Source organism: Oryctolagus cuniculus, chromosome 15 (assembly GCF_964237555.1).
Source record: "Oryctolagus cuniculus chromosome 15, mOryCun1.1, whole genome shotgun sequence".
Lineage (NCBI taxonomy): Eukaryota > Metazoa > Chordata > Mammalia > Lagomorpha > Leporidae > Oryctolagus > Oryctolagus cuniculus.
The window spans coordinates 63,937,203-64,079,224 of NC_091446.1; the positions used below are offsets into that span (position 1 = coordinate 63,937,203).

Consider the following 142,022-nt stretch of genomic DNA (forward strand, 5'->3'; position numbering starts at 1 on the left):
TCTGGACTCTGACTCTAAAAATATTTATGCATACTCATAGGAAACTTTACATACAATTTTCACAGTGCATAGAGATACAGGCTTCCTCAAACCAACCCATGAAATCCATAGTCTCGTGGACCCCAACTTGATAACTGTTTTGGACCCGTTGAGCACAGGTGCTCGTGCCCACGCCCACAACCCTGCTTGATTCCATGTGAGGCATTATATGTAGAGCTGCAGAGCACAAATATCTGAATCCAGCAGACCAGTTCTGCACACCCCAGGTTACTACTCAGCCACTGTATAACCCTGGACAAGAAATTACCTTTTTTTTTTTTTTTTTTTTTTTTTTTTTATTTTTTGACAGGCAGAGTGGACAGTGAGAGAGAGAGACAGAGAGAAAGGTCTTCCTTTGCCGTTGGTTCACCCTCCAATGGCCGCCGCGGCCGGCGCGCTGCGGCCGGCGCACCGCGCTGATCCGATGGCAGGAGCCAGGAGTCAGGTGCTTTTCCTGGTCTCCCATGGGGTGCAGGGCCCAAGCACCTGGGCCATCCTCCACTGCACTCCCTGGCCACAGCAGAGGGCTGGCCTGGAAGAGGGGCAACCGGGACAGAATCCGGCGCCCCGACTGGGACTAGAACCCGGTGTGCCGGCGCCGCTAGGCGGAGGATTAGCCTAGTGAGCCGCGGCGCCGGCAAGAAATTACCTTTTCATAACCTCTTTCTGTATCACAAAGACTCAGGAGCAAATGTTAATGGCAGCATTATTTTTAATAGCTCACTCAAAATAGACATCAATCTAGGTGCCACTGCTTTGGTTTTTGACTTCTCCAGGCAGAGATCTTACATTTTCTCCAAGGACATCTTACTCTGTGGATTTGACAGGTGCTAGGCTGGAGACAAGTGCCAAGGAGGAAAACAAAGCTAGGGGAGGCGTTCAGCAGGGGCTGCTCCCTGTCGGCTTCCCAAAGCTGGCTTGAGGCAAGAGTCAGGAGAGTGAGTTCTCAAGAGCTAGCCCTGTGCTTTTTGCTTGTTGACCTTCACCTTCGATGGCTGCTTCTTTAGCCACTGCTCCAGGTAACCCCTGAGTTCTAAAGCCCCGTGTGCACGTGTGCCTCATTCAGAGGAGGCCTAGGGAAGCCTAATGCTTTAAAGGCTTACCCACAGCACAGCAAGCAAAGCCACTGCATCCCATATCTGAGTGCCAGTTTGAGCCCACGCTGTGCCATTTCCACCAATCCAGGATCCTGCTAACGTGCTGAAAAAGCAGCAAATGATAGCCCAAGTGCGTGGGCCCCTGCCACCCATATGGGAGACCTGAATGAATTTCTAGGTTCCTGGCTTAGGCCTGGCCCAGACCTGGCTATTGTGTCCATTTGGGGAGTAAACTAGTGTACGGAAGACCTCTCCCTCTCTTTCTCTGTGTTCTTTTCAAATAAGTAAGTAAATCTGTTTTTTTAAAAAAAGGCTTTTTCATGTAGCATGTGTTATAGTTCTTTTATTTTTTATTGTGGGGCATTGCTAGTATATGGAAATATTACATTGTATTCATTCATTACATGAAGGACATTTGGATTGCAGTCTGTTCTGAATGAACTATTAAAAATAATGGTGCCAGGGCCATTGCTGTGGCATAGTGGGTAAAGCCACTGCCTGGGGTGCCGGCATCCCATATGGGTGCCAGTTCAAGTCCCGGCTGCTCCACTTCCAACCCAGCTCTCTGCTGTGGCCTGGGAATTCAGTAGAAGGTGGCCCAAGTCCTTGGGCCCCTGCACTCATGTGGGAGACCCGGAGGAAGCTGTCGCTCCCCCTCTTCGTGGAGGAGCAACACAGGACCCTGCGCTGTTCTTTCGTCTGCTCGGCCCTCCCCGGGTTTGTTGCTGGTTCTTCCCGGGTTGGCTACTATCCCTTCCACCTCCGTGGAAGGGCAGTTCCCCCTGGCCGCATTCCCCACTTCCGCAGGGGAGCGGCACACCGCCGGCCGGTTCTCTCGGGGGCTGCACGGGTTCCCTTAGATGTTCCCCATAGATGTTCCCGGTGCGTGCCGTCTCTCTCCTCCTTTATAGTCCTCTTCCGCCAATCCTAACTCGGCTGCCCACACGCCAAGTACGCTGCTCTCCAATCAGGAGCAAGTCCTACAGTTAATTGATTGAACTGGAGGCAGCTGTGTGGAAGCTGTTTACTTCTCTCCCAGCGCCATATTGTGGGAGAGCAGATGCATAGAATAAGTCTTAATTCCAGTAACAGTCTAGTCCGGCCTGCTCCCCACAGATCCCCCTTTCTTTTTATTTTTTAGCGTTGATACGCGCCTGTCTTCGGTGTCCCGCGGCACACACTCTGCTCTACTTGCTAGAGTTGCCACAGGCTCTTACAAGTCCTATCAGGCAAACCGAATCCGGGTCCTCTCTTCGCCATGTTGTGAGGAGGTTTTTAGGCGCTGATGCGTGCCTGTGTTCGGTGCCCTGCAGCGCATGCTCTGCTCTGCTAGAACTGCCTGCAGGTGTTTACAAAACCTATCAGGCAAACCGAATCCAAGCCTTCTCATTGCCGTATTGTGGGGGAGACTTATTAATGTTGGTTCGTGCCTATCTTCGGTGACCTGCAGCTCATACTCTGGTCGAGCTTTGCTGGCGCTTACCGCCTTAAATCAGGCAGACCGAATCCAAGCTTAATATTGTTGTATTGTGGGGAAGCCTTACTGATGTTAATTCGTGCCTGTCTTCGGTGACCTGCGGCGCATAAGCTGCTAGCCGCCGCAGGTGCTCATCGTGCTCATCGCCTCACTTAATCAGGCAGACCGAATGCAAGCTTTCTCATTGCCATGTTGAGGGGAGGCCTTATTTTTCTCTATTTCTCTATCTCCGGGCATTCCTATTTCTCCCATTTTACTTCTATCTTCCAGCATTCCTATTTTTCTCATCTTACTTCTAAACTTCTGTTTCTCTTATCCCCGCAGCTTCCCGGCGCCTCGCCCTGCCGGCAGGCTCCCGGCTCTGTGCCGCTTCAGCCCGCGCCTCATCTGCGCGGCTCGGCTTTGCGCGGCTTGGCTTCGTGCGCTCCGCGGTCTCCACGCTTAACCCTTTCGCGTCCGAACCACGGCCTACGCCAGCCCGTTCCCTATCTATTCACGCCCCATGCTCTCTCTGCACGCGGCGGCCTCCGCGAGTAACACAGCGTAGCTTGCGTCTCCACCACTAGCATTCAATCCAAGTTCCCCGGGCCAGCCTGGCGAATTCAACCCAGCGTACGTCTCCGCCCCACGATCTGGCTTCCCGTCCTTTGCTCCCCGGGCTAATCAGACGGATCCCAATCTGGCTTACGTCTCAGCTTCTGGTTTCAACTTTTCGCCCCCTATTCCCGGGCTAACTTGAGAACCCCAAAGTGGCTTTCGTGTCCGCCTTGGCCTGCCCCCCGCGGCTTCAATTTCCCTAACACTTTTCTCTACCCAGTATGTTTCCTTAAGTTTTCTTCCAACAATATTCCTCCCTCATTTCTCCTGGCCTCTCCCCACAGTCCGCGTCCGAGTCTGTTTGTTCTAGCTTTCACTTTCGCTTTCGACCTTAGAGATTTCTCCCAGCTTCCCCCGTAGTCCGTATCCGAGTCTATGCCTAGGCTTTCAATAGCTTCTTCCGGCACCCTTTTCGTCCGGCTTTTCCCTAGGCTGTTTGCTAGTCTCTCTCTCCGGCATTTTCCCAATTCTTCCCGTTTCTTCCCGTTTCTTCCCTCCTAAGTTTCATATCCGTCCTAAGTTTCCTATCCGAGTCACGGCACCATTATGTCGCTCCCCCTCTTCGTGGAGGAGCAACACAGGACCCTGCGCTGTTCTTTCGTCTGCTCGGCCCTCCCCGGGTTTGCTGCTGGTTCTTCCCGGGTTGGCTACTATCCCTTCCACCTCCGTGGAAGGGCAGTTCCCCCTGGCCGCATTCCCCACTTCCGCAGGGGAGCGGCACACCGCCGGCCGGTTCTCTCGGGGGCTGCACGGGTTCCCTTAGATGTTCCCCATAGATGTTCCCGGTGCGTGCCGTCTCTCTCCTCCTTTATAGTCCTCTTCCGCCAATCCTAACTCGGCTGCCCACACGCCAAGTACGCTGCTCTCCAATCAGGAGCAAGTCCTACAGTTAATTGATTGAACTGGAGGCAGCTGTGCGGAAGCTGTTTACTTCTCTCCCAGCGCCATATTGTGGGAGAGCAGATGCATAGAATAAGTCTTAATTCCAGTAACAGTCTAGTCCGGCCTGCTCCCCACAGAAGCTTCTAGCTACTGCTTTCGAATTGGCATAGCTCCAACTGTTTCGGCCATTTGGGGAGTGAACCAGCTGATGGAAGACCTCTCTCTCTGCCTCTCCTCTCTGTGTAACTCTGACTTTCAAATAAATAAATAAATAATCTTAAAAAAAAATAATGATGCCACCAACATTGCTCATGAGTCTTTGTGTAGACCAGTTTTCATTCCACTAGGGCGGATGTTTAAGAGTGGAATGACAGGTTCATATGGTAAGAAACTGCAGAACTGTTGTCCAAAATGGCTGCCCCACCCTGCATTTCCACCAGCAATGTGTAAGTGTTCTCGTTTCCCCATGTCCTCCCTAGCACTTGGTATGATCAGTCTTCTTGCTTATAGACACTCTTTTGGATATGGAGTATTCTTTCAGTGTAGTTCTAATTGGCATTCCACTGATGACTAACACTCTTGAGCATATTTGCATGTACTAATTAGCCATTCAGATATTTTCTTTGGTGAAGTTGCTGTCCAAATTTTTTGCCCATTTAAAAACACTGACTAGTCTTGTAGTCTAGAGTTTCTTCTGGTATTTTTAAAAATAGTTTTTGCGGAAGGAGAATATTATTTTTGAGCCAAGACTCCTTATTAAAGGCCACTGTGTACGTAGTTGGAAATTCTATTTATATTGTCATCATTTTATTGAAGACACAGATATACCCCACCACTATACTATAATGTTCCTCAAAAAGTTCAGGGAAAATATGTGTTATGAAAAAACTATGCATAGATTTCAAAATGTTTTGTGATAAAATAAACTTTTAATTCCAATATGAAGCTCCGTTGTATGTCTTTTAGATCAACTTTGAAGACTTGGCAACAAAAAAGGAATGCAAGTAATGAAGCTGCCCAGGACACAGAGCCTCAGTGCTGTAACGTGGCAGAGTTCTCAGGTTCTCGCTACCCGGGAAAACTAAAGTACCTTATATTTTTCCATTTTAAAATTGTGTCCAGTAATTTAGACTTCTTTTAAGTAACAGTTTCAGTTTGAAACTTTACCAAAATGTGGATAAAGTTGTTCCATCACAGAACCCTGTTTGGATTTTATGAGATAGAATTTTTAAATTGCCAAGAGAAATGGCCACGTCAAATTGGAAAGACCTTCTAGCTTTATGTGCTCCCAATGTTTCTTTTTTTTTTTTTTTTTTAAAGATTTAGTTATTTATTTGAAAGTCAGAGTTACACAGAGAGAGGAGAGGCAGAGAGAGAGAGAGAGGTCTTTGATCTGATGGTTCACTCCTCAGTTGGCCGCAACAGCCCGAGCTATGCTGATCTGAAGCCAGGAGCCAGGAGCTTCCTCTGGGTCTCACACGCAGGTGCAGGGCCCAAGGACTTGGGCTATCCTTCACTGCTTTCCCAGGCCATAACAGAGAGCTGGATAGGAAGTGGAGCAGCCGGGTGTCAAACCGGCACCCATATCCGGTGCTTTAGGCCAGGGTGTTAACCTGCTGAGCCACAGCACTGGCCCCTACAGTGTTACTGGCTTAGTGTAGAGTAGAAGCAAATTTATGTCAAATTTTAGGTGACATTATCCATCCAAGATTGCCATCAATTTTCCAATATTTTGAAGTAAATTTTGAGGGAACTGCAAACTATTCCATTTCCTTCTGAGAATGCAGTGTGCTGAAACAACTGACATTGCTCCAAGCAGTCAGTTCCTAGTTTGTCCATTAACATGCATGTCAACAGTCAGAAATCCCTAATATGTGAGTCTCCTGTGGAAATTAAAGGCTGTTAACATTAATGGTCATTAACATCTTTGGAAGGGTGTTAAATTTCTTTGCCAAAATAATCACCAGGAAAAAAAATAATTTGTGACTCTGAGGAATCTCAGTACTCTGTGCACAGATGGTACATCTTCCAGATTTAGCAACAGGAGTACTTATAGTGCCTCGGGGGAAGCGCCGCCCATCACAATCATGCTTGCTTACTGACACATACTAGCAGTGAAGGCTCTTCCAACAAGCCCAAAAGAAGTCTTTCCAGCTACCACAGAAGTAGTCAGTTTCAGGAGAACCATTTTTATAATCAAAAAGGATCAAAATATAAAATTTACCTTTGCTTGATTAAACTTTTGGTAAGAGTTTTGCTTCTTAAGAGAAAAGAGGTGTTAGTACAAAAGAATTTATTCCTGGCTCAATTTACTTGAGGATGCTTGGGCATAGTGAATGAGTGTAATCTCCCCATTCAAGGCCTTCTAGCTATTACTATGGGTTTGGCAGAAGAATCATAAGCCCTTTTAGCTAAGCTGTCTCTGAGTAGGTAGTTAGAAGTGACGATCGTGAGTTCTCTGCTGCTGGAGGAAGCATCTCTGTGGGGCTGGTTATGAATGAAAAGCTCTTTTAAGTAACATTGAAGGTTACCTTGACAACAGAACTATCCTTTTTTTTTTTTTTAAATTTTAAAGCAACCTTAGAACAGTATATTAGAACAGGATTTCATTTTTACAAAATAAAAATCTATGATGAATTTTTCTAAGCTGATTTTTTCAAAAACATTTTTAAAGTTTATCTATTTGCAAGTCAGAGAGACAAATGGACACAGAGGACAAGAGACGCCAATTGCTGTTTCACTCCCCAAATGCCTGCTACAGCTGGGGCTGGACCAGGCTCAAGCCAGGAGCAAAGAGTTCAGTCTAAGTGTCGCATGTGTGTGGCAGGACCCAAGTACTTGAGGCATCATCTGCTGCCCCCCCGGATGCTCACTATTAGGAAGCTGCAGTCGACTCAGGTCTCCAGTATGGAATGCTTATCCACTTGGCCAGATACTCACCCCATAAGCTGATTTTAAAAGAACTACAATTAGCAAAAGGTACATAGGCAGTACAACTGTTGAACAGAGACTAGTAATACCACATATTAAAAAAAATAATTTTTAGCTTTAAGTTTTTCCACAACTTTCATCATTTAAGGATCACAATGACTTCATGAAAATACTTCATATAATCCAAAATAGATTCATTTGTACCATACTAATTTATTTGAGGTGTACAATGAAATATGTAGTTGATTTGGTTAAAAATTTATGTTACTAGTTAGAAAGACTCAAACAACTGGATTCACCAAACTGTTGAGATTAACTTTGGGATTTCACGTATTAATATGGAAGGATGTTTTCCAAGTAGTTATCTACATTTGTTCCTGTGGTTTGACCATGTCCCCGCCAACTTTTCTACAATGCAGTTTCAAAAAGTGGTACCTTTGGAGAGTTATTAGGTCGTAGAATCACCACCCTTATGAATGGACCAGGTATGTCTCTCAAGGCTGGGTTAGAATTCATGGGATACATTGGGTCTGGCTGTACTAGATTAGGTACTGTGGGAGCAGCTTGTTACAAAGCAAGGTTACCCTTGGTGTTTGAGCCTCCTCTGCGTGTGCCTGATCGCCAGTCTGACAGCTGCTCTCTCTGCCTGATGTCATCCACCCTGCTAAGACACAGTGTGAGGCTCTCATCCCAGGCAGCTGCCTGATCTTAACTGCTCCACCTCTAGAACTGTGAGCTAAATAAACCTCTTTTCCTTATAACTTAGCCAGATCAGGTATTTTACTAAAGTAACACACACGCACACACACACACTCCCCAAAAAAATCAAAGACACATTTTTCAAAATGACCTCCTTTTAAATAATATGTAACAGATGTAATGTTTTTAATATATCAATATATTATAATGCAGAGAAAAGCTTAATTATTTTACATATTTAAATGAAATTTTCTCAGGTTATTGTGAAGCAAGCACATTTTGCTTATAGACATCAGTTATAGACAATCCGGGGCTGGCGCTGTGGTGGAGTGGGCTAGGCCTGTGCCTGCAGCGTGGCATCGCACATGGGCACCAGTTCGTGTCCCAGCTGGTCCTCTTCCGATCCAGCTCTCCGCTGTAAAAGGGAAAGGTTTTACCTCAGGAACTGACAACTTTGTTTAGTACTGCTAACCTTCTTTTAACCTTCTTTTAATTTACACTAGGGAACACTGTCTTGTTTTTCAGCAGATAAATTAGGATACAGTCATACATGAAATTCTGCATAGGAGTGTGAGTGAATGGTCCAGAACTGTGAATCCTCTTAGACAGATCTCAAAGCAATGACGGTCCTCAAGGCAGATTGTAGAATGTTGTGTACAGTGTGAAATTTCAGTCTAAATGCATGCAAAGACATTCTGTATTTAGTTGTTTGATACTATTTAGCAAATTACTGCAAAAGTGCCTCTAAACAACAGGAATCCTTTATTATTTTTCCTGTTTGTGTGGATTAGGGATCCAGGAAGAGTTTAGGTGAGCAGTCTGGAGTCTCCTGAGGCTGTAGTCACACCTGGGCCACAGTTGTCTGCCAGCTTGACTGGGGCTGGAAGATCCAACCCCAAGACGGGGCTGGCAGGCTGCGTTGGGCTTGGTAGGAGGCAGCCATGTCTGCTTCATGTAGGTTTCTCTGTAGCCCCTCAGGGTTGTCCTCCAGGCAGGATGACCAGCTTCCCCCAGGGTAAATAATCAAGAGCAAAGCAGAGCTACAAAGTCTTTTATGATGTAGGCTTGGAAGTTACACACCACCTCTTCTGCTGTATTCTCATGTTTATACAGACTAGCCTTAACTGGATGTAGGGTGGTTACTACACAAGAACGTAAATACCTACATATAAGGGTCATAGAGGCTCATCTTGGAGGCTAGTTATTACAATATCAGACGGTTTCATATTGAGATACGTGTATGTGTGCATGCATGTGTGTGTCTGCCGGCATGTATGTATGTATATAATGGGGGAAAATGAAAAACAACTACCACCTACTTTGGGATAGTGGTTTTTTTGGAGAAAGAAAGATCACTTTGCTTTAGTGTGGTAATTGAACCAGAGCAAGGCTGGAATGAAGAAAGGACTCTAGTTACAATGAAGCTGATAGAAGAAAGAGGTGGTGGTGGCCTGGTCTAAGATCCTGGTTGAAGAGAGAATTGGAGAGATTTAGAGATGTTTAAAAGTGGAATGAAGAGATGTGATGACTAATTACTTCCGAGGAGTGTCAGGTTCTGGCTCTAAGAATAGCCAAGGATACCAGCAATATTCTGGCTTGGGCAAAAGTTAAATAATGGTGCTGGTATTGATTGAGAATACAGATAGTTAAGAGGAGATGTATTCAATTTCAGGATTTTTGAGTCTGAGGTGTGCCCACGGGAAGACCAGCCAACAATTGAATGTAGCTTTGAGATACCACCAGTATCGACATGGTAGCTGATACTTTGAAAGGATAAGATATTGCCTAGAGAGTGTATGGATCACAAGACACAGAGGCCTAGGGAAAAGCACTTAGAATTTTTTAAGGAGCAGAGGAAAAGTAGGCTATGAAGGAAAATTAGAAAATACAGATAAGAAGTTAGAAACCCACAGAAGCCAAAGGGAAAGCTTTTTACAAAGTAGGAGTTTGGCAGGAGGGTGGTGTTGGTGGGATGGTAACCATCATTAAATGCTCCTAAAAGAGGCAAGTTAAGGGTTCAAATTCCCGCAGGACTTGGCAACCTAATATATGTACATTGGATTGAACTGTGTGTGGGTGACAACCTTGCTAGACGTAATTCCTCTTAGCTGTACAAGAAGGGTGTTAGTTTGTATGGTCTCTCTGGCCTTTCAGTACTAAAATTCTGTGATTATGTCATCCATTTCTGAAGCAGAGTATTACAGAAAGTGGGGGAGGAAAGAAACAATGGCAAGCTCATAGTCACTGAATTCATCCATATTAAGTTCAGCTCCAGGTAGCTTTGTAGCAAACATCCTAAATGGGCTTCCTTCCTTTTCGTAGGACCTAAGACATAGATAGTCATGTACATAAAGTGGTAAGTTTAAGTGACAATTTTGCCCCTGATTTTGAATACCAACCAAACCATCTAATTTACTTTATAAGCTTTCTTTAAAAAACTTGTATGAGGGTACTTCAAAATGTTCTTGGAAAATGGAACCAAAAAAATACATTTATTTTGGTGAAGAGAGTTTGAAATCCATTCATATATGAGATCTTCAGAAAGTTCATGGAGGGGCAGGCATCTGGTACAGTAGCTTGGGTCATCTACATCCTATATCGCTGTGCCTGGATTCAAGTCCAGCTCCACCTCCAATTCCAGCTTCCTGCTAATGCACACCCTGGGAGGCAGCAGGTGATAGCTCAAGTAATTGAGTCCCTGCCAAGCACATGGGAGACCTGGGTTAATTTATAGGGTCCTGGCCAGCTCTTACAGGATGCGTGATACAGGAGCACATTACACATACAGGATGTACAGATGGAAGATCTTTCTCTGTCCCTGTCTCTTTCTCTCTTCCTTTCAAGTAAAATGAAAATGCATTTTTAATAGATTTATCATTTATTTTGGAAGAGTTATAGAGAGGGGGAAAGAAAGAAAGAGAGAGGGAGAGAGAGAAAGAGAATGTCTTCCATCCTCTGGTTCACTCCCCAGATGAACACAATGGCCAGAGCTGGGCTAGGTCGAAGCCAGGAGCTTCTTCCAGGTCTCCCACGTGGGTGGCAGGGGCCCAAGCACTTGGGCCATCCTCTGCTGCTTTTCCCAGGCCATTAACAGGGAGCTGGATCAGAAGTGGAGCAGCCAAGACAAGAGGGATGTCAGTGTCCCAGGCAGCAGCATTACCTGCTATGCCACAATACTGCCTCCGAAAATAAATGTTTTTAAAAATTTTGGACATTCATGGAGAATGTGTATTATGAAAAAACTGTGCTTGGAGGTAGGTGTTGTGGCACAGTGGTTTAAGCTACCACTTGGTCTATTCACATCCCATATCATAGTACCTGGAGTCAAGACCCACCTCTACCTTCAGTCTAGTTTCCTGGGAGGCAGCAAATAATGGCATAAGTACTTGAGGTCTTTCCACCAACATGGGAGACCTGGATGCAGTTCCTACCTCCAGGCTTCAGCCTGACCCAGTCCCTGCTGTTGTGGGCATTTTGAGAATGAACCAGATAGTGCTTACTCGTTCTCACTTTGTCTCTCTGCCTTTCACATAAATAAATAAGCTTTAAAAACACCTATGTATTTCAAATTTTTTTTCATCAAAGTAAACATATTTTTGTACCATTTTCAAAAACTTTATGAAGCGTTCTTGTCTTTTATTACTGTTTTTCTGACCCTGATGACTTAAAAGCACTTTTAAAAAATCGATTCCTTCCTGGGGTAGGTGTTTGGAGTAGTAGTAGAGGTGCCCATAGCCTGTATCTGAGTGCATGGATTTGATTCCTGGCTGTAGCTTCTGTCTGCAGCTTCCTGCTAATATTGACTCTGGGAGGCAGCAATGATGGCCCAAATGATTACATTCCTGCCCCCCACATGGGAAACATGGATTGAGTTCATGGCTCACTGCTTTGGCACCAGTTGGAAGCTGGTGTCGGTGTATGGAGAGTGAACCAGTAGATGGGAGCTCTATGTCTCTCTGCCTCTCAAATACAGACTTAAAAAAAAAAAAAAAGAAAAGATTTGTATATTTATTTGAGAGACAGAGTTACAGATAGGAAGAGAGAGAGAGGGTGATCTTCCATCCTCTGGTTCACTCCCCACATGGCCACAATGGCTGGAGCTGGACAAATATGAAGCCAGGAGATTCTTCCAGGTCTTTTGTGTGGGTGCAGGGGCCCAAGTGCTTGGGTCATCTTCCAATGCTTTCCCAGGCACCTTAGCAAGGAGCTGGATTGGAAGTAGAAGAGCCAGGACTCAAACTGACACCCTTATGGGATGTGGGCACTGTAGGTGGTGGCTTTTCCTGCTACACCACAGCGCAAACCCCTCAAATAAATACATTTTTAAAGAAGTAAAAATGTATTCCTTCTTCAACCCCAAATGTTTATAGCTCCAGCATTATTTTCCTTAGTTCATACAATTCCATAGCATTTTGAGTTTTTTGTTTGTTTTTTAAAGATTTATGCATTTATTTCAAAGGCAGAGTTACAGAGAGGCAGAGGCAGAGAGAGAGGTCCTCCATTGGCTGATTCGCTCCCCAAATAGCCGCAATAGCCAGAGCTGGGCTGATACAACACCAAGAGCCAGGAGCTTCTACCAGGTCTCCCATGTGAGTGCAGGGACCCAAGGACTTGACCCATCTTCTACTGCTTCCCCAGGCCATAGCAGGGAGCTTGATCTCAAAAGGAGCAGCTGGGACTTGAACCGGTGCCCATATGGGATCCCGGCACTACAGGTGGCAGCCTTACCTGCTATGCTATAGCATCGGTCCCTAGCATTTTGTTTTTGTACCTCTTATTGTCATGTTCTAGCACTAAGTGTTCTTGTTGAAAGCCCTATAATTTCTAGGTTTCATTGAAACACACTGCAGAACATAATTAGATTGTTTCTTTTGTTATTAATGCTGAAATCAAAGCAGAGATTTAAAAAATCTAACAAGTTACTTGATGTGATTCATAATTCAAAAAAATACTTCTCTCTAGAGAATAGTAGCTGACAAGGGTCTTTATTGTAACTGTCCATTGTGACTTCAATACAGTCGCCCTTTATTTTATATATTGTTAAGGGAATTGAGTGATTATTATTCTTTGGTTACAAACCGAGAAATCTAACATTTATGGTACAATCTAGTGCGTGGGAAAGGAGACCTAGGGGATTTATTTCAAAAGCAGTGTTATATTAAACATTTGTCAGTTCTGAAATTTGTTATTCCATGCTGAGTTTCTCAAAGCTTTCACATTTCATTCTTTTGAAAGCTTCCATGTTCTTTAAAGGAAAAAGTTAAACTAGGCGTGAAAGACCTTCGCTTTCTGTGCTGACTTTGTCAACAGTAATCCCTATGCACTTAGCTGTGAAACTGATGTTCCAAATATGAGGTGTTTAATATTCACAGATTTATATCTTTTATTTAAATTTACCTCTGCTCCCTGAGATCTGTGGTTAGTTGGTTCTTTTCCCATACTGAAAGTGAGTAATTTGGGTAAAAATACCAGATGAATGTCAGTGACCTTATTTTATGATAACAACATCATGAAAGATACAGAAATATTCATGTCAGTGCCTCAGATTTTAAAGAGGCACTAGATTAGTTGCTGAGGATTCTTTTAGAAAAGGAAAATGGCAGAATTTTCAAATATCTTTAAACTTTAGGTAGTACATGCTGTATATTAAGTTTGGGTTATAATTTTGACCTCTTGTTCCTTAGGAAATATAGACTAACCCTTTGGAAGGAAAAAAGACAATAAAAATTTCTGACTGTGCTTCCTTTTTTCATGTAAAAATTTAAATTGTGTGTTCACAAAGTATTAACTGCTGTAGGAATCGCTGTCCTGCTCCAAACAACCAGAACATCAAGCAAAGTATCTGAAACAACTGTTTTCAGATATTGTATTGTGATCCCTGAAAAAAGAGAAATAAATGGGTTGAACCCTTACAGCCTGAGGCAGTTTCTAAGCTGTAGGAAGTATAACAGGGAGAAGAAACTGAACCTGGCTGTGTAGGTAAAATGAAGAAAGAGTGTGAATGCCATGGAAGCTAGCATCTGTGGGACGAAGATCCAGATAGGAGGGAGGCACAGAGAAAGAGGTCAGTAAATCTGCATCGGCATCCTCTGGGGCTTTGGATAAATTCTGAACCACAGACTGGGCTAGAACAACTTCCCAGGTAATACTAATTATCAGGAGCCATAAAATAAATAATTCTCAGCACTACTGATAACAGGGCCAGACATCATTTTTCTTCCCTCCTGCTGGAGTAGGGAGACATCGTTCAGTAGAAACTCCCAGAAGAACTGCATCTTGCAAATGAGACTAAATTGTTTCTTGGATGAAGGATTCTCCAGATCTGTTCTTTCTTTTTTCTTTTCTTATTTTGTAAGATTTATTTTATTTATTTGAAAGGCACAGTTACAGAGAGAGGGAGAAAAGAGAGAGAGAGAGAGAGAGAGAGAGAGAACACTATTCTATTACTAGAATAGAGCTAGAGGTCTAGAGATAGGCTGGACTGAAGTCAGGAGCCAAGAGCTTCCTCTGGGTCTCCCACGTGGGTTTCCCATGTGAGTGCAGAGGCCCAGCGACTTGGGCTATCTTCTACTGCCTTCCCAGGAACATTAGCCCAGAGCTGAATCAGAAGTGGAGCAGCCAGGACTCAAACCACCACCCATATGGGATGCTGGCATCACAGGTGGCAGCTTTACCCAACATGTCATAGCACCAGCCCTCAGGTCAGATCTGTTCTTAAAAAGGTTTATTTTTTCTTTCAGTCTTGAAATGATCACATGAATATATAATTTATACAGCTCCAGTGTTCAACAATGTAAAATTCAAAATGTCTAGGGGCAAGTACTGTGGTAGTATGGGTTAAGCTGCCTCTTAGGATGCCCACATCTCATATCAGAGTGCAAGTTCGAGTCCTGGTTCCTCTGTTTCTGCTCCAGCTTCTTGCTCATGCTTCCTGGAAGGCAGCAGATAATGCCTCAAGTGTTTAGGCCCCTGCCACCCACATGGGAGACCCAAAAGGAGTTCCGGGCTGCTGGCTTTGCCCTGGCCCAGCCCTTTGTTGTTGTGGGCTTTTGGGGAATGAAGAGCTCGCCCTCTCCCTCTTGCTCTCTCTCTTCCTTTGAAATAGATGAAAATAAACAAACTTTGGCTTATTGCACTCAACATGAATTCTTCCACGTGCAACCATTTTGATAAATGATTTATTTTTGTTTTTCTTCTAGGTGTTTTTTTTTTTTTTTTTGGTAAAAAAAAAAATAAGGAAATACACAGTGTGTTAGCATTATGTGTAGTAGGACCTCAAAACTTCTCCTTTCTAACTGGGTATAACCTAGTACCCATCATCAACCCTTCAGCATCCTCTCCCTCCCTAGCCTCGGGTATCCATCTCTGAATTTGTTAACTTCTGTGAGATCACCTGTATTTTAGACTCCACATATTAGTGAGACCATGTGATATTTGTCCTTCTGTGCTTCGCTTATTCCACTTAACATATTGACCTCCATTTCCATTCATGTTGTTTTAAATGATAAGATTTTGTTATTTCTGTGGCTGAGTAAATAGTCCATTGCGTATATGTACCACATATTCTTTATCCGTTCATCAGTGGATGGACACTTACATTGTTTCCATTTCTTAGCCATTGTGAATAGCTATGCTGCAATGTATGTGGGAGTCCAGATGTCTGTCCAATAGAGAGAGTTCATTTCCCTTGGATGTATACCCAGTAATGGGTTTGCTGGATCATACCGTAGATCTATTTTTAGTTTTCTGAGGAACCTCCATACTGTTTTCCACAATGGCTGTATTAATTTACATTTCTCCTAACTGTGTACAAGGGACTTCTTTTTTCCATATCTTCACCAACACTTTTGTCTTTTTGGTAATAACCAGTTGTGCTGGAGTGAGGTGATATCTTATTGTACTTTTTTTTTTTAAGTGAATCACCTCCATAGGCATTTTTCTTTGAAGATTTATTTATTTATTTGAAAGGTGGAGTTACAGAGAGGTAGAGGCAGAAAGAGTTCTTTCACCCACTGATTCACTCCCCAGATGGCTGCTACAGCAGGAGCTGGGCTGATCCAAGGCCAGGAACCAGGAGCTTCTTCCCGGTCTCCCACGTGGGTGCATGGGCTCAAGGACTTGGGCCATCTTCTACTGCTTTTCCATGCTATAGTAGAGAGCTAGACCAGAAGTGGAGCAGCCAGAACTCAAACCGGTGCTCATATGGGATGCCAGCACTGCAGGGGCACCTTTACTCGGTAGGCCGTTGGCCCTTCATTGTGGTTTTGATTTGCATTTCGCTGATGATCAGTGATGCTCATCATTTTTTCATGTACCTGTTGTCCGTTTGTATGTCCTCCGTTGAGAAATGTCTGTTTAAATCTACTGCCCATTTTTATTTTTTAAGCCTTATTTATTTATTTAAAAGGCAGAGTGACAGAGAGAAAGGTGTTTTCCCTCTGCTTGTTCACTCCCCAGATGCCTGCACTAGCAGGCCGAGGCCAGGAGGAAGCAGGGAACTCCGACTGGGTCTCCCACATGTGTGGTGGGGAACTCGAGTACTCGGACCATCATCTGCTGCCTCCCAAGCACGTTAGCGAGAAGCTGAATCAGTTTCCTGTCTAGGTTCAGGAAGTTGTGTGTCATTGTGGCCTTGACCATGCTTCCTACCCCTTGGCATTCTCAGGTCCCTCTTAAATCTCAGTGACTCACATATTGCTTCTTACGCTATTGCATAGTTCTATCAGCTTTCTTCATCTTCTTTTTTCTCTTTCAACCATGAATTTTCAAATAGCCTGTCTTTTTTTTTTTAATAGCCTATCTTTAAGCTCACTGATTCTTCTGTTTCTTCTAGTCTGCTGTTGATACTTTCTGTTGCATTTTTTAGTTTTATTTAGTGTACTTTTAAGTTGAAGGATATCTGCTTGATTTTTATTTCCATCTGTTTATCAAATCTCTGTTAGAATATCAGGTCATTTCTCTGTGTTCTCTTGAATTTGGTTGAGTTTCTATAAAACAGCTACTTTGAAAAGTTCATCCAAGATTTGAAAATTTCATTTCCTGGGTGGTTGGTTCCTCACACCTTATTTTGCTCTGCAGGTCAGATCCTGCTTCCCTGGAAGCCCTTGATGGTGCGCGGCATCAGCTACATGTTAGGGCTAGTTAAAGTAGTCCGGCTTCCTGTGTGGCTGTCCTTCTAGAAATTCTAAGCAATCTGTTGATTTTCTGTGAGCCTAAGGATATTTATGCTAGTTCAACACTAGATAGCACCCTAAGTTGCAGTTTGCCCCCAAGTCTACTGTTGATATATTTACTAATTCAGTCTTACAGTGCTCCCCAAATTCACATTTATCCCTAATCTGCAGTTGCTGCGTTGTTCAGTATGAACTGGAGAAGGGCCTAGAGGAGTATTCCGCCCAAGAAAGCCTCTTCCTGGGCCTTTGGTAGGCTCAGACTCCTTGTCCTGTGTCCATAAATCCCACACTGCTAGGTAACAGCCAGAGCCCTCAGCCCAGCAAGACCACTGCAGCCTGAGGGTAGGACTGAAGCTGTCTCTGTTACTACGAAGTGGGGCTCACTGCCTGCTGCCACATCTGTCAGCCACTGGTGATGTTGTCTAGCATATAAGAGTGCTCCCCTGGGACCACAGAACTCCACTGGGCATGGAAACGGCTCCAAGGGCTCTATCTGCAGGTGCTAGCCTGGAGACATATCTGCAGGCACTAGCTTGGAGATGGGGACTGATAGAACCTGTTCAGTGCTGAGTTTTACCAAGCTGCCACTGAGTCCCAAAACAATCCTGTGATTCCTCACTGTCTGCCCAAGATTGTAGGAGGGGAATAGAGGCAGCTGACCCTCAGCTACCCAGGCAGGGCCTAGGTGGGTCACACCTGAGTCTCATAGTGGCCAGGCCTGGTGCAATCTTGGGGGTACACACCAGGCCTGCAGAAGGGCTGTGGTGCCATATGCCAAAACAAGTCTGTCTCATCAGGGCAGAGGTTTCCACCTGATACTGGGGCAAGTCCAGAGACTGTCCACAAGTACTTGTCTTGGGTTGAAAACTGTTAAGATCTGCGCAGCGTTAGGCTTTAGCAGCTCAACACTGAGTCCCAAGACACAGTCCTGTGGCCTCTTGCTGCCTGCCCAGGTTTGCAGGAGAGTGATAAAGGCAGCTCTTTGGCCACCCAGGCTGGCTCCAGGCTGGTCCCAGCTGGACCCCACAGTCACAGGCCCCTACAAAGTCCTGGAGGCATGCACCAAGCTCACCAGAGGCTAACAGTGCCACCTGCCAAAGTGGGCCAGACCACCCCAAGCACAGGTCTCTGCCTGAGGCCAGGCAACTCTAGAGACTGACTCAGTGAGCAGTAATGGGACTGGATACCTTCCACCTTTATCAGTTGCCCAGTGTGCATGCAGCAGACCCTGCTCTGAGCCCTGAGGCCCGGTCCTAATCTTCCTCCCCGGGCTCAGAACTGCTAGAGCTGCCCTTTCTGCCAGTGGTTGAGAGGGGCGACAGATGAAGCTCCAAATACTCACTCCATGGCTATGGGCCTGAGGGCCAGGGCACGGGGGGATGGGGGTGGGGTGGGAAACCCATGTGACTGAACTTTTCCCCAGCGGGCCTAACACTGGGAATCAGTTCGCACTCCCTTTCCCAGGTGGGAGTCATCTCTCCACACCCCACTCCCTGGAGCAGGGCAAGGGTTGATTTAGCAGCTTTTTTCCTTTTTCTGTTGTTCAGAAAAGTGTGACTTTTCATATGATTATAACAAGGTGAGGCCCTGTGGTCTTACCTGGCTTCTGCAGCTCTTGCAAAGGTGACGTGGTGTGTGTGTGTGGCTGTTCACACTGGAGTCTCTATAGGGAGGGAGTCACCAGAGGCTCTTACCTGCCATCTTGGCTCCAACTTGAACTACATCAAACCACACTAATAACCACTAATAATAATAGACCCCCACCCCTGGGTGAAAACAGGAATCATGTGGCTTTCACTTGGAATGAAATCGAACGGTCGTGTTTGCTGGTCTTTTTCTTTCAGATGTGACAGTGGTTTATCAGAATGGACTACCTGTGATATCTGTGAGGCTACCGTCCCGGCGTGAGCGCTGCCAGTTCACACTCAAACCTATCTCCGACTCCGTTGGTGTCTTTTTACGACAACTGCAAGAAGAGGATCGGGGAATTGACAGAGTGGCAATCTATTCACCAGGTATTATTTTCATTTTCAACAAGTTTATTTGAAAGATTGAGAAAGATAAACAGAGTACCCATCCACCCATTCACTCTCCATATGCTTGCAACAGCTCAGGCTGAGCCAGGACAAAGCCAGAAGCCAGAAAGTTGATCCAGATCTCCCATGTGGCTTGAGACTACTTGAGCCATCACCTGCTGCCTCCCAAGGTGCACTTCAGCAGGAAGTTGGAATGAGGAGTGGAACTGGGACTCAAACACAGGCACTCCAATATGGAATGCAGGCGTCGCGACCAGCGGCTTAACTGCTAGGCCGAACACCCGCCCCAGCATTCATTATTAATTCCCAGGCACGGCTCATTTCCCCCCAACGCTGTTTCTAGGCACACACATCACTGCAAAAGAACCCCATACTGTTAACTTTAGAAAACATGTTCTTGATGCCAGAAAAGAAAGTGATTTCTCTTCCAGTCATTCGCAAGAGCTAATTTTTCAGTTTTAGCAAATGTGTTTGCACCACAAGTCTCATTTAAAAACTACTCACATATAAGGCCATGGGCAAGGATGAACAGTTGGTCATATTTTTATGTTATGGAAACTTTTTATCATTACTTTTGCTGTAGAATAATTTTTCTAGTAATTGAAACCTCATCTCTGGAGATATGAAATATTAGAACTTGTTTTAAATCTTCTTGTGCTTGTCACATAAAAGATTACCAAAATAAAACGTTTATGATCTGAAAAGAATTTAAAATAAGGCTCTAAAAATTCCCATTTGACATACATCTGTTGTGTTTTTTTGTTGTTGTTGTTGATTTTATTTTCGTCTACTTAAAAGGCAGAGCAAGACAGAGGGAGAAAGAATGCACTTACATCTGCTGGTTCACTCCCCAACTGACCACAACAGCCAGGGCTGGGCCAGTTCAAAGCCAAGAGCATAGAGCGCCATCTGGGTCTCCCATATGGGTAACAAGGGTCCAAACACTTGGGCCACTGCCTGCTGCCTCTCAGGATGCAATAGCAGGAAGTCAGATCAGGAACAGAGCAGCCACATCATGGGATGTGGGTTTCCCAAGCAGAATGGATTTAACCTGCTGTGCTACAGTGCCTGCCCCCACATTTCATTTATTTATATTTTAAGTGCCTTAATTTTTTTTCCTGCTTATACTTTGAAAATTTTCAAGAGGCTGGCAATGTGGTGTAGTGAGTTTATGGGCACTGGTTTGGGTCCCAGCTGCTCCACTTCTGATTCAGCTCCCTACTAATTCACCTGGGAAAGCAATGGAGAGTGGCCCAAGTCCTTCGGCCCCTGCACCCACGTGGGAGACCTGGAAGAAGCTCCAGGCTCCTGGATTCGGCCTGGTCCCGCCATGGCTGTTGCAGCCATTTGGGGAGTGAACCAGCAGATGGGAGACCTCTCTCTCCCTGTCTCCCTCTCTTCCTCTGTTACTCTGCCTTTCCAAATAAAATAAATCTTTAAAAAAAATCCACAGGATTATCTCTCTTTTTAAAAAAAAGAAGAAAATTTACTGGAAACCACAGCATTTAGTACAGTAAATACCCATTTACCCTTCACCTGGATTCACTAATTGTTAACAACTGGTGCCTTTCTGTGCTTTAAGTATTTTAAATATACTTAATTCCCAACTTACTTAGTAGTATAATTAGTAGACCAGGTTGGTAGCTATGCTAGCACTCATCCCAGCTGAATTACTGGCAGCTAAGCAGTGACTGTTCTGAAAAGTTCCAGATGGGAGAAGACTGCATTTTCACTGTTTCCCTCATAGATAGAAACCTATAGCTCTGTGGCCAGCCGTATTTCACTTGCCATACAGCTCCATAGGAAAAGCCTGCTGCCAAATCCTCGCAGACCTGAGGCCTGCAAACAAACACTTCAGCCAACCTAAACTTTGGTTAGCATAGAGCTGGAGATGAGGTTAACCGAAATATAAAAGGGAAGAGGTAATTTTTAAAGTCTATTTTGAGGATTGCTTTTTCCCGACCACTCTTGAGTAACTGCGGACATATGACAAGTCTTATTTAACATCCCACAGATGGTGTGAGAGTCGCTGCCTCCACAGGAATAGACCTCCTCCTCCTCGATGACTTCAAGCTGGTCATCAATGACTTCACGTATCTCGTGCGGCCACCAAAGAGAGGTAAGAGAACGGCCTGGACAGTGGCCCAGAAACGTGGGGGTGCCTTTTGGAAAGAACTTGGTTTTTCCCTGGGTTACCTTGAGACACTGACAATATTCAAAGAACGCCGCAAGTTTTACATACAGATAGATTCTGTTTCAGTTGAAGAGCTCATTAAGCCCCTGGCATTTGGCGAGTTCATTGACTGAAGCCACTTAGATTCTGCCTAGACACTAAGATGCTTTATTATCTGGCAGTCACTTCGTTTGCATAAATGGATGTCTTACCTCACGTAAGTGCCTTCCCTCTGCACCAGCTTAAAGTCATCTTAATAACAATATAGGAGAAATTTTAAAAAATAAATCATGGGCTTCCCTGTTCTCTTTAACATTGAAACAGATAATAATCTTTTTTTTATATTTGAAGGCTCAAGGTCAGCAGTCTGAAAGTCAATTATTCAGTAATAGACCCACAGAATTTCTGATGTGTATATGCCTTATATGAAAAATGGAAGCGCTCACCTCAGGTGCAGCTTTTAAGAGGGCACCAAAAGCTCAGTCATCAAGATAAGTAAGATTTTATGGCACTGTTTCTCAAAATTGAAGGTAATGCAAAAAATCCATGGTGAATAAATATCAAAATTTAAAATACATAGTCAGTATTTCTGAGTTTTCTTTTCAATCCAGGTTCCATGAGGCTCTGCACAATACTAAAATAGCCCTCTGAAATAGGATTTTTTAAAGGATTTATTTATTTAAAAGGCAGAGTTATAGAAAAGCAAAGGCAAAGGCAGAGAAAGAGTGAGAGAGAGAGAGAGGGAAAGAGCGAGAAAGAGAGGTCAGTCTTCCATCTGCTGGTTCACTCCCCAAATGGCCACAATGACCGGACTGGGCCAATCTGAAGCCAGGAGCTTCTTCCAGGTCTCCCACTCAGATGCAGGGGCCCAAGCACTTGGGCCATCTTCTACTGCTTTCCTAGGTCATAGCAGAGAGCTGGATCAGAAGTGGAGCAGCTGGGACTCGAACTGGAGCCCATGTGGGATGCTGGCACTGCAGGTGGTAGCTTTACTCTCTATGCCACAGTTTCGGCCCCTCAAATAGGATTTTAAGCTGTGTCTTTTTTGGTCATTTTCTCACCCTGACATTGTCACTTACTATTATCGGTAATGCCCCTTCCATCACCAGCACTCCCTCTGTTAGCCTCCTAAGATATCTCTTCTTTTGGATTCCGCCTTTGAGAATTGAGTCTTTTGGACAAAAACTTCTGAGTGAAGACCTAAGTATTAAATGCAATCATAATCTGGTCCACACCTGGCTTTTTAGACTTCCTCTGTCCTACTTTGCATGTTACCTGCTTTCCCTCCGCGCGTATTGTTGTCCTAAGGGTGCCATCCCAGTGTTCACTCTCCTTTCCTCGCCTGTGATGGCCTTCTTCCTCACTGTCAAAACTGCCTTTCTTTGACTGACTCTCGAGTGATTCATTTCTTCTCTGAATTCTACTTTTTTTTTTTTAAGTGTTCTGAAGGAAGGTACTGCAGTTTTGTGTTCTGCATTGACTCATGTGGTTATTCTATATTGAGTGAATTAAATAAGTTAACTGGGAAACATGTTGGTTGTTCAGAGGCCAGAGTCTCTTCTTTGTTCAGCCCAGATGACAAAGAACTATCTGAAAAACAAGTATAGAAAAGTATCCTCTAAGTAGTAAGAGTGGAAAAGTATCCTTTAAATAGTAAGACATTATTGAATCAGATTTTATTAAGTTGGGATAACTTAATAGATAAACTAGTGACCATTTATCAGCTATGCTAATGTGTGTTTCTTCTTTATTCCCTGATTCCCAGGTTAGAAGTTCTCTCTCCCTCTCTCTTTTTTTTTTTTAAGATCTATTAATTTGTGGGTACAGCACTGTGGCATAGTGGGTAAAGCTACTGCCTGCAGCACTGGCATCCCATATGGGCACTGGTTTGAGACCCTGATGTTCTTCCAATCCAGCTCTCTGCTAATGCTCCTGAGAAAGCAGTGGAAAATGGCCTAAGTCCCGGGGCCCCTGCACCCACATGGGAGACCCTGAAAAAGCTCCTGGCTCCCGATCAGCCCAGTTGCAGCCATTTGGGAAGTGAACCAGTGGATGGAAGATGTCTGTCTCTGTCTCTACCTCTCTCTCTCTCTCTGCAACTCTGCCTTTCAAATAAAAATAAATGAATATTTCTTTTTTAAAAAAAAATTTGTTTATTTGCTTGAAAGGCAGAGTTACAGAGAGAGAGAGTTAGAAATTTGCCACTTAAAGATTTTTTAACGTTAAATTCATACATCTAGGTTCTCTTAGCTCTGTATGTGCCAGTGAGTGATTCTGTCATCAGATACCATCTCCCACAGAAGCTCAAATAATACTAAGTCCATGAATACTTTTTCTGTTTTTTAAAATAAAAAATAGATCTGAATTTTATTTCTGCCTTTTTATCTTCCTCTGCCTGATTGAGAAAGATGCTGACATACAAGCGGAGTAGAGTAAGAGGGCGTTTGGATTTCTGTATTTAAAAGGAATGATGTTCATCCAAATGATTGATCCTGTTCTTTTTTACTGCATTGTGATTCTTTTTAAAGTTTATTTTTGTTTATTTGAAAGGCAGAGAGAGCAGGTGAGTTCCCATCTGCTGGTTCACTCCCCAAATGCCCACAATAACCAGGGGTTTACAGGCTAAAGCTTGAGGCCAGGAATGCTATGTAAGTGGTAGGCACCCAATTACTTGAGCCATCACCTTCTGCTTTGCATTAGCAGAAAGCTGGAATTGGGAGCAAAGCCAGGAGTTGAACCCAGACACTGCACCACGGGATGCAGATGTCCCAAGCAGCATCTAACAGCTGTGCCAAATGCCCACCTCACCACACTGCTCCTCTTTAGTGAAAAGGGTAAATGGAGGAAAGAAATGGAAAGCATTATAGAACTGCTGTGTCAGGTAATGAGGAGTAACACTAGGGTGTTCTGTATATATGGGACAGGCAGAAAAAATTTGCTTTTCCTAATAAAAGTTACAATCATTCATGAAGGAACACTTTGCTAGGACAGTTTTTCACTTTTGACACAAATTTTCTACTTACTCTTTACCCCTTTAGCTTTTATTTCCTTTCCTATTTATTCTTTTCTCTGTTTATGGCCAGCATCTTGGAACCAGAAATGCTCTATAAATGTGTGTACCAGTTTTCTCTAATTTCACACATCTCCACTAGGTGTCAAGGACAGAGGGCTTATTCATCACAAATCTAGTAAAGCCATGTTTGATGTTTATGTAGGGTTGGCTGTCCCAGGGTAGTCATGGATTCTCAGCTGTTAACAACCCCTGTACCTAACCACAAAGTTACAAGGAAGAGGCCAGAGAATACTGAAATGGGACAGGGAACATGTCAGAACAGTAAGGCTGGTTACAAGCTGCATCACATTCTTTTGGTTCCCACAGCTATATATGTAGCTGGTTTCCTCTCTGACCACTGCAGGATGGGAGGAGTAACTGTTTCTATAATTAGATGAGTTTATAATTTAATCTAAATCCAGAACAGAGGAAAGAATATGAAAAGGAGCATAAAAGCCTTTTATCCCAATCCATGTTCAAGTAGTAATTAACTACCCTTCTCTTCACCCTGGAAAGGAATATACCCTGTGTCACTGGTAATTAAGTTTTTGTGCTAAGGAAAATCGTTTTGATTGGCAACACTAAGCCCTTTTCCCCACATTGGAGACCTTGCTTCTCTCTTAATGATGTTAGGGGTTTGAAAGGTTGAACAGGCAAGCCAAATACCAACAGTAACAATTGCCTTATTAGAGACTCCAAAAGCTCAAACCGTGTTTGCAGTGGAAAAGAAATTTTAAGGCCCGTATGTTAGCATATCTCCTCTGCCTTTCTCTACCTTAATTATGCCAGAATTGATGGCATGTACAGAAACAGTAATAACCATCTAATTGCTTGTTAGTGAAGCACACACTAATCATCCTCAAGTGTTGTTACACATTAGCAGATTTATTTTCCTTCTTCCTACAACTTTGTCTCTAAATATGGGGACAGAGATTTCAGGGTCAAGAGCATGGCCTACTCTTTTCCTCTACCATAACAGTACCTTAGGGGCTGGTGCTGTGGCATAGCTGATAAAGCTGCTGCCTGCAGTGCCAGCATCCTATATGGATGCTGGTTCGAGTCTCGGCTGCTCTTCTTCTGATCCAGATCTCTGCTATGGCCTGGGATAGCAGTAGAAGATGGTCTAAGTCCTTGGGCCCCTGCACCTATTTGGGAGACCCAGAAGAGACTCCTGGCTCCTGGCTTCAGATCAGCCCAGCTCCAGCCATTGTGGCCATTTGAAGACTGAACCAGTGGATGAAGATAGCTCACTCGCTCGCTCGTGCTCTCTCTCTCTCTCTCTCTCAGCCTCTGTAACTCTACCTTTCAAAAAATAAGTAAATCTTTAACAAAAATACCAATACCTTAGAACCAAACTATTGGGGCTGGCACTGTGGTACAGCAGGTTAAGCCACAGCCTGCAGTGCCTGCATCCCATATGGGTACCAGTTCATGTCCTGGCTGCTCCACTTCCGATTTGGTTCCCTGCTAATGTACCTGAGAAAGCAGTAGAAGATGTTCCAAGTCCCTGGGCTCATGCACCCACGTAGGAGACCCAGAAAATCTCCTGGCTTCTGGCTGCAGCCTGGAATAGCCTTAGCCATTGCAGCCAATTATGGAGTGAACCAGTGGATGGAAGGTCTTCCCCTCTCCTGTCTCTCACTTAACTCTGCCTTTCAGATAATAAATAAATCTTTTTTTAAAAAATTTCATTTATTTAAAAAGAACCATATTGTTCCTATCAAGAAAACCTGGAAAAAAAATAAATCTTAACCTTTTAAGTCCACTAAATCTTCCATAATACAATCTCAGAAAGCTAATACCTAGAGCTGGTGCTTTGGCACAATGAGTAAAGCTACCATTTGCGATACTGGCATCCCATGTGGGCACCAGTTCTTAACTGCTACACTTCTGATCCAGCTTCCTGCAAATGTCCTGGAAAAAGTAGCACAGGATGACCCAAGTGTTTGGGTACCTACAACCCATGTAGGAGAACCAGATGGAGCACCTGCCTCCTGGCTTTGGCCTGGCCCAGTCCTGGCCATTGAAGCCATTTGGGGAGTGAACCAGCAGATAGATCTTTCTCTCCCCCCAACCCGCCCCATCTCCTCTCTCTCCTCTCTCTCTCTGTGTCTCTTTCCTCCCTCTCTGTGACTCTAGCTTTCAAATAAATAAATAAATCTTAAAAAAAAAAAGAATAAGAAATATAGCCAACATGACTTAAAACTGAATATTTAATTTGGTCTTACCTTAAACGTAAGTAGCAACATGGTAGAGATTGCAGAAATGTTGAGCTAAGGATACAAAGGGTACAAAGTTTCAGTAAGGAATAAGTTCAAGGAATATATAACCTAGAGGCTATAATTTACTACAATGTATTCTTGAAAATTGCTAAGAGTAGATTTTAAGTGTTCTCTTAACACTTAAGTAAGCATGTAAGGTAATGTGTATCTTAATTTGCTGAATTTGGCTGTCCATACTGCATACAAATTGCAAAACATGCACATATAAAACAATAATTAGTTAAAAATAAAAAGCAGCACATGGCTAGTGGCTGCTGATTTAGACAGGACAGCTTTCCAAAGGCTGTGTCTACAGGCACCAGCCACTGTGACCTGCAGAGAAGAAAGACTTCTTCACCTCCACTTTCCTCATTTTCACCTGAATTTCTTTCTTGGTTAGTCCTAATACAGAACAATACCTGGAGAAGGATATTTTTTGCATAGAAGGACCCATAATATGAGTATCAACTTTTAAACTAGTTAAAACTGGTAAAACTAGTTAAAACTGGTAAAACTAGTTAAAACTCATAATATGAATATTAATTTTTATTTTTTAAAGATATTTATTTATTTTGAAAACCAGAGTAACAGAGAGGGAGAGACAGAGAAAGATCTCTCTGCTGGTGTACTCTCAGTTAGTTGCAACAGCCAGGGCTGAGACAGGCCGAAGCTAGGAGCCAGGGGCATCATCAAGGTCTCCCACGTGGGTGGCAGGGACCCAAGCACTTCCACCATCTTTTGCTGCTTTTCCAGGCCATTAGCAGGTAGATAGATTGGAAGTGTAGCAGCCAGAATATGAACTGGCTCCCACAGGGATGCCAGCTTTGTAGGTGGTAGCTTTACCTGGTACACTACAACATCAACCCTGAATATTAACGTTTTCTTTTTTTTTTAAGAGATGAATAAGTTTAATGTTTTGGGGGGAAATTAAATAAATAAAATCTTGTTGTAAAGATTGACCCAGCCTACTCCCTTGCCTGACTTGTTTCTTGGCTCCTGTACTAGAAAGGGAACCCCAGGGACTGGCACTGTGGCTTAGCGGATAAAGCCGCCACCTGCAGTGCTGGCATCCCATATGGGTGTTGGTTTCAGTCCCAGCTGCTCCACTTCCGATCCAGCTACTGGGAAAGCAGTAGAAGATGACTCAAGTCCTTGGGCCCCTGCACCCACATGGGAGACCTGGAAGAAGCTCCTGGCTCCTGGCCTTGGATCAGTGCAGCTCTGGCCATTGTGGCCATCTGAGGAGTGAACCAACGGATGGAAGACCTTTCTCTCTGTCTCTCTTGCTGCCTCTGCTTCTCTGTAACTCTGCCTCTCAAATGAATAAATAAGTAAATCTTTTTTTTAAAAAAAAAGGGGGGGGGAGGGAGGGAAGAAGGAAGGGAGGGAGGGAGGAAGGTAGGGGAGGAGAAAGAAGAGAAAAAGAAAAAGAAAGGGAACCCTGACAAGTGTGGCAGCTGGGGCTGGGGTGATTGGCACAGGCGTTACAGGTGCCCTTGGCTCAGAGCTGCTTGGCCTAGCCACTTTTGAGGTCCCCAAGCCCCAAGGACATCCTGGCCCTGAAGGGTTTAAGACACTACTTTGGATACCTGCATCCTATATCAGGGAGCATGGGTTCCAGTCCCAGTCACTGTCAATCCCAGCTTCCTGCCAATGCACGCTAGGGAGGCAGCAGGTGATGGTCCAAGTACCTAGGTCCCTGCTACCCATGTAGGAGACCTGGTTGGAGTTCTTGGCTCCTGGCTTTACCTGGCCCAGTCCCCTGTGCTTGTATGCATTTGGGGAGTGAACCAGTGGATGGAAGCTCTATTTCTCTCTGCCTTTAGATAATTTTTAATGACTTACCTTGAACCAAAAAATGCAGATTTTCTGCCCAGGACAGCATCAGCTGCAGGTGAGAGTTCAACAGACTGGGCAGGGGTCTCCTCAGTGACCAGAAAGCCCCGAGCCCCACCCAGGATGAGGATGAGGCTCACAGGACACCACAGCTCAGGAGGACATGGCCCGGCCCCTGCTTCTGCCCACACCACTCAGCCTCTCACAGCAACCGCCACCTCTGTGAATGGGTGCAATGGCCACGAATCCAGGATCTGCCTGTCTGTTTCACACTCTGGGGAAACAGATTCCTCTAAGGCAGGCATTGGGCTATTTTAATCTGAACAGTTTCCCTATCAGAAGCCAGCTTGCCATGAAAGTTTCCGCAGTTTGATCTAAGACACCTTCTCCAGCCCTAAAAATGCGACTTTACCGGGTGAGGTTTTTCTTATGATCAGAACCACCCAGGAATCTGGTGTTGCCATGGCCAGGGAGGCTGGAAGTTGGAGGTTTATGTTATTTCCCAATCTTGGGTCCTTTCCTGTAGCTTCTGTCTTGCTGGGGCTGGACAGGCAGAATCTGCCGCCCTGCTTCATACCTTAGAGTTGACAGGGTTGGTTTGTAAGGACTTTGCTGGGTTGTTGGTTCCGTTTGTTTCCTTCTAATCCAGAGCTCAAGTCCACAGCCTTTCACAGGCTGAGATCCCAGAACATAGTGGACAGCAGACCTGTTCTGATTTCCTGCAGTGTCTGTGTCAGGTGTGAGTGTGGACAGGTCATTTTCTCACAAATGCCACTCACCCTACACTTCACCCTGGGAGAGTCCTCACACATGTGCCACATACTTGTGCTAACGCACTGGGGAAATTCTCAAACAGCCAAGATTTCAGCATCTTAGACATTTAAAAGATTTCTGTGGATGAGAAGACAACACAGCAAAGGGAAAGGGGGTGTGGGCGCTGAGGCTGCAGCCAGGACCAACCAAGGGCACCGCTGACCCTGACCAGTGATAGTGGCTGGCACAAAGGTGGCCATGTGCGACCCACGGAACACATAGCAAGAATGGTGAGCACCAGGTGTCCTTCACTGCCTGGTCAGCAGCACCAACGCCAACACCACATGGCCTTCCCCAAGCCCCTGAGCAGGGGCTGAGCCAACAGTGGATGCTGGGACTCCCTCCACTCGTGGCAAGGAGGACAGCAGGGTTTCAGGTTTCTAAGGAAAAGGGAATAAAGTCGCTGTTGAAAACCAGCAGATCACATCACAGAGCTATTTTCAGTGATGTCTCCGTGCTCCCTTCTCTGACGTCCATAATCATTAACAGCAAAATTGGAAAAGCATTAGGAGGAGGCAGGAGTTGTAAATGCCCCCAACATCTAGCGGCAACATTGAAAGCACTACACACCTACAGCGGCCAGGTCAGAGACGACGTGAAACACCAGGTGACTCCCAAGTCAGAAGTGGAAAGGAACGTGAATCCAGAATGGGCAGGCCTGTTCCTTGACGTGGCAGGAGCAAGGAGTGAGAATAACCCTTGTGAAGGCCAGCTGGGCAGTGGGGGAGGAGACATTTCCACGCACAACCCCAAGTCCATCAAGAGACTCCGTGTCTCAGGGCACCGACCAGCCCGGGCCCTCTGTTTCATCTGCACAAAACACAGACCCACAGCCTCGTCTGCTGAGTCAGCAGTTAGCAGCCTGGGGTGCACCCCTGCCCAGATTCCTGGGCATGAGGCTCTGAGACAGGAAGACCCAAGAGGTCGGGCTCCTGGGGCGCAGGAGGTCTCCCATGAGTGGGCCAGTCACACTATGCTCTTGAGATTACCTCAGTGACCATGACCCTGACACCCAGAAAAAAAGGAATATGAACTTTTACACTAACAAGTCTTCAATGAATGGTATTCTCATAGAAACTTATTTTTCTTGTAAAACAAATGTTAAGCCTGGTTTCAAATTTTATACATCCTCAGATTATGGTTGTCTTTCTGCATTTGGTAATTTTCATCATGTCCATGCTTCATTAGGAAAAGGGAATGAGAGTTTCTGTTAGTTTGGTTCCTTCCTCTCTTCCTTGCTCCCTTACTTCCTGGTTTTCTAAGCAAATACAGTATATTAGAATATGATGGTATTGAAGGTTGACATAGAGAACATCCCAAGTGCTTGGGCCTCTGCATCCACAAGGGAGACCTAGATGATGCTACTGGCTCCTGGCTTCAGCCTGGCCCAGCCTCAGCTCTTGTGTCCATTTGGGGAGTGAACCAGCAGATAGAAGACTCTCTCTCTCTCTCTGTCTCTGTCTGTCTCCCCTTCTCTATCTCTGCCTTTCAAATAAATAAATCTTAAAAAAAAGAAAATTGACATAGCTCCCTACTAACTCTGAGACTTTAATAATATCATATTAGACCTCATTAAGAAGAAAAATCATCATCTCTTATTTGATTATTCTCCCTTCTATAATGACTAAATCAGTACCTTGTGCAAAAATATTTCTTAATCTTATTTCTGATACATGTGTAGATTGTGGGCACTAAGCTTACTCATTCTGTTATCTTGAGGATAACACAGGATAATGTATATAAGAGGATTTTGTTAATAGGTAATTTATACCTACTTGAGGTATGTCTTTTTGAAAGGGGACAGAGCGAAAAGGGGAAATATTACATGGAAGCATTAGAACTCAGCCCAGGTCTGGGAGTCAGCACACATGGACTCTGTCACTCAACTCCAACATTCTGGACACGTGACTTCAGCCTTCTAGGGAGCAGTTGTAAACTTTAACATTATGTGCAATTGTGAGCTGTAACTTTGGAACAAAGAAGATGCTGTTGGGGCTGGACTGTGGCATAACAAGTTAAAGTGCCACCTGCAATGCCAGCACCATATGGGCACTGGTTTGAGTCCCAGCTGCACCATTTTTGATCCAGCTCTCCGCTAATGCACCTGGGAAAAAAACAGAGGACAGCCCAAGAACTTAGGCCCTGCACCCACGTGGGAGAACCAAAAGAAGTTCAACTGACTTCTGGCTTCTGCCGGGCACAGTCCAGGCCATTGTGGCCATTTGGGGAGTGAACCAGCAGATGGAATAAATCTTTACTAAAAAAAAAAAAAAAAAAAAAAAAAAAAAAAAAAGATGCTGTTGCCCTATGTGACTTTTGGGAAAGTATTTTTTATCTGTTTTCATTAATTCAACACACTTTCACTGAAGTATGCAAGATATTGTGCTAAATGCTATTTTACATCGTACTATATTAGCTTTTCTCTAATACACTTTGATATCCTTATTTGAATGTTTTCATTCATTGGATTTTCATGATAGCTATACATCATGAAGAATATTTGAATTCTGGGACTGGCTTATTTTGATTTAGAAGATGGCTAACCTTATGCTGTGCCTAATAAAATGTCACATTTAAAGCTAATAAGATTCTGAGGTCTAGGTATTATGGTGCAGTGGGTTAAGCCCTTGTTTGCAAAGCCCACATGCCATATCAGAGTGCCTTTTTAAAAAAATATTTATTTATTTATTTGAGAGGCAGAATTTCAGAGAGAGGAAGAGACAGATAGCCATGTCTTCCATCTGCTGGTTCACTCCCCAGATGGCCACAACAGCTGGGGATCCAGTCGATCCAAAGCCAGGAGCCAGGAGCCAGGAGCTTCTTCCAGGTCTCCCATACAGGTGCAGGGGCCATCGTCCACTGCTTTTCCAGGCCATAAATAGAGAGTTGGGTTGGAAGAAGAGCAGCTGGGACACCCAGTGCCCATATGGGATGCCAGCTCTGCAGGTGGAGGCTTAGCTTACTGAGCCACAGTGCCGGCCCCCAAGGCCCTGCTTGACCCAGCTTCCTGCCAGTATGGGTGGAGGCTGCAGATGTCCACCCGAGTACTTGGGGTGCTGCCACCCACGGGGGAGACCTGAATGCAGTTCCTGCCTCCTGGTTCTGGCCCGGCCCAGCGTAGGCTGTTACAGGCATTTGAGGAATGAACCAGTGGATAGAAGATCTCTCTCTCTCTCTTTCTCTGTTATGTCTCCCTCTTTGTCACTCTGACCTTTGAATTAAATAAATCTATTTAAAAAAAAAAAGATTCTGAAACAAAGGTTTGCTTCTGGTGCCTTTTTTAGTTTTAATTCTTTCATACCAGAAATCAGCTGAGGTTTTATTAGATTCTTAAAACATGATTTTGAGATTTCTAGAAAGAGATACTACTCTCAATGGAGAACATTGAATCAAAGAATTTAATCTTTCGTTCTTTGAATTATTCTTGTAATTTCATGCCCTGTAGAACTAATGTGATATTGAGAGCTATACCGCTGTTTTTTTGTCTTTCCTCAACAGGAATGCGTAAGAGTTGGTATGCTATGGGAGTTAAGATTATTAGGATAATGCTATTTCTACTTATACCTTTTGTATTTGCAAATTTGAAATGTATATTTTTCTTTAGGATTTAAAGGAAAAAATTCAAATGACACATCCACAGATAAATTATAAATCAGCATTTTAATAAGTGTCCTAATCAGGCTGATTTCCTTTCCTAACACATTCTTGAACTTTTTTTAAAATTTTATTTGACAGGTAGAGTTATAGACAGTGAGAGAGAGAGAGAGAGAGAAAGGTCTTCCTTCTGTTGGTTCACCCCCGAGATGGCCGCAACAGCCGGAGCTGCACTGATCCAAAGCCAGGAGCCAGGTGCTTCCTCCTGGTCCCCCAAGCGGGTGCAGGGGCCCAAGCACTTGGGCCATCCTCCACTGCCCTCCTGGGCCACAGCAGAGAGCTGAACTGGAAGAGGGGCAGCTGGGACTAGAACCCGGTGCCCATATGGGATGCTAGCACTGCAGGTGGAGGATTAACCAAATGAACCATGGCGCCGGCCCACATTCTTGAACATTTTGTCTTTATTTATTGAATATTGCTATTATTAGCATTGTTTTTCTTAATGTATGCCTCAGCTGTAACATCATATGTAGCAAGCATTTAGACTTCCAAGAATATAATGGTGGATACTGTTCAAAATTTCAAGCTGCCCAGCTGTTAATTTACTCTTTATATTTCTGTATGACTCCTTAAAAAAAAAAAAAAAAAAAAAAGCCCTCACTTTCCTTCAGGTCAATGCTGAAGGTGGAATACCTGTGATGGGTGAATCTGCCTTGTTCTTACTGTTTTTAATCACAGGGAGAGCAGCTCTTCATTGACGTCACACTTGTTTTAAATGGCAACCCCTTTCTTTCAGACCTCTTAAGCCACGAAAATGCAGCCACGCTGAATGACGTGAAGACACTGGTCCAGCAGCTCTACACCACGCTGTGCATTGAGCAGCACCAGCTGAACAAGGAGAGGGAGCTCATTGAAAGGCTAGAGGCGCTCAAAGAGCAACTGGCTCCCCTGGAAAAGGTGAACATTCTCATCTCTGACTTTTCCCTTGAGTTTTGGCCACGGCATATTGTTTCTGTTTCTCCTAAATTTTATGTGATTAAGTCACATCAATCAAATTGGTCTACTAGTTCATGGGACTATAAAAAAGTCTTCCAGTCATAGCTCCAGAAGGATTTTAAAAGGAGTAGTTTGGAGCCTTGTTAATGAACTCGGAGCTTTGAGGTCTGGCTATACTACCCTTAACCAGATTTACCACCTTTCAAACAGAGATTGGCATAATTGCTGATCAGGAAAGGTTCTGAGTATAAGGGTAATGATTGTAGCCAAATTAAAAGTGAATATTATGTGGATATTGTGCATTTATTAAACATGACTCTGTAGAGCTAATTTGCTGTAGAAAATACTTGTGACATATTATGGAAAGTAAATTATAAAACCATGCACGTTATGATCCAAGTTTTAAATGTGTTATATATATATATATGACTGTATACATTTATGTATCTGTATACAAGCAGACAAAATCAGAAGGAATGTATTATAAAATGCTAATACAGTAATAGGATTTTGATTGATCTTCTTTATACTTTTTTAAATGTTTAACAATATACTTTTTCCTAATAATGATGCAAGTGTTTATATTTTTAAAAATTAGATTATAAGGATTAAGGAAGGGAGCATCTCTTGGTAATTTGCTTCTTTTGATTTCTTAGAAATAATTAGGATCATTCCTCAGTATCCTTTGTGTTTGTTTCCAGGACCCCCTAAGGTTCTGAAATCTGCTATGCTAAAATCCCCTACATAAAATGGTATAAAATTTGCATATAACCTGTCTACTTCCTCCCATTGAATACTTTAAATCATCTCTGGATTACTTATAATACCTGATACAATGTAAATGCTATATAAATCGTTGTTTATTCTATATTGTTAAGGGACTAATGACAAGAAAAAAATCTGCATACGTTTGCTACAGATGCAGGTTTTTTCCCTAAATATTTTCAAATCGTGATTGGTTATACCTGTGAATATGAAGTCACAGATGCCCAGCTGTATTATCCATATTTACTATGTCCTGGGAACTGTGCTAAGTGTTTTTATCTGCATTATCTGATTTAATCCTTAGGACAACCCTGTAAGGAAGTTAATGGTGGTTATTTGCAGATTAGGGCCCTGAATTCTGCTGCTCCAGTCCAGAGTCCATGCTCTGACTCACTGTGGTGTTCTACCCGTGGCGCAGCACTTGAGTTAAAACTGACGGTAGATTAAATCTTGCGTGCCACAGTGAGAGAACATAGTATGTTTTTATTTCCCCCTTTCAAAGAAGATAATCCTGTGGTTAGATGAAGAGCTATTGAAACTAAATTATTTACTCCCATATTTTCATCTATTTCTAGGATGAAATAAAAAACACCAGTGCTCTCCAAAAATACTATTCCTGTGAGATATTTTATTTGGTAAAACTATAGATAGTAGTTAGGAAGCCAAGTCATATGAATATTTCCTAGAATTAAGACTCGCCTGTGTCTTGTGAGCCTGAGCCTGTTTCTTTAATGAGAATAAAACAGTTTAAGAATTTTTCACTGGATCTGTGACAAAATGTTTTATGATTGGTCATGTGCCCAATAGGTACGAATTGAGATTAGCAGAAAAGCTGAGAAGAGGACCACTTTGGTGCTATGGGGTGGCCTTGCCTACATGGCCACACAGTTTGGCATTTTGGCCCGGCTTACCTGGTGGGAATATTCCTGGGACATCATGGAGCCAGTCACCTACTTCATTACTTACGGAAGCGCCATGGCAATGTATGCATATTTTGTAATGACACGCCAGGTAAGAATTCCTCTCCTGGTAACTTTTTATGAGAAAGAATGAAGTTTTGGTTGTCAAAGTAGTTCTCTTTTCTCTTATTTTTTTCTAAGGTCAAATGTCTTTAAGTACTCATTATCCTTTACACACACACACACACACACACACACAGAGGTATGTGCATAGGCAGGTGTGTGTCAGTTATCTGTCAGGCATTATTCTTGGTGCTAGCGATAGATGTGTAGATATAAGACGTGACTTCTCATTTCATAGATCACAGACCATTAAGAGAACAGTAGAAGCCATTAAACTCATAAAGGTAGACAATAGTAAGAACAGAATAAGAAGGCAAAGGAGAATAGAATAAATCAGTCACCTAATTTGTTTTTTTTTTTTATGTGATGTATAATTAATGTATTGGTTGGATGGGGAATGTCATACTTGTTATTGAGTTCTTGGAATGGAGAATCGGTAATAACTAATCAAATACACCAAACTCTGAATTACCTCTAAGGATGGTAAGAGAATGGATGTTTGTTGTTTTTACTTCATGGAAGAAAGGTGAAAATTAAGTACCTAATCACTTTATGCTCTTGGTCTGTTCTTTATCAACCAAGACTCTATTGAATATCTCAGACTTATTTTTGTTACCAACACTAGTTTAATTATCTTGGAAATTCTTAGTGTCACTTTAGGAAGTATGAGTGATTTATTACTAATTATTATATATGGGATAACAACCACAGATCCAACCTAGCATTCCCTTGAAATACAAACATTTGAAATAGCTTAGACATGCAAGAAGCTTTCTCTGTTTCCTTAGGTATCAGTAGAAAGCTGGGAGTTGCTCTCAGATGTTTACGTGGCCGCTATTCAACATAAGCATTTTCTTTCTATTGTTAGATCAGTGGTCATAAGCACATAAGTGTGTAAGAAAATGAAGCACAAGAGTTTTATCTAAGTTTTCTGGGCCTCCCGAATGTGTCTGATAGAGAAGAGAAAATAAACTGTGTGTGTCCCTTCAATCGCTTGCCTAGAGTCTGCAGTCTTTGTCCCCATGTCTGGCTCATGCTAGTCCAGAAAGGAGCAGGTGAACAGAAAGAACAGGTGTGTCATTCTTACCTTACCTTCATTACGCATTCTTACAGCTGTGGGTCCTCTCACATCTGTCTGCAGTACTTCTCTCCCTTTCTAGCTCCTCCTTCTCTCTCTCTCTCTCTCTCTCTCTCTCTCTCTCTCACACACACACACACACACACACACACACGCCTTTAAGAGTTTCTTTTTATCTGCTCCTTGAAGTCCACACTCCTTAGGCTGGGTGTTCATAATTGATTGTTACCTTTCTTGTCCAAATGTCTGTGTTCTAAACAAATCAAATTATCTTCTCTATTCCTGAAGACCTGAGTTTCCCACTCTTTCATTCCTTCATACTATTCTTTATTTTTTTTTTAAGACTTGTTTATTTATTTGAGAGGCAGAGTTACAAAGAGAGGTCTTCCATCCACTGGTTCACTCCCCAAATGGCTGCGAGGACCAGAGCTGGGCCGATCTGAAGGCAGCCCCCAGACCATTCTTTTAACTGGGAAAGCTCTCCCTGTTGATCTCTGCCTATCAGAGTTCAAGTTTACTTAAATGCTGATCTCTCACAAACCTTCAACCAGTCCCCCACGGCTGACTTTGACCTTTTCCTCCTCTGAATTCTGTGTTGTTGTTGTTGTTGTTTTTCAAAGACAACTCTCTAATTCTCTCTCTCTTTTTCTTTTCAAGATTTATTTATTTATTTGAATGTCAGAGTTAGAGAGGGAGAGACAGAGAGAGATCTTCCATCTGCTGGTTCACTCCTAGATGGCTACATACAGCCAGGGCTAGGCCAGGCCAAAGCCAGGAGCTTCTTCCAAGTCTCCCACGTGGATGCAGGAGCCCAAGCACTTGGGCCATCTTCCACTGTTTTTCCCAGGCCATTAGCACAGAAGTGGAGTGGAAGTGGAGCAGCCAGGACATGAACCAGCACCCCCATAGGATGCTGACAGCACAGGCAGTGGCTTTACCTGCTACACCCTCGTGCCAGCCCTCGTCCTCTGGATTTTTTAGCACATGTTTCACTCATCCCGTGCTTCCTTAGGTTATACACTTGGTACAGCATCATTTCTCTTTTACTATTTTTTGAGTCTGGCATTTGGTTGTAGTCAATTTTTTTTTAAACTTTTATTTAATGAATATAAATTTCCAAAGTACAGAATATTGATTACAATGGCTTCCCCCCCATAACGTCCCTCCAACCCGCAACCCTCCCCTTTCCCACTCCCTCTCCCCTTCCATTCATATCAAGATTCATTTTCGATTCTCTTTATATACAGAAGATCAGTTTAGCATACATTAAGTAGAGATTTCAACAGTTTGCTCCCACACAGAAACATAAAGTGAAAAATACTGTTTGAGTACTAGTTATAGCATTAGATCTCAATGTACAGCACACTAAGGACAAAGATCCTACATGAGGAGTAAGTGCACAGTGACTCCTGTTGTTGACTTAACAAATTGACACTCTTGTTTATGGTGTCAGTAATCACCCTAGGCTCTTGTCATGAGTTGCCAAGGCTATGGAAGCCCCCTGAGTTCACTGACTCTGATCATTTTTAGACAAGGCCATGGTCAAAGTGGAAGTTCTCTCCTCCCTTCAGAGAAAGGTACCTCCTTCTTTGATGACCCATTCTTTCCACTGGGATCTCACTCACAGAGATCTTTCATTTAGGTTTTTTTTTTTTTTTTTCCCCAGAGTGTCTTGGCTTTCCATGCCTGAAATACTCTCATGGGCTTTTCAGCCGGATCCACATTATGAGAAACGGTGACAATTTTTGTTTCTTTACCATGTCACATAGTGCCTTATATCCAGAACACTTAGTGAACTGATCATATAAAATAAGTGACACCCATGCCTTCAGCTATACACTAGTAGCTTTCCAGTTATCCCTTGAACATAGATTTTGTTAGTCATTTGGGTACAAAATGGTATTTCCTTAATTTCTAAAAATGTTAAGCTTTGTATCCACGTCTATGAAAGGTCCATGCCTGTTGCTTCAGCACTACTATCAACTGCCTTTTCCTGAGTCTCATTATGTATCAGGCACTTTAGGACATAAATACATGCATGTATATGTTCAATCTCAGTCTCGTAAGTACATACCTCCATTTTCTTTTAAGATTTATTTATTTATTTGAAAGGCAGAGTTACAGAGAGAGAGGAGACAGAGAGAGACATCTTCCATCTGCTGGTTCACTCCCCAAATGGTCACAATGACTTGAACTGGACCGGGCCAAAGCTGGGAGCCCAGAACTCCAACCAGTCTTCCACATGGGTGGCAGGGGTCCAAACACTTGGACATCTGCTGCTGCTTTCCCAGGCACATTAGCAGGGAGCTGGATCAGAAGTGGAGCAGCCTGGACTCAGAGCAGCGCTCCTGTGGGATGCCAGTGTCTCAGGCAGTCGCTTAACCCACTGCACCATAATGCTGGCCCCATCCCTGCCTTGTTGTTGAGGAAGCTGAGACTCAGAGAGGTTCATCTGCCTGAACACTGTGTCTAATGGAGTGCAAGACCAGGAATCGAACCCACATTACCTGATCCCCAGAGGCTGCTCTTTCCACTCCATTATCATGCTGCCTTATGTGGACTACATGGTAGAAAAACAGTGACTGCTTACAGAAAACTGTTTTGTAGATGTTTTCCTTGAACTATAGGTTAATACAAATATTAAACTTGAAACAGTGTTCATGCAGTTTTCTTCTTCTAATCATGTTGTGGAATCTCTTTTAAAGATTTTTTAAAATTTTTTATTTGAAAGATTTACAGAGGGGGAGAGGCAAAGAGAGAGAGAGAGAGAGAGAGAGATATCTTCCATCCACTGGTTCACTCCCCAGTTGGCCACAACAGCTGGGGCTGGACTAGACCTAAATGAGGAGCCAGGAGCAGGGGCTTCTTCTAGGTCTCCCACATGGGTGCAGGGGCCCTAGCAAGGAGCTCAATCAGAAGTGGAGTGCCGGGTCTCGAACCAACGCCCATATGAGATACAGGCGTCACAGGCAGAGGCTTTTTTTTTTGGGGGGGTGGGGCAGGCAGAGTTGACAGTGAGAGAGAGACAGAGAGAGTTATAGACAGTGAGAGACAGAGAGAAAGGTCTTCCTTCCGTTGATTCACTCCCCTAATGGCCGCCATAGCCGGCGCTGCACTGATCCGAAGCCAGGAGGCAGGTGCTTCCTCCCGGTCTCCCATGCAGGTACAGGAACCCAAGCACTTGGGCCATCCTCCACTGCTCTCCCAGGCCACAGCAGAGAGCTGTACTGGAAGAAGAGCAACTGGGACTAGTACCCAGCGCCCCAACTGGGACTAGAACCTGGGGTGCTGGCGCTGCAGGTGGAGGATTAGCCTAGTGAGCCACGGCGCCGGCCACAGGCAGAGGCTTAACCTGCTATGCCACAACACTGGCCCCAGTGCTGTGGAATCTTTAATATCTTATTTGTCCTATTAAGCATTCTACTTTTCTGGTTCCCAAAACATGCTTGCTGCCACCAAGTGACAACTTAAAAAAATAGCAATAACAAAGAATTAATTTAGTTAATTAATTTAGTTAATTAGAGAAAATTTTTTGGAAGATTTATTTATATATTTGAAAGGCAGAGTTACAGAGAGGCAGTGGCACAGAGAGAAGGGGAGATCTTCCATCCACTGTTCACTCCACAAATGGCCACAACGGCCAGAGCTGGGCTGATCCAAAGCCAAGAGCTTCTTCTGGGTCTCCCATATGTGGGCAGGGGTCCAAAGACTTACACCATTTTCCACAGCTTTCCCAAGCACATAGCAGAGAGCTGGATTGGAACTGGAGCAGCCAGGACTTGAACCGGTGCCCATATGGGATGCCGGCACTGCAGGTGGCAGCTTTACTCGCTATGCCACAGCACCAGCCTCTTATAAATAGGAAAACATTAACCAAATAAAATGTAAATAGTTTCTCAGGTTAAATATTCTAACTAGTATTCATCATTGATACATGAAGCAAAATGCCTCTTCCACAGCATTTAAACCCTCCTAAACTGTTGTGACAATGAGATACTGTGTTTATCAGCAATCTAAATAGTCATTGGCCACACACATAAGGACATTTCTGTTAACAATAGAGCACACAAACAATGGTGTGTACTAGAAGCCTAGGCATGTAGTAGGCAGTACCACCGGGATGTGTGTAAGCACACAATGTGACAGTCGCATGACAATGAAGTCGTCTGATGATGCGTGTCTCAGAACATATCCCCCCGAGCAGGGCATGGTTGCAAATCCCAGTAGTAAGTTACATTCCAAAGAATCTTTATAAGATGGAAATATCATTGAAAAGCATTAAATCAAATGAAATACTAAATTTCTTTGACTGCTATTTCAGAGAAACCTGAATAGTAGTCTCTGTGATGAGGAAAAGGAAACTGACAGTCAGAATCGCCAGGCCAGGGCAGCACTTAGCCCAGCAGATAAGACACTGCGTTCCATGTCTCTCACACTGGAGTTGCCTGGGTTGGGTTCTGGCTCTGGTGCCACACCGCAGCTTCCTACCCATGCAGACCCTGGGAGGGCAGCAAGTGCTGACTCAAGCCGCTGGGTTCCTGCCACCCTAACGGGAGACCTGCATAGCACTCCTGGTTTTGTGGGCGTTTGAGAGTGAGCCAGTGAATGATATTCTCTTTTTCTGTCCCTTGACCCTCCCTTATCTCCTATTTCTTCTCTCCATCCTCTCCTCCTCCTAATGTGTGTGTGTGTGTGCGTGCAAACGCGTGTGTGTATGTGAGTTTTTGCCTCTCAAATAAATAAAAATTAAAGCAGAATTGCCAGTCTATTTTACCTCAGCATGCATGGGAACCACCCATCCCATGGTCTAGCCAGCCCATGCATGTTCCATGGAAATGCTATGTCAAGATGTTGAAAATTGGCTCTTGGGAAATAAAAAGAGTTAAATATTAAAGTATGTAAACAAATAGATTTTAAGTCCAACAAGGTACCTATCAGAGCAATAATGAAAAAAAAAAAAGAGTAGGTTTGGAAGCACTCACCTAGCTTTTAATATTCTTTGTCTCCTCCATTCCAACAGCCATCATTTATGTTTATATTCTGCTTCTGAAAACCATGTCATTGGCCATTCAGGACCTTTTCTCCTAGAACTGTATTTTTTTTCTGATCCGTTTTATTTGCTCGTTCTCTGCTTTGCCCTCATCCAGACCTTTAGGCTACTGGCATCTTTCTCAAGTTTTTATTGTCGCCTTCCTACTGTACTGTTTCCTTTTCTTTCCAGCCTAGACCATACTCCCATATTCTTGCTAGCTTCCTACAACCCCGGCCCCTTTGTCTTCCTACCATATGTGCTCAGACTCCTCACCTTCGCTGAAATCTGGCCTTTATCCTACACAGGCCACTCAGCATGGCTAGGGAAAAATGAAGTAAGATGTGGAAAGGGCTATTTCTTATATTTCTAATTCTATTTCCTTCCCTTTTATCCCCAAGTAACTATTCTAACACTCCATGTCAGTTCCCCCAGCCTACCTTTAACCTTGCCTCCTACACCTAGAACATTGAAGTTAATGGGTTCTAAGCTTTCTAATTTCTAATTCTGTGAGTTTAACTGTATCAGTACCAAGTTTTGTACTATTTCCTTCAGGTTCAAAGAACAGGTGGCATTCTCCTCAGGGCCAGTCCTCCCCATCCTTAATCATATAGTCCCTCCTTCCACTGTCTTATTCCAGGATAGTTTGTTGTGTCCCTTATGTCTTTAAACTCTTTCTCTCTGACTCTCATAACCAAGCCATCCACATTTCTCTATATGTTTCAAATCACAAAGCTTCTAGGAAAGAATGTAGCACAGTTTCTCAGTAAATGTTCATTGCCCAAAAGAAAAAAAAAATAAATTTGCAAATTGTATTTAGTGTGAAGATTTACATCATAAGCTTATTGGTTAGTACCTTAATAATAGAAATTTAGATGAAAGTAGAGAGCTGTCAAGTTCTTAATTTAAAACTTATTCTTTAATTGGTGTTATTTTTTATTGCTGATTGACCGATTGATTTGAAAGGCCAAGTGACAAAGAGGCAGAGACAGAGAGAGATCATCTGTCCACTGGGTTTATCCCCAAATGCCTGCAACACCTAGGGCTGGGGCTGGGCCTGGGCCTGACAGGATCCAGGAGCTCCCACATGGGTCTCCCACATGGGTGTCAGGGACCCAAGTACTTGGGTCATCATCCACTGCCTCCCAAGTGCATTAGCAGGGAACGGGTCAGAAGCAGAATGGAAATCAGTACCAGGCACTCCAGTATGGGATGCTTAACCCACTGTGCCCAGTCGGTGTTCTTGATCCAGACCTCAGTCTTACTCATTTTAAAAGACTTCCTCAAGCCTTTAGCTACCATTCATCCTATAGCTGTCATCATCAGTCAGTGAATATTTACTCCTATTTCTAGCTATAGCACACTAGATAGCACACAAAGGGAATTCATATACTGGCATTATCAGAGATAGCCTTCAAAATTACTGTACTTATTATATTCATGTAGGTAAAAGGCAAGGTTGAGAATATTGTCAGATAACTTGATTTTTTGTTTAAAGAACCAAATGAAAATGACAAAAAATGTAGTGGATGCCTTTAACAGCAGAGGACACATAACTAAAGAGAGAAATAATGACCTGGAGTAGGAAGTCAGAAGAAAATATTCAAGTGACACAAGAAAAGACAGAAAGATGTAAAATAAGGAAAAAGGCAGAAGATACAGTAGAAAATTAAATATATATTTAATTTTTTTGGAGTCTCAGAAGCAGAAGAGAGTGGAGAGAAACAATGTTTTAAGAGCCAACAGCTGAGAATTTTTCAAAATGATGAAAGATATCAATTTAGAAATTTAATGCCAACAAATACAGTTGTAAAAAAAAGAAATCCATATCTAGACACATGATGCTTAGTGAAATTAGCCAGTCCCAAAGGGACAAATATAATATGTTCTCTCTGATCAATGACAACTAACCAAGCACCAAAAAGGAAACCTGTTGAAGTGAAATGGACACTATGAGAAATAATGACTTGATCAACCCTTGTCCTGATTGTCGAGGAACAACTTACTATTTTATTCCTTTTAGGATTTTTTTATTCTACTTAATACCATTGATTGAACTCTTTAATTAACACACGGTTATTCTTAGGTGTTTAAATTTAACTGAAAAGTTATCCCTGTTAAATAAAAGAGTGGGAATAAGAGAGGGAGGAGATGTACAGTTTGGCACATGCTCAATCAGACTTGCCCCAAACAGTAGAGTTAGAAACGTGCCTGGGGATTCCAATTCAATCCCATCAAGGTGGCATGTACCAATGCCATCTCACTAGTCAAAGTGATCAGTTTCAGCTCACAATTAATCATAATGATAGGATTAAGAGTCAAAGGGATCATATAAACAAGACTAGTGTTTGCTAATGCTAACTGATAGAATTTAAAAGGGAGAGAACGATCCAACATGGAAAGCAGGATACACGGCAGACCCATAGAATGGCAGATGTCCTAAACAGCACTCTGGCCTCAGAATCAGCCCTTAAGGCATTCAGATCCAGCTAAAACGCCCATGAGAGTATTTCAGGCATGGAAAGCCAAGGCACTGTGGCAAAAAAAAAAAAAAAAAAAAAAAAAAAAAAACCACAAACACACACACACACCAAAACAGAACAAAACCTAAATGAAAGATCTCTGTGAGTGAGATCCCAGCGGAAAGAATGGGCCATCAAAGAAGGAGGTACCTTTCTCTAAAGGGAGGAGAGAACTTCCACTTTGACTATGACTTTGTCTAAATAAGATCGGAGTTGGTAAACTCAAAAGGCTTCCATAGCCTTGGCAACTCATGACAAGAGCCTAGGGTGATTACTGACACCATAAACAAGAGTGTCAATTGTTAAATCAACAGCAGAATCACTGTGCATTTACTCCCCATGTAGGATCTCTGTCCTTAATGTGTTGTACTATGTGGATCAATGATATAACTAGTAATCAAACAGTATTTTATATTTTGTGTTTCTGTGTGGGTGCAAACTGTTGAAATCTTTACTTAATGTATACTAAATTGATCTTCTGTATTATATATAAAGATAATTGAAAATGAATCTGGATGTGAATGGGATGGGAGAGGGAGTGGGAGATGGGAGGGTTGCGGGTGGGGGGGAAAAGCCACTGTAATCCAAAAGCTGTACTTTGGAAATTTATATTTATTAAATAAAAGTTTTTAAAAAAAAAAAGGTGAGAGGCGTTTTCAGACAAACAGCTGTCACTCTCAGATTGGCACCAGAGACTAAAGAGTGTCCTGTGGGCAGAAGGAAGATTATCATGAATGGAAAGTCTGAAAAGTGGGAAGGAATGAGAGTGGTAAATCTGTGACAGAATTGCAACAAATATTAAATGTATAAAACAATTATAAGAAACCCTTATAGCACTTATAGTACAGAGAGAATTTGTTCTGACATCTTTCATCGTCTGGGAAGAGGATGCTGGTACTGCTTCTAGTCAGCTTTGAAGAAGCCCTAACTGGTACAGAAGGTGAGAGAAAGATGTGGCAGATGTAGACATCAAAAAGAAATTAGACATTGTTCATAGATTTTGTACATTAAAGAAAGTATATAGAGGACCCAGCGTTGTGGTGTAACAGGTAAAGCTGCTACTTGCAGTGCCAGCATCCCACATGGGCACTGGTTCCAGTCCTGGCTGCTCCACTTCTGATCCAGCTCTCTGCTGCGGCCTGGGAAAGTAGCAGAAGATGGCCCAAGTCCTTGGGCCCCTGCTCCAGCATGGGAGACTTGGAAGAGGCTCCTGGATCCTGGCTTCAGATCAGTGCAGCTCCAGCCATTGTGGCCATCTGGGGGGTGAACCAGCAGATGGAAGACTCCCCCTCTCCCTCCCTCCCCCTTCCCCTCTCCCTCCCTCCTCCTTCCCCTCTCCCTCGCTCCCCCTTCCCCTCTCCCTCCCTCCCTCTCCCCCTCCCCCTTCCCCGCTCCCTCCCTCCCCTTCCCCCTCTTCCCTCCCCCCCTCTCCCTCTCCCTCTCCCCCTCCTTCTCCCCTCCCCCTCCCACTCCCTCTCCCTCTCCTTTCATCCAGGTTTCCCACATGGGTGCAGGGGCCCAAGCACTTGGGCCATCTTCCACTGCTTTCCCAGGCCATAAACAGAGAGCTGGATTGGAAGAGGAACAACTGGGACACAAACCAGCACATGTGTGGGATACCAGTGTCACAGACAGAGGCTTAGTCTACTACGCTAGGGCACTGGCCCCGTCCAGAATGTTCTTGGTGTCATTATTCATTATAGCCAAAACAGGAAACAACCCAAGCATCTATCAGTAGTAGTATGGATAAATAAATTGCAGTTTACTCACAGTATAATATAGCAATGGAAGTGAGCAGACTACAGCTACACTCAAAAGAGGAATCTCACAAACATAATATTAAACAAAAGTAGACATGCATACATACTACATTACTCCATTTTTCTGAAATTCCAAAATTAAGTTCTATCACTCAGAGACACGGAGGAGGAAAGTTACAAAGAAGGCAAGAGAATGATGACCCTAAAGGTAAAAGTGGTGATTACTCTGGAGAGAAACAAGTGTTAGAAACTGGGAAGAGGCAAGGGACTTCCGGGCTGTGGTGCCGCTCTGTGATGACTGGCGTGTTTGTTACCTCACGATTCATTGTGATGCTCTTTGGTTGTGTGTCCACTCCTGTATGTGTTTCACAATAAAAGCTGTTCAGAAGAAATGAGCTATTTAACACGGCACAGAACAGTGTATCTATGTGTGCATCTGTGTTGAAACTGAAGATAGTACCTGAAGGACTAATAATTACATTTCTCCTTTATTTCTGTAGGAGTATGTTTACCCAGAAGCCAGAGACAGACAATACTTACTATTTTTCCATAAAGGAGCCAAAAAGTCACGTTTTGACCTAGAGAAATACAACCAACTCAAGGATGCAATTGCTCAGGTAACTTTGGCAAAAATGAAATCCCGGCCGCGTCTTGTATGGCATTGTTACTAACCACAACCACGGCACTTCAAATGGATACACGGGAAAACCACCCAGCCCTCCGCCCTCCTCTTCTGGCTAAATTACTCCTTGGCTGATAAAAACGACTGCTTTAGCCTTGGACGCTCTCTGGGAAGTGTTGCAACATCAGCAGACGGAAAGATGGCAGACCCTGTCTATCCACACCAACACACTGAAATGTTGAGTTGTCTGTACTTTTCTTTCTTCCTGTTAATCTCTCTGAAATAATTGGCCCAAAGATTTCAAACCTAAGGCATGGCAGCAGTGGGGCACGGAGAGCCCAGGTAGGGGAGGCACTACCAGAAATTCCCGACAGGCGCAGTTCAGGGACTGTCCAGTGGCAGATGCTTTTAGATTGATGTGTTTCATTTTTTCACAAAAGCTGCCTTTTTCAGATTTCTGGATGTGCCTCCCTCAGTCTACTGTAGCTTTGATGTGTTGAATTAATCCTCCCTGCTCTTCTCCACAACAGTTGTGACTTTCGAGATTTTTCAGCAGTCTCTAGAAGCTCTTCCATTCTGAGTGTTACGTTTTTCTTCTCTGGATCCTCTTGTCGACCCCTGCCACCACCTGAGTGGACTTGGATCTCCTGGTGCGGTGTGGGGATGCTCTCGTCCTGAGGGGATGCATCCGAATCATCCCCGCTGGGGCCGGCGCTCTGCGCAGCGTGTTAGCTGCCGCCTGCAACCCTTGGGTGCTGCTGCGAGTCCCAGCTGCTCCGCTTCTGAGCCAGCTCCCTGCTAATAGTCTGGGAATGGCAGCAGAAGATACTCCAAGTGCCTGGGCCTCTGCCACCCAACATGGGAGACCTGCATAGAGTTTCTGGCTCCTGGCTTCAGCCTGGCCTGGCCCTGGCCTTTGTGCCTTCTAGCAGATGGGAGATCTCTACCCCCCACACCTCTCTCTCCCTCCCCTTTTCTCCCTCTTTCTCTCTGTAACTCTGCCTTTCAAATAAATAAGTAAATTTAAAAAAAAAAAAAAAAAGTGCAAGAGGCCTGCACTGCGGCATAGCAGGTAAAGCCACAACCTGCGGCCCCAGCATCCCATTTGGGCACCAGTTCAAGTCCCAGCTGCTCCACTTCCAATCGAGCTCCCTGCTTATGGCCTGGGAAAGCAGTGAAAGATGGTGCAAGTGCTTGGGCCCCTGCACCCACATGGAAGACCTGGATGAAGCTCCTGGCTTCAGACTGGCCCAGCTCCAGCCATTATGTGAACTAGTGGATGGAAGATCTCTCTGTGTCTCTCCTTCTCTCTCACTCTCGCTCTCTCTAACTCTGCCAGTTAAAAAAGTAAATAAATCTTAAAAAAAAAAAAAAAAAGTGCTGCAGTGATGGGCGTTGTGGTACCACAGGTTAAGCTGCCACATGGGCTAACCACATTGCATATCAGAGTGCCAGTTCAAGCTGCTTCCAGCCTAAGCTACTGAGAGGCAGCAGATAATGGCTCATGTGGCTCAAGGACTTGGGTTCCTGCCCCCACCTGGGAGACCTGACTCCCAGTTCAGGCCTGGCACAGCCCCAGCTATTGTAGGCATTTGGGGAATGAACCAGCTGATGGGAAGATCCTCTCTCTCTCTCTCTCTCTCTCTCTCCCCCTCCCTCCCTCCCTCCCTCTGTGTGTGTGTGTGTGTGTGTGTGTAAGAGAGAGAGAGAGACTCTACCTTTCAAATAAACACAATTTTTTAAGTGCTGCAGTTGAGTGCACGTCCCTATTTTTAAAATATGCTGGCTAAGTGAAAACCTTAGACAATGACTGGGTCAGTAACTGTAAAGTCTTAAGTAGCTTGGCCAGCGCCGTGGCTCACTAGGCTAATCCTCCGCCTGCGTCGCCGGCACCGCGGGTTCAAGTCCTGGTTGGGGCGCCGGATTCTGTCCCAGTTGCCCCTCTTCCAGTCCGGTTCTCTGCTGTGGCCCAGGAGTGCAGTGGAGGATGGCCCAAGTGCTTGGGCCCTGCACCTGCATGGGAGACCAGGAAGAAGCTCCTGGTTCCTGGCTTCGGATTGGGGCAGCACTGGCCGTAGCAGCCATCTGGGGGATGAACCAACGGAAGGAAGACCTTTCTCTCTGTCTCTCTCTCTCTCACTGGCTAACTCTGCCTGTCAAAAATAAATAAATATATGGGCCGCGGCAGCCATTGGAGGGTGAACCAACAACAAAAGGAAGACCTTTCTCTCTGTCTCTCTCTCTCTTTCACTGTCCACTCTGCCTGTAAAAATAAATAAATAAATAAATATATATATATATATATATATATGTAAATAAAAAGTCTTAAGTAGCTTAAGTTAGAGTTCTGGTTCCAGGAGAGTTTTGGGAAAGGACGCCTCACTCGAGCCGTGCCGTGGAGGTGGGTGTCTCAGATGGCCCTGCGTTCTTCGGCCCCTGAGTCTGCAGGGTTTGGCCAGTGACAGCACTGCCTTTTCTGGGGACTTTCTTTCCTTTTTTTTTTTAAGAGATTTATTTATTTATTTATTTATTTAAAAGTTAGAGTTACACAGAGAGAGGAGAGGCAGAGAGAGGTAGAGACAGAGGGAGAGGTCTTCCATCTGCTGGTTCACTCCCCAGTTGGCCACAACGGCCAGAGATGCACAGATCCAAAGCCAGGGGCCAGGAGCTTCTTCCAGGTCTCCCACATGGGTGCAGGGGCCCAAGGACTAGGGCCATCATCTTCTGCTTTCCCAGGTCACAGCAGAGAACTGGATCGAAAGAGCAGCAGCCGGGACTAGAACCGGCGCCCATATGGGATGCCAGTGCTTCAGGCCAGGGCTTTAACCCGCTGCGCCACAGCGCTGGCCCCAGAACTTTCTTAACAGCTGAAACTGCCAAGGACAGACCTTGGATCTGTCTTAACTGTCCTCTGCTCTGAATGCAAGCCCCTTTGCCTGTCGAGCCACTCGGCTTTCCAGAGTACTGAGATGGCTCTCTGACTTGCTAACGCAGGACGGACAGTGTCCTGTCCTCAGGGGATGCTGTTTTAGCCTCACTAACCAGTAGTCTTCCTCCGCTTCTGTTTCTATTTTAGGCAGAAATGGACCTTAAACGACTGAGAGACCCATTGCAAGTACATCTGCCCCTTCGACAGATTGGTGAAAAAGATTGATCTGCAAACAGCCTCTGAGTCCCGGCAGAAAGAACCTGTTTATAACTCTTGCCTTTTTAATGAAAGCATAGCAGGTGGCAGCTGGGAGCCATGTCGGGGTAGAGGGTTTTTACCTTTAATTACAAAACAAAAACAAAGAGGATCTTAGGGAAGAAAGGAGTGCTAAAATCTGAGGATCAGGCATTGTGGAATATAAGCTCACAGGGCCTAGGAAATAATGTCTTAATCAAGCATCTCACTTGCCGGATGAAAACGATGCATTTACATAGCTGAGAGATTCATCAAGGGAGAATGATGCTGGGGGTGTGTGTTTCTTGCATCTTTGCAGGGTCAGCAAACAGTAACACACCAGCACCCTACTCTACTCTAATTTTTTTTAATTTAACTTTTCTTATTTTGACATAGGAGTAAATCAATTATCAGAAAAGCAAATCCTTGTGATACATGGGTGGCAGAGTCTGAGTCCCTATCATTCGCATTCATTTCAGGCTGGGCCCAGTCTCTGTGCCGCCCCCGGAATCTGCCCCGCCTCTGCCCCTCTTCTCACCGCCTACCTGTACTTGAGGTTACACTAATTTTATGCAAGTGGTAATTAGAACCAATGTATGATTGTTTGATCACTGAGTGTTGGATTATCCCCTTAATAGCTTCTTAAAATATCTGTGTATCCCAGTTCCCTGGATGAATATTTAAAAATCATTGGCAACACTGCATGAAGTTTTTGTTTTGCTTTTTTTTCTTCTTTAACTGATTAATCTTTAAGAGGAAGGATAATTTTCCTACTTCATGTATCTGTCCCCCTGCACAGTGCAAACCAGAGGAGGGGTGTTCAGCTGTCTCACCAATCAGGAAGATGTGAGTCTTAGACGTTGGCTAAAAATCATGGCTCTGTAGCCATTTCAGAACCCGAGTAATCTCACTGCTGTTTGCCAGTCTGTGTGACGGCCCTGCGTCACCCCAGGCCCGGGGAGTTGCGCTGGCACCCGCCCCCGGCCCCTGCCCTGGCCATCAGCCTAGCGGGGGCATCTCCGAGGGTGCGAGTCGTCTTTATACTGAAACACACTTCTATGGCTTCATTCAGCCTGCCCACTCTGCCCTACTCTTTCTTATCTTAAATTAAACTGCAAGAAGAAGGAACTGGTGTCACCCTCCATCAAGCAGTTGCACCCGTCACCCCATCTTCCATCGTCTGTCCAGACCTGTGCCCTTGGCAGAGCCAGAGCCGGCCGTGCGCTGTGCAGGCAGGAGGGCAGGGTTCCGGGCTGGCCCCGCAGCTGGCTGCCTCTCTCCTCTCTCAAGCTTCCTCCCGCCTCATCATGGCAAGGGGCTTCCTTCTCTTTTCCTTCCTCCTTTGGGATCATTGTGTGTGAGGGAAAAAAAAAAACTCAGACCCCAGGTGCCTTGCAGAGGCTGGAGGCTTGAGGAGAGAGGATGCATGCCCCCCCACTTCCTGTGCCCTGCTCCCTCCCCCGCTCACCCCCCCATTTCTTTTTGTTAAGTTGTGCCGGTTATTTTGAAGCCATTTCTCCTGTTTGTGTGCAGGGTTTGGAAGGAGGAAGAGCAGAGAGCAGAAGCGCAAATCTTTCAGGGTGTGTGGGAGGCAGGGGGGAGGCGGCAGAAAGGCCCTGCGAGCAAATAGCCAACTACGGAAGGCGTGTAAAATCCTGTATCATTTATGAAATATGTATAAAAGCAATGTACCTTCTGGAACAATAAATACTTATTCAATTTTTGAAACAACTTCTCATTCTTTAAAACAAAACCAAATAAACATGTATTTTCCTGTGATTCCAGGTGGGAAATTTTGAGTTGTCAAATTAGTATAAAAATTCCATTTCAAATTAAGCTTTGTTCCTAGAGCCTGTTTTTATCTATCTCATTTCAAAGGGAAAGACAGACACAGAGCTCCCATCTGCTGGTTCAGTCTCAAAATGCCCACAGCAGTCAGAGCGTGGCCCCCTGAGGCTGGGAGCCAGGAATCCATCCAGGTCTCCCCTGGGAGTGGCGGGGACCCAGCTTCTTGAGCCGTCACCTGCCGCCTCCCATGGCGTGCAGTAGCAGGCAGCTGGGGGCAGGGGTGCGAGGACCGGAGCCCAGGCGCTCTGAGGAGGGCTGTGGGCATCCGAAGCAGCAGGGTGACCACCACACCAAGCCCTGCCGCAGCCTGTGCCCTTAAAAACACCTTCTGTTCTTCTTTAAGCCATGATGGTGAACATTTTCCAGAACCACCAAGAGATTGAATGACACCTACAACCATTAGCAAAGCCGGTGACAAGGAGGAGACTGACGTCCTCATCTCTTGATTCTCAGGAAAAAAAATCTCCACTGGGTCAGGACCACCTTGACTGTCCAGTGGGGGTTCTTGGACTCCAGAAGGTTTTTCAAGACTGAACCGAGACGAGACAGTCACAGCTCTCGGATTTGCCATGGTCTCAAAACGGGAAGATACCGCGTGCTGCCATGTTCATCAAAGACACACCAGAAGTGCACACCAGATCTCTCAGTGCTCTTGTGCAGTGGGGGGTGGTGGAGCTCTGCCTGCCTCCGGGCGGCTTAGCCTACCACAGACAACCTTGAGCTACGGAAGCTAGAGGGAGATAAGATGCAAAATGCTAAGCTATTGTTGCAGTCAACAAATAGTATCTACGTTTTCCACACATCCTCGGCTTTGCAGATTTTTTAAAATAAAACATGGTTCCTGCCCCCTGAGACCCCTACACAACAGGTGTGGTGAAGAGGTGGAGAAATTGGACCCTTTCCACTGGTGGTGGGAATGGGTAATGGGCACCCCCTGTGGAAGACTGTGTGGCGGTTCCTCAGATTACACGGGATTTGCCTATGATCTGGCAATTCCACTTCAGGGTGTATGCCCAAAAGAACTGAAGGCAGGGACTCGGCTTTTGTACCCATGTCCTTAGCAGCAGCGTTCTGCATAGCCCAAAAGGGGGCTGAAATCAATGTCTAACAACAGGTGAATGGATGAGCAAAATGTGGCACATGCCTATGGTAGAATATTATGAAACCATAAAAGAATGAAATTTGGGGGTGATAACATGGGTGAACCCTGAAGATGAGCCAGGGACAAGCAGTCAGGGCATAGGTTAGAGTGCTGCTTGGGACACACACCCCCCATATCAAAATAACAGGGTTCAAATCCCTGCACCACTTAAAATTCCAGCTTCCTCTAACGTGCACCGTGGGAGGTGGCAATGGATGGCTCAAATATTCAGGTCCCTGCTTCCCAGATGAGAGACCTGGATGAAGTTCCACCTCCTGGCTTCTTCCTGGCCCAGCTGTAGTTGTGGGAATTTGGGCAGTCTACGAGCACATGGGGGCTCTCTCTCTCTGTCTCTAGATCGCGGCCTTGCAAATAAATCATTTTTTTTTAAACTTTCAGCTGTTAAAAGCAAATATTATCTTAAAACACATGCTGAGTGAAATAAACTGGTCACAAATAAAGCAGTCCACTGATAGGGGTCTCTTGCTGCCACTGAATCGGCAGCTAGGAGTGGGGCCGCCATCTGCCTGAGGAAGCCTCCCTGGTGACTGGTGAGTACTGACCTGGACAAACCACCGCTGGGAGGGAAGGAGCAGAGGCCTGGAGAAGAGGCCATCCTGTAGTCAAATACCAGAGTGCCGGGAACCGGTGAGTACCACTGGGTGTGGTAAATAGGAAGAAAACAACGGAACAGAGCTCCTGTCTCACGCTAATGTTGTATCCTGCTTGTCAGTGTGTTCCTCTCTTTCAAAACCGAATAGAGAGAGTAGTTCAGCTGCCACTTGGGACTCCCCTTCCCACACCGGAGTGCCTGATTTCAGCTGCTCTGCTCCCAATCCAGCTTCCGGCTGATGCATCCTGGAAGGCAGCAGGTGAGGGCTCAAGTACTCAGGCCTCTGTCGCCCACGTGGCAGCCCCTGATGGAGTTCCTGGCTCTTGCAGGCATTTGAGCAGGGAGCCAATGGATAGAAGAAATACCACCACCACCACCAAACACGTGCACACGTGCATGTGTGTTGCCCTGTGTTTCAAGTATATACAAAATAAACACCTGTTAAAAAGTAGAACTAGAGGAGCTGGCACTGTGGTATAGCAGGTAAAACTGCCACCTGCAGTGCAGGCATCCCATATGGGCGCTGGTTTGAGTCCCGGCTGCTCCACTTCTGATCCAGCTCTCTGCTAAGGCCTGGGGGAAAGCAGTAAAAGATGGCCCAAGTCCTTGGGTCCCTACAAATGCGTGGGAGACCCAGAAGAAGTGCCAGGCTCCTGGCTTCAGATTGGCCCAGCTCCGGCCTTTGCAGCCATCTAGGGAATGAACCAACGGATGGAAGACTTTTCCTCCCCTCCCCTCCCCTTCCCCTCCCCTCCCCTCCCCTCCCCTCCCCTTCCCCTCCCCTCCCCTTCTCCTCCCCTCCCCTCCCCTCCCCTTCCCCTCCCCTCCCCTCTCCTCCCCTCCCCTTTCCCTCCCCTCCCCTTCACCTCTCCTTCCCCTCTCCTCCCCTCCCCTTCCCCTCCCCTTCCCCTCCTTTCCTCTCCCCTCCTTTCCCCTCCCCTCCTTTCCCCTCCCCTCCCCTCCCCTCTCTCTCTCTCTCTCTCTCTTCCTTTCAAATAAATAAGTAACTCTTAAAAAAAAACCAACTATGTTGAATTTTTAATCTCCCTGGAAAGATTTCATGGAAAAGAGTGACTTGTATTTTTGAACTCAGTTTCACCAAAACTGTAAAGTTTGCGATTCATTTTTTTTCAGTGCCCATAACATTTAGTTCTTTGTTCTCCCCAATAAGTCCAGACTCCCTTTTTCCCACGATGCACTTTGGTTATTTCCTTAGGACAAATGTATAGGCTATTTATTATTATTTAAGAGAGAGAGAAAGAGAGTTCCCGTTCACTGGTTTATTCCCTACGTGCCCACAGTGGCCAAGGCTGGACCAAGGCTGAAGCCAGGAGCCAAGAACTCAGTCTCTCTCCCTTGCGAGTGGCAGGTACCCAATTATTGCATCACCATCACTGCCTCCCAGGGTCTGCACTGTCAGGCAGTTGGAGTTGGGAGCCGAAGGTGAGAATCAAACCCAGGTGCTCCCATGAGGGATGCAGGCAACTTGGCTGCTAGGCAGATGTCCTGTCCTGAATAGGTTAGCTCTAGTGAATCCCACTGAATCTAAATTACCCAGGGCATACATGTTCATCTACCTTTGTTTTGTGAGCACCACACTCTGGGCAACCCGTCCTTGAAACTGCCCTCGGCTCCTGTGACTGCGCGCTTGCCTCTCCTGTCAGTCTCTCCCTGCCCACACCTGTGCTGCCCGCCTCCCCACGCTTCCTTCTGCACCCCGTTTGCCAGGGGTGCTCGCACCCACTCTCCTACTTCAGGTCCCACTTAGGTAGTCCTGAGACCTCTCCCAGCTGATCGAGCTCCAGCATTGGCCCCTGTGCACTGAATGCCTTCTAGGTCACCAGAACTTTCACTTTTACATTCCAACAGGACACACTGTAGGAAACTGGGAAAGAACAAGCGTTAACATTAAATATGGAGGAGGGGTCTGAATGGCAGACACCTCAGAGGCAAATCCAAAGCAGGAGACAGTCTACAGGACAAACGATGGTGTTTCTGCAACAAATCTCAACAAATGTTGTTTCTTCAGCAAACATGGCAAAAGAAATTTAAGTAACACAATGAAACAATTTATAAATCTTGTTTCGGTTCTGACTCCAACTAGCAATAAAAGGAAATACATTGGGGACTATTTAAACTATTGGGGACATTTAAATATGGGCTGCACAGGAGGTATGAAGGGGTCATTACTAATTTTCCTCAATGGTAAAGACACTGTGCATGTGTGGAGAAGAAAGATGGTATGTCAGAAATGCTTGCTGGACTAGAAATAAGGCTGACAATGTGTTAGCTAGCAGTTAATGCAGCTCTCTGTTCATTCTTTCTACTTTTGTGTGTATACGTTTGAAAGCTTTTATCATAGAAAGTTAAAAATGAAAAGGCAGGTCCACTAAAAAGGAAAAAATAGAAATAAGGGGGAACATCCTACCGCCCTGAAAACCCTTGTTTACGGATCCCAGAGGCTGGCTGCTGCAAGTCCTTGACTCCAGCCATCAATCCTGGCAGGCGGCTGCCCGGCTTTATCTCCCGCACACGTCCTCTGCTTCTCGTAACACCCAGGAGGCAGGCAGACGGCGTCTCAGGGACAGGAAACGGCGGAGGGGGGCTGTTTTTTCTGTTGAAACCACTGACACTTAGCACAACCTAGTAACCGGACAGCCCCTGAGCTGCCGATGGCTACTGGTCACACAGCTTGAGTTCCTCGGATGCTAGTGACAAAGCAGCTGACCGCAACTTTAGGTCCGTGGAAACCCCATGCTCAGCTGTCAGCTCTGTGCCCCTCCTGCAGAACTTTTACTTTAGTCACCGCCCAAGCCCGTGACTGGCACAACACCTGGGCCCTGGTACGCACTAGCGTCTACCTGCATGCCTCAGAGCTTAGTGAAACACGGTGCTAGGAGACCGTGAAAACATGGTAAGGACTTCCTCCCCAAGAAGGTACTCCTGCCCGGTCACCGACAGGAAGAGTAGCATGGATGAGATGGAGTGCATGGAACAAAAAAGGCCCAAGCAGGGTGGGCGCGTGACCCAGCAGGTTAAGCCCTGGACCACAGTGCCCGGGATCAAGTCCCACGTCACTTCCCAATCAGCTCCCTGCTAATGCGCCTGGCAGGCAACAGATGCCGGCTTGAGTCCTTGGGCCCTGCCACTCACAGGGGAGACCTGAATGGAGTTCCTGGCTACGGGCTTCAGCCCGGCCCAGCCCTGGCTGGCATACACAGAGTAAGACAGTGGATGAAGTCTCTCTCTCTCTCTCTCTCTCTCTCTCTGTCTCCCCCCTTTCAAATAAATAAATATAAGATTGGGAAAGAAAAATCTTAGTATCCCTTGGATCCTTGCTTAATTTCTAAAAAAACAATAAGAACAACAATAAGAACCCTTTTCCGACCCTTCTTTCTCTCCTTCCCTTCAAGTGATCTTCAGCGCTTGCTGGCCCACAGCTCTGCAGGAGATCAGGGAGCCGCAGATTCCAAAGCTCAAACTCCTAAGGCTGTGGGGACCACGGTGTGCAGGCCCCTGCTGTGCGCCTCTTTTGTCTAAAGGTGAAACTCCAGCACATTTTGACATGTTCCACACTGTTGTTAACTGAGTGAGTAGTTCCTGATTTTTAAATCCCTGCCCTGAACATTCATGAAACAACACATTAACTCATTTAAAACTTTGGGGAGAAGGACAATCTGAAAACAGGAGGTATTACAGCTTGAATTAGTGAAAAAAAAAAAAAAAAAAGGAAAAATAAAACCAACTCACACCTTGTTCTTTCAGGAAGTTTTGAGACTAAAGACCATAATGAAACAAGAGAATGTGGTCGCCACTCCAGGCGTGTCCTGACTGTTAGACTTTGGAAGCTGCTGTCACCTCCTTGGCCAACGGACCAGGATGCTTCCTGAAGACCGACTCCACCACGTAGCCTGCTCCCATCTCATTTGAAGTGTGATGCTATGAAGTCAGTTCCTCGCCATCAGGAACCCAGGTTTTGAGCTGAGGGCATGTCCCTCTTGTAGAGTTCCCTTCTGGACAAGGTAGTGGAAGCCTCATCGCAGGGAATTCTGGGGAGCGAGCAGCAGAAGCCTGGGGCACTGGGAAGCTCCTTCCCTAAACAACAAAACCAGGCCGGCGCCGCGGCTCACTAGGCTAATCCTCCGCCTTGCAGCACCAGCACACGGGGTTCTAGTCCCGGTCGGGGCGCCGGATTCTGTCCCGGTTGCTCCTCTTCCAGTCCAGCTCTCTGCTGTGGCCAGGGAGTGCAGTGGAGGATGGCCCAAGTGCTTGGGCCCTGCACCCCATGGGAGACCAGGAGAAGCACCTGGCTCCTGGCTTCGGATCAGCGCAGTGCGCCAGCTGCTGTGGCCATTGAGGGGTGAACCAACGGCAAAGGAAGACCTTTCTCTCTGTCTCTCTCTCTCACTGTCCACTCTGCCTGTCAAAAAAAAAAAAAAAAAAAAAAAAGGAACAAAATCAGTGAGACAGCCCTGTTGACAGGGCAGAGCAGAGCTCCCATGTGAGGTCAAGGCCGAGCGGTGGACACCGCACCCCGCATCCTCTTCCTCCGATAAAGCCCCAGCCAGCGCTGCTGATAAGACTTTCTTCCTAAGAGCCTTGCAGTCTTTTTTTTTTTTTTTTCTTTAAGTGCTTAAAAAAGAAAGGCACAGCGCAAACGTGGCACGGACAGGATCTTCAGTCTCTCGGCAGCTGGCGCCCAGCGATGCCTCCGTCCCTGCTTCTCACCTGCATCTTGGTCTCAGTCACGCCAGTGGCGCTCATGGGTGAGTCTCCCCTCCAGAGCGCAGAGCGTTTTCTGCGCTTGCGCTTGGCTGCTTGTGCCGATTCCCGACGGCTCCTAGATCTGGCACCTGCACACGGGCTCTCCAGAGGCGTGGGAAAGTCGCTGGTAACCCCGGAAAGCGGATTTTCAGAGCATTTTTGTGCTGCGCGCCCTTTGACCTCTCGCCCAGGGGTGGGAGTGGTCCGCGGATCTGCCCCTAGCTGAGAGTGCCTTGGAGCAGACAGGACAAGGAACCCTCACCTCCTTATAGTCTAGCCACTTTGAGGGTTGTAACTTTAAAGAGAAAATGCTTTTTAGGAGTTGAGGGTAGTGTTTTGTTTTGTTTTTCCTCCTTTAATAACTGCAAGGCCTGGAAAGTTCTGTCCCCATGAAGCGCACAGATCTGGAGGAACCGAACTGGCTAACGCTGGCAGTCAAAGACCGAGTGGGCGGCCAGCCGGCCGATGGCTTCCACTCCGATGGCAGATTGCGCTCTCACTTCTTTGCCCAACAGGCCAGAACTCCTAACTGGGAGAGGGGGTGCGGTGGGGGCAGAGCCCTCCGCCCGCACTGCTGAGAGGCTGCGCGGCTCACCGACCTGGTTTATGTCTTCGCCTCACTTGGCCCCGGCTCTAGCACCTTTATAAACGGGCTTGAGGCCCTCCGGAGACAGGAAGCCGGGTGGAATGTGGTATCCTGGGTGGGATCGCTGGACGGAGGAGGATGTGGGTAACGACCACGGGAACCTCAGCTGACCACGAACTTGAGCCCGTACCATGTCTCAGCAGTGGGTGACGAATGGCGACAAAGGCAGCAGGGTCACGCAGGGGCATGTCCCACGGGACTCTCCTGTCTTCTCGATTATTCCGTGCATCTACAACTGTTGGGAGTGTCTCCCACTGAGGACTGCCCTGGGCTCCTTCGGGCCCCTCTCCCCTCACTCTCCGGGCTTGCTCCCCCTCGGACGCTCCCGCACCCCTGCGCCCTCCCCCTGGCCCCCCCAGCACGCCTGCGATGTTGGACCCCAAGCCAGAAGCCAGACTAGGGGCAACTTGGGGGGCTGCGGTGGGCGCTTGCCCTGGGAGCAGGAGGGCGGGGAGGAGCCGGGCGCGGTAAGGAAGAAGGGCCCTTCCTGCCTGAGAGCGGGCGCGGGGCTGGGTGACGCCCCCAGGGTTTGGAGGACCCAAGTGGGCACGCGAACTTGTGCTCTCCGTGCCGCCTGGGCGGCGTTTGAGCCAGCGGCGGGGGGGGATTGGGGCGGGCAGGGCCCCGGGAGCCCGCCACTGAGAGATGCGTGGCAGCCATTTGGGATCAAAGTGCATCCGACTGCACGCAGGGTTTAAGAGCAGGGACTGCCGTGGGAGGCAGCGGGGACATGTTGTGGAATGAACGCATGATTAGCACCTTTCTCCGGGCCCTGGCTGCCCTAGCACGGACTTGGTAAACGACCCTTCGCTTAAGGGAAAGTTTTATAAATCCTGGAACAGCCATTACAGGGCTCCGGGGTTCTGCAGAAGCTATCCAAGTGTAGCCCCAGGCCTGCGTGAGGCCTCCCCCTCCTCCCCGGAATGCGCCTGAACGCCCTTTCTGGAGCCCGGCTCCCCACCCACCCGAATGCTCTTACCCAGGTGCCCGCCAAATGCTTCCCCGTAATGTCCAGAGAGGAGGCGCGTCTGCCGGCACTGGCACCGGGGCCCAGGCTGCACAGCTGAGCTGGAGTGTGCTTCGCTGTAACAGCCGGTCTTTGCCGGAATCCCAGTTCCTCTTGCCCAGCCGGCCCCGGGGTGGTGCAAACAGCAGAGTTTTCCTCCATCTCCTTCTTGTCTAAACAACAGTTCTCAGCTGTTTCTCTGTTCAGGCCCCCTAGTTCTAAGTCTGCACAGCTCGATTGGGACAAGTTCGTCAGCGTTCTCCATAGAACACAGGCACCCGGTAGGAGCACGGGCTGGCCTGTGAGAGCCTCAGCCCAGCCTCTGTCAGCCGGACAGCTGTCTCTGCAAAAGGGACACAAAGTCTTCAGTCCCACGCGAACACTAAACCTTAGTGGGTTCCCAATAGTTTTATGAAGGGCACTTAGGAGACTCACAGGGTGACTTTTGGGGACTGTAGCTGCTTTCTTTGTTGAGGTGGGCACTCAGGCCGTGTCCCTGTGTGGCGCCCTTCTCCCCCCAGCCCTGGATCCGTGTTCTGCCTACATCAGCCTCAATGAGCCCTGGAGGAACACGGAGCACCAGTTTAATGAGTCTCAAGATCCCCCTCTGTGTGACAACCACGTGGACGGGGAGTGGTACCGCTTCACAGGCATGGCCGGAGACGCCATGCCCACCTTCTGCATACCAGAAAACCACTGTGGGACCCACGCACCTGTCTGGCTCAACGGCAGCCACCCCCTAGAAGGCGACGGCATCGTGCAACGCCAGGCCTGCGCCAGCTTCAGAGGGAACTGCTGCCTGTGGAACACCACGGTGGAGGTCAAGGCTTGCCCCGGAGGCTACTATGTGTACCGTCTGACCAAGCCCAGCGTCTGCTACCACGTCTACTGCGGTCGTGAGTACCTTCCTACGCCCTGCCCCTGCCCCTGCCCTGCTCCGCCACAGACAGGAGTCAGAGAGAGAAGCGCCAGGTGAAATGCAGCTACGCGATGGCGTGACAGTGTGGACCTGTGACTGTGGTTTCTGAGATCGGTTCTCAGACTTTCTGAAAAATTCCCAAAGAAGTAGAAAGGGAAGCAGTTATGACCTGGACCAGTTCTGTTGCATTTTGTCTGTTCCATCAGAGCAAAACATTAGAAAACAGAATGTCTGTTCAGGTAATCCAAATAGTGGTTTCCAACCTTTTTGAGTACAGTGAACCCCTTATGAAATATCAGGAGATAGGCAGATGCTGGATAGCTAGATAGACCATCAGACAGCCAAATTATAGCACTGTGTTAGTATCCACTGGCTTTTAGAAATGGTATACAATGGGAAGTAGCTACTTGAGGACAGGGATACTTTAACATAGACTTCTGTGTTACCAAGCTCCTGAAAACCTGTACAATGTATAAAACAGAGTCCATGGGGGAGTAGAACAGCACGGCCTGTCACTTGTGTTTGGGGAAGTTGTAGATTCGCAGAAACCCATGGCCACCCAGGGGCCGTGGGTCAGAAGCTGGAAATCATTCCCGTAAGCCAGGGAGGCTGCCCCTGGGCACGTGGTCCATTTCCACTGTGTTGTGTAGCCCTGAACACTGAGCGTTGGCTGCTGGTGGCTGGGCGCCTCCCCGCCATCACGCTGCGAGACTCTCGGGGGTGCAAGTGCTGTGCCCCGCACCTCTTACACGAGGCCATCTTTGCCCTCCGGTAGACTTTTATGACATCTGCGATGAAGAGTGCCATGGCAGCTGCGTGGACGCCAGCAAGTGCACCTGCGCTCCGGGAACCGTGCTGGGTCCTGACGGGCAGACGTGCTTTGGTAAGAAACCAGCCGCAAGGTAGGAGCAGGCTAGGAGGAGCCAGGGCACTACGCGAAGCTCTGTCATTTCCCTGGTTTGTCTCTGAACAACTGCACTGGTACTCCCCCCGTTAGGGTGTGACTAAAGCCTTGAGCCATTTCCATCATGACTAAGAGCAGTCTAGAACTAGACTGTCTGCCTTGGTGGCCACTAACCACACATGGCTATAGAGCACTTGGGGTGTGGCTCGTGTGATTGAGAAATTGGATTTTTCTTCATTTTAATCTTAAAACTTATGCTCAATTTTTGTTATTGGTAAACTAAAAATGTCTGGGAAAGGTTCAGTAACTACCAGTTGTTATGACTTGAAATACACTTGTATTTCTTTTTTTTTTTTTTTTTAAGATTTATTTTACTTATTTGAAAGACAGAGTTACAGAGAGAGGTAGAAACAGAAAGAGAGGGGTCTTCCATCCGCTGCTTCACTCCCCAGATGGCGCAATGGCAGGAGCTGTGCTGATCCGAAGCCAGGAGCCAGGTGCTCCTCCTGGTCTCCCATGTGGGTGCAGGACCCAAGGACTTGGGCCATCCTCCACTGCACTCCCAGGCCACAGCAGAGAGCTGGATTGGAAGAGGAGCAGCCAGACCTAGAATCAATGTCCATATGGGAAGCGGGTGCTTCAGGCCAGGGCTTTTTTAAATTTTATATATTTATTTATTTTTGACAGGCAGAGTTAGACAGTGAGAGAGAGAGAGAGAGAGACAGAAAGGTCTTCCTTTTTCCGTTGGTTCACCACCACCACCCCCCCAAGTGGCCACTATGGCCAGTGCATTGCGGCCGGCATGCTGCACTGATCCGATGCCAGGAGCCAGGTGCTTCTCCTGGTCTCCCATTCAGGTGCAGGGCCCAAGGACCTAGGCCATCCTCCACTGCACTCCCGGCAGGCCAGGGCTTTAACCCACTATACCACAGCACCGGCCCCACACTTCTATTTCTGATGACAATTTTGCATGCAAATTGAGATGTGGCAAAAATCATTTAAAAATGTATTCAAAATATATACCTGATTTTGAAGATTAATAAAAATAAATAATGAAACATCTCATTAATAATTTTAAGACTAATTAAATATCAGATTGAATATATTTTGAGTATGATTGGGTTAAAAATCTATTAAAATTAATTTTACCAGTTTCTTTTTTTATTTATTATTACTATTTTGCTGTAGAGCACACCACTTTTTGGGTACAGCTTTTATTTCTATGGCAAAGTAAAAAGTATTATGGTAACATAGTAATCTAGAATTTGTCTCTGAAAACAAAGTAACATGAGTTTGCACTACCATATTTTCCAAACAAAACAGTAGGGTCATGTTGATAAAACTTATACAAGTAATTTTTACTATAATTCTCTAATGTGACTTCATTATTACAATAACAAAAACAGCAGAGGAGAATGGTCACTGTTTTGAAATTTTAACTATTGTGATAGATTAGAGTTGAGATTTAATTCTTTGATATGTATTTTAAAGGCATATATTACCAACATGACAAAAATTTGGTATTCATTTTTATTAAATTTAAAAGATAGCTAGTTACAAAAGAAGAAAAATTAGCTATTGAAAATTTCAAATTGAGCTGGCACCGTGGCTCACTTGGTTAATCCTCCGTCTGCGGTGCTGGCATCCCATATGGGCACCGAGTTCTAGTCCCAGTTGCTCCTCTTCTAGTCCAGCTCTCTGCTGAGGCCCAGGAAGGCAGAGGAGGATGGGCCAGGTGCTTGGGCCCTGCACCTGCACAGGAGACCTGGAAGAAGCTCCTGGCTCCTGGCTTCGGATCAGCATAGTTCCGGCCGTTGCGGCCATCTCGGGGTGAACCAACAGAAGGAAGACCTTTCTCTCTGTCTCTCACACTCTCAATGTCCAACTCTATCTGTCAACTAAAAAAAAATTCTAATTGAAATCTGATGTCAATGCGGATGTATATTACAGAATGCCCTATGAATCTGAGTTAATGTGACTACTAGAAATTTTTGAATTAAATATGCGACTTGCTTTATATTTCTATTGACCAACACTAGTCTGGAATTATCTATTAACAGGAACTACATTCAGGTCTCCCACATGGGTGGCAGGGGCCATCATCTGCTGCCTCTCAGGATGCATTAGCAGGAAACTGGACCAGAAGCAGATATGGGATGCAGGTGTCACAAGTGGCGGCTTAACCCACCGCACCACAGTGACTCCTGGACAGAGTAGCTTTTTTTCTTTTTTTTTTAAATTTTTTAAAAATAGTTTTTTTTATTTTCTTGAGAGGCAGAGTTAGAGAGAGAGAGCTAAAGAGAGAGAGCTAGAGAGAGAGAGAGAGAGAGAGAGAACCTCCCATCTGCTTGTTCACTCCCCAGATGGCCACACAGCTGGAGGAAGCCAGGAGCCAGGAACTTCTGGGTCTCCCATGTGGGAGCAGGGGCCCGAGGACTTGGGCCATCCTCTGCTGCTTTCCCAAGCACATCAGCAGGGAGCTGGATATGTAGGCATGAGCTGAGCTCTGTGATGTCCTCAGGGTGACTGGTGCACTGAGGCTGTTGGAGATCACCTGGTGAGACAGGAAGCCCCACAATAGTCATTAATCCCTTCTAAGGGCAGTGCCCCTGATGACCTCACATCCTGCTCTGCTCGGCCCCGCCTCTTAAAGGTCCCACCACCTCTGCAGCGTATCACTCAGGAACTTTTGAGAGACACAGTCAAACCATTTCCAAATAATATCGGGGGATACATTTTCTGGGGTCCAGGACCTAAGTAGGGTGTCAGTTCCAGGCATCCATACTCCTGGGCTCAAGGCCATCTGCCTGTCATCTCATGGGTATTTAAACCCCAGTCTTTGCCGTGTGTCCTGTTGTTGTGCCATTGTTCCCGAGAGCCAGGACAAATTGAGTTCACAAGTGTCCCTTTGTAGAAGGAGAGGGACAGACATTCGTTGCTAACCATGCGTTCCTGTGGCATGAGTCCATATCTTTCATCAGATTCTCCAAAAAGTTGCCAATCATTGCTTAAGTACAACTTTTAAATTTTGCTTTGGGGGCAGCTGTTCCTGTTTTAACAGATCACTGCATCACCAAAACATTTCTCTGTGATCTCCTCCTGCCACGGAAGCTCCTTTCCCAGTCCACAACACGATTTGATGTATAAGTTTGAATTTCTTTAGCAACTGTTTCAGACCTCATTGCAGAAGGTGTGATTCACCACTACAGGTAGAGGTCTACCTAGGTCGTGGGAGGCACTTCACCTGGCCAGGGCCCTACCCTGAAGAGAAGGGGAGGGCTGGTGTAGTGGTTAAGGCACCACTTGGCACTACTACTTCCTGCACTGGTGTGTCCGAGCTTGGATCCCTGCCTGCTCCCTACTCCAGCTTCCTGCTGATGTGCAGCCTGGGAGACAGCAGGCGATGGCTCAAAGTAGTTACATCCCTGGCACCTGGCTTCCGCCTCGTCCAACCCTGGCTGTTGTGAGCATTTGGAGAGTGAAGCAGCAGATGGAAGATTCATTCTCTCTCTCTCTCTCTCTCTCTCTCTCTCTCTCTCACTCTCTTTGCCTTTCGAATAAATATTATAAAAAGAAGAGGGGAAGGGGCTGTCCAGCAGTCCAGTGCCTTCTGTCGGGTCCGCAGTGGTGGAGAGCAGGGTGGTGGGAGCACTGATGCTGAGTCGCCGTGGGGAGCGCAGCTGGGGGAGGTGCGTCCGCGGGACCGGGGCGGGGCGGGGCGGGGGCGGGGTGGGGGGGGAGACTCAGGAGAGTGGATGCCATGAGGTTTTTCTTCTGCAGATGAAAACGAATGTGAGCAGAACAACGGTGGCTGCAGTGAGATCTGTGTGAACCTCAAAAGCTCCTACCGCTGCGAGTGTGGGGTTGGCCGGGCGCTGAGAAGGGACGGCAAGACCTGCGAAGGTGAGGGGGCCTAGAGGGACCCAGCTGAGCATGGGGCGGCAGCCGGCAGGTGGCCTGTTCCCCGGGTGTCCAGAAACCCTGGTGGGGGAGAAGAGGGAAGCCGGCCGCTCAAGCAGTGGCCACGGCTTCCGCATCCAGGACGCTGACACTTATGTAGTGATCGGGGTTCATGTTGATTTTTTTTTTTTTTTTTTGACAGGCAGAGTGGACAGTGAGAGAGAGAGACAGAGAGAAAGGTCTTCCTTTGCCATTGGTTCACCCTCCAATTGCCGCGGCGGCCGGCGTGCTGTGGCCGGCGCACCGCGCTGATCCGATGGCAGGAGCCAGGAGCCAGGTGCTTTTCCTGGTCTCCCATGGGGTGCAGGGCCCAAGCACCTGGGCCATCCTCCACTGCACTCCCGGGCCACAGCAGAGGGCTGGCCTGGAAGAGGGGCAACCGGGACAGAATCCGGCGCCCCGACCGGGACTAGAACCCGGTGTGCCGGCGCCGCAAGGCAGAGGATTAGCCTAGTGAGCCGCGGCGCCGGCCTGGTTCATGTTGATTTTGTCTGCAAGGTTGAACAGGAGGGAATTTTGCTAGACAGAAAGCCACATTTTTTATTGAGGAAATAAAAATAAGGGTTTCTGAGTGTCTCAAACTTCAGTCACTTAGGGTCTCCAGCCAGGCACTCTGGTATGGGACGTGGATGTCACAAGCAGGGGCTTCGCTTCAAGCCCACCCCCGAGTTCACGTTTTTAGCAAGTTCTTTTTGTAGGAGAAAATTTGGGAAACAGGTTCACGCGAAGCCATTTTTCTCCCTCAAATGCTTTTTTGTTTGTTTGTTTTGTTTTGTTTTTGTTTTTGACAGGCAGAGTTAGACAGTGAGAGAGAGAGAGAGAGAAAGGTCTTCATTTCCGTTGGTTCATCCCCCAGATGGCCGCTACGGCCGGTGCGCTGTGCCGATCTGAAGCCAGGAGCTTCCTCCTGGTCTCCCATGGGGTGCAGGGCCCAAGCACCTGGGCCATCCTCCACTGCACTCCCGGGCCACAGCAGAGAGCTGGCCTGGAAGAGGGGCAACCGGGACTAGAACCCGGCACTCCTACTTCAAATGCTTTGCATTAACTGGAGATTGAGACATTCTTTGGAATTAAGTAAAATGATCAAGTTTTAGCAGCAGAGATATAACAAGAGCTCATATGTGTGTCAAATGCACTGCAAATTTTCTACTATTCTTATTTTTAATTTTTAATTGCCATATAATTCACATTTAGGAGTACTGTGTGATGTAATAGTCAACAATAAGGATATTAATGATACCCTTATTAATTTACATAATGTCGCTTATCTATTTTTTTAAACGATTTACTAATTTATTTGAAATGAGGAGTTACAGAGAGGGAGAGAGGCAGAGGCAGACGGAGGTCTTCCATCCACTGCTTCACTCCCCAGATGGCCGCAGCAGGGCCCATCTGAAGCCAGGAGCCAGGATTTTCTTCCAGATCTCCCACATGGGTGCAGGGGCCAAAGGACCTGGGGCCATACTCCACTGTTTTCTCAGGCCATAGTGGAGGGCTGGATTGGAAGTGGAGCAGCCAGGACTTGAACCGGTGGCCATATGGGATTGTTGTTCCTGAGCGAGTGCATTTTGATTACTTCTGTGTAATCTTATCAATTTTTGCATTCCATTTCTTGCATTTCTTCTATCTCATCATCTTCATAATCTAGTATTGAAGTGTCTTGTTCTTTTGGTAGCGTCATATTGTCTTCCTTGTTCTTGTTTCTTGGATTGTTGGTTTGTTGTTTGGCATTTGTGGAGATACTTGGTTTCTTCACCCACCACCCCGCCCCGTTTTCTCCTTGTGCTATGACTCTGTAGATAAGTGGACTGTCCGCTTTCAGTGAATCTCTAGAGGCTTATAGTGGGTGTGGCCAGAGAGCTCTGTTCAGTTCTCCAGGGTTAAGGGCATGCCTAAGGTGACACTTCCAGCTTTGGCATGGTAAGTCTTCTCTCTATTAAATCAGAAGGGAAGTAATTCTGCTCATCTGAGCTCTTCTCCTTGATGGCAATCAGTGCCTGAGCACTGGCCCCAGTGGGTATAATATTCATCTGCTCTGTCCCAAGGACCACACAAAGGATCTGTGCGGTCCTCAGTGTGAGTTCAGATTCCCCAGCGATGTCTCTCACCAGGTAACCAGGAACGGCATAGCTTGTGGCGTCTCCCACTGAGACTGCTCAGCCACACTGAGAGTTCTCCCACACACCCTCAGTTGTTGTTGTTGTTGTTTTTTCACAGTCCCTGCTCAGAAGCTTCACACAGTCACAAGCTCCTAGCCCCCTGTTAGTTCTCCCCACCAGAGTCAGGGGTCTCCACTCAGCTGATTGCCAGGCGCAGACACGAGCTGGCGCAGCTGTTCCGTATGCCCAAAATGACGCCCGCTCTATCAGCTCATATGCCTTTGTAAGGCAATTGGAGAAAGAGAAACAGGTCCCTACCATCCTTTTTTTTCCCTTTTCTTCTCTAGTTTGGCTGGTGCACTTTCCCCATGGGGCTTCAAGCCTCGTTCCCTCTAGGCTCTTCCTGCTGCTTTTTCGCCAGTGGCTCCGGGCTACTGCGGTCTTGTCTCACCTCACTCTCCAGTGCTGGTGTGGAGGCTCTCGGCTGCTGGGGTCCCAAGCCATAGGCACCCACGCCCTCCATGTAGGTCCACTGTGTCCCTCTAATTTCGATGGAGTTTCCTGTGCTGTTTTTTCCCTAACTCTTCCCTGAGATTACACTGTCTCCACTTTTTTTAAACTCTCTTCTTCTGGGCTAGAGCAGTAAGCTCCTCCCCCTACTCCGCCATCTTGGAACCCCGTAAATGCAAACAGAGGAGCACCGCACATTGGAAAATCTGATGGTCCTTTATTGCTGGTGGTGGAGAGCAGGCTCATGCCCTGAAAAACTCTCGACCCTGAAGCCCAAAGCAACAGGGTTTATAAAGGCAAAAACCACAAAAAACGGGACAGGGAATACATGGCTACTAGGGTCAAGCTGACCTAAAGCCTATGCAAAACTAATATCAATTATAATCTTAACAATACCAGTTACAATCTTGACATTAATCCAGGTATTGGCCTAAATCATATGCGGGACATAGACAAATTACAATCTTCTCATTAACCCGGGTGCATGCTAGGGAGCTTCTATGCTTTGCCAAATGTGATGTAGGGGACTGCTGTTGTCCGCGTGTTCTGGGTCATAACTTCAGACCAGAGTCTCACGGTGGAGGAAGGGGTGGTGCTTTCTCTAGATGGAGTCTCGAGTGCTCTGAAATGGAGCTCCTGCTGTTAGGGTGTTACTTTAGGAGGCCATATGTGCTGCGCTATAGCACCGTCCTGATAGTGCCCCTTATCTCAAGCACATTCACCCTTGCAAACTATGCCAACTAAAATGTCATCATTTCTGCTTTAAGAAGTCTGAATTCTCATGACGCTCTTTGCAGATTATATGGGGAGACCAGTGGGGTGACTGTTTACAGAGGACATAAGATTTGTCCACTGGTTAATTAAGGCTGTGAGATAGCAGAGCTATATTCCTGTTCACAGTAATTTACTTCATTCTTGCTATATCCAAAATAATAATACACTATCTCAAGAGGAAAAAATTATGGCTAGTGCCCACAACTTACTCCATGTAACAAACTTGACGTTGTTAACTGAGGAGATATTGACCAGAATATTATAACACGACTGAATGCATTTTAAATTTTATTAAATAAGGGTAATAGCCTGAGTCCTCCTTAAATCTATTCTATGTAATAATCTTTGAATATTAATGAACAGTTCCATGAAGAACATTTGTAATTATTCATGAATTCTTTATTGGAACTATTAAGTCAATCCTCATACAATATTAAAACCTAATAACCATAACTAAAAAGCATTTTAGCAGGCAATAATAAAAGTTATATAGGAGTTACGCTTTAGGATTAACAGTCCTGTCGCTCCCCCTCTTCGTGGAGGAGCAACACAGGACCCTGCGCTGTTCTTTCGTCTGCTCGGCCCTCCCCGGGTTTGCTGCTGGTTCTTCCCGGGTTGGCTACTATCCCTTCCACCTCCGTGGAAGGGCAGTTCCCCCTGGCCGCATTCCCCACTTCCGCAGGGGAGCGGCACACCGCCGGCCGGCTCTCTGGGGGCTGCACGGGTTCCCTTAGATGTTCCCCATAGATGTTCCTGGTGCATGCCGTCTCTCTCCTCCTTTATAGTCCTCCTCCGCCAATCCCAACTCGGCTGAGTACGCTGCTCTCCAATCAGGAGCAAGTCCTACAGTTAATTGGTTGAACTGGAGGCAGCTGTGCGGAAGCTGTTTACTTCTCTCCCAGCGCCATATTGTGGGAGAGCAGATGCATAGAATAAGTCCTAATTCGAGTAACTTAGTCTAGTCCGGATTGCTCCCCACAGATCCCCCTTTCTTTTTATTTTTTAGCGTTGATACGCGCCTGTCTTCGGTGTCCCGCGGCACACACTCTGCTCTACTTGCTAGCGTTGCCACAGGCTCTTACAAGTCCTATCAATCAGGAAAACCGAATCCGGGTCCTCTCTTCGCCATTGTGAGGAGGTTTTTAGGCGCTGATGCGTGCCTGTGTTCGGTGCCCTGCAGCGCATGCTCTGCTCTGCCCGCAGGGGCTTACAAAACCTATCAGGCAAACCGAATCCAAGCCTTCTCATTGCCTTATTGTGGGGGAGACTTATTAGTGTTGGTTCGTGCCTATCTTCGGTGACCTGCAGCTCATACTCTGGTCGAGCTTTGCTGGCGCTTACCGCCTTAAATCAGGCAGACCGAATCCAAGCCTTCTAATTGGCATGTTGAGGGGAGGCCTTATTTTTCTCTATTTCTCTATCTCCGGGCATTCCTACCTCTCCCATTTCACTTCTATCTTCCAGCATTCCCATTTCTCTTTTACTTCACTTCCAAACTTCTGTTTCTCTTATCCCTGCGGCTTTCCGGCACCTCGCCCCGCCGGCGGGTTCCCGGCTCTGCGCCGCTTCAGCCCGCGCGCCTCTCTGCGCGGCTTCCCGGCTTTGCGCGGTCCGCGGTCTCCACGCTTAACCCTTTCGCGTCTGAACCACGGCCTACGCCAGCGTTCCCTATCTATTCACGCCCCGTGCTCTCTCTGCACGCGGCGGCTTCCGCGAGTAACACAGCGTAGCTTGCGTCTCCGCCACTAGGATTCAATCTAAGTTCCCCGGGCTAGCCTGGCGAATTCAACCCAGCGTACGTCTCCGCCCCACGATCTGGCTTCCCGTCCTTTGCTCCCCGGGCTAATCAGACGGATCCCAATCTGGCTTGCGTCTCAGCTTCTGGTTTTAACTTTTCGCCCCCTATTCCCGGGCTAACTTGAGAACCCCAAAGTGGCTTTCGTTTCCGCCTCGGCCTGCCCCCCGCGGCTTCAATTTCCCTAACATTTTTCTCTACCCGGTATGTTTCCCCAAGCTTTCTTCCAACAATACTCCTCCCTCATTTCTCCTGGCCTCTCCCCACAGTCCGCGTCCGAGTCTGTTTGTTCTAGCTTTCACTTTCGCTTTTGACCTTAGAGATTTCTCCCAGCTTCCCCCGTAGTCCGTATCTGAGTCTATGCCTAGGCTTTCAATAGCTTCTTCCGGCTCCTTTTTCGTCCGGCTTTTCCCTAGGCTGTTTGCTAGTCTCTCCGATATTTTCCCTAGTTCTTCCCGTTTCTTCCCGTTTCTTCCCTCCTAAGTTTCATATCCGTCCTAAGTTTCCTATCCGAGCTAGGTTTCCTATCCGAGCTAGGTTTCCTATCCGAGCTAGGTTTCCTATCCGAGCTAGGTTTCCTATCCGAGTCACGTTTCCTATCCGAGCTAGGTTTCCTATCCGAGTCACGGCACCATTATGTCGCTCCCCCTCTTCGTGGAGGAGCAACACAGGACCCTGCGCTGTTCTTTCGTCTGCTCGGCCCTCCCCGGGTTTGCTGCTGGTTCTTCCCGGGTTGGCTACTATCCCTTCCACCTCCGTGGAAGGGCAGTTCCCCCTGGCCGCATTCCCCACTTCCGCAGGGGAGCGGCACACCGCCGGCCGGCTCTCTGGGGGCTGCACGGGTTCCCTTAGATGTTCCCCATAGATGTTCCTGGTGCATGCCGTCTCTCTCCTCCTTTATAGTCCTCCTCCGCCAATCCCAACTCGGCTGAGTACGCTGCTCTCCAATCAGGAGCAAGTCCTACAGTTAATTGGTTGAACTGGAGGCAGCTGTGCGGAAGCTGTTTACTTCTCTCCCAGCGCCATATTGTGGGAGAGCAGATGCATAGAATAAGTCCTAATTCGAGTAACTTAGTCTAGTCCGGATTGCTCCCCACACAGTCCTATTTATAATCCTCAAATTTTATTGATAATGCAAACATATGTGATTCTTTAGAAGACTTTTTTATCCTTGTTAAATATATATATATATATGCAGCTGTTTTTAATTTGAAAGTAATTTTCGTTGTTTGGTTTTATTGTCAAACTTAGAAGAAATTACAGAGGAGTAAAAGGAAGACCTTTAATATGAGTCACAGTCTCACTTGCCAGCTGTATCCATTCTACTGGTCTTTGTGTGTTCTTCTAGATTTAAATCTTTCAAGGCAATTTAGATTGTCAGCTTACTTTGCATTTTTAGACCCGGGAATATCTTGAGTGACCATCTAATGCAACCCCTTTGTTTTACAAATATGGAAGTTATGGCTCAGAGGAATAAAATGACTTGAGTAAGATCATTTTTAAGAAAAAATATTTCCCATTAATGTTAACATCTTGAATATTTTTAAGTTTTCTTCCAGCTGTTCCACAGTGTGGTCCCAAATGCTTGGGATGAGCGTGTTTTGGATTTTGTATCTTTCCAGGTTTTGTAATATTCCCACATCACAGGGAGATGTCTTGGGGATGGGACCCAAGTCTAGGCACACAATTCATTTATGTTTCATATGCATCAGGTATGCCTGGCCTGGAGGTGAGTTCACACCGTGTGTGTCGCACATCTGCATTCTGACTGTGACCCATCACAGACGGTCAGGAACTTCCCACTTGTGGTGCTTGTTGACACACAAAAACGTTTTAGATTTTAGAACATTTTGGACTTCTAGTTTCTCGATGAGGGCTTCTCAACCTGTTTATCATTTCCAACTATTTTAAAAGCCTATAGGTGGCCGGCGCCGCGGCTCACTAGGCTAATCCTCCGCCTAGCGGCGCCGGCACACCGGGTTCTAGTCCCGGTCGGGGCACCGGATTCTGTCCCGGTTGCCCCTCTTCCAGGCCAGCTCTCTGCTGTGGCCAGGGAGTGCAGTGGAGGATGGCCCAAGTGCTTGGGCCCTGCACCCCATGGGAGACCAGGATAAGTGGATAAGTACCTGGCTCTTGCCATCGGATCAGCGCGGTGCGCCGGCCGCGGTGGCCATTGGAGGGTGAACCAATGGCTAACGGAAGACCTTTCTCTCTCTCTCTCTCTCACTATCCACTCTGCCAGTCCAAAAAAAAAAAAAAAAAAAAAAAGCCTATAGGTGGCTGGCGCCATGGCTCACTAGGTTAATCCTCCACCTGTGGCGCCGGCACCCCGGGTTCTAGTCCTGGTCAGGGCGCCAGATTCTGTCCCGGTTGCTCCTCTTCCAGGCCAGCTCTCTGCTGTGGCCCGGGAGTGCAGTGGAGGATGGCCCAAGTGCTTGGGCCCTGCACCCCATGGGAGACCAGGAAAAGCACCTGGCTCCTGGCTTCAGATCGGCGCAGCACACTGGCTGTAGTGGCCATTTGGGGGGTGAACCAACGGAAGGAAGACCTATAACTCTCTCTCTCTCTTACTGCCTAACTCTGCCTGGCCAAAAAAAAAAAAAAAAAAAAATCCTATAGGCGTGCTTGTAAGGCCACCACAAAACACACCAAACACCGGAGTAAGGGAAAGCGTTTATTGAGGGAAACCTGACAGACCAGAGGGAAGGGGCGAAGAAGGAAAGGAGGGAGAAGGAGAGCGTAAGAGAGAGAGACAGAGAGAGAGGTCAGGAGACGGAGAGGAAGAGAGAGAGGGAGACACACACACACACACATACACACTGTTCAGGAACAGATCCTTTTAAAACTTTGCCGGAGGGCGGTCAGGGAAGCAGGAGCAGCGAATCCCATTAGGGTGGGGTGGAGCTGACACTGGTGGTTGGGCCCTGTGGCCACCTGGCTTCCAGCAATGGCGGCGGGAGCTAGAGCCCAGGATGGTGTCAGGGTGTAGATCGCACCATAGAAAAGACTGTGCCATTTTCCTAACAAGGTTTTTACCCTTTTAAAATATACAGTCACAAACAGGTGATTCTTAATGTCTTTTAAATGTTGCAGATTTATTCGTTGCAATTTTATTCTTCCTATACATTTCATAAAAGTCAGTCTATCCCAAGGTCACTTGCTGATATTCCAAACAACTTTAGAATATTCTTCTTGAACTGAGGGGGCTATAGCTGTAACTGCAAATGAGCTTGTGTCTTTCTCTGAGCATCTCAGATGGCCTGAGAACGTCTCCTTCCATAGGCTAACCCCAGACTTCCTGGAAAGGCCAGACAGTAAATATTTTAGACTTTACGAGCAGAGGCAATAGCATGACACTGCTCCATTCTGCCCTGGAACTCAGAAGGCAGCCTCAGAGAACAGGTGAGTGAGTGAGTGAGTGTGGCTCTGGGCCCGTGCAGCTCTGACCCAGGAGCGGACACCCGTGCTACAAAGGTCATTATTTTCCTCTGCGTGAAGTTTGAAATCACATGGTAGCTTCTTCCATTTCAGCAGAATACATTTCCTTTTCGTCCATTTAATCACTTTCTGGAAATGCAAAATATTAAAATAGGAAGCTTTGGAAAATTGCCTCCTAAATGTCAACACGCGTTCTTTTGAATGGACTTAGAGTGCTGTTCAGGCTTCGTGTGGCCAGTGTGCCTCAGCCCCAGCCCCGTCCCCTGCTCTTGTCCCCAGAGATTTGAGAAGAAAGGCACAATCTAAGGGATCCGCACTGACTCTGACCCATCCGGCTGATCCAATTTAACCCTATCAGTCCCTTTGACATCAATTATGCTTTGTAAAATTTATAAGTGAATTAAATATCATAGCAATGAAGCAGTGGCTTTCGGGTCTTACTCCTGAAAGACCAGAGCCCAGTTTAACAATGAGAAAAATGTTAGCCAAACCCAAATTAAAGGACACTCATTTTACAAACTAACTGACCAGCTCGAGCGGACAGAGACACGGAGGACGAAGGTGGCTCTTGGTGGCTGTAACATTTCACAAACCTCTTTCGCGGTCATGCCCACATGTCCCCGTCACTGGGTGAGACCCGGGGGGCACTGCGTAAGTCAAGTATAATCCCTGCTACAGAGCGCCGCGACCTCGAGGCAAGGGCTGGGAGGTGACTGTTCCCCTGTCGCTCTCTGCTGCAGACATTGAAGGATGCCACAACAGCAATGGGGGCTGCAGCCACTTCTGCCTGGGGCTGGAGCGGGGCTACCAGTGCGAGTGTCCCCGGGGCCTGGTGCTGTCGGAGGACAACCACACCTGCCAAGGTAGGACCCGTGGGCCGGACACACGCTCTGCTCCACTCTGCCTCCGCTCTGCACCTCCTTAGCTTTGCTGTTTGCCTTTGCTTTTTCTCTAATCTCTGTGCTTCCTTGTGCAACAACTCAATCTGGAGGAATAAGACATCGATGCAGTTCTCGCCTTTTCTAGTGGATGCTTGAGTTGAATCCGAATGACACTGGATTGGAAGTCCTGGGGAATGGCTGCTGCTTCTCTCTAGACTTACGTGCACATCAACAGTCCTCCAAGAGCTACTTCCTGGAAATTGAGTTCCGGTGTCCGGCACCTGGTTATGATTCTTTGTCCTGTCCCACTGGTATTGGACTCTTGATAGTAGGCATGCCTTTCTTTTGAGGCAAAGCAAACATGGGACTGCGAAGGAAAAGCAGTGTTCCTACATCAAGTTGAAGTGGAATTCATAGTCAGAGGTTATGGTTTACTGAGCAATGCAAGGACAGTTTGGAAGCCAACCCCAGGTGCACTCACGCTGTTTCTGTATCTCTGCCTTTGTGAGCGGATCAGTGGCAGAGTCACAGCAGTACCATCAGGAAATGTTAGCTTCTCTCAAAGCACTGCTTTTTCTATATTACCCATAAACTGTGTTCCTGCTGGAACTTAACCCTTTAGGGGTCTCGGTGTGACACAAGCCACGCTTTGAAACAAAGACTCATGGAGCTGGAACTCAGTATTTCCCAGTTTGCTGAATGGCGCATTTAAGGAATGCTATTTGACCGTGACCCTGGGGGTTCAGAGTCGTGGTTGCATTCACCAGTTTGCTTTTGAGTCCTTTCAGTTTCCTGGAGAACGGAACAGAAACCTCCAGTTACGCGCGGACGCCATTGTGTCTCCTCGAAGCCTCCACTCCCGCCTCCCTGCCCGGGTTCCGGGTTCTAACAGTAGCCCCTTCCCACAGTCCCTGTCGTGTGCAAGTCCAGCGCCATTGAGGTGAGCGTCCCCCGGGAGCTGGTGGGCGGCCTGGAGCTCTTCCTGACCAACACCTCCTGCCGAGGAGTGTCCAACGGCACCCACGTCAACCTCCTCTTCTCCCTCAAGACCTGCGGCACAGTGGTGGATGTAGGTTCCTCCCGGGGGGCATTTGGGGACCAACCAAAGCCAGTTACTTGAGTGTGGTTGACAGGTATGCGCTGTGGCTTGTGTCTCAAAACATCTGTGTCACTCATTTAGCTCATGTCTGAGTACCTGCCGTGGCCCTGGCACCCCCAGGACAAGGAATGAAGGACATTTCAGCTGTCCTGCTCTCCACGTGTCCGCCTCGCGGTGCCTGGGTGAGCATGGGTGCCAGGAGGCTGGTGACAGCCCTCCACCAGTTATTTGAAAGAAGTGACTGGTAGAGATGTCACTTCGTTTTTGATGTAGTGAATGAGTTGGAGTATTGACCCAGGTTGAGGTACAGGTTTATACTCTCATTCAGAACTCCGCGCACAGCCCCCTGATCAAGAGCCTGAAGTGTGCACCAGGGTCCCTGTCTAGGGACTCACACAGCAGAGATGACCTTGGGTCAGCTGTGGACCAGGGATGAGCAGCATAGTGAGACCAGGCCGCCGGCAGGGCCTCTAGGAGCCAGGAAGGGACAAGCGGGACTGTGTGTGTGTGTGTGTGTGTGTGTGTGGCTTACACAGGCAGTGAGAAAAAGAAAGGGCCTCATGGATGGGAACCAAATGCAGTCTCGGGGCGTGATCTTCAGGCGGGTGCTTGGTGAATGGTGGCACAGCCTGGCCTGCAAGGGCTTCACAGTGGAAAATGAAACCAGACGGGCAGATAGTGTGGACTGTGCTCTCGCGCTTCATCCCCTAGAAGTGGGGTCGAGCAGGAACCGTGGTGACGAAACCTGTGCCGCATCACGGGTGTGCAAGGTGGCCTGCAGAGCAGCGGAGAGCCCTCTGTAACCACTCGGTGACAGGGACACTTCTGTAGGACTCCCACCAAGGGACAATCAGGGAACTAATTTGTCTTGGGGCTCAGCCACTCTTCATGGCAAGTCCTGCTGATTGCCGCTGTGGCTCATCCTGCGGAAATGTTGCCTATTGGGGAGGGGGGTGGGCTCCCGGGAGAGCCGAGGAGGCTGGGCCTAAGTGTGGTGGCCCGGGGTCCAGCTCAGCCCCAGGTCTTGCTGCAGCAGAGCCACCAGGACTAGGCCCCCTGGACGCTGCCAAAGCCGCCCTTTTCTGAAATCCCCCAGCCTTGAATTCGCCGATTCTGCACGGATCAGGGTTTCTGAGCAATGCTGGAAGGGGCTTGCGGGTTGCCCAGGACGTCTTGCTCACACAAGGGCCACTTAGGCACCCACGTCTCCGATGCTTCCATAAACAGATGTCTGGAGTGTTAAGGTGGCGGGGGGTGGGGTGGAGGGGCTGCGTCTTTATGAAAATGAGCCTGCAATGCCTTTCCTGTCCGCCCCGGGCCCGGCTCAGGTGGTGAATGACAAGATCGTGGCCAGCAACCTGGTGACGGGTGTCCCCAAGCAGACCCCGGGCAGCAGCGGCGACGTCATCATCCGCACCAGCAAGCTGCTGATCCCGGTGACGTGCGAGTTCCCGCGCCTCTACACCCTCTCCGAGGGCTACGTGCCCAACCTCCGCAACGCGCCGCTGGAGATCGCGGGCCGAAACCACGGCATCTTCCCCTTCACGCTGGAGATCTTCAAGGACCGCGAGTTTGAGGAGCCCTACCGGGAGGCGCTGCCCACCCTGAAGCTGCGCGACTCGCTCTACTTCGGCATCGAGCCCGTGGTGCACGTGAGCGGCCTGCGGAGCCTGGTGGAGAGCTGCTTCGCCACGCCCACCGCCGAGATGGACGAGACCCTCAAGTACCACCTCATCCGCGACGGGTGAGCGGCCGGGCGGGGGGGGACCCTGGTCTCAGTTCAGGAACTGGAACCATTTATGAACCCGGAGGCGTCCAAAGGACCCCAGAGTGTGTGCAGCTGAGTAGAGGCCATGAGCAAGCATGGGGAGAAAAGCAGAACTGAATTAAATGTGTATATTTAATTGTGAATGTCTGCTCAGAGAGGGCGAGCAGGTGTGCCAGGTGAGGGCCTATCGCGCAGGTGCAGCCCCTCGGTGAACGAGTTGGGCGGGGGAAGCCGGAAGAGAGGTACTTGATGGGGTTCAGGAGAAGAGAAGATCTAGAGAAACCCCCAAAACTGGTCAGAGGAGTCGCTACAGCACCCCGACGTCGGGCTCAGCTCACGGACGGCGGGGTACTGGAAGCACTGATTGCAAAGCCCAGAGCTGGAGCGGGGTAGCCACACAGAGCACGACCCCCTGGGCTCCCAGAGCACCTGGACTGAAGCTTCTTAGACAGACGTGGGGGCGGGGAGGGGCGTGGTCAGCACTGCCCAGGTTTCTGATTGGTCGCCGGCGCTTGTGGCCTTCCTCTGATTGGTTGGCGGTGCTGTGTTCTTGAGAGAACGTCTAGGAGGGCAAAGTGGGCTCCAGCGAGCCTGGGAACCACAACTGGGGGTGGCTGGCTGGGTTCCTGCGAGACAAAGCTGAGCCTGAAGGTGTTACCTGTTGGAGAAACCCGTGAGCAGCTCTGGGGCCGGTGATGAGCTGCAGCCCTCCGTCAGATCGGTGAGTTAATTTGAATAAGTGGTTGGCTTGCTATCGTCATTCGCAAACACTGGCTACAATCCCAGGAAAATTACACTCAACCCCATACCTACAGTAGTATCGCGTGGCTTTCTTCTTTGTTCTAAATGTCGGTGGGATGCATGTCAGGTGGGGTAAGTGGCCTGGCTGGCCATGACGGTGGCCGCACCGCCTCTCCATGCTAGGCCTGTGGGCAGCCTTGGCCTGCTGCGGGCCATCTCTTGCACACTGGCTTTCAATCTTTGATGCACATTCGGATCCACGGAGCAGCTTTTCAAAACATAGCTACTTCTCTCTCTCTCTCTCTCTCTCTCTCTCTCTCTCTGCCTCTATTATAATTTTTTTTTTTTGAATAAGGGGTGGGTGTTTGGCCTAATACCAATTAAGATGCTCGAACCCCAGATCAGAGGATCTGGCTTTGGTACCTGCCTCTGGCTCCTGACTCCAGATTCCTGCTAATGCACACCTGCTAACAACGGCTCAAGCAGTTGGGTCCCTGCCACCCACGTGGTAGAGCTGGATCCAGCCCCCAGCTCTCTGTTTTGGTCTGGTCAGGCCTTGGCCACTGCCGGAATTTGGGAGTGAGCCAGTGAATGAAGATCTGTCTCTGAATCTCTCAAATAAATAAAACTTTTTAGAAAGCAACACCCCAACCCCACTGTCTGCTGCAGAAACGTTGTCTGGACTTCCCTGTTTGCACCTGGACAGCAGATTCAGCCTCCCGCCCCTGCCCCGGGACCCCAGCCCCTCAGAGCCCCAGGCCATCTGCTCAGCCTGTAAATGGGGTCTCACCCTGTGCCTGCCAAGAGCCTTTCCGTGGCTCTTCATTTTCTCTGGTTGATAAATATAATTGTGTCCCAGGAGTGCTTCTAGCCGCAGAGTCCTGTGGCCTCCTCGCTGGTGCCTTGTCGTGCTACCGAATACAACCCTGGCTTAGGGTGGCCTGCAGTAGACCTCGCAGGGATTGGTAGCCCTTTGGGGGTTTAAGTGACCTCCAACTTTTCCAGAAAAGTAGAAGTACCATATTTTATTTCCTTCTTTTGGGCCCAGACTTAACGCCAGGTAGGCTTGGGACTGGAGTTACTTTTGCGCAGGCAGAGGTGGGCTTTGGCTCCTTTTATAACGATTTGTACGGCTTCCGTGGAGTACAGTTCACATACAGTAAATACGCATATTTAGTGTTGTGTTGCTGAGTTCTGATGTGTAAGCCCATGGAACCATCACGGCACACAAGATAAACAGTTCTCTCACTGCACCCTCAGATCTGTTCCTGCCCCTCATATTTGTTTCTTGCAAACACTCATGTATGCAAGACATCCCTCCTGTCCTGGGAAAACACACAGCCGGCTCGGCACAGCCTGTGAAATCCGTGTACGTTTGCGTCACTCAGACCCTCGGTGACGACGGCTTACTTTGATTTGGGACAGGTCTGAGGAGCTGTGCTATTTATGTTTTCGCCCCTAGCACATACAAAACAGAAAAGAAAAAAAAAATGCTGTGGAAGAGGAAAGCGGAGGCAGGAATCCCCAGACCACAGCAGCGCTGGCCCATGTTGTAAGCAGGCAACGGCTGGTCGGCAGTGATGCACGAGCCGCTGCTGGCGCTCACAGAAACGGAAGAGAAGGACAGGTTTCTTTTGCTGGATGCAGTCTTGCAATGCGTGCATCCGAGGGTCTTCAGAAAGTTCACGGAAATGTGTATCATGAAAAAGATCATGCATGGATTTCAAAATTCTTTTGCACCAAAACAGACTTTGGAAATTCTAGTTTCCCATGAACTTGTTGAAGTCCCCTTGCGTATGACGTAATCCGGTTTGCAGCTGGGCTCACGAGGCCCTCACCCTCTGACCCTGGGCTCCTTCAGTTTCAGCTCCCGCCAAAGGGAGTCACTGGCAGTTCCCTGACACTCGCTCTTTGTCCCCTGCTGCTGCCTCGGCCTGAAACCTTTCCCTCCCCTTGGCGTCCTGAGTGTGCTCCTTCAAGGGTCAGTGGGCTTTACTTCCTCCATGAAGCCTCCCTGATTTAGCCGTATCTGAACTACAAACTCTCTTCCTATTTTCTTCTTCCTCGATTCCTAGTGTATAGTAAGGGCCATTAATTATGCGCCAAGTGAATTACTGAGTGAGTCCTTATAGTAATTCGGGGCTATTCCACCAATTCTAAAATAAACATAACAAGCTTTACTCACATTTTTAAATTGTTTATTATTTTCTTTCTGAAAATTGTATTTATTTATTTATTTTTGAAAAGACAGGGCAACAGAGAGGAGGGAGAGACAGAGGAGGAGCTATCTCCCGTCTGCTGGTTAACTCCCCCACCTCGTTGCAGCGGTCAGGACTGGGTCAGGCTGAAGCCAGGAGCCTGGAACTCCATTCACGTTCCCACATGGGTGGCAGGGACCCAAGTCCTTGGGCCACCGTCCATGCCTTCCCAGGCGCATTAGCAGGTGCTCGCCCTCTGGTAGGGGATGCAAGCGTCGAAAGCAGTGGCTTAGCCCACTGCACCAGTTCCTGTTCCTTTTTTTTTTTTTTCTTTTTAATATCATGCTCAAGCTGGTTTTCTCCTGATATTGAAAATGTTATTCACTTTACTTTAGTTTTACCCGGTATATGCTCTTGGAATGCAAAATAATACTAGCCTACTAGAACTAGCAAGTTAATTTCCAGAGAAAGATATATACAAGTGGTCTTCTAAAAGGTCATGGAAAATGAATATTATGGAAAAACTATGCATGGATTTTTTTCCCTCCAGAATAAGCTTATGCTTTTTTTTTTAAATAAATATTTTATTTATTTGAAAGACAGAATTACAGAGAGAGAGAGGGAGGGAGAGAGAAAGATCTTCCATGTGCTGGTTCACTCCCTAAATGGCCACAATGGCCAGGGCTGGGCTGATCTGAAGCCAGGAGTCAGGAGCTTCTTCTGGGTCTCCCACATGGGTGCAGGAACACAAGGACTTGGGCCAGCTTCTACTGCTTTCCTAGGCACATTAACCAGGGAGCTGGATTGGAAGTTAGATAGCAGGGAATTGAACCAGTGTCCATATGGAATGCCAACTCTACACCACAACATTGGCATCTACACTTATCTTTTCATTCCATTTTCACACAAACTTTTTGAAGTACCTTCATATTGAATTCAAAAACCAAGTGGTAGGTGATTTTTTTTGTTTTTTTTGGATAAAGTTACTTTGGATTCCCCCATTCCATTCTTCATTTCTCCAGCACATGAACTTGGAGTTGTCAGAACTAACAGTATCTTAACACAGCAAACACCAGGTTAAGAGGCAAAATCTGTCCTGCGTCTTATTCTATTTTAAAGAATACACAATAGTAGTTTTAGATGAAGATTAATGGAAATTGCTGAAGCATTTAGATGAAAAGAACCATTTTAATACTGAGTTTTATTTTACTAAGAGAGATCTTCTATCCACTGATTTACCCCCAAATGCCTGCAACAGCCAGGGTTGAGATAGGCCAAAGCCAAGACCTAGGAGCTCAGTGGAAGCTGACCACGTGAGCGGCGGGACCCAACTACTTGAGCCATCATGTGCTGCCTTCCCAGGGTGTGGGTCAGCAGGTGGCTGGAATCAGGAGCAGTGTCAGGCCTCCACCCTGGTCCTGCAATATCAAATGCAGGTGTCCCAAGTGGTGTTTACTGCCGTGCCAAATGCCAGCCCCGAGATGCCTTATTTTTAAATAATTTTATTGTATTTTACATTTAAAAATTTATTTTTACTTGAAAGGCAGAGACAGAGAGATACACACACATACCACACAGAACAGGAGATCTTTCGTCCACTGGCTCACTCCCCAAATGCCCACACAAGCTAGGATTGGGCCAGACAGTAACTGGAGCTGGGAGCTTGATCCTGAGCTCCCATGTGGGTGGCAGGACCCCAGATACTTGAGCCGTCACAGCTGCCTCCCAGGGTGTGCATGAGCAGGAAGGTGGCATCAGGAGCTGAGCCATGGAGTTGGGACGTTAACCCAGGTACTCCAATAGGCCACATGGCATCTCAAGCAGTGTCTTGACTGTTGCACCAAATGTCCACCTGCACTGGATTCTTCAACTTCACCCAAACAGCAGCTAGTAGTTGCTGACCAGAAAGTGGCCTGTGTGGGGCCAGTGGGGTAGTGTAGAGGTTAGGCCACCACCTGCAGTGCCAGCATCCCATATGGGTACCAGTTTGAGTCCCAGCCGCTCCACTCCCATTCTAGCTCCCTGCTAATGGCCCAGGAAAGGAATACAAGATGGCCCAAGTCCTTGGGCCTCTGCACCTGCGTGGGAGACCCAGAAGAGGCTCCTGGCTCCTGGCTTAGGATCAGCTCAGCTCCAGCCGTTGTAGCCATTTGGGCAGTGAACCAACCAGTGGGTGGAAGATTGATCTCTCTCCCTCCCCCCTCCTTATATCTCTGGATTTCTGCCTTTCAAATAAATGAATAAGTCTTTTTTCAAAGATTTATTTTATTTTTATATTTACATTTTACATTTATATTTTTATATTTATATATTTACAGAGAGGCAGAGGCAGATAGAGAGAGAGAGAGAGAGTTCTTCCAGCCAGTGGTTCGCTCTCCAGATGGCCCCTGAGCTGGAGCTGAGCCTATCTGAAGCCAGGAACCAGGAGCTTCTTCCAGGTCTCCCACATAGGCGCAGAGGCCCAAGGACTTGGGCCATCTTCCACTGCTGTCCCAGGCCACAGCAGAGAGCTAGATCGGAAGTGGAGCAACCGGGACTTGAACCAGCGCCCATATGGGATGCCTGCACTGCAGGCAGTGGCTTTACCTGCTATGCCACAGCACTGGCCCCTGTGAATAAATCTTAAAAAAAAAAAAAAAAAAAAAGTGACCTGTGAGCATGAGGCCCAAGGACCCAGCTTCAGAGGCTTTTGTACCTGACCGCACATTTTGTCCGTTAGACATGAAAAGTAACTATGTCCAGAAAGAAAAAGTTCCTTTAGAATTTAGAATGCGAAAGAGGCTATGAGAGTGAGTGAGCCTTGGCCTGAGGGCTCATCAACATGTAAAACACAGCCTTAGGGGCCCGCAGTGTGGCCCACTGTGTTGAGTGTCCACTTGAACAGACACATCCCACGTCCGAGTGCCAGGTTCGAGTGCCGGCCATTCCTCTTCCAATCCAGCTCATTTCTAGTGCTCCTGGGAGGCAGCAGATGACCTGAGGGCTTGGTCCCTGCCACCTGGCCCTGGGGGAGACACAGATAGAGTCCCAGGCTCCTGGCTTTGGCCTTGCCCGTGGCAGCCATTTGTGGAGTGAAATAGCAGGTGGAAGATCTCCTACTCTCTGTATCTTTCCCTCTGTCGCAGTCACTCTGCCTTTCAAATAAATATTTTTCAGTCAAAACCAAATGTAGCCTCAGCATGGACAGCCACCGGGGGGAGCCTGGGTGCCTGGCCTCAGGCAGTGGGTCTGAGACTAAACCCGAAGCCCTAGCAGACTGCAGCTTAGCCTTGCATTTAGGAAGAGGGGGATGACAAGGGCCCGAAGGTGAGTGACTTTTCCCCTGTAGGGCCAGTTCTCCTTAGCACTTGGGTGTCTGTGCAGCTCCTGGATGGGGGGTTGTGATTTGCTCCCCTTTCTATCCCCTGCAGTGAGGACTGTCCAGTATTGATGAAATTGAATTAAGAGATACTTTCTAACCCAGTAAGACCATGTGTGAAGGTAGGCTTCCTGCAGTGTATCCCAGATGAAAAGACCACTGCAGGCAAATGGTATCTTTGAAATACATGGGGCTGTCCCTAACTTTTGTTTTTGTTTAAGATTTATTTACTTATTTGAAAGAGTTAGAGAAAGAGGGAGAGACAAAGATTTTCCAGATACTGGTTCACTCCCCCAAATGGCTGCAACGGCCCAGGGCTGGGCCAGGCCATAGCCAGGAGCTTCATCCGGGTCTCCCACGTGGGTGCAGAGTCCCCACACTTGGGCCACCTTCTGTTGCTTTCCCAAGTGCATTAGCAGGGAACCGGATTGGAAGTGGAGCAGCCGGGACTCGAACCAGTGTCCATATGGGATGCCAGAGCTGCAGAAGGCAGCTTAACCCGCTGTGCCCCTGTGCCAGCCCTGTCATTAACTCTCAGACCCAGTGACTTCTGGGGGAGCCCTCGGGCCAGGTTGGTGGGTGCAGCAGGTGTGGACAGGACGGGCGTCCTGGACGTCCTTAGAGGGCAGCGCTGAGCCTGAAGTGGCCTTCACCGGGAGGGAGCTGCACTTTTCCTTCATTCTTCAAAAGTCTGGGCGCAGCCCAGCCCACTCCACCCAGTTTTCCTCTCTCTGGGCCAGCCCTGCTGGCCTGGCTTGTGGGCCAGCTCTGCGGAAGCCATCCAGGCTTACGTGCGCTCTGCCTGCTTTCAGCTGCGTCTCTGACGACTCGGTGAAGCAGTACACGTCCCGGGATCACCTCGCCAAGCACTTCCAGGTCCCCGTCTTCAAGTTCGTGGGCAAGGACCACAAGGTGAGCCTTCCTGGCGGGGACCCCAGCATGTCGGCACTCGGGAAAACACAGGGACACCGCCCACCCAGGAGCGAGCGCAGCAGTGTCGCCAGTATCAGCCCTCCCCAAGCTCTACCCCCTGCCCATAACTGCCCTGTGCAGAGAAAACACTGTGAGGTTATAACTCAAAATCCTGGAGCTCAGGCATGGTTTAAGAAGCCAGTGTGGTGGGTGGTCACTCAGCAAAGGCTCTGGAGGGGAAATACATGAGAAAACAGTGAAACTTGCACTTAAAATGCCAACCAGAATCACTCTGACACCATTTTCTACATCTTGCATTTATAAAAGTTGTAAAATGGCAACGCTTAACGAGGTCCCAGGGAGAAGTTGACAGTGGCAGCATGCTTGGTACATTTTCTGGAAAGCTGTCTATGAAATGCATTCATATCTGTGAAATCGACCTGTTCTTTCCTCTAAAAATTCCAGTTCCGGCAGTCTGCTCCAAACCAGACAGAACAGCACAGGCGGCTGGAAGTGTCTGGAGCACTGCCACGGGGGCTTGGGGGGTTCCCAAGGGCAGCCGCACTTGGGAAAGCAGCAGAAGGTGGCCCAAGTGTGGGGACTCTGCACCCACGTGGGAGACCCGCATGAAGCTCCTGGCTGTGGCCTGGCCCAGCCCTGGGCCGTTGCAGCCATTTGGGGGAGTGAACCAGCCGCGGTCCCCAGGGTCTCAGCCTCCCGCACTGTGCGGCAGTTACCACGATGACAACTACGGGCAAAGCAGGCGTGTGGACGCTGTGTCATCGCGGCCTACGCGCACGTTGAGTGGGCTCCAGTTCAGAGGTGCACAGCTGGGGAGAGGTGGTCAGAGACTGTGTGGAGAAGGCTGGGCGAGGTGAGGTGCAAGCTTCTGGTTTCGCTGTAGTATTTGTCCGGGTGTTGAGCATCCCAACAGAAGGAGGTTCAAGAGGCCAGCGCCCTGTTGTCACAGGCTGTGGGAGTGTGCCGGTCCCCTCTCCCAGAGCGCTGGTCGGAACCATGCCTCGCAGTGCCTAGTCCCGATTTCCCTCCTCAGCCAGGAGCCAGGCACTGGGCAATCGGGAGCACACGGGAGCCAGAGCTGCTCCCAGATCTTGGGGTGAAGGGCCAAGATGTTAGCGTCATGAGGCATGGCTTCGCTAGGGCCTCCCCTGTCCCAGCACAGTGCAGACGTGTCTAGGGATGCCAGTCCTGTTCCAACTTGGCCACGTCCCTAAATGCGTGGAGGTGAGCAGGTTCTTCAACCCCCCAATTCTCAGGTTCCCCATCTGTCAAACCGAGAAGGCAACCTGTACCTCCGAGCAGTGCTGTTGGGATGCAATGCGGGTGTTTCTGTGCAGTGCGGCTCGTGTCTGCTTGGGGACAGGTGGCAGCTGTGACTAACGACCACCGCCCTTGCAGGAGGTGTTTCTGCACTGCCGGGTGCTGGTGTGTGGGATGCTGGACGAGCGGTCCCGCTGTGCCCAGGGCTGCCATCGGCGACTGCGGCGCGGCGCAGAGGAAGGTGGCGACTCCCGGGGTCTGCAGAGCCGGATGCTGACGGGCGGCCCCATCGCCATCGACCGGGAGGAGTAGTCAGCCGTCGGGCCTCGCCTTCCCGGCTCGGGCTGCCCTCTGGAACTTCTCCCCACTGCCTCTGGAACACCAGCGACCCCCGGAGGGCCCCCCACTTCTCCAAACCTGACGCCGCGGGCTCAACCTCCCAGCTTCGACTCCCTCCGCGCCTGGCCCGCTGGGTGCGCCAGGCCACAGCGGCGCCCACCGCTGGCCTGGGCGGGGTTCTCCTTGCTAAGCTGTTCCCGCAGAATGACGCTCGCCCTCTGTGCCCCATTTCCTTCCTACCATTAAATACCTCATATGTGATGCAGTAGGACCACTACAGTCGGAAGCTGGGTAGAGTTATTTCAAGCTAGAAAGCTAAAGAAAAGTTACCAAAATTCTGACTCATGTGTTAATAATAATTATAGCCTGAAATTTTAATTCAAATACAGAATAGTTATGGTGGATAAGGAAGTTTATCAATAAACCTATGTGTAATAAAAAAACACTACTTGATTTTTCTCTTGCATAATATTTTGATATTTTGCTGTTGCCTTCAGCGAAGTTTTTTCACTGAATAAATGTAAGTAAATTCACCCACATGGATTTAAGTGGCTCAGTGATTGAACTACAAGCAAAGGTTGGCGTCATAAATCCTGTTAATTGGTATGCTATGCCCTCAGGTTGGTAACAGAAGAAGGTATAAAATTATACTGTATTCTATTTTATAAGAACATAATACATTTCACTGAAATAAATATACATTAAAGATAAATTTTATGTGCCAGTAAATCCAACTTTTTAATGTGCCAATTAATTTTATGACTACACAGGATCAGAAAAGGTTTCCTGCTTGTTCATATCATCGGAGTGTCTGGGCTGAGTCCCAGCTCCTCTGCTTCCTGCTAGCGCGCACCCTGGGACATAGCCAGTGACGGTTCGAATACCCGGGCTCCTGCCACCCACGCGGGAAACCAGCACGGAGTCCCCAGCTCCTTGCTTCCCCCTGGCCCAGCCCCAACCGTGTGGGCATCTGGGGAGTGAACCAGCTGGCGTAAGATCTCTCTCTCTCTGCTTTTTCAATAAAATGAAACAAGTATTTAAAAAAAAAAAAATGGCTACAATGAACAATTCTTAGAACCAGTGAGGTTAACAAAAAGAAGGGGAAAATGCTTTCGACCGGAGACAACCAAGCTTTTGCTGTAAACGGGTAGGAGGGAAACACTTTGGCTCTCTGGGTCATCTACACTGTGCTGCGGCAGTGCCCACGGGTGTGAACACGGCCGTGTGGCTGTGAAACTAAACTGCAACCGGCTTTGGGCTGCATTTGGCCCACGGGACACACCTGACCTGGGGGGCCCTCCACCCTGTCACCACCCGGGGAGGTGGGTGCTCACACAGTCCCAGTGCACAGGCTCCACCGCCCGGGGTTCCCTATTGGCTTGTTTTCAGTGGTCCTCAGCTGAGTGCAATCTGCAGTCTGGGCTGAGAACCACAGTTGAGGGAATGGCCATTTGCCCCTGGCTCCCCGCAGGGTGCAGGCCCTTTGCTAGCTGTCTACACTGGCAGCCCTTCCGAGTGCGACCAGATCTTAGCATGACCCCAACACCACCGGGAGCTGGGAACACCAACAGAGTGGAGATGCAGGAGGCCACAGGAGGAACCTCTGAGACCTAAACCCGCCTGACCTTCCCCAGGTAAGAGCTTGCCCAGTGCACCTGTTTCTGTCTCGTTCGCATCAGCAGCGGCACTTACCGGGTCGGCTTCTGTTCTCTTCTCTGTGAAATGGAAGCGTTTTGGAGATAATGGAATTCATTCATCTCTTTTCAAATGTTCTAGAAAGTACACTTTATTAAATGTGAGATGCTTACTGGCAACCAAAACAAGGGCCAGAGGAAAGTCACTGCCTCCCGTATGGCCGGGCTCCCCAAAATTCCGCCTATGAACGTCGTAGTTAGCAGGTGCAGCAGGGGCAGGGCTGGCTTGTGATGTCGCCTCTCAGCCCAGAGCTCACGTTGCAGGGCAGTGTGTCTTCTCGGGCCAGCGTGAAAGTCAGGAGTCGCCTTCAAGTCACTGCACGTCTTTTTGTCGATTTTCCTCAAGTTGAGGACGGTTCGCACGACGCTTCCTTAGTCTGGCTCTGTGGTGTCCGCTGGCCGGGAGACGGGAGGAGACACACACGGCTGCCTGGCTGCCGTCTCGCGGGCCCCCGCGATGCCTCACAGCTCTTCCTTCTCCTCCTCCGCGCAGATGCACGCGGCCCGCTGACTGTTCATGAAGGGCCGGCAGCCCAGGGTCCACACGGTGTTGAACACGGTGTCAGCCAGAGAGTCACAGGCTGCTTGAGAAAGATGAGAGAGGTGAAGGTTAACATGGAAGACCACCCCGGGGGCTGGGCAACTTTGAAGAAGCGAAGTTGCTGTCCTGGCATAACACGGCGCCTGAGGAAAGCAGAGACAGGCATCCCAGGACAGAATTCAAGGGAAGAGCTTATGTTTAAGAGACTTTTCAGGAAAGCACATATCCAGGATACACTTCGAGATGTCTTCCTTTTGGGGGACCCAACACTGGTTACCAATCAGAATCTCTGTACCATGATGCTTAGTCCACGGGAAATCTCCCATGTTTTGGCAGAACACACCCCTTAAGTAAAACTTGTGTGTTTCCCATAGCTTCCCCTGTTGGAGTTGGGGATGCATTCATTCATGAAAAGCCACTGTGTGTGTTGGATGTGTTGCCCCCCCACCCCCACCCCGTTAGGTCCACTCCTGGTGAGCCAGGCACGAAAGCATCATCGCCAGCTCGATCTCACAGTCTGGACAGAGGTGGACAGGATACACAGGTCAACAGGTAGAGACATAGGCCACGAGAGGAGGGTCCCCCGAGGGGGGTGGGGGCCACAGGACAGGAAGGGCCTCTGTCCCTTTGGAGTGAGGCTTATTGGGGAAGGCGGCTCAGAAGAATTAAGGTATCTAGGTTTAAACGTTAAAAATGACTAGGCAGGGCCAGCGCCGCGGCTCACTAGGCTAATCCTCCGCCTTGCGGCGCCGGCACACCGGGCTCTAGTCCCAGTTGGGGCGCCAGATTCTGTCCCGGTTGCCCCTCTTCCAGGCCAGCTCTCTGCTGTGGCCAGGGAGTGCAGTGGAGGATGGCCCAAGTGCTTGGGCCCTGCACCCCATGGGAGACCAGGAGAAGCACCTGGCTCCTGCCATCGGATCAGCGCGGTGCACCAGCCGCAGTGCGCCAGCCGCGGCAGCCATTGGAGGGTGAACCAACGGCAAAGGAAGACCTTTCTCTCTGTTTGTCTCTCTCACTGTCCACTCTGCCTGTCAAAAAAAAAAAAAAAAAAAAAAAAGAATAAGAATGACTAGCCAGATGAAGAATGGACACACGCTACCACGTGGATGGATCTTGGAAACACGATGCTAAGTAAAAGCTGGATGCAAAAGCCCGCGGTCTCTGTGGATCCATTAATGTGAAAGGGCGGGAGGGGGCCACACATAGAGACAGGGAGAGTAGGTTCAGGGTCGCCAATGGCTGTGGGTAGAGTGCTGAGGACTGACTGCTAACAAGTAGGGGCTTCTCTGGGGCAAATGACCCCGTTCTGGTAGCAGACTGTGGCAAAGGCTGCACAACTCTGTGACTGTATGAAAATCCATGGGATGGTTACTTTAATGGGCTGAATTTTATGGTATGTTAATTGGTTTTAAAAAAGTTGGCTCACTGAAAAGCTCAAAAATGTTAAACTTTCAGCTAAAGTGAGCAACAGAAAGAGAGAGAAGAGCCTTATTCAGGGTGAAAGTGGCCATTGCTACCGGTCTACAGAAACAAACCGGCTTCTGAGGGAATGCTACAGATAACTCGTGCCAGAGAATTAGACAAACCTCAACAGAATGGACAAATTCCAAGAAAGACATGCCCTGCTGAAAGGGACTCAAGACAAAATTTAAAAAGTGACTAGATTGCTAGTGTATATAAATACAATTGCTAAGTCAAGACCTAGAGTTAGTCATTAAAAATTTCTACATGACTTCACTGGAGAATTTTACCAAAAAATATTTTTTTATCTTATTTATTTTTGACAGGCAGAGTAGACAGTGAGAGACAGAGAGAAAGGTCTTCCTTTTCTGTTGGTTCACCCCACAATGGCGCCGCTGCGGCTGGCGCACTGCGCTGATCTGAAGCCAGGAGCCAGGTGCTTCTCCTGGTCTCCCGTGCAGGTGCAGGGCCCAAGCACTTGGGCCATCCTCCATTGCACCATGACAAAATAGGATTTATCCTAAGAAAGCAAGCTTGGGGGCCAGCACTGTGGCATAGAGGGTAAAGCCACCTCCGGCAGTGCCTGCATCCCATATGGGTGCCAGGTCAAGTCCCCGCTGCTCCACTTCCAATCCAGCTGTCTGCTGTGGCCTGGGATAGCAGCAGAAGATGGCCCTTCACCTGTGTGGGAGACCTGGAGGAAGCTCTTGGTTCCCGGCTTCGGATCAGAGCGGCTCTGGCCATTGCAGCCAATTGGGGAGTGAACCAGCGGATGGAAGACCTGATGATGGCCTTCATCAGGTTGTGGAAATTCTCTGCTTTTCCTAGTTTATTGAATTTTTTTTATCATGAAAAAGTATTGGATTTTTGTTTTTCTCACATCATGTGCTATTTGTCATTTAGTCTATTAATATTGTGTGCTACACTAAATGAATTTAGTATGATAAACCAAGATTTCTTTTTTTTTTAAAGGAAAATACCATGGTTTTTTTAAAGGTTTTTTTTTTTTTTTTTTTTTTTTTTTTTACTTGAAAGTCAGAGTTACACAGATAGAGAAGGAGAGGCAGAGAGAGAGAAAGAGAGAAAGGTCTTCCTTCCGTTGGTTCACTCCCCAAATGGCCACTATGGCCGGTGCTGCGCCCATCCAAAGCCAGGAGCCAGGTGCTTCTTCCTGGTCTCCTATGCGGGTGCAGGGCCCAAGCACCTGGACCATCTTCCACTGCCCTCCAGGGCCACAGCAGAGAGCTGGACTGGAAGAGGAGCAACCAGGACTAGAACCCGGTACCCATAAGGGATGCCGGCACTGCAGGTGGAGGATTAACCAAGTGGGCCACGGCGCCAGCCCTGTAATACATTGTTGAGAGAAGGTAAAGACCTAAATAAATGGGAAGATAATTGGTGATCACTGATCAGAAAATGTATTTCGTTAAGATGGCAAGCTGCTCTATTTCTAACCCAGCTCCCTGCTAATGTGCCTGGGAAAGGAGCAGAAGATGGCCCAAGTGCTTGGGCCCCTGCACCCACGTGGGAGACCCGGAGGGAGTTCCAGGCTCCTGGCTTCAGCCAGGCCCAACAGCAGCTATTGTGGCATTTGGGGAATTAACCTAAGGGTAAGATCTCTCTCCCTCTCTCTCCCTCTCTCTCTCTCTCTCCTTCTTTCCCTCTCTCTCCCTCTCTCTAATTCTGCCTTTCAAATAGATAAATCTTTTTTTAAAAAAATCATAGATCACAGACCCAAATGTAAGAGCTAAAACAAAAGACTCTTATAAGAAAGCATAACTAAATCTTTGTGACCTTTGGCCAGGCAAAACCTTATTACACATTACACTGAAAGTATAAGTGACAAAAGAAAAAGAGAGATAAATTTAACTTCATCAAACTTTAAAACTTCTGTGCTGCAAATAGTACCATCAGAAACGTGAAACCTTAAAAAAGAAGATATTTTCAAATCACATATAACTCAAAAACTCAATGATTGGGGCCAGTGCTATAGTGCAGTGGGTTAACGCCCTGGCCTGAAGCACCAGCATTCCATATGGGCGCTGGTTCGAGACCTGGCTGCTCCACTTCCGATCCAGCTCTCTGCTATGGCCTGGGAAAGCAGTAGAAGAAGGTCCAAGTCCTTGGGCCCCTGCACCCACATGGGAGACCTGGAAGAAGCTCCTGGCTCCTGGCTTCAGATCAGCGCAGCTCCAGCTGTCACGGCCATCTGGGGAGTGAATCATCGGATGGAAGACCTCTCTCTCTCTCTCTCTCTCTCTCTCTCTCTGCCTCTCCTCTCTCTCTCTGCCTCTCCTCTCTCTGTGTAGTTCTGACTTTCAAATAAATAAATCTTTATTTTTTTTTTATTTTTTATTTATTTATTTATTTTTTTTTGACAGGCAGAGTGGACAGTGAGAGAGAGAGGAGAGAGACAGAGAGAGAAAGGTCTTCCTTTGCCGTTGGTTCACCCTCCAATGGCTGCCGCTGCAGCCGGCGCACCGCGCTGATCCTGGCAGGAGCCAGGAGCCAGGTGCTTTTCCTGGTCTCCCATGGGGTGCAGGGCCCAAGCACCTGGGCCATCCTCCACTGCACTCCCTGGCCACAGCAGAGAGCTGGCCTGGAAGAGGGGCAACCGGGACAGAATCCGGCGCCCCAACCGGGACTAGAACCCGGTGTGCCGGCGCCGCAAGGTGGAGGATTAGCCTATTGAGCCACGGCGCCGGCTTAAATAAATCTTTAAAAAAAAAAACCTCAATGATTGAAGACAACCCAGTCAAAAATGGACCAAGAATCTGAATAGGCATTTCTCCCAAGCAAACACACAATGGCCAATGAGCACATGGGACGGTGCTCCACATCGTTAGCTGTTAGTGAAATGCAATCGAAATCTCAGTGACATAGCACTTCCCATGCACCAGGTCCCTATTTAAAGAGACAGATGATAACAAGTGTTGGTGAAGATATGGAGAAATTGGAACCTTTGTACATTGTTTGTGGGAATGTCCAATGATGCACCCACTTTGAAAACAATTGGGCAATTCTTACAACACTGTTCAACATAGAATTACCATGGAACCCAGCAATTACTCTCTTAGACATAAAGGAAATGAAAGTACAGATCCTCACAAAAACTTGTTCATGGTTTCATAGCAACATTATTCATTATAGTGAAAAGGTGGAAGCAACCCAAATATCCATCAGCTAATAAATGGATAAAGAAAATACATTACATAATAGAACAGAAGGGGTTTTTAAACATTCCTGGAAAAATGCATATTTCAGAAAAGCTATGTGTGAATTTCAAAATTTTTTGCACCAAAATAATTTTATTTTTTGAGAGGCAGAGAGGAGTTCACATCTACGAGGTCACTCCTCAAATGCCTGCAGTGGCCTCAGCTGAACTGGGCTGAAACTGGGAGCCAGGAATGCAAGCCAGTCTGCCAGATAGGTGGCAGGAACCCAGGTACCTTAGTCAGCAAGGCTTCCTCCCAGGGTGTGCATTGGAAGGAGTTAGGAGCTCCAGTGAGTGTCGAACCCAGGCACTCTGATATGGGAGGCAGGTGTCTTAACCACTGGGCCAAACGCCTGCCTCAACTTACCTTTAACTCTACTTTCATCTGCACTTTTTGATGTACTCTCATTATTGAACAATAAAAAGGAATGAGAGTCCAATACATTCTACAGCATGGATAAACCTTACCAAGTGAAAGAAACGAGTCACAGAGGCCTGTACACTGTGCAGTTCCATGCCTAGGAAATGTTCTGAATGGGGAATCTATAGAGGGGAGAGTAGCTTAGTGGTTCCTTCAAGCTGGGCAGGCAGGGTTTGGGGAGGGGCTGCTAGCGGCTGTGGGGCCCCTCTCTGGGATGATGAAAATGTCCTAAGATGGACATCAGGTTGACTGTGTAATTCTGTGACTGTATTTTGAAAAGCATGTAGTGAGTGAATCGTCTGTGTCCTACAGCCTCATGAAGTTGATCCATCAACAAAAAGTGAGCCATCAGGGGTTCTATGCTGAGGGAACCTCAGGGACCGAAAGGAGTGGGCCAGCAACCTGCGTAGTTTGCACAGGCAGGAAGCAGGAGACAAATCAGGAATCCCTAAGGTGACGCTGGAGACACAGGCTAGGACTGCATCACAGGAGGCCGTGTATGTCACACTGAGGAACTTGGATTCAATTATTAAGCAGGAGGAATGTATTGGATGACTTAAATGGAAAGTGGAGATGATCAGATATGTGTGGTATAAAATCATCCCTGGGGGGAGGGGCGTGTGGCACAGTGGTTAGTCATCACTTGGGAGGTATGCGTCCCTTATCAGAGAGCCTGCTGCAAGTCCTGACCCCTCTATCTCTGCCCCGGGCTTCCTGCTAAAGCAACCCTGGGAGGCAGCAGACGATGACTCAGGTACTTAGGTCCCTGCCACTCCCGTGGGAGACCCAGGTGGAGTTCTGGGCACTTGGCTTTGGCCTGGCCCAGCAACAGCTGTTGTGGGCATTTGGGAAGTGAACCAGCAGGTAGATCTGTCTCTGTCTCTCTCTGTCTCCCTGCCTTTCAAAAGATAAAAAGAGATAAATAATTTTAAATATATGTTATATATTATTTATCTGTTATATATTATTCTATTTTATACACACACACACACACACACACATAACATCTGGTTCCGATGGGAGAGTAGATTGGATGGGACCCAGCGATGAGGTTAACATGCAGTAGTAAGCAGGCCAGGGGGAAATCAGAGACGTGTAAGACAAAGACTCCATAGACCTTGCTCAGAGGAGGTCACCCAGCCCTGGATTAGCAAGCAGGCACGTGTTCACCCGTGGTAGATACAGAATAGAGTGACACTCCCTTTTACAGGCCCAATTAATTATTCCTGCGTGCAAACCCTCCAGCACACACTTTAGGAGCGCACTCTAGACATTGATCCGTGAGCAACAGCCAAGACTTCCTGCTGCCACCAAGCCGTGTGGCATGAGGCCAGCTGCCACACGCCTGCATTTCAACCTTGACAGTCTACAAATATCAAGTGCTGATACCTGGGGGTGACGTTTTGGCTTCCAAGCTGAAAGATTCAGACTTTGCCTATGGTAAATTAGGAAAAAGAAATTCCAGAGCAAGTACTAGAAACTGAGTAGCCGAGCAGTGTTTGAAAACAATCACCCTCAGGCCTGTATAGACATCTGCTCAGAAAATAGATTTTTAAAATCTTCCTGGGAAGAAAATAAGAAGAAAAAAAAAGGCTCACACCAAACCAAGGTGTCCTATTCAGATTATTCTTAATATGGAAAATGATTTAACGCCGGAATGGATCGCCCGAGCCAGCTGGCGGCTCCGTCTCCGGTCCTAAAGGACAGATGTTGATTTCTCAGGCAAGGCTCTGGCATGGTCCTTCCATGAGGAGTGAGGCCAGCAGGGCGCGGGCAGGACAGCAAGAACTTTGGTGCAGGAGGAGGCCCAGGCTCCTCCACCAGGGGCCCCGCCCTGGCAAGCTGGACGCATTCTGCGCATGCCTTTGAATAAAGGGGCTCTGGCTACACCTCTGTGTGGAAGCGCAACGGAGCTCCTTGCTCTGAAGTACCTACCTTCCACCTTGGACACAAAGCCCAGACTGCGCTTGAGGTCCGAGCAGATGGAGTGGAGGCACCAGCGGAACTTGGCGTCACAGCGATACTTGTTGGCACCGCAAGTGTCGTAGCAGACGTCCAGCTGGTTGCAGCACTTGGTCATTGCTGGGATGCCCAGGTCCATCTGGGGAAAGTTGAAGGGGGAAGAAAGAAGAAAACAACGGCCACGTTTAGACCCAGGACCTCAGGCAACCTTCCCCTCTCATAAACAAGTCAGTTCTCCAATTTCACTTCACACGCAGCTCAGCGGGAGCCCCAATGATTGGGTAGAACCTGTGACTGACAGGCGAGATGTGGGTTTTAACTGTGGTTTACTGATTGGTTTAATAAGGGGTTCTGGCCTGCTTTTCATCTTTTCTGTTAGATTTTTTTCAAATTCATACACTGTTGCAGTGATGAAAAAGAGAGATCAAAAAGGTAGTCAAACACAACGCACAGCTCTGGCCCCAAAAGAGTGACCCATGGGGCAGATCTCCAGGGCTTCCAGATGCAATCAGTGTATAACATTCCCATGGGGGATTTTGCTGGAACAAAGATTCCAAGGATATGAAGTGTACGAAATTCAGCCCGAGTTCATCAGGAGATATTTCTCAGGGACTCTCCCATACAGCACTGTTTTCAGGGTGTGTGTGTGTGTGTGGTTGTGTTTCTGTCTCTCTGAAGGGGTTAGGGAGGGGCTGATGCTGTGATGTAGTAGGTGAAGCCACCTCCTGCGACGCTGGCATTCCACATGGGCACTGGTTAGCGTCCAGGCTGTTCCACTTACAACCCAGCTCCCTGCTAATGGCCTGGGAAACCAGAGGAGGAGGATGCAATTGCTTGGGCCCCTGCCACCCATGTGGGAGACCTAGACGGAGTTCCAGGATCCAGCCCCAGCCATTGCAGCATTTGGGGAGAGAACCAGCACGTGGAAGAGCTCTGTCTCTCCCTCTCTCTCTGTCACTCTGCCTTTCAAATAAATAATAACAAATCTGCTTTTTAAAAGAAAGGTGTTGGGGAGCAGCGGGGGGGGGGGGTGGTAAAGCACACAGAGCCTCAACCCAGGGAATGTGGTCAGTCTCAGTGTGTGTGTGTGTGTGAGTGTGTGTGTGAGTGTGTGAGTGAGAGAGAGAGAGAGAGACTTATAATCAATGTAAATGTGGCACAAGTTGAGTAACTCATTTAACTGAATGCCACACACAGTCATCAAACAAGAATTTTCAAATATAAATTTAAGTCCATTTTTAAATTTTTTATTATTTTTATTTTATTTGAAAGGCAGAGAGACAAAGTTCTTCCATCTACTGATTCACTTCTCAAATGGCTGTAACAGCCAGGGATGGGCCAGTCCAGCACTCAGTCAGCATCTCCTAGCATGTGGATGGCAGGGCTCCACGTACTTGAGCCTTGACTGCTACCTCCCAGGACGCACGTTAGCAGCAAGGTCAGTTGGAAGTGGAGCTGGAACTTCCACCAGGCATTCCCATTTGGTAACTGCTGAGTCAAATGACTGCCCTGGAATTTTTATGTAAAAGATTTATTTATTTATTTGAAAGAGTTAAAAGGAGAGACACAGAGAGGGAATCTTCCATCTGCTGATTTACTCCCCAGATGGCCACAACAGCCAGGGTTGGGCCTGGCCAAAGCCAGGAGCCAGGAGCTTCTTCTAGGTCTCCCACACGGGTGCAAGGGCCCCAGCACTTGTGGCATCTTCTACTGCTTTCCCAGGCCATAGCAGGGAGCTGGATCGGAAGTGGAGCAGCTGGACTTGAACGGGCACCCATACAGGATATTGGCATTGCAGGCAGTGACTTTACCTGCTATGCTGCAGTGCCAGCCCACAATTTTGTTTTTAATTCTGTGGGTCTATAGAGATGACGGTAGATTCAGATATGGCACAGAGAGAAAGGAAATAATGGGCAAATTCATTTGTGAGCCACGCAGTCTTTAGTGTTTCAAAGGTCTTAGCAGGAAAATATATATGCATACACATATATTTCTATGTGCATAGAAGTGAATATATGCATGTGTGTGTGTCCTTTTTTTAGTGAGAGAGAAGGGCAAGTGGATGGATCTCCTGTCTTACAACGTGCTAATTAGCTTGACAGAGAACCTTGGGCAAGGAAGGGAAAGGATCACGACGGTGTTGATGGAAGTGGCACCACACTGCGGCATGTGCGATACACTGGAACAGGCAGGGTGCGTCCAGGCGTCAGCATCCTCGAAGTTTTTCTAATCACCTGGCTGGAGGAAGCCGTGCGAGTCTTGTTCTTTGTTTGAGAGAGACAGAGAGAAAGGTCTTCCTTCCATTGGTTCACTCCCCTAATGGCCTCTACAGCCGGTGCTGCGCCGATCCGAAGCCAGGAGCCAGGTGCTTCCTCCCAGTCTTCCATGCAGGTGCAGGAACCCAAGCACTCGGGCCATCCTCCACTGCCTTCCCAGGCCACAGCAGAGAGCTGGACTGGAAGAGGAGCAACCGGGACAGAATCCGGGGCCCCAACGGGGACTAGAACCTGGGGTGCCGGGAGCCGCGGTACCGACCGCGAGTCTTGTTCTGATACGTGCGTGAAGTGAACCGTGGTGCCTGTCTTTTGCCTCCAGCCCCAGGAATTCACCCCTGCAGAGGCAGCCCAGACTGGATGGCGTTCAGCTTGACTGAAGTGAAAATTATTGAGCTAGTACTAAGTAAGAGGGGCAAGCCTTTTCTGCAACCCCTAACTGACTTTAAGTTAAATATATTTGCAGCCCAACATCTGTGGGCTCTCTAAGAGACTAGGTATTTTTTCTTGCTTCTGTGTCCAGGCACATGTAGGCGTCGGGGGCAGGCTGGGCATGCGGCTGTGCCAGCCGGTGGATCTGGGGGCACCTTCCCCCATGACATTACAGATTCATACATTAAGAAAACATCCAGCCAGAGGCAGTCAAGTTTGTTTTTCTAACAAAATCAGTATATTCATACATTTCTGACAGATGGCGCAAAACTGTTTTGAAGAAAGGGGAACTTTTTTAATTTGCTGTAAAATGCCACACGAGGTATTCAGAGGTGGCCGACCACCTGAGGAGGGTCGGTGTGCTATGGGGAGCGGGCCAGGGGGTTGGGTAGGGGTGAGGGAGCGGGCAGCTTTGCCCACAACTTTTCTCTGCAGCCCCCGACTCTAGCTCCACCCCTTGCGTGTCAATCAACTGGCCCACTTTCCCAGGATGCACCTCCATTTCCTGCAGGACTAGGAAGGAGGAAATGCCAGCATGACCACGCGGAAGTTAAACTCCATGTGGAGGCACCGTAAAACTCCCAGCGAACCTCGCGGACGCTAAACCCGGCCCAACCCCTCACACAGCTTGTGTGTCGGGGTCACCCCCTGTCCCGTAAAGGGAACGTCTGCGCATGGCAGCGGCTTGTTCTCTCCCCTCTTCCATGTTCTCTCCTCGCAGGCATCTCCGGCCTCTTAGGGCGGGCGTCTCTCCTTAGGGCATTATCCACATTCACACGTCACTCTCTTTAAATAGAGCGTGTCCTCATTTTGGCACTGTAATTCTGCCTCCCCTGATTGAATATACAAATGGGGTGGGGCTTCGGCCGGGTTTAGTGTGTGGGAGGCTTTCCGGGAGTTGCGGGACACCCCCACGTGGAGTTTACTTTCCATGTGGCCATCATGGCGTCTCCTTCCCAGTCCCTGATGAGGCCCGGGTGCATCCTAGGAAAGTGAGAGCACTGGGTTGACACGCGAGGGGTGGAGTTCCAGTACCGGGATACAGGGAAGTTGTGGGAAAATCTCCCAGCGCATTTATTCCTGGCTAACTTCCTGCCATACCACGTGGCGTGAGTACTTGTGAGTGTACAGCAAGCAGCTGGGTGGCCGTGTGCCTGCCGATTTCTGCGTGTAAATCTCCCCATGGGGCTGAGCCAATGCAGCCTGGAGAAGTCAGGATGCTCTGGCAGGCCAGGACCAGCCGGCTCCAGCCAACACTGGGATGGCTCACTTATTTAAACCAAATTTAGGGCTGGTGCTGTGGCGTAGCGCGTAAAGCCACCTGCCATGCGCAGACGTTCCCTTTACGGGACAGGGGGTGGCCCCGACACACAAGCTGTGTGAGGGGTTGGGCCGGGTTTAGCGTCCGCGAGGTTCGCTGGGAGTTTTACGGTGCCTCCACATGGAGTTTAACTTCCGCGTGGCCATGCTGGCATTTCCTCCTTCCTAGTCCTGCAGGAAATGGAGGTGCATCCTGGGAAAGTGGGCCAGTTGATTGACACGCAAGGGGTGGAGCTAGAGTCGGGGGCTGCAGAGAGAAGTTGTGGGCAAAGCTGCCCGCTCCCTCACCCCTACCCAACCCCCTGGCCCGCTCCCCATAGCACACCGACCCTCCTGCAGTGCCGGCATCCCATATGGGCGCTGGTTCAAGTCCCAGGTGTTCCACTTCCGATCTAGCTCTCTGCTATGGCCTGGGAAAGCAGTAGAAGAAGGCCCAAGCCCTTGGGCCCCTTAACCCACGTGGGAGACCCTGAAGAAGCTCATGGCTCCTGGCTTCGGATCAGCGCAGCTGTGGCCATTGCGGCCAATTGGAGAGTGAACCAGCGGGTGGAAGACCTCTCTCTCTCTCTCTCTCTCTCTCTCTCTCTCTGCCTCTCCTTCTCTCTCTTTTTAACCCTGACTTTCAAATGAGTAAATAAATCTGTAAAATAAATAAACCAAATTTGTCTGATTTATATAAAATTAAGTGACATTCTGATCTCCGACGGCTCAGCTGAGGTTTGCAGCGGCAGTTTCGAGGTTTTGATCCACACCAGGGCTTATCTGAGAGACAGCTGCCTCAGGGAAAGGGAATTGGATATATTGTTTTTGAAAATTCTCTCCCGTCCCTTACAGTCAGTTTAAAACGCCAAGGCCCGAGGCTCAGGCAGATTCTAGTGATGGTCGCTGCCATCAGTGGTAACTCTTGGAAGATTCTTAGTTGGAACAAGCACCCAGGAAGGCGGCGCTGGCTGTACGTACACTTGCCGGTACCTTGAGACCCAGGAAATGGGAGCTGCAGCCGTTGGGCTCCTGAGGCTTGTAGCCGGGTCTGGGCACTGGTGTCTTTCCTAGCAGGGGGAAGAGAGGAAAGAACAGGAAGGAGCAGTTAGCAACCAAGCATTTGGGAACTTTCATAAAAATGAGAACTTTCTAAAAGCATGTTCCATTTTCCCTTTAAAAGTCACTGCTCCTCATCAGACATTGTAGGTGGTAATGATGATGACACCATAAAAGAATAGTAACTTTCAAGCCATTTTGACATTTGCTTTCCAGTCTCAAAGGATTTCATGAGTGTTGTTGTCCTAACAGTTCCAGTGTTGCTTAGCTTCATGACCTTGAAGATCAAGGCCATGGCCAAACTGCACTGCACTTACAGTTTCTTATCCCCCTCCCCCCCAGTACTTGAAGGCTCCCAGCGCCCACAGGACAGGCAGACCTCCACCTGACCACACACGGAAGGCACCAGCATTTTAACAGTGCCACGGAAGTGTTTTGTGTGCACCTGAAAGGTCAGCAGGGTTCTGTAGATGGAGGCAAAGAAACGTCCTGATGCAACTTTGTAGGCATTTGTGCCATGGAACTGAGCAGAAACAGCCAGAAAAGCTTTGAATTTCTTGGTTTCTCCCATAGAGCTTTTGAGTTATTTTGTGATCTTACAAATGTGTGGAGAGAAGTAATGTCAATTGCATCAATGGTAATCACCATAAAGAAAATTTTGACCTAAAATAACCTCAGGACATTAAGTTGTGTGTGTGTGTGTGCGTGTGCACGTGTGTGTATGTGTTTAAGATTTATTTACTTGAGAGGCAGAGTGACAGAGAGTAAGAGAGATCTCCCATCTGCTGGTTCATTCCCCAGATGCCCACAACAGCCATGGCTGGGCAAGGTCAAGCCAGGAGCCAGGACCTCCATCCTGGTCTCCCACAAGGGTGGCAGGAACCCACGCACTTGGTCCATCACCTGCTGCCTCCCAGGTGCGTTAGCAGGAACCTGGATCATAAGTGTGGAGTAGTGGGGGGAGGAGACTCAAAGTGCCACTCCAGTATGGAATGCAGGCCACCTGCCCATGCAATAGGTGTTTTATCCCATATCCAAATGCAAATGGGACTGAGAGGTGACCTGACTAAGATCACGCAGGAAGTGAGGGAAGCAGGATATGAATTCAGACTTCCTGATTGTCTCCAAAGCCCGTGCATTTTCACCACGTCTCTGCCTCTTTAGGACACGGATGACCTCGCCCGAGATAGACAAAAGATGCTGAGATTCGGTGTTCGGGAGAGGCACCTGCCAATTCTTCTTTTCTTTCTTTAATCTACCAGGAATTTATTTTTAATTATTTTATATGAATTATTTGAAAACTGAAGAAAGCAAACTCCCAGGTACCCACTACTCAAACATAATAAGTGCTAACATTTGCCAAACTTTCTATCAATATTTTTTCTGCTTAATTGAATATTGCAGTTCAGGCACAGCTGAAGCTGGTTTGCACCCTGTCATTCTGTTTCTTAGCACACTCAGCCTCCCAGACACAGAATACAGGCGTGGGCTAGGTCTCTACTTGCTTAGGTCTTCCTTTATGTCTTTTGATAAAGATATTGCTCCCATATGTTCAGTGTAACTCCTGTAAACCTATATTCTTCATATCTTTAACCAAGGTAGAATATCTCCTAAGTACACAGACATAAGGATCCCAAGGCTAGTGTGGCAAATCTGCACTCCTCTGGAATGCAATCTACCAGCCCCAGGGTGTGGCACCGGCTCTCACAGTCCAAGATGGGCTCCAGCCAACAGATCCACGTTAGCAGCATGGGCAGAAGGAGTTAGCAAGGTCCAGCCCCTCTCTTGAATGTTTCCCCCATCACTTCCTCTTACTGCCCTTTAGCCAGACCTTAACCAAATGTCAACTCCCAGTTGCAAAGGTGAAAACAGAGGCGGGGGCTTCCTACTGCAGAAAAGGGGGAGGGAGACGCTTGTGGGTGATGAGCAGTTTGCTGCCGGGGGCCTACGTGTGGGGTAGGGCTGTGGTCCAAGATGCCCCTGGGGGTCCTCATCTCCTGGCATCGAGTGTGTGTCTGTGTAGCGGCTCCGACTGGTCTGTGTGGCTAAGAGAGCACATGGAAGTGGAGGTAAAGGTGCTGCCAAGGTCAGGTGCCAGACCTGTGACTTCCGACTGGGCTCTCTGTCTCCCTCTTGCTCATCCTTCCTTCTGAGGGCGCTGTGTCCTGACCAGCCCCGTGGAAGGGCACCTGCCAGGGCCACGTGGATTTTGCTGGAGCAGCGCTGGCACTGGGAGTGCTTGGGGTAGTGATTATTTTGTAGGTGTTCCTTGACCCCCTGCAGCCCCAGGGAGCAATTGTGTAACTTCCTTGGAATGTTGGGTAGGGTTTTTCTTATTCCTTTTTTTTTAAAAAAGATTTATTAATTTATTTGAAAGAGTTGCACAGAGAGAGGAGAGGCAGAAAGAGAGAGAAAGAGAGAGAGAGAGAGGTAGGTCTTCCATTCTGGTTCACTCCCCAATTGGCTGCAATGGCACGAGCTGCACCATCTGAAGCCAGGAGCCAGGAGCCAGGAGCCATGAACTTCCTCCAGGTCTCCCATACGGGTGCAGGGGCCCAAGGACTTGGGCCATCTTCTATGGCTTTCTCAGGCCATAGCAGAGAGCTGGATCAGAAGTGGAGCAGCCGGGACTAGAACCGGCACCCATATGGAATGTTGGCACTGCAAGTGATGGCTTTTCCCACTACACCACAGCGCCGGGCCCATAGATAATCTTTTAAAACAAATAAAATCCCATTCCTCAGCACCTGGAGATTCTGTAAGTCCCAAACTCAAATGGCTCCTGCTCTGCACTCGGCTTTTACTTTCTTAAATTTTGTGACTTGAAGACTTCAGTTTTACACATACACCCCTTATCTACAGTTTCCCTTTCTATGGTTTCGGGTGTCCACAGTCAAGCACAGTCTAGAAATACTACATGGAAAATTCCAGAAATAAACATTTTGAGTTCTCCATGTTGAGCTATTCTGAGCTGTGTGATGAAGTCTTGTGCTGTCTGGCTTTGTCTAGCCCAGGACCTGACTCTGCCGTGTGTATCCACTCTGTATGTGTTGTCTCCCCGTCAGTCACCAAGCTGGTGGCCACTGTGGTTACCGGATGGACTACGTAATACTGCAGTGCTTGTTGGTGGGATTCTGCAGCATCTGCAGTTTCAAGTATGTACTGAGCGTCTTGGAATGTGCTCCCTGTGGGTAGGTGTGGGGACCACTGTATTCTACACTAGCACACGTGTGCGTGTGCAGAACATGTTTTATTTACCCCCAAGGGTTCTTGTTATTTGTAATGGGGAGATACTATACTTGTTTTATAGAGTCTGGTCTTACAATTGATACAATACTAACCTGCCGTGTATGTGGGGGAGGGGAGAGAGAGACAGACAGACAGACAGACAGACTAGGAATGGGAGAATGGGTAGAGTGCATTAAATAACATGAGAGAATCACACATACGAAGATAATCACGCTGTGCCACATGATTCAGTGTCTCCTGGAGGTCAGATTATGGTGGGTTTGTTCTTTTACAAATGGTCTGCATATACTGCCTTCATAGATACCAGGAAATAGATTTAAATGAAGAAACACACCTAATTTGCTGGTGACATACCTCTGGAGAGCCTTTGCCGCTGAAGGCATTGGCAGCAGGGTCAGTGCGGTTTCCAGGGTTACCCTCAGCTATTTTGGCACTTCACCACTCTCAGGAGAGAAAACTTTTATATCCTAAACATAATGGGGGCCCAGTGCATTGGCACAGTGGGTTAAGCTGCAGTGCCGGCACCCGATATGGGTACCGGTTTGAGTCCTGGCTGCTCCACTTCCAATCCAGCTCCCTGCTAATGCACCTGGAAAAGCAACAGAGGATGGTCCAAGTGCTTGGGCCCTGCACACACTTGAGAGACCTGGAAGGAGGTGTTGGCTCCTGATTTCAGCCTGGCTCAGCCCCTGTCATTGTGGCCGTTTGGGGAGTGAACCAGCAGATGTTACAGAGAGACCTCTCTCTCTGTTACTCTGACTTTCAAATAAATAAATTTCTTTAAAAAAGAAAGATAATGGAATTTCCCATCTAATCTGCTGCTCATGAAGGTTTTTAAAATTCATTTTTATTTGTGTTGACACATATGCCTACTTAGGGGGTGCAGGGTGAAAGAATTTTTAAAAAATCATCTTTATGGGCTGGTGCTATGGCACAGCAGGCTAATGCCCTGGTCTGAAGCACTGTCATCCCATATGGGCGCCGGTTCGAGATCCACTGCTCCACTTCCAATCCAGCTCTCTGCTATGGCTGGGAAAGCAGTAGAAGATGGCCCAAGTCCTTGGGCCCCTGCACCTGCGTGGGAGACCTGGAAGAAGCTCCTGGCTCCTGGCTTCAGATCGGTGCAGCTCCAGCTGTTACGGCTAATTGGGGAGTGAACCATCGGATGGAAGACCCCCCTCCCACCTCTCTCTCTCTCTCTCTGCCTCTCCTCTCTGTGTAGCTCTGACTTTCAAATAAATAAATAAATCTTTAAAAACTAAAAGTTTTAACTGCAGAAATTCCATTGGGATATGACACTTGAACCATTTGTTGTGAACAAACAGGTGATGGTTTGTGTTTGGGCAGTGTATCACATCTGCAAATTACAGTGTGAGCAGTCTACAGGTGGGTGTTTTAAGTCAAGGTTTCCATACTGTCCTAAATCTACAAATTAGCTTCACTTTCTGCCTCGGGCTATTTCAAGGAGTGAGAGGCGGACGACTGGATCTTCCACTCCAGGGATCGGCAGCCTTGGCCCAGGAGCCAGGTCCAGCCTCCGGCCTGTTGGGTGTAGCCTGCCAGCTAAAAATGGTTTTTGCATTTCTAAATGGTCAGGATCCAGGACAAGGATAATATTTTTTAACATGTGAAAATTTTATGAAATTTAAGTTTTAGTATCCACAAAAATATTTAATGGAAGCAAGCCCTAGCCATTTATTATGTATTAACTCTGACTGCTTTCCCAGACAAAATAGCAGAATATTGTTACCGTCTTGATGAGAGGATGGTTTTCTAATCAAGACATAAAATGCAGAAGCCATTAAAGAGACTGACAGGTTTGATCTTACAAAACTTAGAACCTTCTGGATAAAATGTAACACCACCAGGGCAGAAGAGGCAAGGAGGAGGTGGGAGGCCTTAGCTGTGAAATCCAAGCCTCTACCTTCCAGCCATGGTGGTGGGTGCAGCCTCTCTCCCCATCTAGGCTTTGCCGTCTGGTAGGGGTCTCCCTGGGGGTGTGTCTCTCCTCCCCGCACAGCTGGCTCACTAGCAGTGCTGGGAGTCAGCGAGCTGGGCTGGAGCCGTGTCTCTGGCTCCATCCCGAAACACTCAACCCCTGCACAACAGCTCTCTTGAAGCCATCAACTCTGCGTTTCATTCACTACCACAGATTCAGTGGCTGCCCAGGGCAGGGGATCAGCGTGTCCTGGTTTGCCCAGCACTATCCCTGTGTTCCCAAAGTCCCGCATCCCAGGAACCCATCCCTCTTCCTTCAGACCCCACAGACTTGGAGATCTGGTGCCCAGTAGAGAACCAATCTATTTGCTTCTAAGTCAGTGGCTCTTTCCCTGCCCTGCCCCACCCCCACTGGGCCATGGATCACCTTATGGGTCAGATAAAGGCTGTGAAATCTTTCCCTGGAAAAATACACAAACGCACAGGTACATAACATTTTGCTCTAAGATTTCAGGCAAATAAAAAAATTCCCATTAAAAAAAAAAAGGCTGAAGAGCATCAAATAAAAAAGGCTTCTGCACAGCCACGGAAAGAATTAACAGCGTAAAGACACAGCCCAGGGATTGGGCGACAGTGTTCGCAGGTGATACATCGGGAAAGGAGTTACTACCCAGAAACAGAAAAGGAATTTAAACAATTCAGTAGCAAGAAAGCAAGCTACCTGATTTTAAAATGGCCAAAGGACCTCAAAGGACGTTTCTCAAAAGAAGAGGTAGGAATGGCCCACAGATAAATGCAAAACCATCAGCATCCTGAATCAGCAGGGAAATGCAAATTAAAACCCCATGAGCAGGCCAGCACCGCGGCTCACTAGGCTAATCCTCCGCCTTGCAGCACCGGCACACCGGGTTCTAGTCCCGGTCAGGGCGCCGGATCCTGTCCCGGTTGCCCCTCTTCCAGTCCAGCTCTCTGCTGTGGCCCGGGAGTGCAGTGGAGGATGGCCCAAGTATTTGGGCCCTGCACCCCATGGGAGACCAGGGTAAGCACCTGGCTCCTGCCATCGGATCAGCGCGGTGTGCCGGCCACAGCGTGCCAGCTGTGGCGGCCATTGGAGGGTGAACCAACGACACAGGAACTCTCTGTCTCTCTCTCTCACTGTCCACTCTGCCTGTAAAAAAAAAAAAAAAAAAAAAAAAAGCAAAACAATGAGCAGGGCTGGCGCTGTTGCGTACAGTGCCGGCGTCCTATATAGGTGCAGGTTCAAGACCCGGCTAATCCACTTCCAATCTAGCTCTCTACTATGGCCTGGGAAAGCAGTGGAAGATGGCCCAAGTCCTTGGGCCCCTGCACCTGTGTGGGAGACCTGGAAGAAGCTCCTGGCTCCTGGCTTCAGATCAGCCCAGCTCCAGGCGTTGCAGCCATCTGGGGAGTGAACCAGCAGATGGACGATTCTCTCTCTGCCTTTCTGTAACTCTGCCTTTCAAATAAATAAAATCTTTAAAAAACAAACAAACCCAGTGAGCTCCCACCTTACACCTGTGAGAATGGCCATTTTCAGAAAGACAAAACAAAACATGTTGGCAAGGACATGAAGAAAACTGGCATGCTTGCACACCATGGGTAAAAATGTCAATTAGTACAGCAAAGACAGAACTACCACTGATCCGGCTATCCCACTACAGAGCACAGATCCAGAGGAACTGAAATTGGTGTGCTGAAGAGACACCTGCACACCAGTGTTACTGCATTATTCATAATAGCTGACTCAACCCAAATGTCCACCAGCTGGTGCAGGGTTGCAGTATTCCACAGAGACACTGGGACTACTACTCACAAAGATAGGAACCCTGTCATTTTTTGGCACAAAATGGTTAGAATTGGAGCACATTATGCTAGATGCTAGATGAAATAAACTGGACTAACACTGTATGATCTCACATGTGAAATCTAAAAACGTCAGCTTGGTAGAAGCAGGGAGGAGAAAGGTGGTTATCGGGGGCTGGGGTGGAAGGGGAGAGATGGTGGAAAGGTTGCCCAGAGGGCAAGGTCTCTGGCAGACCCGAGGAGTAAGTGTTCGTGGCCTGTTGCACTGGGTAGTGACCACAGTGAATAATAATGTGTATTTCACAATTTCCAAATGTACTCACTACAAGCAAATGATCAGGGGCAGGCGTCTGGCCTCGTGTTCAGATGCTGCTCGGAGTGCTTGGGTTCTAGTTCCAGCTCTGCTCCCGACGCACCATCCTCCTAACGCATGCTGGGAGGCAGCAGGTGATGGCCCAAGTAGCTGAGTCCCTGCTGCCCTCGTGGGCGACCCAGACTGAGTTCCCAGCTCCAGCTGGGGAGTGACTGAGGGGATGGCAGCTCTCTCTTCCCCACACCCTCTCTCTCTTCCTTTCTCCTGGTTTGTCTCTCAAATTTAAAAGCAAGGTAAGTTGGTGAGGTGACAGATATGCTAATTTGATTGATTGAATCTTTCTTCAGGGTACACATAGATCAAAATGTCACAGTATGCCCCCTAAATACACAAATATAACTTTCCATTTAGATTTTTTTTAAAAACAACTTACATTTAAGATAGTTTTAAGATTCATTTTTCTTGGAACTGAACCCAGGAAGCACTGTATCATGGGCCCTTTTATTACAGTGTGGCTGTATGGGCAGTGCCTCCCCGTGGTTCCTGCCCGGCCGGAGACGCCAGGCCAGTGACCCTGCTCCAGAGACCTGCACGAGGGCGCTGCCCAGCCCGGGGGAGTCAGGAATGTCTGTATGTGTTGAAAAAGAAATGGAAGGCCCTAAATGTGGTTGACCTGTTGGCCAGACTAGGAGGTAAGCTGCCTCAGGTCAATGGCAAGGGGATTCCCTCTCAACTCAAGCCCATGACTTTCCCATGACTGGAATGTCTCAAGGCCTGGTCCAGGAGCACCTGTGCCAAGTGCAGCCCCGGGTCCTGACTCAGCACAGCTGCGGCGGGAAGGGGGCTGCACCTCGAATGCTATGACACAGTTATCGTAGTCGCAGCTCAGTCCTCTGACAAGCACAGGTTTTGCGTGTTGACAGGAAAACGAATTTATTTTGGTCTGAAAAGCGTGCAGAGCAGTGGTGCCATGCTACGGTGGGATGCCAGGGCCCAGAAGCACCACTGTTGTTCGTATGGTCTCTCTCACACCTTCTTACCCAGCACTTACGGCGCATCGGGCCTTATAAGCAATCTAGGGGTGATCTACACTACAGAGAGCATTGTGGAGGTTCTGTGCAAGTACTGCTCCACTTCACATAAGGGACTTGAGCAGAGGTGCTGGCATCCCCGGGGTTTCCTGGAACCAGCACCTCCCATGGACCCCAAGGGCTGACCATAGTGGGAAGCAGCCATCAAACTAAGCCTTGTCCTCGTGTGTTGTTGCCAAATCATTCCTCCTGGCCAAACCTACAGACCCTGATGCTGGGTCCAGCAGACTCAGGACCACCTGATGCAAATTCTTAACATGCAGACTTCCTGACCCCACCCCCTCAGACCTGCCAATCAGAAACACTAGGGGTGGGGCCTGCAATCTATTTAATTACACAAGCCCTGCTGTGTCCCAACTCAGGAGTCTGTGAGCCACGGAGCGCGGTGGGTTGCAGAGCAGGCCCAAGCGCTGCAGACACCGTTTGTGGACGATGTCTATGAGTTTGCCTGAGGAGACGTTTCAGTCGTGTAGGGCCAGCCTCCAGGTGGCTGGGAGCCCCAGGTAACAAGGCTGAGCCCCCTCTCCTGCAGGTGTTCAGCCCCGCGAGCAGCTCTGTTGTGCACCAGGGACAGGAGTTACTTGCTTTGTTGCGCCTCTGTGGACCACCCCGACCCGCACCTGTGGCTGCGCACAGTGCCCCACCCCCAGCTCTGCAGCTAAAATTTGCTGAAATCTTCAGTGCTATTTTGCCAGAGAAGGAAGGAGAGGGTTTGAGCTTTGATTTGATTTTAAAAATAAAAATTCCTGCTGTTATCTGTTTGCCAAACCACAGGTATTAGTCTTGCGCTACCCTAGGAAAGAAAAAACACCTGTGCTGATGCAAACAGCTGAAACTCCGTTGTCGCAGTTCCTGCCTCATTCCTGCAAACCCAAGCGAGTGATCAGGGATCTGCACTGAACCCAGCCACCCTGGACAGACTCGTGGCCTGGGGGGGCCAGTGGGTGGGCGTCACCTTGGTGGACTTTGCCTATTAAGCTTGTACAGGGTGGTGAGGACCCTATTCTTAACATGTCCTTGAAGTAACATCTTGGCAGCAGGAGCTCCATTTTAGAGCACTCACGCCTCCATCTTGAGAAAGCACAACCACACCGTGAGACTCTGGTCTGAAGCTATGACCTAAAACACTTGGACAAGAGCAATCCACTACGTCACACTTGGCAAAGCATAGAAACCCGGTAGCATGATCGCTCAAGCTTAAAAACAGATAGGCTGCACCTGGGTTAATATTGTAATTTGTATCTGGCATGATTGAAGCCAATGCCTGGATTAATGTCAAGATCATAACTGGTATTGTTAAGGTTATAATTGACATTAGTTTCGTGTAGACTTCAGGTCAGCTTGACCCCAGTAACCGTGTGTTCCCCCCTCCCGTTTTTTGTGGTTTTGCCTTTGTAAACCCTGGTGCTTCTGGGGTCAAGAGTTCTTTAGGAGGGCATGAGCCGGCTCTCTGCTGCCGGCAGTGAGTAACCACCAAATTTTATCAATGTGTGTGCTCCTGTTTGCGCTGGCTCAGGTGCAACATCCTCTAGGCCATGGTTAACCATTACCTCCCAGGCGCCCTCCGTGTGGGAGGGAGCCGCTCCCCACCTCCAAGATAAAAAGGGAGACAGATTTGGGAGGTGGGTCTGGCTGGGGTGTGGCCTTCGGGAGTTTCATCTGCCGAATAGTGGTATTTCTGCCGAGTATTTCTTAGAGGCGTGGTCCCGCTGCCTTGTCTGGTGGTGCCATGGGACATGGGCGGAAGAAACTGTCATACTGATGGATTTGGAACCAGGGGGCACACCGGGAAGGAGGCCCTGGCGCTGGGGGACCCTCGGAGCCACCAGGCCTGCGCCTTTCCCCGCTCAGCCACGGTCGGGGACGGGGCTCTTGTCCTCTGCCCAGCAGGCTCCGGCCTTGCTGACCCGGGCAGGGCCGGCTCCCTTGGGCGAGTCCAGCAGATCGATGTCAGAGGCTGCCCGGAGCTGGGGGAGAGGAGAGGCTTCGGCTGAGCCGAGCACTTGGCCACCGCGGAAGCCCTCGTCCCAAGAGCATCTCTCCCTGGGCCCTCCCCCAGAGCCCCTCACGCCCCCTCGCACCCCACGCCCCTGCCTCCAGGCACGTGTCCCAGGTACAACGCAGGGGGCTCGGTGGCATCTAGGTTTCAGATGAGCCTCGGGGGATCTCTAACCGGATGCACCTGTAGGAGCGCACACTCACCGTACCGACACCTGTACTGACAGATCCCGTTCTTCCCTCCCAGCAGCTCCAGAAAGGAATCGAAGTAGCCGCTGACAGACTCGAAGCTGCCGCGGAGGTACCGCAGGCCCCAGTCCGAGTAGGACTCGTCCTCCTGGGGGCCGGAGCTGCGTGGATCCAGGCCGCCGCCCAGGCTGAGCCACAGAAGCACGCAGCCCGCGGCCAGCCTCATCCTGCAGCCCGCTGGGGACCGCGGGGAGCTCGGGGTCGCAGCCCACCCGGCCAGATGTGGGGCCGCGCTGGGACGGCGATTATCTGGGGCGCCCGGGCTGTGTTCGCAGAGGTGGACTTTAAACACGACTCTGGAGGCGGCGGTGAGGTAAGGGCGATTAGAGAGAGGGCAAAGGTGAGGCGCCGGGCGGGAAGCTTCCCGGGGATTTCACAGCGCGGGGATGGGGGGGGTGGGTGGGATGCCGGCCCGGAGGCGTGAGCATTTGGGCGTCTACCCCTGCAGCCTGGTCACCTGTCCATCAGCAGCCACTGTGGCCTCCCGACCCCAGGGCCTGGCTGGCGCTCCGGGCCATACCGCTCTGCCGGTCACCTGCGCGCGGCCTCCAGGACAGGTTCTCGGTGTCGCTCTGACCCGCAGCCGGGAGAGCCCTTCCTTCCTCTGCTTGAGAGCCAGCCTCTGCCTAGACGTCCGCGTGGCTCTCAGACTTGGGGATCCTTTGATCCCCCAGAGCCCGCTTTGGCCTCGGTGTCGGTGGCGTCCAGGTCTCTGGGAGCAGCTTTGGGTCATCACGGGGTGAGGTCTGCCGGTGGCCACGTGGGTCCTGGGCACACACAACCCTCCCAGCAGTGACAGCCTTTGAGGTTCTGGAAGTCACGGGGCTTATGGGAAAGGCAGGCTGAGATTTGTCGGTTTTCAGATTGTTGGCTGACGTCTGCAGTGTTGGCAGGACTTGTGGTTGATGGTTGGCTTTTCCTCTGGTGAAGCGGTACCATTGGCAAAATCGCTGGTATATAGTAGGGACACCTTTGTGAGCCCAATGACTCATGCGCCTTCTCTCTCGAGTGTCGAGAAAGCCCCATTAAATTTCTCGATTCCCACAACAGCCACGCCCAGGCTGGACCAAAACCTGAAGCCAGGAGCCGGGAACTCCATGCAGAGCCCCCACGTGGGTGACAGGAACCTAACTGCTGGAGCCCTTGCCTCCGCTTCCCCAGGGTGCGGTTAGCAGGAAGCTGAGTCAGGAGCCGGAGCCGAGGATCAACCCCAGGCACCCTGATGCAGCGTGCAGGCCGCTAAATTGGTTCACGGTTAGATAAATGTGTTGTCCAAGGATGGAGACTCCAGGTAGGGCGAGTGTTGTGAAGCACCCGTGCCTTTCCAGACTGCTTGTACACCCGCACGACAGCCGCAGCGATTCCGTCTCACTGAGCGACAGGCTGCACGTGGAGCCCCGGGGGCAGGGCCAGTGACGTCATGCGTGAGGCACACTCACAAGGAAGCGCACCTTTCCTTCTTAGCCACGGGAGGAAGGTGCCGGTGAAGACAGCAGGGAGCTTTTCCTTAAGAACATTTGTGTAGGCCGGCGCCGCGGCTCACTAGGCTAATCCTCCGCCTAGCGGCGCCGGCACACCGGGTTCTAGTCCCGGTCGGGGCGCCGGATTCTGTCCCGGTTGCCCCTCTTCCAGGCCAGCTCTCTGCTGTGGCCCAGGAGTGCAGTGGAGGATGGCCCAGGTGCTTGAGCCCTGCACCCCATGGGAAACCAGGAAAAGCACCTGGCTCCTGGCTCCTGCCATCGGATCAGCACGGTGCGCCGGCCGCAGAGGCCATTGGAGGGTGAACCAACGGCAAAGGAAGACCTTTCTCCCTGTCTCTCTCTCTCACTGTCCACTCTGCCTGTCAAAAAATAATAATAATAAAAAAAGAACATTTGTATAATGAGGTACTAGTGATGCGTGGGTAACAATACAACAGAAGTTTTAAGAAATACTTTTGATAGCACAATTTCATGATACACAGGGCTTCACGAACACTCAACATCTTCCTTGGTCGTAAGGTTTTTCTGACTTGTCTGCAAATGCGTTTATGAAGTCATCCAAGTTTGTACTTCCAACAACTTTATTTGCAATCGAGCTGATTGAAAGTGATGTCACTTGCCCTTGGCAAATGCAAGATGGCAAGTAACATTGGATCATTTTTAATTCTGGAACTTTGTGCTGATGTGATTGTTGCTGGAATTGTTCATGGCGTTTTCTGCCCGGTTCTTGCTACCTGAGAATGTTCTTGTGGTACAATGCGTATTTGCTGTGTTAAGCATTTTTCGGTGTCCAGTGCGCTGGTGTTAGGGACAGTCACGTGGTGTGGACCAGCAGTCACCCCCTTCCTTATGCAGGACTTTGTCATCACCCTGAGCAGCGACTGAACTCATTCAGCAGTAATGTCGTTTTCTTCTACCCATAGCCCCTGGCCACGGTCATTCCACTTTGGTTTATTTGTTTTAATTTATTTTATTTATTTGGAAAGCAGAGGCCAAGCTGCCATGTCCTGGTTCCCTCCCCAGATGCCCACAGGGAACTCACCTGGCTCTCCCGCATGGCTGACAGGGACCTGCGTACTTGGGCTCTTGCCTCCCAGCGTGCGTAGTGGCAGGAAGCTGGAATAGGAAGCGCAGCGGGTCCTCAACCCCACACCCTCTGCTACAGATTCAGGTGTCGCAAGTCACAGCTTAACTGCTGTGCCCAGCGCTGTTCTGTGTCCTGACGAGGTTGCCTGTCCTAGGAGCCTCGTCTGCGTGGACTCTGAGGCTGGTGTCGTGTTGTGTCCGGCCTGTCTCACTTGGTGTAACGTTGTCAGCTGCATGCGTGGAGAATCGGCACTTCACTGTGGCCAGCAGTGCTGCTCTGACACTGCTATAGGAACCCGGGCCTGAGCCCCTGCCCTCGATTCCATGAGGAATCTTCCCGGAACTGGATTGGCTGGATCAAGCTGCAGTCCTGCCTCCCACGGTGGCTGCATTCCCACCTGGAATGTACTGGGTTCCAATTTTCCGTGTCCTTATCAACACTTACTCCTTGCTTTTTTTGTTACGACAGCCATCCTAATAGTTTGTGGTTTGTTTTTAAGATTTTATTTATTTGAGACACAGAGTTAGAGAAAGAGAGGGAGAGACAGAGATGTCTTCCCTCCACTGGTTCACTCCCCAGATGGCCGCAAATGACTGGAGCTGGGCCAATTAAAAGCCAAGAGCTTCTTCCAGGTCTCCCACTTGGGTGCATGGGCCCAAGGACCTGGGACATCTTCCACTGCCTTCCCAGGCCATAGCAGGGAGCTGAATCAGAAGTGGAGCAGCCGGGACACAAACCAGCACCCACATGGGATGCCGGCAGCACAGGCAGAGGCTTAGCTCTGGCCCCATGGTTTGTGGTTTTGACTTAGATCACCTGAGGGTCATGCCGGGTGTCTTTCTGTGTGCCTTCTGCCTGTGTGTGTGTCTACCTTTGGGGTAATGGTGCTCCAGGTTATTTGCCCATGTGTTTGGGCTGTTTATGCTGTTTGTTGGGGGTTAAAAGTTCTCTATTAAATGCAAAACACCCGGATTTCTCTTACTTTTATGGATTGAAAAGCTCTCGAGTGCAGCACTTGGAGATTCATGCAAGGTTTTCCTGCTTTTGCGTGGAGAATGAGGCATTCCACCTGAATCCTTGGCCCTCACCATCAGTATTCCAGGCTTACCTGGGAGGGTTTCCTTTATTTTTCTAAGCACTGCTCAGGAAGTTTTCAGTTTATCAATTAGATCACGGCCCCTGGTTTTCATTACAAAAAATTCTTTATCCTGGATTTTAACCCCTTATCAGATCAGTGATTGGTAAATATTTTCTCCCATGGTTTTAATATTTTTGGTAGTGTGTGGGGAGCAGCTCGGACTAGACTAAGTTACTGGAATTAAAACTTATTCTATGCATCTGCTCTCCTCTGTGGGGAGCAGCCCGGACTGGACTAAGTTACTGGAATTAAGACTTATTCTATGCATCTGCTCTCCCACAATATGGCGCTGGGAGAGAAGTAAACAGCTTCCGCACAGCTGCCTCCAGTTCAACCAATAAACTGTAGGACTTGCTCCTGATTGGAGAGCAGCGTACTCGGCGTGTGGGCAGCCGAGTTGGGATTGGCGGAGGAGGACTATAAAGGAGGAGAGAGACGGCATGCACCAGGAACATCTATGGGGAACATCTAAGGGAACCCGTGCAGCCCCCGAGAGAACCGGCCGGCGGTGTGCCGCTCCCCTGCGGAAGTGGGGAATGCGGCCAGGGGGAACTGCCCTTCCACGGAGGTGGAAGGGATAGTAGCCAACCTGGGAAGAACCAGCAGCAAACCCGGGGAGGGCCGAGCAGACAGAAAGAACAGCGCAGGGTCCTGTGTTGCTCCTCCACGAAGAGGGGGAGCGACATATTGGTGCCGTGACTCGGATAGGAAACCTAGCTCGGATAGGAAACCTAGCTCGGATAGGAAACTTAGGACGGATATGAAACTTAGGAGGGAAGAAACGGGAAGAACTAGGGAAAATATCGGAGAGAGAAACTAGCAAACAGCCTAGGGAAAAGCCGGACGAAAAAGGAGCCGGAAGAAGCTATTGAAAGCCTAGGCATAGACTCGAAACAGCCTAGGGAAAAGCCGGACGAAAAAGGAGCCGGAAGAAGCTATTGAAAGCCTAGGCATAGACTCGGATACGGACTACGGGGGGAAGCTGGGAGGAATCTCTAAGGTTGAAAGCGAAAGTGAAAGCTAGAACAAACAGACTCGGATACGGACTGTGGGGAGAAGCCAGGAGAAATGAGGGAGGAATATTGTTGGAAGAAAACTTAGGGAAACATACCGGGTAGAGAAAAATGTTAGGGAAATTGAAGCCGTGGGGGACAGGCCAAGGCGGACACGAAAGCCACTTTGGGATTCTCAAGTTAGCCCGGGAATAGGGGGCGAAAAGTTGAAACCAGAAGCTGAGACGTAAGCCAGATTGGGATCCGTCTGATTAGCCCGGGGAGCAAAGGACGGGAAGCCAAATCGTGGGGCGGAGACGTACGCTGGGTTGAATTCGCCAGGCTAGCCCAGGGAACTTGGATTGAATGCTAGTGGTGGAGACGCAAGCTACGCTGTGTTACTCGCGGAAGCCGCCGCGTGCAGAGAGAGCACGGGGCGTGAATAGATAGGGAACGCTGGCGTAGGCCGTGGTTCAGACGCGAAAGGGTTAAGCGTGGAGACCGCGGAGCGAAGCCGAGCCGCGCAAAGCCGGGAAGCTGCGCAGATGAGAGAGGCGCACGGGCTGAAGCGGCGCAGAGCCGGGAACCCGCCGGCGGGGCGAGGTGCCGGAAAGCCGCAGGGATAAGAGAAACAGAAGTTTAGAAGTAAAGTGAGAAAAATAGGAATGCTGGAAGATAGAAGTAAAATGGGAGAAATAGGAATGCCCGGAGATAGAGAAATAGAGAAATAAAAAGGCCTCCCTACAACACTGCAATGTGAGAGCTTGGATTCGGTCTGCCTAATCAAGTGAGGCGATGAGCACCTGCGGGCAGCTAGCAGCTTATGCGCCGCAGGTCACCGAAGACAGGCACGAATTAACATCAGTAAGGCTTCCCCACAATACAACAATATTAAGCTTGGATTCGGTCTGCCTGACTTAAGGCGGTAAGCGCCAGCAAGCAGCTCGACCAGAGTATGAGCTGCAGGTCACCGAAGATAGGCACAAACCAACACTAATAAGTCTCCCCCACAATACGGCAATGAGAAGGCTTGGATTCGGTTTGCCTGATAGGTTTTGTAAACACCTGCAGGCAGTTCTAGCAGAGCAGAGCATGCGCTGCAGGGCACCGAACACAGGCACGCATCAGCGCCTAAAAACCTCCTCACAACATGGCGAAGAGAGGACCCGGATTCGGTTTGCCTGATAGGACTTGTAAGAGCCTGTGGCAACTCTAGCAAGTAGAGCAGAGTGTGTGCTGCGGGACACCGAAGACAGGCGCGTATCAACGCTAAAAAATAAAAAGAAAGGGGGATCTGTGGGGAGCAGCTCGGACTAGACTAAGTTACTGGAATTAAGACTTATTCTATGCATCTGCTCTCCTCTGTGGGGAGCAGCCCGGACTGGACTAAGTTACTGGAATTAAGACTTATTCTATGCATCTGCTCTCCCACAATATGGCGCTGGGAGAGAAGTAAACAGCTTCCGCACAGCTGCCTCCAGTTCAACCAATAAACTGTAGGACTTGCTCCTGATTGGAGAGCAGCGTACTCGGCGTGTGGGCAGCCGAGTTGGGATTGGCGGAGGAGGACTATAAAGGAGGAGAGAGACGGCATGCACCAGGAACATCTATGGGGAACATCTAAGGGAACCCGTGCAGCCCCCGAGAGAACCGGCCGGCGGTGTGCCGCTCCCCTGCGGAAGTGGGGAATGCGGCCAGGGGGAACTGCCCTTCCACGGAGGTGGAAGGGATAGTAGCCAACCCGGGAAGAACCAGCAGCAAACCCGGGGAGGGCCGAGCAGACAGAAAGAACAGCGCAGGGTCCTGTGTTGCTCCTCCACGAAGAGGGGGAGCGACAGTAGTGTCCTTTGCCAAAGTTTTTAAATTGAGAGGCAGAAAGATGGTCCCAATCCACTGGCCCATTCTTCTAACAGCTGTACTGGCTGGGTCAGGAGCCCGGGAGCCACAGTCCAAGTCTCCCCTATGGGCCACAGGAATCCGACTGCTTGAGACAGCTCTGCCGACTGCCAGGGTGTCCCCTGGCAGGAAGTTGGAGTCGGAGGCAATAACTGAAACCAGGCACTGCAGTGTGGGTTGCGGGCATCTTCACCGCTAGGCCAATGCCCACTCCCAGCACTTAAAAGTTGTAAATTTTTAAAATTTCTCTTTGACACACACAATTGTTGGATATTTACAAGGTGCCATGCGATGTCCTGATACATGTAGACATAGTGTAATGTCCAAATCAGAGTAAACATATCTATCTCATCAAACACGAAGCATTGTGTGATAAAATATTCACAATCCATTGTAATAGCTTTTCTCATTGTTGAAAACATTTGCGCCGGCACACCGGGTTCTAGTCTCGGTCAGGGCACCGGATTCTGTCCCGGTTGCCCCTCTTCCAGGCCAGCTCTTTGCTGTGGCCAGGGAATGCAGTGGAGGATGGCCCAGGTGCTTGGGCCCTGCACCCCATGGGAGACCAGGAGAAGCACCTGGCTCCTGCCATCGGATCAGCGCGGTGCGCCGGCTGCAGCACGCCGGCCGTGGCGGCCTTGGAGGGTGAACCAACGGCAAAAAAAGGAAGACCTTTCTCTCTGTCTCTCTCTCACTGTCTACTCTGCCTGTCAAAAAAAAATTGACCATCTGTAGTGACCCTACTGTGCTATAGAAGGCCTGAGCCATCTTACTCCCATCTCACTCCGACAAGTAGCAGTGACTAAGTCTGTGCTCATCCCTAGCTGCCCTCCCTGTTCTCCAGCCTGGCTAACCACCATTATCCTCTTGACTTCTGGGAGACTGACTTTCTTTAGAATGGACATTGTGTTTTAAATTTTCATTTTTATTTGAAAGGCAAACAGAGACTGAGACCGAGTCCTCTCATGTGCAGTGCTTGGCTCCCTAAGTGCTGATGGCAGCCAGGGCTGGGCCAGGCCAAAGCCAGGAGCCCCGAACTCAGTTTGGGTCTTTGATGTGTGTGGCAGAGATCAGAGTATCAGAGCCATTGCCTGCTGCCCCCGGGGGTGTGCGTTAGCAGAGAGCTGGAGTTGGGAGTCGGAGTTGAGATGCAGGCATCCCAGGTGGTGCCCTAACTGTGCCACATGCTGACGCCACGTCAACTTCGCAGATTGCACCTGTGAGTGAGATGGTGCAGCACTCATCCTCTGTGCCTGGCTTAGTTCACTTAGAACGACGTCCTCCAGTGCCGTTCCTGCTGACCACGACAAGGCTTTCTGTGCTTCCTAACGACTGTGTCTGCGCCACGTTTTCTTTGCCCCTTCACTGATAACAATTGCCTCTCTTGGCCACTGTGACTAGTGCTTCAGCCAGCAAGGGCGGCAGCTGTTGCTTCAACAGATTCCGCCACCCTGCACGCCTGCCCCGTGTAGGACTGCCTTCCCCTACGGGTTTGTAAGGAGCTTTGCCATGTCCTGCACAGTGGCTGCACGATTCTATGTTCCCACCAGCAGTGTCCCTAGGCTCTGCATCCTGGCCAGCTTTTGTTAACTTTCATCTCTTTAAAAAATACTTGTTTTATTTATTTGAAAGTCAGAGTAATGGAGAAGCAAAGAGAGAGTGAGCGAGCTTCCATCTTCTGGTTCTCTCCCTAAATGGCTGCAACAGCCAGGGCTGGGCCAGGCCATAGCCAGGAACTCATCCAGGTCTCTCACACGTGTGGCAGGGGCCCAAGTACTTGTGCCATCTCTGCCTTTCCAGGTACGTTAACAGGAGAGGCCAGGACTTAAACTGGCACCGCGGTATAGGATGCTGCATCGCAAGTGTTGGTTAGCCTGCTGCACCACAACACTGGCCCCAACTTCGATCTCTGGTTACTAGCCGATCTTCCTGGCGTGGGGTGATACTTCATGTGGGTTTGATTGGCGTTTTCCTGATGATTAGCCATGCTGAACATCTTTTCATGTATCCATTGGCCATGTGTGTGTTTTGAAAAGGGTCTGTTAGGGAGCCGGTGCTGTGGCGTAGTGGTTAAAGCCGTCGCCTGCAGTGCCGGCATCCCATGTGGGCACTGATTCAAGTCCTGGCTGCTCCACTTCCCATCCAGCTCTCTGCTGTGGCCTGGGAAAGCAGTAGAAGATGGTCCAAAAATTGGGCCCTGCACCTGTGTGGGAGACCGGGAAGAAGCTCCTGGCTTTGGATCAGCGCAGCTCTGGCCGTTGCCGCCATCTGGGGAGTGAAAAAACAGATGGAAGACCTCTCTCTCTGTCTCTTCTTCTCTCTGTGTGTAACTGTTTCAAATAAATCTTTTTTAAAAATTCCATTTCATATTTTAAAAAAAAAAGGCTGTTAGGATCTACTGCCCATTATTAAAATTGAGTTAGCTGGGTTTTTGCTGTTGTTTGATTCCTTATGTAGTCCAGATATTAGCCTCTGTGGGCTGCACAGCTTGCAGACGCATCTCCCTGAAAGCTGTCTCTTCATTTTGTTTACTTTGCTGTGCAGAAGCTTTTTAGTTGGATGAAATTCTGTTTAATTTTGGTTTTATTTCCTGTTCTTTTGGGGTCTGATCCAAAAACTGTTTTCCCCTTCTAATGTCCTAACGTGTTTTCCCTATGTTCTTTGCTAGTAGTTTCAGGTCTTAAATTTTGGTCTTTAATCAAATTTTGAGCTAATGTTTGTGCAGAGCGAGAGGTAGGGATCCAGTTGCATTGCTGGGCTTGCGGCTCTCTGAGCTTCCCAGCGCCATCTACTGAAAAGCCCGTCCTTCCCCCAGTGCACGCTCTTCACACTTCTGTGAGGTGAGTTGGCTGTAGATGTGTAGATTCGTTTCCAGGTGCCTGTTTTTATTCCAGCATAGTCAGACTTACTAAGCTTGGTAGTATATTTTGAAGTCAGGTGGTCTAATGACTCTTGCTGTTTTTTTGCTCGATTACTTTGTCTATTTGAGTTTTTTGTGGTTCCATAGAAAATTTCAGTTTTCAGTTCTGTGGAAAATACCATTGATATTTTGATAGGTGTTGTACTGAATTTGTAAAGAGTTCTGGCTAATATGGATGTTTTAATGATAACTGATTATTCATTTTTTTTAAAGATTTATTTTATTTGAAAGACAGTTACGGAAAGAGGTCTACACAGAGGTCTTCCATCCGCTGGTTCACTCCCCAATTGGCTGCAACAGCCGGAGCTGCACCAATCAGAAGCCAGGAGCCAGGAGCCTCTTCCGGGCCTCCCATGTAGATGCAGAGGACCAAGGACTTGGGCCATCTTCTGCTTTCCCGGGCCATAGAAGAGAGCTGGATGGGAAGTGGAGCGGCTGGGAATGAACCGGTGCCCAAATGGGATGGAGGCACTGCAGGCGGCAGCTTTACTACTACGCCACAGCACTGGCCCCAGTTTTGTAGAATTTGTTTCACAGCTTTGTGGGGGAGAGTTCAAGGTTGTCTCTATGTAAAATTATATCATCTGCAAACAGGGACACTGGGCTTTGTCCTCTTGCATGTGGAAGCCATCTATTTCCTCCTCTTGTCTGATGGCGCTGGCTAGGATTTCCAGTACTGTGCTAAAAGACAGTGGTGAAAGCAGGCATCCTTGTCATATTCTAGGCCTTGGAAAGCCTTCAGCTTTTGCCTGCTCGGTGATGTTAACGTGTTCAATGTGTATTGTGTATGGCCTTTATCATGAAGTGTTTCTTTCTATACCTACTTCTGGAGAGTTCTTCATCATGAAGAAATGTTGGATTTTATTAAACATAAAGATGATCATATGGTTTTGTCTTTCATTCTGTTGATGATGTATTATGTCTATTGATCTGTGTATAAACTATCCTTGCCAGATTTTACTTCTGTACTTTTGTAGTGATTTCAGAAGAATTGGAGTTAGTTTTCTTGAAATTGTTGACAGAGCGGCCAGCACTGTGGCATAGCAGGTAAAGCTGCCGTCTGCAATGCCAGCATCCCATATGTGCCCCATTTTGAGTCCCAGCTGCCCCGTTTCCGATCCAGCTCCCTGATAATGGGCCTGGGAAAGCGACAGAAGATGGCCCAGGTGCTTGGGCCCCTGCACCCATGCAGGGGATCTGGATGAATCTCCTGGCTCCTGGCTGTGGCGTGGCCCTGCCTCAGCCATTTCAGCCATTTGGGAGTGGACCATTGGATAGAGGATCTCTCTCTCTCTCTCTACTTGCTTTCTCCATTTCTGTAGCTCTCGCCTTTTTTTTTTTTTTTTTTTTTTTTTTTTTTTGACAGGCAGAGTTAGTGAGACAGAGAGAAAGCTCTTCCTTCCATTGTTTCACCCCCCAAATGGCTGTTACAACCAGCACGCTGTGCCAATCTGGAGCCAGGAGCCAGGTGCTTCCTCCTGGTCTCCCATGTAGGTGCAGGGCCCAAGCACTTGGGCCATCCTCCACTACCTTCCTGGGCCACAGCAGAGAGCTGGACTGGAAGAGGAGCAACTGGGACAGAATCTGGCACCCCAACCTGGACTAGAACCCTGGGTGTTGGCGCCGCAGGTGGAGGATTAGCCTAGTGATCCGTGGCACCGGCCCACTTTTATAGACTTTTATTACTGATCAAAACTCAACACTTGTCATGGATCTGTTTAGGTTTTCTGTTTTATCATGATTCAGCCTTGGCAAGAGGTGTGTTTTATGTATGTATCTCCAGAAATTGTTCATTTTGTCTAGGTTATCAGATTAGTGGTCATGGAGTTCCTAATAATCTCTAAAAATCTTTATTTCTGAAGTATCAGTTGTCATGACTCCCTTCATTATCTTGCATTTTGAGTTTTGTCTCCTTGTTCCTTAGTCTCACTAAGGTTTTCTAAGTTTTGTTTCTTTTTTTAAAAGATCGTTGTTTGAGAGGCAGAGGCGAGGGAGGAAGGAGAGGGAGTGTACTCTCTCATCCACAGGTTCACTTTCCAGATGTCCACAACTGCCGATGCTGGGCGGGGCAGAACTATGAGCCAGGAACTCAGTCAAATCTCCTGTAGGGGTGGCTGGGACCCAGGTATTTGGGTTGGTCTGTTCTTGTGTTTTTTCTAGACCCTTGAGGTGTAATATTAGGTCATTTATTTGAGATCTTTCTGACTTTGGTTTTGGTTTATGTAGGTGTTGATTGCTGTAGGCTTGATTTTTTTTTCTTTAAAGATTTACTTATTTATTTGAAAGTCGTAGTTACAGAGAGGTAGACAGGGTGGTCTTCTATCTGCTGGTTCACTCCCCAAATGGCCTCAGTGGCTGGAGCTGGGCCGATTCAAAGCCAGGAGTTTCTTCCAGGTCTTCCATGCAGGTGCAGGGGCCCAAGGGATTGGGCCATCTTATACTGCTTTCCCAGGCCATAGCAGAGAGCTGGATCAGAAGTAGAGCAATGGGGACTCGAACTGGTGCCCATATGGGATGCCAGCACTACAGGAATCGGCTTTACCCGCTACGCCACAGTGCCATGCCCATAGACTTGCTTTTCAATACTGCTTTTGTTGTGTCTCACAGTTTTGGTATGGTAGATTTCTGTTTTCACTTGTTTCATTAAATTTTTCAATTTCTTGTTAATGTTTTTCTTATTGACTTCCAGTTATATTGCATTGTGCTCAGAAAAGATACCTGATTTCAGTTTTTGAAAAATTTGTGCCATCATTATTCATTAGGGAGATGCCAATCAAAACCACTATGAGATACCTCATCACTGTCAGAATGGCTGTTATCCAGAAGACAGAGCAACAAATGCTGGTGAGGTTGTGGACAGAGGGGAGCACTTACACACTGTTGGTGGGATGGAAATTAGTGCAGCCCATGAGGAAAACAGTGTGGAGATTTCTTTAGAAGCTAAAACTAGACCTGCCATATGGTTCAGCAATCCCACTAGTGGATATATCCCCGAAGTCTTGAGCACAGTGTATCAAAGACACCTGCACCAACACGGTCACAACAGCCAAAATGCGGATTCAACCAAGGTGTCCATCATTAGATAAATGGATAAAAAAATCATATATACTTATACAGTGGCATATTATTCAGCTATAAAAAGGTGAAATTCTACCATTTGCAACAAAATGGATGCAATTGGAGGATATCATGTTGACAGAAATAAGCTAGATACAGAAAGAGAAATACTGCATGTTCTCACTTGCATGTGGGAGCTAAAAAATAAAATAGAAATGCCTGTGTGCATCAGTATTGCTGCATATAGTTTTGTGAAACTTGTTTTATGTCTTTGTCAAACCAGTGGTTAAGAATGTTATACTACTGGGGCCAGCTCCTTGGCATCCCATTTGGACTTCAGTTCAAGTCCCAGCTGCTCCACTTCTGATCCAGCTCCCTGCCAATGCACCTGGGAAAGCAGCAGAAGATAGCCCAAGTGCTTGGACTCCTACACCCACATGGGAGAACTGGAAGAAGCTCCTGGCTTATGGCTGTGGATTGGCTGAGTTCTGGCGATTGTGGCCATTTGGGGAGTGAACAAGTAGATGGAAATCTCTTTATCTCTCTGTAACTCTACCTTTCAAATAAATCTCTCTTTAAAAAGTTACACTAGTATAGTTTTAATGATGTGTGATTACTTTAAAATGTACTATATAGGGATGAAATGATCATTTTTCCATTCAGTTGTTATTTATAGCTGTTGTCTATATTCCCACTAAACTAGGGTCTTGATGTATTTTTACTGTTAAACTTCTTGCTGAAATATTAAGCCTTTTTACTGTAATGTAAAATTAAAATATGTTATCTCAAAAACTGAAAAACAAGTGAGGGAGGATAAGAGGAAGAGAGAAGGAGGAAAGGAATATTCTTTTTTTAAAAAAGATTTTGAGAAGTAGAGTTAGAGACAGTGAGAGGTAGAGACAGAGAGAGAGGTCTTTCCATCTGGTTCACTCCCCAGATGGCTGCAACCAGAGCTGCACCGATCCGAAGCCAGGAGCTTCTCCCGGGTCTCCCACGTGGGTGCAGAGGCCCAAGAACCTGGGCCATCTTCTACTGCTTTCCCAGGGCACAGCAGAGAGCTGGATCAGAAGAGGGGCAGCCGGGACACGAACCAGTGCCCATATGGGATGCCTGTGCCGCAGGTGGAGGATTAACCCACTGTGCCATGGTGCCGGCCCCCAGGAATATTCTTAAAATTGTGTGTAAGAACTCTATTGAATGGTTTTAAAACTAATTAAAATTTTAAAAAGCAAAAACTTTTAAAAATTAAGTTAAAAAACTTGAGGTCCATTTTGTGACCGACCATGTGATCTGCTAGAGAGAATGTTCTAGCCACTCTTGACAGTAATGTGTGTTTTGCAGCAGTTGGATGGAATATTATATAGACAGATACTGTGGGGAGCAACTCGGACTATACTGTTACTGGAATTAAGACTTATTCTATGCATCTGCTCTCCCACAATATGGCGCTAGGAGAGGAGAAAACAGCTTCTATGCAGCTGCCTCTTGCCAACTTGAGTGCTGACCTCCAGGAGCTGATCCTGCTCCTGATTGGAGGAGAGCAGCATACTCGGCGTGTGGGCAGCCGAGTTAGGATTGGCGGAGGAGGACTATAAAGGAGGAGAGAGAAACCATGCACGAAGGAACATCTAAGGGAAACATCTGAGAGAACACCTGTGCAGCCCCCGAGAGAGCCGGCCGGCGGTGTGCCGCTCCCCCGCAGAAGTGGGGAATGTGGCAGGGGGAACCGCCCTTCCACGGAGGTGGAAGGGTCGGTAGCCCACCCGGGAAGAACCAGCAACAAACCCGGGGAGGGCCGAGCAGACAAAAGAACAGCGCAGGGTCCTGTGTCGTTCCTCCACGAAGAGGGGGAGTGACATAATGGTGCCGTGACTCGGATAGGAAACCTAGGAGGGAAGAAGTGGAAAATACCGGAGAGAGAGACTAGCAAAGAGCCTAGGGGAAAGCTGGACGGAAAAGGTGCCGGAAGAAGCTATTGAAAGCCTAGGCATAGACTCGGATATGGACTGTGGGAAAGAAGTTAGGATTGAAAGCGAAAGTGAAAGCTTTCATAGACTCGGATGCGGACTATGGCGGGGAAGCTAGGAGATTGAAAGCGAAAGTGAAACCTGGAGGAGGCTTGGACTCGGATACGGACTGTGGGGAGAAGCCAGGAGAAATGAGAGGAATATTGTTGGAAGAAAACTTAGGGAAACATACCAGGTAGAGAAAAATATTAGGGAGGTTGAAGCCGCGAGTGCAGGCCGAGGCGGAGACGTAAGCCACCTTGGAATTCTTCAAGTCAGCCCGGGGAGCAAAAGGTGAAAATCTGGAACCAGGGGCAGAGACGTGGGCCGCCAGGTTGGAATTCGCCAGGTTAGTCCGGGGAACTTGGATTGAATGCTAGTGGCGGAGACGTAAGCTACGCTGTGTGACTCGCGGAAGCCGCCGCGTGCAGAGAGAGCACGGGGCGTGAATAGATAGGGAACGCGAGGCTGGCGCGAGGCAGTGGTGCGGGCGCGAAGGGTGTGGAGACCGCGGAGTGTGCGCGCGAAGCCGAGCCGCGCAGAGCCGGGAGCCCGCCACAGGGCGGGCGTCGGGAAGCCGCGCAGATGAGAGAAGCGTGGGCTGAAGCAGCGCAAAGCCGGGAAGCCGCTGCGGGGCGGCGAGGCGCCGAGAAGCAGCCTTGGGGCGGGCGCCGGGAAGCCGCAGGGATAAGAAAAACAGAAGTTTAGAAGTAAAATGAGAGAAATAGGAATGCTGGTAGATAGAAGTAAAATAGGAGAGATAGGAATGCCCGGAGATAGAGAAATAGAGAAAAATAAAGCCTCCCCTCAACATGGCAATGAGAGAGCTTGGATTCGGTCTGCCTGATTAGGGAGGTGGTGAGCACCTGCGGGCGGCTAGCAGCTTATGCGCCGCAGGTCACCGAAGACAGGCACGAATTAACATCAATAAGTCTCCCCACAATACCACAATGAGAAGGCTTGGATTTGGTCTGCCTTATTAGTAAGACGATAAGCACCTGTGGGCGGCTGCAGGTCACCGAAGACAGGCACATTATCAACATAAGTCTCCCCACAATACGGCAATGAGAGGGCTTGGATTCGGTTTGCCTGATTGGTAGGGCTTGTAAGCACCTGCAGGCAGTTCTAGCAGAGCAGAGCATGCACTGCAGGGCACCGAACTCAGGCACGCATCAGCACCTAAAAACCTCCTCACAACATGGCGAAGAGAGGACCCGGATTCGGTTTGCCTGATTGATAGGACTTGTAAGCACCTGTGGGCAACTCTAGCAAGCAGAGCAGAGTGTGTGCTGCGGGACACCGAAGACAGGCGCGTATCAATGCCAAAAAATAAAAAGAAAGGGGGATCTGTGGGGAGCAACCCAGACTGGACTGAGTTACTGGAATTAAGACTTATTCTATGCATCTGCTCTCCCACAATATGGCGCTGGGAGAGGAGAAAACAGCTTCTATGCAGCTGCCTCTTGCCAACTTGAGTGCTGACCTCCAGGAGCTGATCCTGCTCCTGATTGGAGGAGAGCAGCATACTCGGCGTGTGGGCAGCCGAGTTAGGATTGGCGGAGGAGGACTATAAAGGAGGAGAGAGAAACCATGCACGAAGGAACATCTAAGGGAAACATCTGAGAGAACACCTGTGCAGCCCCCGAGAGAGCCGGCCGGCGGTGTGCCACTCCCCCGCAGAAGTGGGGAATGTGGCAGGGGGAACCGCCCTTCCACGGAGGTGGAAGGGTCGGTAGCCCACCCGGGAAGAACCAGCAACAAACCCGGGGAGGGCCGAGCAGACAAAAGAACAGCGCAGGGTCCTGTGTCGTTCCTCCACGAAGAGGGGGAGCGACAGATACCTGTTAGGTCTGATTGGAGCGTAGTTTAGCTCTGCTGTCCTTTGGTTTTGTTATTGTCTGTTTTCTGTACATCCATTGCTACAACTGGGGTATTAAAGTCCCCTGTAGGGGGCTGGTGTTGGGGCAGAACAGGTTAAGCTGGAGTGCTGGTCAAGTCCAGGCTGCTCCACTTCCCATCCAGCTTCCTGCTAATGACTTGGGAAAATAGCAGAACTTAGCCCAAGTACTTGGGCCTCTGCCAACCACAAGGGAAACCCACATGGAGTTCCTGGCTCCTGTGGCTTTGGCTTTGCTCAGTCTGGACCATTGAGGCCTTTAGGGAAGTGAGCTGGTAGATAGAAGATCTGTGTGTCTCTCCTCTTCCTCTCTGTCACTGTACATTTCAAATGAAGAAAATTGAGAAACAAAGGTCCCTATTATGACACTGGAGTCTTTGCATTTATGTCTGTTAGTACTTGCTTTCTACTTGGTGCTCTGATTGGGGTATATAAGTGTTGATCATTATCATTTCCTCTTGTGAATTAAACCCTTTTTCATTATATAATGACCTTTCTTGGATTTTTTCTGCTTTGACTTGAAAACTCTTATCTGATTTAAGAATGGCTACCCTTGCTTTCTTCCGGGCTCCATGTGCCTGGAATACCTTATTCTCTCTTTAACTTTCAGTTGATGCATGTTCTTAAGGTGAAGTGATTTATTTTTTAAATAAGATGATTTTAAGATTTTATTTTTATTTATTCAAGAGAGAGTTACAGACATAGGCAGAGACGGAGAAAGTTCTTCCATTCACTGGTTCACTCCCCAAATGGCTACGCTGGCCAGAGCTGGGCAGATTAGAAGCCAGGATCTTCTTCTGAGTCTCCCACATGGGTGCAGGAGCCCAAGCACTTGGGCCATCTTCCACTGCTTTCCCAGGCCACAGCAGAGAGCTGGATGAGAAGTGGAGTAGCCGGGTCTAAAACTGGCACCCATATAGGATGCTGGCATGCAGAGGGAGGCTATGCCTACTGTGCCACAGCACCGGCCCCGAAATAAGTTTCTTAGAAGCAGCATATGGTTAAGGTATTTTTTTTAAATGAGTGTTACTTAAAAATACAATTTTTTTGGCCGGCGCCGTGGCTCATTAGGCTAATCCTCCGCCTTGCGGCGCTGGCACACCGGGTTCTAGTCCCGGTCGGGGCCCTGGATTCTGTCCCGGTTGCCCCTCTTCCAGGCCAGCTCTCTGCTATGGCCCGGGAGTGCAGTGGAGGATGGCCCAAGTACTTGGGCCCTGCACCCCATGGGAGACCAGGATAAGTACCTGGCTCTTGCCATCAGATCAGCGTGGTGCGCCGGCCGCAGCGCGCTGGCCGCAGCGGCCATTGGAGGGTGAACCAATGGCAAAAGGAAGACCTTTCTCTCTGTTTCTCTCTCTCACTGTCCACTCTGCCTGTCAAAAAATAAAAATAAAAAAATAAAAAAAATTTTAAAATATATAAAAAATACAATTTTTTATTTATTTCTCAAATTTTTATTGACTCAGTTTTATTCATTCTTTATAATTTACATAAGGTGAACAGATTCCATGTACTCCATACTTAGATTTAGGAGCACAATGATACTTCCCACCTTACTCCACTTCTCAACCACACTGCTGCCCTCCCTTTTCCTTCCTCCTCTATCCTTTTAATTTTTGCAGTGACAAACTTTCAGTTAATTTTATAATCATCAACTTAATCCTCTGCTAAATAAGAAATCCAACAAATAGTAAGAAGAAGAAAACACTATTCCTCAACAGTAGAGACAAGGGCTGTAAACAATAATCAGATCTCAGAATGTCAGTTTTGCTCATATACATTAGATTTTTTTTTTGGTACTCTATTAGTTACCACAGATCAGGAAAAGCATTTGTGTTTTGGGGATGGACTTAATTCACTGAGTATAATGGTTCCTAGTTGTGTGTATGTTTTTTTCAAAAGACAGGATTTCTTCTTTTTTTTTTTTTTTAAATAGCTGAGTAGTATTCTGTAGTGTATATACAGACCATGTTTTCTTTATTCTTTATCCTGTCATTGGTTGATGGACCTTTGGGTTGATTCCATGTCTTGGCTATCGTGAATTGTGCTGCAGTAAACATGTACTGATAACTCTTTGAAATGCTAATTTAATTTCGTTTGGGTAAATTCCCAGGAGTGGGATGGCTGGGTTATATGGTAGACCTATTTTCAGATTTTTGAGGAATCTCCATACTACCATCCACAATGGCTATACTCATTTACTTCCCACCAACAGTGGATTAGGGTACCTTTTTCCCACATCCTTGCCAGCATTTATTGATTTTTTTTATTGATTTTTTTTTTTGACAGGCAGAGTGGACAGTGAGAGAGAGAGAGACAGAGAGAAAGGTCTTCCTTTTGCCATTGGTTCACCCTCCAATGGCCGCCACGGCCGGCGCGCTGCGGCCGGCACACCGCGCTGATCCAAGGCCAGGAGCCAGGTCTCCCATGCGGGTACAGGGCCCAAGCACTTGGGCTGTCCTCCACTGCACTCCCTGGCCACAGCAGAGAGCTGGCCTGGAAGAGGGGCAACCGGGACAGAATCTGGCGACCTGACTGGGACTAGAACCCAGTGTGCCGGTGCCGCGAGGCGGAGGATTAGCCTAGTGAGCCGCGGCGCCGGCTGATTTTTGATTACTGTTTGAAAGCTGTTGTTACTGAGGTGAGGTGAAAAACTGCTTATGACATTGTGGTTTTGATTTGCATTTCCTTCATGGCTACTGATTCTGAGCGTTCTTTCCCATTTGTCTGTTGGCCATTTGGATTTTATCCTTGGAAAAACGCCTGTTTAAACCCTTTGCCAGTTTCTTAACTGGATTGCTTTGTTGTTGTTGACTTTGAGCTCTTCAGAGTCTTGGTAAATAATTTCTCCCATTCTGTCAGGTGCTTCTGCACTTTGTTGTGTTTCCTTGGCAGTGCAGACGCTTCTTAGCTTGATGTAATCCCATTTGTCTATTTCTGCTTTTATTGCCTGTGTTACTGGGTCTTTTCAAAGACGTCTTTGTCTATGCCAATGTCCTGAAGGGTTTTTCTGATGCTTTCTTCAAGTAATTTATGGTATCAGGTCATAGATTTAGACCCTTGGTCCATTGTGAGTTGACTTTTGTATAAGGTGTAAAGTAGGGGTCTTGTTTCATACTTCTGCACACAGACACCCAATTTTCCCAGGACCTTTTGTTGAAGAGACTATCCTTTTTTCAGACATTGATATTTGCTCTTTTGCCAAAGATGAGTTGGTTATAGATGTGTGGTTTAATTTCTGGGGTTTCCATTTGGTTCCATGGGTCTGTGTCTATCTTTACGCCGGTACCAAGCTGCTTTGATTGTAACTGTGCTGTATGATGCCTTTAAAGCCCCTGGCTCTGTTTATGTTGCTTTAGGTATTCAGGGTCTCTTGTGATTCCATATGAATGTCAGCATCATTTCTTCAAGATCTGAGAAGAGTGTTATTGGCATCTATGTACATAAAGTAACTATGGATAGGCGACATGCTGACACTTGCTTTCTAGTTTTATTACAGTTCCTTTCTCTATCTCATTATCTTCATTTGTGTTGAAGTGATTTTCTCAACTGGTGTGTTTAGATTCCTCACTTCAGTCTGTCGTGGATTTTTGCTTTGTAGTTTCCATGAGGCTTGCAAGCAACATCTTTCGATTGTGACAAGCTATTTTGAAATACGAGCTACATGACATTGGTGATAAAGACATAAAAAGAGACAGACACAAATGCTAACCAGAAACTGTACTAGTACTCCATTCCTGCCCATGTTTCGAATTTTTGCTGCTTTGTCTGATGTCTGTGTGTAATATAGAACATATTAGCTATATCTTAACATTAATTTGGTTACTTTAATTAGTCTTCATACTGCATATATGAATGGTTTATTACTGAGTTTACAACATGAGAGCATTTTGAACTTAGCTGTATAGCGAGTTTCCTTTCTTCTTACTCATTAGCATTTCTTTCAGGACAGTTCTGGTGGTGATAAATTCTCGTGGCCATTTTTCCATTGTGAGTGTTTTATTTCTCCTTCATAAAGGGGAGTTGAGTTGGATGATAGTATTCATAATTGTCAGTGTTTTTCCTTTAGTATTATGAAGTCTCACCCCATTTCTTCTGTGCCTATAAGATTTTTCTTTTTTTTAGAGATTTGTTTTATTTATTTGAAAGACAGTTACAGACAGGTAGAGAGGGGAGGATGTAGTTGACTTCCACCCACTGGTTCACTCTACAGAGGGCTGCAACCCAATCTGAAACCAGGAATGAGGAGATTGTTTTGGGTCTCCCACGTGGGTGCAAGGGCCCAAGGATCTGGGCCATCTTCTGCTGCTTTTCCAGGCAAATCATCAGGGAGCTGGATCGGAAGTGGAGCAGCTGGATTTGATCCAGTGGCCACATGGATCCAGTGCCCATATGGGATGCTGGCACTGCAGGCTGGGGCTTTAACCCACTGCATTGCAGCACCTCCTCCACTTGTAAGATTCTGAGGGGACAGCGCTGTGCCTGCAGCACCGGCATCCCGTATGGGCACAAGTTTGAGTCCTGGCTGCTCCATTTTGCATCAGCTCCCTGCTAAGGCACCTAGGAAAGCAGTGGAAGATGGCCCAGGTCCTGGGGTCCCTGCACCATGTGGTAGACCTGGATGAAGCTCCTGGCTTTGGCCTGGCCTGGCCCTGGCCATTTGCAGCCATCTGGGAGTGAACCAGCAGATGTAAGATCTCTCTCTCTCTCTCTCTCTCTAATACTGCCTTTCAAGTAAACAGTTTCTTCTCAAATAAGATTTCTACTGGGAAGTCTGCAGTCAGATAATTGGGAACACTGTTTTCTCTTGGAGCCTCAAGAATCGTTTCTTGTTCTTGTAGAATGTGACTGTAACGTGCCTCGGGTTAGACTTGGTTGGTTTGATGCTGACTGGTGACCTTGAACCTCCCTGTATCTGGATATATGTATATTGCTCTAGGTGTGGGAGGTTTTCTGTATTACCTCCCTGACTATTTTTCCTAGCCCTTTGGCTTTCTGAAGTCCCACTTGAACCCCAATAACTCAGATACGTTCTCTGTTAATGTTGTTCCAAATCTAAGTTTCTTCATTGCTCTTGGGCTCTTATTTTTCTCCTCTTACTGTGTATTGTTAAAATAGATTTTAGAGGCATGGAGAGAGACAGAGATGGGTAAGAACTCTGATCAACTGGTACTTCCTGTCTGCCCATAATGTCTGGGGTGTGGCCAGTACCACTTGGGCCAAAGCCAGGAGCCAGGAACTTAATCCATGTCTCCCACACTGGTGTCAGACTCAGCTACTTGAGCCATTACCTGCTGTCTCCCAGGGTGTACATTAGCAGGAAGATGGAATTGGGAGCTGAGCTGGCACTCAAACCTAGGCACTCGGATATGGGATGTGGGTGTCATAAGCAGTGCCTTAACTGCTACAAGAAATACCTACTCTTGACAATATTTTTGTAGTAGCCCATCTTTGAACTCATTGATTGATTCTTTTCAATCCATTCTGATGTAAATTCCTTCTTTTATATTTTAATTTCACTTAGTGTTCTTATTAACTGAAGGATTTCTTTTTAATTTTTAAGTCATTTCCATCTCTCTGTTCCTTCCCTGTGCTACAGTATTGAATTCTTTCTTGGTTTTCTTGATGTATTCCTTTCAAACAACTATTCTGAATTCTGCATCTGTTGGGTCGCAAATCCTGGATGCTGGATGATCTGTTCCTGATGCTTTATTTGGTTAGGTGAAATCATGGTTCCTTGAAAGTTGTTGTTTTTTTTAAACTTTATTACTAGTTTTAACTTACTTGAAAGGCAAAGAGACAGAGATCTTCCATTCACTGCTTCAGTTCCCAAACGCAGCCCGATTGCGGGCTGGGCCAAGCCAAAGCCAGGAGCTGGGAACTCAGTCCAGGACTCTTACATGAGTGACATGGATCCAAGTACTTAAGCTGTCACCTGCTGCCTACAGAGGTCTGCATTAGCAGAAAGCTTGAACTGGAAAGAGAGCCAGAAGTCTAAGCCAGGCACTCCAGTACGGGATGCAGGCATCTTAATATGGCTTTCTTTGTGGCTGGCCTTCCAGAAATTCTAAGTCTGCTACCTTCTCTAAGCTAGTGGACACTGGAGTATTTGCAGCTCCAGACGAGATGCTAAGTTGAGGTTGGCTATGAGTCTGCTGCTGCTGAGCAATCACTGTTTAAGCACTGGGGTGTTTAAGCACCTCCCCAAGTCCAGGTCAAATTAAATGCATAGTTGGTGTGGGTTGAGAATGAGCCAGGGAAGTATCTACAAATGGGTGATTTATCCCTGGGAGCCTTTTCTTGGAGCTGGGATAGGCCCAGAAACCGAGTCCTAGGCCATCAACACCATGATGCTATATCGCATCCGGGACTCATGCACGGGGGTAGGGTAGGGCCCCGGTCACTGTGAGCTGCCTGCTGCTGGAGTGGACATGAGGCTCAAGGCCACTGCAACCAGCTCCAGGTGATGTCGGCTCTGACACACCTGTGGTCAACTGGCATGGCTGGTCTCCACATGGCACTGGGCTGATGCAGATACTCTGTGGTCACTGGCTTGGGGACAGGGACCGTTAGGATGTCCCCAGTGTTGGGATTTATCAGCCTGGCACTGAGATCTCTGTCCCACCCTCTTGCTCTGTGATTGACATCTTGCCCTTCACTGTTTGCCCAGGGTGATGGAGACGGTTCCTTGGCCACTCAGTCTCACCCTAGGCTAGGGCACACCTGGGTCTCACAGTTGCTAAGCCCTGTGCAGTCTTGGGGGTGCACGTCAGTCATGAGAGGCCAGCGGTGACACAGGCCAGAATGAGGTCACCCCCCTGCAGGGGTCACAGTGATGGTGGAGCAGGTCTAGAAGCTCTGCTTGTGAGCACTGGCCTGGAGACAGGGGCCCTTGAGCCTTTTCTGGTGCTAGGTCTCAACATGGTGGTCTGGCAAATCCCTGGGAATCAGCCCTGCCACACTTGCCAGTGGCTGCCATCATGTCCACGGTCTGCTGGACGTCGGGGGGAAGAGCAATGGATGCAGTCAGTTGGGCCGCATAGCTGAGAAGGGCCCCAAGGTTTGGCCTGCAGGTTCTGGCCTGGGCGCAGGGGCCTTGGGCCTCTGTCCAGCACTGGATTGCACCCTGGTCCTGGTACTGGGTTTCAGTTCTAAGGTCTGCACTGAATTCCCTCTCCTTTTCCAAAGCAGGAAGCAAGGGGTGTCTGTCTCCACACGGCGCTCCTTGGACCTGGGGAGTACGGACAGGCAGCTCAGGCTTGCTGCTCTGTTCATTGCGTCTTTTCTTGCTATTTTAAAACCAAGCCCTGTGTTCCCTCACCTGGGTTCCTTGGCTCACGGGAGGGTTAGCTGGGTGTGTGAACACTGCTTCCTATTTGTCTGTGTGGGAACATGATGCTTGGAGCATGTGGGGCAGTGTCCGTCTTGCTCCTCCTCCTGCCCCAGTTGTTAAATTTTGATGAAATCCAACCTACTTTCTCCGATTTCTATTTTTTTTTTAAGATTTATTTATTTATTTGAAAGGCAGAGTGAGAGAGAGTGAAAGAGAGGTCTTCTATCCACTGATTATCTCCTCAGATGGCTGCAATGGCCAGGGCTGGACCAATCTGAAGTCAGGAGCCAGGAGCTTCTTCCAGGTCTCCAGTGCAGGTGAGGGGCCCAAGGCCCTGGGCCATCTTCTACTGCTTTCCCAGGCCATAGCAGAGAGCTGGATCGAAAGAGGAGCAGCTGGGACTTGAACTGGCACCTATATGGCATGCCTGCACTGAAGGCGGCGGCTTTACCTGCTAAGCCACAGTGCCAGCCCTTCTGTCTTCTTAAAGTATTTATTGAAAAGCAGAGGATCAGGCTTGGGGAGGTGGGAGAAAAAGATCTTCCATCTGGTGGTTGATTCCCCAAATGGCTACAACACCTGGGACAAGGCCAGGCTGAAGCCAGGAGCCAGGAATTCTATCTGGGTCTCTGGGGGTGGCAGAAACTCCAGCACTTGAGTTATCATTGGTTGCACATGAGCTGGGTCTTGAACAAGTGCTGCAGTATGGGATGCAGGCAATGCAGGTGCTGGCTGAGCCTGCTGTGCCACAGTGCCCACCCATTTTCTCTTTCCTTGCCTGAGCCTTTGGCATCATAACCAAGAAAGCATTGTCAAACCCAAGATGTTACAGATTTCCCCTATTTTCCTGAAATGTTATGGTTTATCTCTTAAAATTAGGTCATTGATCCATTTTGTAAAAAAAATAACATTTCCATTTTACTCATGGTGTTGGGATTAACGTCTGAGTATTCCTTCAGATTGTGGATTCTCTGGGTTTGCAGGAATATTAAAGTTTTTTTTAACTTTTATTTAGTAAATATAAATTTCCAAAGTACAGTTTATGGATTACAACGGCTCCCCCCCCCCTCCATAACTTCCCTCCCACTCGCACCCCTCCCATCTCCACTCCCTCTCCCATTCCATTCACATCAATATTCATTTTCAATTATTTTTATATACAGAAGATCAATTTAGTATATATTAAGTAAAGATTTCATCAGTTTGCACCCACACAGAAACACAAAGTGTAAAATACTGTTTCAGTACTAGTTATAGCATTACTTCACATTGGACATCACATTAAGGACAGATCCCACATGAGGACTAAGTACACAGTGACTCCTGTTGTTGACTTAACAATTTGACACTCTTGTTTATGGCGTCAGTACTCTCCCTAGGCTCTAGTCATGAGTTGCCAAGGCTATGGAAGCCTTTTGAGTTTGCTAACTCAGATCTTATTCAGACAGGGTCATAGCCAAAGTGAAAGTTCTCTCCTCCCTTCAGAGAAAGGTACCTCCTTCTTTGATGGCCCCATTCTTTCCACTGGGATCTCACTTGCAGAGATCTTTCATTTAGGTTTTGTTTTTTGTTTTTTGTTTTTTTGGGGGGGCAGAGTGTATTGGCTTTCCATGCCTAAAATACTCTCATGGGCTCTTCAACCAGATCCAAATGCCTTAAGGGCTGATTCTGAGGCCAGAGTGCTGTTTAGGACATCTGCCATTCTATGAGTCTGCTGTGTATCCTGTTTCCCACGTTGGATCGTTCTCTCCCTTTTTGATTCTATCAGTATTCTCAGACACTAGTCTTGTTTGTGTGATCCCTTTGACTTTTAGACCTATCAGTGTAATCAATTGTGAACTGAAATTGATCACTTGGACTAGTGAGATGGCATTGGTACATGCAATCTTGATGGAATCCCCTGGCACATTTCTAACTCCACCATTTGAGGCAAGTCCGATTGAGCATGTCCCAAATTGTACATCTCCTCCCTCTCTTATTCCCAGTCTTACATTTAACAGGGATCATTTTTCAGTTAAAATTTAAACACCTAAGAATAATTGTGTGTTAACTACAGAGTTCAACCAATAGTACTAGAACAACAACAAAAAAATACTGAAAGGGATTAAGTATTACATTGTACATCAACAGTCAGGACAAGGGCTGATCTTTTATCTTGTTCACAGCTCTTATTATTATTTAAAATAATAATTTATTCCATTTCTTTGAAAGGCGGAGTAACAGAGGGAGGGGGAGAGATCTTCCATCTGTTGGTTCACTTCTAGATGGCTGCAGCGGCCAGACCAACACCGTAAGCCTCTCTTCTCTTCTCTTCTCTTCTCTTCTCTTCTCTTCTCTTCTCTTCTCTTCTCTTCTCTTCTCTTCTCTTCTCTTCTCTGTCTTTGTAGTTAATGTACTTATTTATGAAGGGCGGAGTTAAAAGGAGAGAGACACAGAGAGAAATCTTCAATCCACTGGTTCACTCCCTGCAGTGGCCAGGGAGGGCTGTGCCAGGCCGAAGCCAGGAGTCAGGAGCTTCTTCCAGATCTCCCAGGTGGGTGGCAGGGGCCCCAGCACTTGAACCATTTTCTGTTGCTTTCCCAGGTGCATTAGCCGGGAGCTAGATCAGAAGTGAAGCAGCCAGGACTCGAGCGGGTGCCTGTATGAGATGCCAGCCCAGCAGGTAGAATCTTAACTTGCTGTACCACAGTGCCGCCCCCCTATCTAGATCTTTTAGGAGAGTGTCAGGGGTCCAAACGCTTAGACTGTCTTCTGTTATCCCAGGCACATTAGCGAGAAGCTGGATCAAAAGTGGAGCAGCTGGAACTGAAACTGGCAGTCCAAAATGGGATGTGAGCATTGAAAGAAGTGGCTTAACCACTGTGCTACAATGCCAGCCCTTCCACAGCTCTTGGGATACGTGAATCTCCTGCGTGTTGAACAGTGTGCTTGGTTGCTTCAGAGTTAACCGTCACATCAGCTTTGCTGGTTCACTTCGCAAAAGCCGGTAACAGCCACAGCGAGACCAACAGGGGACCTGGGAGCTCAATGCAGGTTTCCCACATGAGTGATGGGGACCCAGCTACTTGGACCATCACTGCTGCATTAGCAGGAAGCTGGGTGAGGAGCTAGAGCCAGAACTGGAACGCTGGCACTGCACTGTGGGACACGGGTGTGCGACCCAGGACCCTACCCTCTCCACTGAACCTGCCCTGAGCCACCACATCTGTAGTGTGTGAAGAGGAGGTGATGCCTTATCACGTTTTCGCTTTAATAAAGGATGATTTACCCCCACTGTGACCACAAGTGCTTTCCTCAAATTGTAAAGAAAAGAGCAAATGGATTCCTGTGCTGACAGAATACAAGGTGACCCTCTCTTTAATGGCTTGTTTTTGTCTAGTTCTAAGATTTGGCTTTTGTAGTAGTGAGATTGCCATGTTTTTTTTTTTTTTTTTAAATGATGGGAGATAGTTTTTAGAGTAAGAAATAGAAGGTCATTGGTGGAGCAGATAGAGAATAATTAAGTCAGTGACTGACAAAATGCTTTTCCGTCTGTGACAGGCAGCATTTACTACCTCAGTTAATAGCACGTTTCCAGCAGCATCCCAGGATCATTCCAGCTGGTCGTGCTGGGGAGAACGGGAGGGAAGGAGTGCAGTGTTTCCAGTCGTCCGTTCCAGGAAGTCTTGCATTGCTACTTGTTTGCACGAAACGCCTGGGTTCTACGTGTCTTCATTTCTCAGTTTCTTCTCCTCCCTGCCTTCCCCTGGGAAGAGTCTAGAAACCCTCGCATAATGGATAAGATTAAAACTCAGGAAGCCAAGTTTATCAACCATGTGTTTGCTATGGTTACTGACCTTTAAAGTTGATAAATTTGGGAGCCCAAACAATTATTCCACTGTTGGTGCTGCTAAAAATAGCTCAAAGCTTTGTTTCAGGTCAACCCATTGCCCCAACAGCTACTGGGGCCGAATGCATGGTTCTCAGCCTTGTTTCACTTTAAAAATCTGACCAACAGCCCCACCCTAGAGATTCTGTCTCACTGGTGCGGGTTTCTATCTGTGTTGAGTTCGTTTCTGTAGTGGTGTGTCCGGTGACGACTCGGTTCCTTCTGCTGCGTGTGGAGAGCCAGTGTCCCCGTACCATTGGTTGAAAAGACCGTCCTTCCCACCATGAGGTGGGCGGGGCCCCCAGTGTTAAGATCACTTGACTTGGCCGGCACCGCGGCTCACTAGGCTAATCCTCCACCTAGCGGCGCCAGCACACGGGGTTCTAGTCCCGGTCTGGGCGCCGGATTCTGTCCCGGTTGCCCCTCTTCCAGGTCAGCTCTCTGCTGTGGCTCGGGAGGGCAGTGGAAGATGGCCCAAGTGCTTGGGCCCTGCACCCGCATGGGAGACCCGGAAGAAGCACCTGGCTCCTGGCTTTGGATCAGCACAGCGTGCCAGCCGCAACGGCCATTAGGGGGTGAACCAATGGATAAGGAAGACCTTTCTCTCTGTCTCTAACTCTGCCTGTCAAAAAACAAACAAACAAACAACACTTGACTGATGTTTGAGCTCAGAATTCTATTCCATTGGTCTGTGTCAGTCCCTATGCTGATACTACACGGTACATATTTCTACATTTTACCATGTTCTACTTGACCATGTAACGTTAGTGGATTTTTCCATTGTTTCTCTTCCTGTACTCTGTTCTCATCAGCGTTAATTTCTCACTATTCCCAGCTTAGAACTTCCATTCAATCCCCAGTGCCTGTCTGTGTTCTGGACGTCACCTCTTCCAGGAAGCCTTCAGCCCCTCAATGCCCCTGCCCCTCACCACACCTCCCTCCACATCCTCTCGCCACACTGGGCCCTCAAAGTCAGAGCCCACCTTGTCCTTGAATGTCTGTAGCCTTTTGTGGCTGTGTTCCTAACTCCCTTCCAACCTGGTGTCACTGTTATTTGTACCTAGTTAAGTGTCAGAGATTTTTCTCCATATAGAAACACCTAACTTTCAAATGAAGAAAAGTTAGCTTTTTTTCCTACCTGATTGCTGTTCCTTTCCTTGGCAAAGACTCTTAGCTGCCTATAACACTTTGAGCAAAGAAGCAGTTTGTATGATTAAATTAGGTCACAAGCTCTGGGAGGGTTGAGTTTGGATGGTACCTAGTAAGAAAAAGGCCCAACCGACCACTGCTGCCGTTCGGGTTTGTGAAACTAAGGATGAGACGCCAGCAACTGGGCTCCAGCAGCCCGAGCAAACCAGGTGCCTCCACTGTGCGGCTTCCCAAAATACCGCCCTCTGGTGCTCCCAGGGGCATTTCCCTAATGAGACCTGGACAGGTTCCTACACGCAAGGAAGGCTTGCACATATCTTAGCGTCAGCTTCTTGGGGGATTGGGAGGAGCAGAGCGAGCCCTTCCCAGTGATTGCCCATGGCCCTCTTTGCTTTTGGCTAAGGCGTTGCTCACAGCCACCTGCCTGACTGTGCAGGCGGAGCCAGTGGGGGCGAGCATTAGGACCGCATCTTCAGTTACTTCACAATGAGTGTGGTATTTGTTGGGTGTTTATGGTGGATACCACTAGTCCGGTTAAGGAGGTTCCCTGCTACTAGTATTGGGGAGATTTTTGTTTTATTCTGTAAATCACAAATGCCTAATAGCTTTCCCTAACAATAGCATCATATCTGTTAACGTTACAGAGTTCATTACCAGATTTTTAAAACAGCAAAACAGTCTTAAATCTTTAAGATGCACACATTTTAAATTTTAAATGCACTGTTAAATGAGCTTTGACCTACATACATATCCAGGAACTGCTGCCAGGATTTCAGCACCTTCAGCATGCCCAGGTGTGTCTTGTGCCCTTGCACGTCCGTCCTTACCCTACCCCCATCTCACGGCTGCCCCCATGAACAGGAGATACTGTTACTACAGACTCAAGCCTTTCCTACAGTGTCGTAAATACAGTTTTAAGAGTATTTACTCTTCTATGTCTATCTTCTTTTACTGAGCATAGTTTCCAGATTATTATATAGTATTGCATATACCACTAGGTCATTATTGGTTAGAAATAGTCCATTGAATGGATATGGATATGCCACAGTGTTTATCCCTTCTACTATGGGTGAAAATGTGGGCTGTTTTCAGTTTTGAATTGTTAGAAATAATGCTGCTATGAATATTCATGTACAAGTCTTACATATGTATATGTGCATATGTATGTATATGTATATATGTGTGTGTGTATGTATATATATATATTAGGTAAATGCCTGAGTAGAATTCGTAGATTATATGTGAAGGGTGTATTGAACTTCATAAGAAACTGCAAACCTGTTTGCCAAAGTGGTTGTACCACTGAGTTTCCACCAGTTGTATGAATTCCAGTAGTTCTACATCCTCACCAATACTTAAAGCATTTCGAATGTTTTAAAAATATTTGTTCATTTATTTGAAAGGCAAAGTGACAGAAATAGAGGCAGAGACAGAGATCTTCCATCTGCTGGTATATACACCAAATGGCTACGGTGGCCCTCCAGTGGCCTCTGCCCTCTCCTCTCCCCCTCTCTCCCCTCTCCCCTCTCCCCTCTCCCCTCTCCCCTCTCCCCTCTCCCCTCTCCCTTT

At 48.0% G+C, this 142,022-nt stretch overlaps 3 protein-coding genes across 9 annotated transcripts in view; 2 read left to right on the forward strand and 1 right to left on the reverse strand.

Moving 5' to 3' along the window:
- MCU (mitochondrial calcium uniporter) overlaps window positions 1-51,345 on the forward strand; it is a 211,627-nt gene extending 160,282 nt beyond the window's left edge. For all 4 annotated transcript variants that reach the window (XM_002718430.5, XM_008269976.4, XM_008269977.4 and 1 more), the window contains 6 exons: window positions 18,740-18,910; window positions 20,946-21,050; window positions 33,457-33,617; window positions 35,229-35,432; window positions 46,333-46,449; window positions 49,531-51,345. In XM_002718430.5, the coding sequence (XP_002718476.1) occupies window positions 18,740-18,910; window positions 20,946-21,050; window positions 33,457-33,617; window positions 35,229-35,432; window positions 46,333-46,449; window positions 49,531-49,608 (836 nt within the window). In that variant the 3' untranslated portion in view covers window positions 49,609-51,345. The remainder of the gene's footprint in view (window positions 1-18,739; window positions 18,911-20,945; window positions 21,051-33,456; window positions 33,618-35,228; window positions 35,433-46,332; window positions 46,450-49,530) is intronic.
- Window positions 51,346-57,520: 6,175 nt separating this feature from the next.
- Window positions 57,521-87,154, forward strand: OIT3 (oncoprotein induced transcript 3). Its single transcript, XM_002718429.5, has 9 exons — window positions 57,521-57,985; window positions 60,157-60,531; window positions 61,330-61,437; window positions 65,239-65,361; window positions 74,775-74,897; window positions 75,824-75,984; window positions 77,343-77,758; window positions 84,892-84,991; window positions 86,411-87,154. The coding sequence occupies exons 1-9, from the start codon at window positions 57,925-57,927 to the stop codon at window positions 86,582-86,584; spliced, it is 1,641 nt and encodes a 546-aa protein (XP_002718475.3). The 5' UTR covers window positions 57,521-57,924; the 3' UTR covers window positions 86,585-87,154.
- Window positions 87,155-88,371: 1,217 nt separating this feature from the next.
- PLA2G12B (phospholipase A2 group XIIB) lies at window positions 88,372-112,222 on the reverse strand. Of its 4 annotated transcripts, none has more exons than XM_070057861.1 (4): window positions 112,087-112,222; window positions 100,762-100,978; window positions 95,878-96,043; window positions 88,372-88,889 (listed from the first exon to the last, which is right to left on the reverse strand). In XM_070057861.1, the coding sequence occupies exons 1-4, from the start codon at window positions 112,092-112,094 to the stop codon at window positions 88,768-88,770; spliced, it is 513 nt and encodes a 170-aa protein (XP_069913962.1). In that variant the 5' UTR covers window positions 112,095-112,222; the 3' UTR covers window positions 88,372-88,767. The 4 variants fall into 4 exon arrangements, with proteins under 4 accessions (XP_069913962.1, XP_002718474.2, XP_008268197.2 ...); XM_002718428.5 differs by lacking the exon at window positions 112,087-112,222 and adding an exon at window positions 111,585-111,945 and having other exon boundaries at window positions 100,890-100,978; XM_008269975.4 differs by lacking the exon at window positions 112,087-112,222 and adding an exon at window positions 111,585-111,934 and having other exon boundaries at window positions 100,902-100,978.
- Between the last annotated feature and the right edge of the window lie 29,800 nt (window positions 112,223-142,022).

What these genes read in the sequence shown, in the direction of transcription:
- OIT3 (XM_002718429.5), top strand. Translation starts at nt 57,925, where the DNA reads ATGCCTCCGTCCCTGCTTCTCACCTGCATCTTGGTCTCAGTCACGCCA. An exon ending in TGACGGGCAGACGTGCTTTG is followed by an intron (nt 61,438 to 65,238) that starts GTAAGAAACCAG and finishes TTTCTTCTGCAG; the next exon opens with ATGAAAACGAATGTGAGCAG. An exon ending in CCTGCGGCACAGTGGTGGAT is followed by an intron (nt 75,985 to 77,342) that starts GTAGGTTCCTCC and finishes GGCCCGGCTCAG; the next exon opens with GTGGTGAATGACAAGATCGT.
- PLA2G12B (XM_002718428.5), bottom strand. Translation starts at nt 111,795, where the DNA reads ATGAGGCTGGCCGCGGGCTGCGTGCTTCTGTGGCTCAGCCTGGGCGGC. An exon ending in TCAGTACAGGTGTCGGTACG is followed by an intron (nt 100,979 to 111,584) that starts GTGAGTGTGCGC and finishes TCCCCCTGCTAG; the next exon opens with GAAAGACACCAGTGCCCAGA. An exon ending in CTTTGTGTCCAAGGTGGAAG is followed by an intron (nt 88,890 to 95,877) that starts GTAGGTACTTCA and finishes ATCTTTCTCAAG; the next exon opens with CAGCCTGTGACTCTCTGGCT.